Source organism: Ranitomeya imitator, chromosome 1 (genome assembly GCF_032444005.1).
Source record: "Ranitomeya imitator isolate aRanImi1 chromosome 1, aRanImi1.pri, whole genome shotgun sequence".
Classification (NCBI taxonomy): domain Eukaryota; kingdom Metazoa; phylum Chordata; class Amphibia; order Anura; family Dendrobatidae; genus Ranitomeya; species Ranitomeya imitator.
Window position 1 is genome coordinate 246,756,641 of NC_091282.1, and position 144,179 is coordinate 246,900,819.

The window sequence follows — 144,179 nt, forward strand, 5'->3', positions numbered from 1 at the left end:
GGATAGCACCTTGGAGATGGGAATACCCGTTTAAGGATGCTCCATCTATGACGATCAATGACATATTCTGTAAAATGAAATTGGTTGCCTTCTCTCCTACAACACTTTTCAATCTGTCGCTCAATGCGGACAACACACACTTCGCTTCCCACATGGAAGGCTCCTTGGTCCCTAAGAATATTTCTTCCTCTTTATCGGCTTTATGAACTATTTTTTCGTAAAGATTTTATCAATCTGACATTTATTAATGGAACCATCTCACCGTAATGTTATTGCAAATTGTTTTCTCGAGTGTTCCCCTAAAGCTTTCAACAATGCATTGCAACAGTTATCTGTGACCATTTGGGCTCACATGCTGATAATTTACGTCACAGCACTCAAGGCTTAAATGCATCATTGAAAGAAATAGCATGAGCAATATTGTTTGTAACAATGCGTGCAGGAAATGTGTTTGCACTCATAGTGAGTTTCTTTGCATCACAATATACATGAATCATCAATAATCCTGTTTTATTTGCAAGCTGCTCGGAAGCTTTGCAGATAGCCGTGCAGATTGAACTGGACTGTAGTCTTTCAACTTGGGGATGGGAAGACAGCCTATTAGCTTTCAGTGCTTCTACATGTGCTAACTAGAACTACAACCAGTGGCGTATCTAGGGGGGGCAGCCGTGGCATGTTCCCCAGGCGCAGCCGGGCCGCCTAATTCGGCGGTCCGCAATGTCTCCCCCGGCGGCTGCATTCTGCCACCCCCCGGATTGAGAGTCGTCTGTTCTCTGTTCCGACTGTCAAGCTGACAGCTGGCACAGAGAAGCTGCAGCACGCCGGCTCCCAACTTGTGTGGACATACCGCATGTGCAGCCTGTGCGGCTGCACCGGGGTTCGGCGGAGATGGAGGGGGGCCCCTGCAGGGTGGTTGCGACGTGCAGGGAGAAATCACTGCAGCTCCGCTGCCTACAAGAGAAAATAGCAGCAGAGCTGAAGCGAACTGTCTTCTTGCCCGCGCTTCCTCTCACACAGGCAGCGCCACTGGATGACGTCGGCTGTGTCAGAGGAAGGCAATGAGATGCTGTGGCAGAGCGTGTGGAGAGGTGAGAGGTATTGTGTGTGTGTATATAGAGGTGCTGTGTGTGTGTTGTATGTGTGTGTGTGTCTGTCTGTATAGAGGTGAGAGGTGCTGTGTGTGTATATATAGAGGTGAGCGGTGCTGTGTGTGTATATATAGAGGTCAGAGGTGCTGTGTGTGCACATGTGTGTATATAGGTGAGAGGTGCTGTGTGTGTGTTGTGTGTGCATGCGCAGCGCTGCAGGTGAATTTGCAGAGAGGTAAATGGTTTTGTGTGTGTGTGTACGGGGAGGAGAGGTGAGGGCAATGATGGGGCTGACGGGGAGAGGGCAATAATTGGGATGGAGGGGGATGAGGAAATGATGGATGTTGTGGAATGGGCAATGATAGAGGTGGCAATGATGGAGGTGGAATGGGCAATGATGGGGGTGGGGGGAGGAAATGATGGAGGTGGTGGAATGGGAAATGATGGGGGTGGGGGGAGGCAATGATGGAGGTGGAAATTGGAATGGGCAATGATGGTGGTGGGGAGAATGCAATGATGGTGGGGGAGGGGGAAATCATGGAGGTGGTGGAAAGGGCAATAATGAGGGGGGGAAGAAATGATGGAGGTGGTAGAATGGACAAGGATGGTGGTGGTGGAAAACTCACTGTTGATATTCGAGGGGGAGAAAATGATGGAGGTGGCGGAATGGGCAAGTATGGTGATGGCAGCGGAAAGGACAATGATGATGGTGGTGGAAAGGGCAATGATGGGGATGGTGGGGGAAAAGAAAATGATGGATGTGGTGGAAAAGGCAAAGGAGGAAATGATGGAGGTGGTGGAATGGGCAATGATGGGAGTGCTGGGGAAGGAGGGAATGGGAAATTATGGGGTGTTGGGGGAGAAAGCAATGATAGTGGTGGTGAAGGCAAAGATGAAGGTGGTGAAGAGAGTAATGATGGGGTGGGGTAGAGGAAAATAATGGGCATATATGAGGAAACAGTACAGGAGAATGGGGGGCATGTATGAGGAAACAGTACTGGGGAATAGGGGGCATATCTGAGGAAACAGTATGGGGGATGGGTGCAGACAGTATGAGGAGTGAATGGGGGATTGTATGTGGAGTTAGTATGAGTAGCGATGTGAAAAATGTATGTGGACAGAGTATGGGGAGTGAGGGTGATGGGATGTGTGCAGACACAGTATGGGGAGTCAGGTGAGCAGGCAGTGTAGAAAGTGAGGGGTACAGAGGCGTAGCTAGAGCTTTTGCCGCCCGGGGCTGATCCCGAGTTTGGCGCCCCCCCCCATCTCCCCCCCCCCAGCTCAATACACACAAAGGTTACCAAAAATGGTTTTCCTGTTTTGTAGAACTTAAACTGGGCCTAATGGTGTCACCCCCACATGCCACACCTGTGACTTAATACCACCACACCATGACCAGGCCACATAGTGACCGAATAATACTACATACAAGGGACAAATACCACCGCACCATTTCCAGACCACATATTACCACCACATAGTGACTGAATACTACAATACTGATCAGTAATAAAAAAAAAACCACAATACTATCACCATAAGTGCCAGTATTCACAGGAGATCTGTACTTAGTATGCAGTGTCTGTGTAGAGGTAATACAGAGATCACTGGTGACATTATACACAGGACCTCTATATAGTATACAGTGTATAGTGTCAGTGTATAGGTAACACTGACTCACCAGTGACGTCTCTAGGTGAAGTCCTTCATCTTTCATCCAGCACAGACCGCCATCATTCCTTCCAGCCAGGACTCGTTTCTGCAGGAAATAACACAGTTATCTCGAGCTCCGCTTGCAGAACACATTACTTAATTTTTCACAACTTCTACATTACACCACATGAAGAAAAAAAGGTGATATAGTGTCACTCTGCACAGTAACAGGACCGCCCCCCCCCATTTAAAACAGTATACTCAAAAAATAAAATAAATACATCACTGCAGTAATAATATCCCTTAATTATCCCCTATGGTAATAATATTCCCCACCCTGGCCCCGTTTATCTCATTCCTGGCTCCAGCCATATGTTGTCGTTTCCTGCCCTCATGAGTATCCATTCTACCCCATATGATCTCCCCATCCTGCCCCACCAGCCTCCATCGTATCCGTCCTGCCCCATGATCCAATCCTGCCCCGTGTCTCCAATCATGCCCCGTATCTACATTCTGCCCATGCCTCAAGTCCTGCCCCCAGTGTGTCCAGCATATTACCCCCATGTTGTCCAGCAATCTGCCCCAGTGTGTCCAGCATATTACCCCCATGTTGTCCAGCAATCTGCCCCAGTGTGTCCAGCATATTACCCCCAGTGTGTCCAGCAATCTGCCCTGTGTGTCCAGCAATCTGCCCCAGTGTCCAGCCTTTCCCCAGTGTGTCCAGCAGTCTGCCCCAGTGTGTCCAGCATATTACCCCCAGTGTCCAGCATTGCCCCAGTGTGTCCAGTATATTACCCCCAGTGTGTCCAGCAATCTGCCCCAGTGTCCAGCATTGCCCCAGTGTGTCCAGAAGTCTGCCCCAGGGTCTCCAGCATTGACTCAATGTGTCCAGAAATCTGCCCCAGGGTCTCCAGTATTGCCCCAGTGTGTCCAGCAATCTGCCCCAGGGTCTCCAGTATTGCCCCAGTGTGTCCAGCAATCTGCCCCATGGTCTCCTGTATTGCCCCAGTGTGTCCAGCATTCTGCCCCATGGTCTCCAGCATTGCCCCAGTGTGTCCAGAAGTCTGCCCCAGGGTCTCCAGCATTGCCTCAATGTGTCCAGAAATCTGCCCCAGGGTCTCCAGTATTGCCCCAATGTGTCCAGCAATCTGCCCCAGGGTCTCCAGTATTGCCCCAGTGTGTCCAGCAATCTGCCCCATGGTCTCCAGTATTGCCCCAGTGTGTCCAGCATTGCCCCAGCCCCAGACAGTCAGACATAAAGAAAAAAAAAAAAAAAAGTAAAATCCTCACCTCTCCTGTTCCCAGCGCAGGTCCGGTGCAGTCAGCGTCTCTCCGGCTCTGCGACGCTCAGGACAGAGAGGCAGAGCGGCGCGCACAGTAGTGACGTCATCGCGCCCTCTGCTCTGAGACGTCGCAGAGTCAGAGGACGCTGCAGCTGCCGGCGCCGCAGGAACCAGGAGAGGTGAGTATAGAGCGGGGGGCGGGGGCGGGACCCGGGGGTGGGGGGAGCTCGCCCTGGTCGTGGCGGCGGACGGCGCCGCCCGAAGATTTAAAGGGGCGTCTTTTTTTTTTTTTTCATCTTCTTCTCCTGCAGCGCCGGCCGCCCCCAGCATTGTGCCGCCCGGGGCGGACCGCCCCCCCCCCGCACCCCCCTTCCTACGCCACTGCAGGGGTATATATATGAGGAGACAGTATGGTGAACAGGGGGATGTGAGAGGAGACAGTATGAGGAGGGAGGGGAATAGTGTGAGGAGACAGTATGGGGGAGAAAAGTGATTGGGCACAGAATAGAAACTGAGTAGTGGGGGCATAGCATGGAGGGACAGTGTAAGGGCACAGCCAGGACGGGACAGTATACCAAGGAGGGTAGTGTGATGAGAGTACAGTATAAATACTGAACCCTATAGGGGAGACACAGTATGAGAGGACAGTGTGAAGAGGGAGCCGGTATGGAAAGGAGAGATCAGTGTGAAGAGCATGTACCATAAGAGGGACAGTGTGGGGGTCATATTTTGTGCAGACAATATAGTGAGGGGCAATTTTTTATTCAGGTGCATTATAATGATACTTCTATCTTTAAGGGTATCGTGTGGAGATTTTCTGCAAAAGAGCGGAGAAGATGGAAGTCTGCAGCGACGAGCTGTGGATGAGAAAACTCATCATGGGATCTGGACAAGATGAAGAAAAGAAGGAGAACAACTCCAGAGTCAACGTCATCTATAAGGTACCTGGATGTAAATGTTATTTGTGATACTAACTTAACTCATGTTTTTATTTATGTTAGGAGCATTAAATAGGATGTCCAGGTTTGTGATGAGTCTGCAGTCATTCTTTGTGACTGCAGACTTCTGACTTCTCAGAGTGCGCACTGCATGCTGTCAGCAATCTGTCGTGCTGGCGATTTACATACATGCGGTCATGTGCTGACTAGACATGTGTGGCCTCACTCAATGAAAATAAACTGAGCGAGGCTTGGCACGTCTAGTCGGAATGGGGTCAGAAGTATACAAATCACATGCTTGTGCTGACATGACTGTCCACCGGCAAGGGAGAATCCTAAAAGTGTGCAGTGCATTCGTTGTGATAATTCAGAAACCAGCGATGTCAGGATTCAGTTCTGCAGGTTCTAGTAGTCGTCACATGGACACTTCACTCATATGTGATCTTCATGCTTATGGTCCTGTGACAACGAGCTTCTCTTCTGCTTCTCTCAGTTTTTCACTGAATACTGAGAGCATTAGGGAGAAAGGCTTGTCGGTACATGACTATTTGTGCAAATCGCATATGTCCTGGGGGCGCCACAATGAATTCTTGCCCCGGGTGCCAGAAACCCTGGATACGCCTCTGACTCCAACTGTCTCCCAGTATTCCCCAGATTAAGAGAGCACTAACCAGGGATTCAAGCTTGAGGAGGCTAATTTGCATATTCCAGGTGCCTTCTGGGAAGGGCGAAGAGTCTCCCTAAGCTAGAAGATCGTTGGGTACAGCCGGGACCAGCTTCTTGGAAAGCATCACCAAACCAGGAATTCAAGCTTGAGGAGGCTAATTTGCATATTCCAGGTGCCTTCTAGGAAGGGCGAAGAGTCTCCCTAAGCTAGAAGATCGTTGGGTACAGCCGGGACCAGCTGCTTGGAAAGCATCACCAAACAGGGATTCAAGCTTGAGGAGGCTAATTTGCATATTCCAGGTGCCTTCTGGGAAAAGCGAAGAGTCTCCCTAAGCTAGAAGATCGTTGGGTACAGCCGGGACCAGCTGCTTGGAAAGCATCACCAAACCAGGGATTCAAGCTTGAGGAGGCTAATTTGCATATTCCAGGTGCCTTCTGGGAAAAGCAAAGAGTCTCCCTAAGCTAGAAGATCGTTGGGTACAGCCGGGACCAGCTGCTTGGAAAGCATCACCAAACCAGGGATTCAAGCTTGAGGAGGCTAATTTGCATATTCCAGGTGCCTTCTGGGAAAAGCGAAGAGTCTCCCTAAGCTAGAAGATCGTTGGGTACAGCCGGGACCAGCTGCTTGGAAAGCATCACCAAACCAGGGATTCAAGCTTGAGGAGGCTAATTTGCATATTCCAGGTGCCTTCTGGGAAGAGCGAAGAGTCTCCCTAAGCTAGAAGATCGTTGGGTACAGCCGGGACCAGCTGCTTGGAAAGCATCACCAAACCAGGGATTCAAGCTTGAGCAGGCTAATTTGCATATTCCAGGTGCCTTCTGGGAAAAGTGAAGAGTCTCCCTAAGCTAGAAGATCGTTGGGTACAGCCGGGAACAGCTGCTTGGAAAGCATCACCAAACCAGGGATTCAAGCTTGAGGAGGCTAATTTGCATATTCCAGGTGCCTTCTGGGAAGGGCGAAGAGTCTCCCTAAGCTAGAAGATCGTTGGGTACAGCCGGGACCAGCTGCTTGGAAAGCATCACCAAACAGGGATTCAAGCTTGACGAGGCTAATTTGCATATTCCAGGTGCCTTCTGGGAAAAGCGAAGAGTCTCCCTAAGCTAGAAGATCGTTGGGTACAGCCGGGACCAGCTGCTTGGAAAGCATCACCAAACCAGGGATTCAAGCTTGAGGAGGCTAATTTGCATATTCCAGGTGCCTTCTGGGAAAAGCAAAGAGTCTCCCTAAGCTAGAAGATCGTTGGGTACAGCCGGGACCAGCTGCTTGGAAAGCATCACCAAACCAGGGATTCAAGCTTCAGGAGGCTAATTTGCATATTCCAGGTGCCTTCTGGGAAAAGCGAAGAGTCTCCCTAAGCTAGAAGATCGTTGGGTACAGCCGGGACCAGCTGCTTGGAAAGCATCACCAAACCAGGGATTCAAGCTTGAGGAGGCTAATTTGCATATTCCAGGTGCCTTCTGGGAAGAGCGAAGAGTCTCCCTAAGCTAGAAGATCGTTGGGTACAGCCGGGACCAGCTGCTTGGAAAGCATCACCAAACCAGGGATTCAAGCTTGAGCAGGCTAATTTGCATATTCCAGGTGCCTTCTGGGAAAAGCGAAGAGTCTCCCTAAGCTAGAAGATCGTTGGGTACAGCCGGGACCAGCTGCTTGGAAAGCATCACCAAACCAGGGATTCAAGCTTGAGGAGGCTAATTTGCATATTCCAGGTGCCTTCTGGGAAGGGCGAAGAGTCTCCCTAAGCTAGAAGATCGTTGGGTACAGCCAGGACCAGCTGCTTGGAAAGCATCACCAAACCAGGGATTCAAGCTTGAGGAGGCTAATTTGCATATTCCAGGTGCCTTCTGGGAAAAGCGAAGAGTCTCCCTAAGCTAGAAGATCGTTGGGTACAGCCGGGACCAGCTGCTTGGAAAGCATCACCAAACCAGGGATTCAAGCTTGAGGAGGCTAATTTGCATATTCCAGGTGCCTTCTGGGAAAAGCGAAGAGTCTCCCTAAGCTAGAAGATCGTTGGGTACAGCCGGGACCAGCTTCTTGGAAAGCATCATCAAACCAGGGATTCAAGCTTGAGGAGGCTAATTTGCATATTCCAGGTGCCTTCTGGGAAGAGCGAAGAGTCTCCCTAAGCTAGAAGATCGTTGGGTACAGCCGGGACCAGCTGCTTGGAAAGCATCACCAAACCAGGGATTCAAGCTTGAGGAGGCTAATTTGCATATTCCAGGTGCCTTCTGGGAAAAGCGAAGAGTCTCCCTAAGCTAGAAGATCGTTGGGTACAGCCGGGACCAGCTGCTTGGAAAGCATCACCAAACCAGGGATTCAAGCTTGAGGAGGCTAATTTGCATATTCCAGGTGCCTTCTGGGAAGAGCGAAGAGTCTCCCTAAGCTAGAAGATCGTTGGGTACAGCCGGGACCAGCTGCTTGGAAAGCATCACCAAACCAGGGATTCAAGCTTGAGGAGGCTAATTTGCATATTCCAGGTGCCTTCTGGGAAGAGCGAAGAGTCTCCCTAAGCTAGAAGACCGTTGGGTACAGCCGGGACCAGCTGCTTGGAAAGCATCACCAAACCAGGGATTCAAGCTTGAGGAGGCTAATTTGCATATTCCAGGTGCCTTCTGGGAAAAGCGAAGAGTCTCCCTAAGCTAGAAGATCGTTGGGTACAGCCGGGACCAGCTGCTTGGAAAGCATCACCAAACCAGGGATTCAAGCATGAGGAGGCTAATTTGCATATTCCAGGTGCCTTCTGGGAAGGGCGAAGAGTCTCCCTAAGCTAGAAGATCGTTGGGTACAGCCGGGACCAGCTGCTTGGAAAGCATCACCAAACCAGGGATTCAAGCTTGAGGAGGCTAATTTGCATATTCCAGGTGCCTTCTGGGAAAAGCGAAGAGTCTCCCTAAGCTAGAAGATCGTTGGGTACAGCCGGGACCAGCTGCTTGGAAAGCATCACCAAACCAGGGATTCAAGCTTGAGGAGGCTAATTTGCATATTCCAGGTGCCTTCTGGGAAGAGCGAAGAGTCTCCCTAAGCTAGAAGATCGTTGGGTACAGCCGGGACCAGCTGCTTTGAAAGCATCACCAAACCAGGGATTCAAGCTTGAGGAGGCTAATTTGCATATTCCAGGTGCCTTCTGGGAAAAGCGAAGAGTCTCCCTAAGCTAGAAGATCGTTGGGTACAGCCGGGACCAGCTGCTTGGAAAGCATCACCAAACCAGGGATTCAAGCTTGAGGAGGCTAATTTGCATATTCCAGGTGCCTTCTGGGAAGAGCGAAGAGTCTCCCTAAGCTAGAAGACCGTTGGGTACAGCCGGGACCAGCTGCTTGGAAAGCATCACCAAACCAGGGATTCAAGCTTGAGGAGGCTAATTTGCATATTCCAGGTGCCTTCTGGGAAAAGCGAAGAGTCTCCCTAAGCTAGAAGATCGTTGGGTACAGCCGGGACCAGCTGCTTGGAAAGCATCACCAAACCAGGGATTCAAGCTTGAGGAGGCTAATTTGCATATTCCAGGTGCCTTCTGGGAAGGGCGAAGAGTCTCCCTAAGCTAGAAGATCGTTGGGTACAGCCGGGACCAGCTGCTTGGAAAGCATCACCAAACCAGGGATTCAAGCTTGAGGAGGCTAATTTGCATATTCCAGGTGCCTTCTGGGAAAAGCGAAGACTCTCCCTAAGCTAGAAGATCGTTGGGTACAGCCGGGACCAGCTGCTTGGAAAGCATCACCAAACCAGGGATTCAAGCTTGAGGAGGCTAATTTGCATATTCCAGGTGCCTTCTGGGAAGAGCGAAGAGTCTCCCTAAGCTAGAAGATCGTTGGGTACAGCCGGGACCAGCTGCTTTGAAAGCATCACCAAACTGCGCGCCGTAAGGCGCGCAAATTTTTGCCTGTAGGACATTATTGCAAGAGACCTTGGCTGAGTAGATTACACAAGAAGGAAAACACACAGCAAGTCAGCAGGATCTAGGAGCAACATGGCAGATGTGACAACCTACATGGTGAGCTGCAGCATGTGCTACATGTTCACAGATCAACCAGAAGAAGAATCAAATTTCACCTGTCAGAAGTGTAGACTAGTGGCCCTTTTAGAAAAAAAGGTGCGGGGTCTGGAAGAAAGAATAGCAACTTTGAAACTCATCAAAGAGAATGAAGACTTTCTAGACAGAACAGAAGCATCTCTACTGGTCACAGAAGGTGAAAAAAGTGTCAGAGAACCTCCAAAAGCAGATGAGTGGAAGCATGTGACCAAAAGAAGCAAGAAGACCATGGAGAAATCACCAACCACACAACTGAAGAACCGATATCAAATCTTTGTAGAGGATGAAGATGGCACACCTAAGGATGAAGCAATACCAGCAAGCAAAAAAGAAAAGGGCACACAGCAACAAGTGACAGCAAAAAGTACAGCCAAGAAGCAACGAAGAGTGGTGGTGGTGGGAGACTCACTACTGAGAGGCACAGAAGCAGCCATCTGCAGACCGGACATAACTGCAAGAGAAGTATGCTGCCTTCCAGGTGCGATGATCAAGGATGTGACCGATAGGATACCAAAGCTCTTCAGCTCCAAGGACGTCCACCCATTTCTTCTGATACATGTTGGCACCAATGACACGGCAAGGAAGGACCTACCGACAATCTGCAAAGACTTTGAAGAGTTGGGGAAGAAAGTAAAGGAACTGGATGCACAGGTAGTTTTTTCTTCTATCCTTCCAGTAGACGGGCATGGCACCAGGAGATGGAACAGGATCCTTGATGCGAACAACTGGCTAAGACGATGGTGCAGACAACAAGGATTCGGATTCCTGGACCACGGTGTGAATTACTTGTACGATGGACTCCTCGCCAAAGACGGATTACACCTCAACAAACCTGGGAAACACACATTCGCCAGAAGACTCACTACACTCATCAGGAGGGCGTTAAACTAGAAGAAGAGGGGACGGGAAGAAAAACATTAGACTTGAACAAAGAAGATCCAGGAAAACATACTCAGAAGGGAGGTAAGAACATTTCTAAAACAATCCACAGCGAGGAGATTGGAACAAAACAAAATCCTCTAAACTGCATGCTCGCAAACGCCAGAAGCCTGACAAACAAGATGGAAGAACTAGAAGCAGAAATATCTACAGGTAACTTTGACATAGTGGGAATAACCGAGACATGGTTAGATGAAAGCTATGACTGGGCAGTTAACTTACAGGGTTACAGTCTGTTTAGAAAGGATCGTAAAAATCGGAGAGGAGGAGGGGTTTGTCTCTATGTAAAGTCTTGCCTAAAGTCCACTTTAAGGGAGGATATTAGTGAAGGAAATGAGGATGTCGAGTCCATATGGGTCGAAATTCATGGAGGGAAAAATGGTAACAAAATTCTCATTGGGGTCTGTTACAAACCCCCAAATATAACAGAAACCATGGAAAGTCTACTTCTAAAGCAGATAGATGAAGCTGCAACCCATAATGAGGTCCTGGTTATGGGGGACTTTAACTACCCGGATATTAACTGGGAAACAGAAACCTGTGAAACCCATAAAGGCAACAGGTTTCTGCTAATAACCAAGAAAAATTATCTTTCACAATTGGTGCAGAATCCAACCAGAGGAGCAGCACTTTTAGACCTAATACTATCTAATAGACCTGACAGAATAACAAATCTGCAGGTGGTTGGGCATCTAGGAAATAGCGACCACAATATTGTACAGTTTCACCTGTCTTTCACTAGGGAGACTTGTCAGGGAGTCACAAAAACACTGAACTTTAGGAAGGCAAAGTTTGACCAGCTTAGAGATGCCCTTAATCTGGTAGACTGGGACAATATCCTCAGAAATAAGAATACAGATAATAAATGGGAAATGTTTAAGAACATCCTAAATAGGCAGTGTAAGCGGTTTATACCTTGTGGGAATAAAAGGACAAGAAATAGGAAAAACCCAATGTGGCTAAACAAAGAAGTAAGACAGGCAATTAACAGTAAAAAGAAAGCATTTGCACTACTAAAGCAGGATGGCACCATTGAAGCTCTAAAAAACTATAGGGAGAAAAATACTTTATCTAAAATACTAATTAAAGCTGCCAAAAAGGAAACAGAGAAGCACATTGCTAAGGAGAGTAAAACTAATCCCAAACTGTTCTTCAACTATATCAATAGTAAAAGAATAAAAACTGAAAATGTAGGCCCCTTAAAAAATAGTGAGGAAAGAATGGTTGTAGATGACGAGGAAAAAGCTAACATATTAAACACCTTCTTCTCCACGGTATTCACGGTGGAAAATGAAATGCTAGGTGAAATCCCAAGAAACAATGAAAACCCTATATTAAGGGTCACCAATCTAACCCAAGAAGAGGTGCGAAACCGGCTAAATAAGATTAAAATAGATAAATCTCCGGGTCCTGATGGCATACACCCACGAGTACTAAGAGAACTAAGTAATGTAATAGATAAACCATTATTTCTTATTTTTAGGGACTCTATAGCGACAGGGTCTGTTCCGCAGGATTGGCGCATAGCAAATGTGGTGCCAATATTCAAAAAGGGCTCTAAAAGTGAACCTGGAAATTATAGGCCAGTAAGTCTAACCTCTATTGTTGGTAAAATATTTGAAGGGTTTCTGAGGGATGTTATTCTGGATTATCTCAATGAGAATAACTGTTTAACTCCATATCAGCATGGGTTTATGAGAAATCGCTCCTGTCAAACCAATCTAATCAGTTTTTATGAAGAGGTAAGCTATAGGCTGGACCACGGTGAGTCATTGGACGTGGTATATCTCGATTTTTCCAAAGCGTTTGATACCGTGCCGCACAAGAGGTTGGTACACAAAATGAGAATGCTTGGTCTGGGGGAAAATGTGTGTAAATGGGTTAGTAACTGGCTTAGTGATAGAAAGCAGAGGGTGGTTATAAATGGTATAGTCTCTAACTGGGTCGCTGTGACCAGTGGGGTACCGCAGGGGTCAGTATTGGGACCTGTTCTCTTCAACATATTCATTAATGATCTGGTAGAAGGTTTACACAGTAAAATATCGATATTTGCAGATGATACAAAACTATGTAAAGCAGTTAATACAAGAGAAGATAGTATTCTGCTACAGATGGATCTGGATAAGTTGGAAACTTGGGCTGAAAGGTGGCAGATGAGGTTTAACAATGATAAATGTAAGGTTATACACATGGGAAGAAGGAATCAATATCACCATTACACACTGAATGGGAAACCACTGGGTAAATCTGACAGGGAGAAGGACTTGGGGATCCTAGTTAATGATAAACTTACCTGGAGCAGCCAGTGCCAGGCAGCAGCTGCCAAGGCAAACAGGATCATGGGGTGCATTAAAAGAGGTCTGGATACACATGATGAGAGCATTATACTGCTTCTGTACAAATCCCTAGTTAGACCGCACATGGAGTACTGTGTCCAGTTTTGGGCACCGGTGCTCAGGAAGGATATAATGGAACTAGAGAGAGTACAAAGGAGGGCAACAAAATTAATAAAGGGGATGGGAGAACTACAATACCCAGATAGATTAGCGAAATTAGGATTATTTAGTCTAGAAAAAAGACGACTGAGGGGCGATCTAATAACCATGTATAAGTATATAAGGGGACAATACAAATATCTCGCTGAGGATCTGTTTATACCAAGGAAGGTGACGGGCACAAGGGGGCATTCTTTGCATCTGGAGGAGAGAAGGTTTTTCCACCAACATAGAAGAGGATTCTTTACTGTTAGGACAGTGAGAATCTGGAATTGCTTGCCTGAGGAGGTGGTGATGGCGAACTCAGTCGAGGGGTTCAAGAGAGGCCTGGATGTCTTCCTGGAGCAGAACAATATTGTATCATACAATTAGGTTCTGTAGAAGGACGTAGATCTGGGGATTTATTATGATGGAATATAGGCTGAACTGGATGGACAAATGTCTTTTTTCGGCCTTACTAACTATGTTACTATGTTACTATGATAACCACGTGACTAGATGGTCTGTTTCACTTTCTTGTTCTTTCTGTTTATACTTTTTTCTCCGCTTCAGTGACCAATGTGACCATCTGTGTACCAGGATAGAGATTACAAATTGCACAGGTGCTCGGCCATGCAGCTAGAAAGGCAGCTCTGATCTGGGAGTACTAGTAGCACACTAGAGGTGCACAGTACTTACTTCTTAGAGAAGATTCTAGCTAGAGTACAGTGCAGTATGCGTGGTATGGCAGACATACCGATATATGCAGTAATAAAAATTGCTTTAAAAACTTCTGGGCCAGTTGTTATTTCCACTGAAGAACTCTGCTCGGTCCTTCCCTGCATTAATCCATGTCTTGAAAATGGGATCAAGGTGACCAGGAACAAAATCTGCATGGCTTAGTATTGGAAATAACGCTAAATATTTGGGAATTGCAACCTTGCCAACCACTACATTACTACAACAATTTAGTGCAGGGCCTTTTGTTGGATGAAATTTTAAATAATTTTTGAATAGAGTGAGTTGACCACGGGGGGGCACGTAGTGGAAAGGGACAAAAACTTTACTCCATGTGAACACAAGCTATACTTTGACCATTTCTGAACCAATCAATTATTCGCTTTAAGTGGCAGGCCAAATAGTATAACTTACTATCAGTGAGGCTAATACCGCCTCGATAAGGCATAGATATAGAATTCTAGGTAGAATAGTCATCTTAAAAATCTAGCATCTACAGTACCAAACCACGTAAAGGTGGTTTTTGACCACCTGTCACAAACTTCTCGAATGGAGTTGATCAGATCCAGAATTTACACTGATATAACGATTGGTGGTTAGCAGAAAAGCGTATACCAAGGTAATTCAAATTTTGATGGGCCCATCTAAAACGATAGACGTTTTTAAGGTCTTTAACAAGAGTCTCAGGAAGGTTGATATTTAAAGCTTTTGATTTTGTGAAATTAATTTTAATTTTTTTTGCTTTTTTTACAAGGGTAACCGGAGAAAATGAACAATACAATTTGTTAGGCAATATCTCCTAAATATGCAATATGTTGTGGAAAACTACTGTTTGCGTACATGGCAGGGCACGGAAGGGAAGGAGCATCATTTGAATTTTGGAGCGTAAGATTGTCTGGAACAGGTAGCGGAAGCCATGTTGTGTTTGCAAAGCCCCTGATGTACCTAAACAGTGGAAAACATTTTGAAAACTAAATGCAGGATTCACTAAATCATCTCAGATAGATGTCTGTCAAGCCTCTGTTTGAAGACTTCCATTGAAGGAGAACTCACCACCTCTTATGGCATCCTGTTCCACTCGTTGATCACCCTCACAGTCAAAACATTTTTTTTTTAATATCTAATCTGTATCTAGAATTAATTTATGTTAGCTAAATGTTCCCTTTATAAACCTTTCTGTTTATAAATAGTGTGGAATCTTCTATTCCTTTAATAGGATAGTGAAGATCAGTTGATGTTACATCTACTTTCTGACAGAAAACAGATGCAAAATAGGAATTTAAAAGTTCGGTCTCCTCAACATTATTTTTTACCACTTCACCATTTTCATCCTGTAAAAATCCTTCGGGATCTTTGATTCATAATCAGCTTTAGCTAGTCTGATGCGTGCCCTGCAGGTTCTGCAGACAGCATTATATTCTTCTTTAGATATGCCTCCATCTTTCCAATTGATAAATATTTCTTTCTTCCTTTTCAGCATGTGTTTAAGCTCTGTGTCCATCCATCCTTGTTTCCTTAAATGCTTTGCTTCCTATTCTTCCCTCTTTTAGGGATCGTTAACAATTGTGCTTTAAGAATCTCATTTTTCAAAATTGTATATCATTCCTGGACATATCTGTCCTTAAGGATATCCAGCCATTGCATCCCTCCTATCCTCTTTTTGAGTCCCTTAACCCCTTAGTGACTGAGCAATTTTGACCTTATTGACAATATACATTTTACAATTCTGACCAGTGTGCCTTTATGAGGTAATAACTCTGGAACGCTTCAACAGATCCTACTGATCCTGAGACTGTTTTTTCATGATATATTGTACTTCATGATAGAGTTAAAATTGATTTGATATGACTTGTGTTTATTTATGAAAAAAAATGAATTTTTGTTTTCAAAAACTTTGAAAATTTTGCAATTTTCAAACTTTTAATTTTTATGCCCTTAAATCAGAGACTTATGTCACACAAATTAGTTCATAAGTAACATTTTCTACAGAGTGATATATTTCAAGGGTTTATTTCTGTTAAAATCCAAAATATTGGCCTACTGAAATGTATGTTCAGTAAATGCACTCAATACTTGGTCGGGGCTCCTTTTGCATCAATTACTGCATCAATGCAGCATGGCTTAGAGGCGATCAGCCTGTGGCACTGCTGAGGTGTTATGGAAGCCCAGGTTGCTTTGATGGCAGCCTTCAGCTCGTCTGCATTGTTGGGTCTGGTGTCTCTCATCTTCCTCTTGTCAATACCCCATAGATTGTCTATGGTGTTAATTTCAGTCGAGTTTGCTGGCAAATCAAGCACAGCGATACTGTTGTTTTTAAACCAGGTATTGGTACTTTTGGCAGTGTGGACAGGTGCCAAGCCCTGCTGGAGAATGAAATTCCCATATCCAAAAAGCTTGTTGGCAGAGGGAAGCATGAAGTGCTCTAAAAATTCCTGGTAGACGGCTGCGCTGACTTTGGTCTTGATAAAACATAGTGGACCTACACCAACAGATTACTTGGCTACCCAAACCATCACTGATAGTGGAAACTTCATAATAGACCTCAAGCAGCTTGGATTGTGTGCCTCTCCACCCTTCCTCCAGACTCTGGGACCTTGATTTCCAAATAAAATGCAAAATTTACTTTCATCTGAAAACAACACCTTGGACCGCTGAGCAACAGTCCAGTTATTTTTCTCCTTGGCCCAGGTAAGACCCTTCTGGCACTGGCTATTGGTCATGAGTGGCTTGACACAAGGAATGCGACACTTGTAGCCCATGTCCTGGATACGTCTGTGTGTGAAGGATCTTGAAGCAATGACTCCAGCAGCAGTCCACTCCTTGTGAATGTCCCTCAATTTTTTGAATGGCCTTTTCTTAACAATCCTTTCAAGGCTGTGGCTACCCAGCTTGCTCGTGCACCTTTTTCTACCACACGTTTTCCTTCCACTTAACTTTCCATTCATATGCTTGGATACAGCACTCTGTGAACAAACAGCATCTTTAGCAATGACCTTTTGTGGCTTCCCCTCCTTGTGGAGTGTGTCAATGACTGCCTTCTGGACATCTGTAAAGTCAGCAGTCTTCCAAATGATTGAGGAGCCTACTGAAACAGATTAAGAGACCTTTTTAAACTCTTAGGAAGCCTTTGCAGGTGTTTTTTTGATCATTCTAATTTACTGAGATAATGACTTTTTGGTTTTCATTGGCTGTAAGCCATAACCATCAACATTAACAGAAATAAACACTTGAAATAGATCACTGTTTGTAATAACTCTAAATAATATGAGCTTCACTTTTTGTAATGAAGAACTGAAATAAATTAACTTTTTGATATTCTAATTTTGTGAGAAGCACCTGTACATATACATATGTATATACATATACACATATTATACACAGACATACAGACTGATACATATATTATACACATGTACATATATTATACAAAGACTTACACACATATACATATATTATACACAGATATACACACATAAACATATATTATGCAGACATACATACGAATACATTTATTATACACAGACGCACGCATCTACATATATTATACACAGATACACATATACATACTGTATATTATACAGACTTACACACATACATTATACACAGATATATATATATATGTATATATATATATATACATATATATATATAGTACAGACCAAAAGTTTGTACACACCTTCTCATTTAAAGTTTTTCTGTATTTTCATCACTATGAAGATTGTACATTCACACTGGAGGCATCAAAACTATGAATTAACACATGTGGAATTATATATTTAACAAAAAAAGTGTGAAACAACTGAAGTTATGTCTTATATTCTAGGTTCTTCAAAGTAGCCACATTTTGCTTTGATGACTGCTTTGCACACTCTTGGCATTCTCTTGATGAGCTTCAAGAGGTAGTCACTGGAAATGGTCTTCCAACAATCTTGAAGGAGTTCCCAGAGATGCTTAGCACTTGTTGGCCCTTTTGCCTTCCCTCTGCGGTCCACTCACCCCAAACCATCTCGATTGGGTTCAGGTCTGGTGACTGTGGAGGCCAGGTCATCTGGCGTAGCACCCCATCACTCTCCTTCTTGGTCAAATAGCCCTTACACAGCCTGGAGGTGTCTTTGGGGTCATTGTCCTGTTGAAAAATAAATGATGGTCCAACTAAACGCAAACCGGATGGAATAGCATGCCGCTGCAAGATGCTGTGGTAGCCATGCTGGTTCAGTATGCCTTCAATTTTGAATAAATCCCCAACAGTGACACCAGCAAAGCACCCCCACACCATCACACCTCCTCCTCCATGCTTCACGGCGGGAACCAGGCATGTAGAGTCCATCCGTTCACCTTTTCTTTGTCGCACAAAGACACGGTGGTTGGAACCAAAGATCTCAAATTTGGACTCATCAGATCAAAGCACAGATTTCCACTGGTCTAATGTCCATTCCTTGTGTTCTTTAGTCCTAACAAGTCTCTTCTGCTTGTTGCCTGTCCTTAGCAGTGGTTTCCTAGCAGCTATTTTACCATGAAGGCCTGCTGCACAAAGTCTCCTCTTAACAGTTGTTGTAGAGATGTGTCTGCTGCTAGAACTCTGTGTGGCATTGACCTGGTCTCTAATCTGAGCTGCTGTTAACCTGCGATTTCAGAGGCTGGTGACTCGGATAAACTTATCCTCAGAAGCTGAGGTGACTCTTGGTCTTCCTTTCCTGGGGCGGTCCTCATGTGAGCCTGTTTCTTTGTAGCGCTTGATGGTTTTTGTTACTGCACTTGGGGACACTTTCAAAGTTTTCCCAATTTTTCGGACTGACTCACCTTAATTTCTTAAAGTAATGATGGCCACTCGTTTTTCTTTACTTAGCTGCTTTTTTCTTGCCATAATACAAATACTAACAGTCTATTCAGTAGGACTATCAGCTGTGTATCCACCAGACTTCTGCTCAATACAACTGATGGTCCCAACCCCATTTATAAGGCAAGAAATCCCACTTATTAAACCTGACAGGGCACACCTGTGAAGTGACAACCATTCCCGGTGACTACCTCTTGAAGCTCATCAAGAGAATGCCAAGAGTGTGCAAAGCAGTCATCAAAGCAAAAGGTGGCTACTTTGAAGAACCTAGAGTATAAGACATATTTTCAGTTGTTTCACACTTTTTTGTTAAGTATATAATTCCACATGTTAATTCATAGTTTTGATGCCTTCAGTGTGAATGTACAATTTTCATAGTCATGAAAATACAGAAAAATCTTTAAATGAGAAGGTATGTCCAAACACAGACATACAAACATGTGCATATATTATACACAGACTTACACACATATACATATATTATATACAGATATACATATATTGTACACATACATACACACATATACTGTACATATATTATACACACATGACCATATATTATACACAGACATACACACATATACATATACTAGATGGTGGCCCGATTCTAACACATCGGGTATTCTAGAATATGCATGTCCACGTAGTATATTGCCCAGCCACGCAGTATATTGCCCAGCCATGTAGTATATTGCCCAGCCACGTAGTATATTGCACAGCCCAAGTAGTGTATTGCACAGCCCAAGTAGTATATTACCCAGCCACATAGTATATTGCCCAACCACGTAGTATATTGCCCAGCCACGTAGTATATTGCCCAGCCACGTAGTATATTGCACAGTCACGTAGTATATTGCCCAACCATGTAGTATATTGCTCAGCCACGTAGTATATTGCCCAGTGACGTAGTATATTGCCCAGCCACATCGTATATTGCCCAGCCACGTAGTATATTGCACAGTCACATAGTATATTGCCCAGCCACGTAGTATATTGCCCAGCCACGTAGTATATTGCACAGTCACGTAGTATATTGCCCAGTCATGTAGTATATTGCCCAGTCATGTAGTATATTTCCCAACCACGTAGTATATTGCCCAGTCATGTAGTATATTGCACAGTCACGTAGCATATTGCCCAGTCATGTAGTATATTGCCCAGCCACGTAGTATATTGCCCAACCATGTAGTATATTGCCCAGTGACGTAGTATATTGCCCAGCCACGTAGTATATTGCCCAGTTACGCAGTGTATTGCCCAGTGACGTAGTATATTGTGCAGCCACGTAGTATATTGCCCAGTGACGTAGTATATTGCCCAGTGACATAGTATACAGCACAGAGCCACGTAATATATTGCCCAGTTACGTAGTATATTGCACAGCGACATAGTATACAGCACAGAGCCATGTAGTATATTGGCCAGTCACGTAGTATATTGCCCAGTGACATAGTATACAGCACAGGGCCACATAGTATATTGCACAGCGAAGTAGTATACAGCACAGAGCCATGTAGTATATTGGCCAGTCACGTAGTATATTGCCCAGCTACGTAGTATATTGCCCAGCCAGGTTTGTCACAGTTTAAAAAATAAAAAATAAACATATACTCACCTTTCCGAGGGCCCCTTGTAGTCCACGGCATCTTCCTGTCCCAGGGTTGGTATGAGCGCAGGACCTGTGATGACGTCGCGGTCACATGACCGTGACATTATGGCAGGTCTTTCTAGTGCAGGCGCGCAGGGCCTGTGATGACGTCGCGGTCACATGACCGTGACGTCATGGCAGGTCCTTCTCGCGCAGGGCCTGTGATGAAGTCGCGGTCACATGACCGTGACGTCATGGCAGGTCCTTCTCCCATACCATCTTTGCCACCGGAACCTGCAACGGAAGATGGCGGCCGGCGCGAGCGACTACGGAGGGTGAATATAGCAGGTTTTGTTTTTTTTAAATTATTTTTAACATTAAATTTTTTACTATTGATGCCGCATAAGCAGCATCAATAGTAAAAAGTTGGGGACACACAGGGTTAATAGCGGCGGTAGCGGAGTGCGTTACCCGCGGCATAACGCGGTCCGTTACCGCCGGCATTAACCCTGTGTTGGCGGTGACCGGAGGGGAGTATGCGGGCGACAGGCACTGACTGCGGGGAGTAAGGAGCGGCCATTTTCCTCCGGACTGTGCCCATCGCTGATTGGTCGCGGCAGCCATGACAGGCAGCTGGTCAGACCAATCAGCGAATGAATAACCGTGACAGACAGACAGAAGACAGACGGAAGTGACCCTTAGACAATTATATAGTAGATTATACAGACATACACACATGTACTGTATATATAATACACTGACTTACACACCTGTACATATATTATACACTAACTTACACACACACACATATATATATATATAAATATATATATATATTATACAGACATATACACATGTACATATAGTATACCCAGACATACACACATGTACATATATTATGCAGACATACACACAAATACATTTATTATACACAGACATTCACATTTATTATACACAGGCATACACACATATACATTCACATATACTATACAGACATACACACATACATATATTATACACAGACATACACACATGTACATATATTATACACAGACATACACACAGGCTCGGACTGGCCCACAGGGGAACAGGGGAATCCCCCGGTGGGCTCCTGTGCAGATCTAGGCCCCCAACCCCACTGTATGGGCAGTAATTATCATAATTCACTTGATTCATAGAAAAAAACAGCATCCCATCATTCATTAACCAAACTACCCAGTTTATTATTATATAGAGATATAGGTAAATTTGTGAACCAGGGTCATGTAATACTTGTATGCCGGTGAAAAGTGGTCCCCAAAGTCAATGTTACTGGTGGGCCCTTGGCACCCCAGTCCAACAGTGCATATACACACATACATATACTAGATGGTGGCCCGATTCTAACGCATCGGGTATTCTAGAATATGTATGTATGCATGTACGTCGCGCTTAGCACAGCCACGTAGTATATAGCACAGCCACGTAGTATATAACATAGCCACGTAGTATATAGCACAGCCAGCCACGTAGTATATAGCACAGCCACGTATTATATAGCACAGCCAAGTAGTATATAACACAGACAGCCACGTAATATGTTATGAACAGGTGATTCAGAACCACAATGGACCTAGTGGTTAAGAGCACACAAAGTGACCTGATAGTTACTAACATAGGACGAGCTCTGAGACGTGGGAACTCTGCTCACCGCAATCCCTAATCCTATCATACCACACTAAAGGTAGCCGTGGAGCGCTCCTGACCAGACCTAGGCGCCTCGGCACAGCCTGAGAAACTAGCTAGCCTTGAAGATAGAAAAATAAGCCTACCTTGCCTCAGAGAAATTCCCCCAAGGAAAAGGCAGCCCCCCACATATAATGACTGTGAGTTAAGATGAAAATACAAACACAGAGATTAAATAGATTTTAGCAAAGTGAGGCCCGACTTACTGAATAGACCGAGGATAGGAAAGATAGCTTTGCGGTCAGCACAAAAACCTACAAACAACCACGCAGAGGGGGCAAAAAGACCCTCCGCACCGACTAACGGTACGGAGGTGCTCCCTCTGCGTCTCAGAGCTTCCAGCAAGCAAGAAAAACCAATATAGCAAGCTGGACAGAAAATATAGCAAACAAAAGTAACACAAGCAAAACTTAGCTTATGCAGAGCAGACAGGCCACAAGAACGATCCAGGAGAAGGAAAGACCAATACTGGAACATTGACTGGAGGCCAGGAACAAAGAACTAGGTGGAGTTAAATAGAGCAGCACCTAACGACTTAACTTCGTCACCTGAGGAAGGAAACTCAGAAGCCGCAGCCCCACTCACATCCACCAGAGGAAGCTCATAGACAGAACCAGCCGAAGTACCACTCATGACCACAGGAGGGAGCTTGACCACAGAATTCACAACAGTACCCCCCCCTTGAGGAGGGGTCACCGAACCCTCACCAGAGCCCCCAGGCCGACCAGGATGAGCCAAATGAAAGGCACGAACCAGATCGGCAGCATGAACATCAGAGGCAAAGACCCAGGAATTATCTTCCTGACCATAACCCTTCCACTTAACCAGGTACTGGAGTTTCCGTCTCGAAATACGAGAATCCAAAATCTTCTCCACTATATACTCCAACTCCCCCTCAACCAAAACCGGGGCAGGAGGATCAACGGATGGAACCACAGGTGCCACGTATCTCCGCAACAATGACCTATGGAATACGTTATGGATGGAAAAAGAAGATGGAAGGGTCAAACGAAAAGACACAGGATTAAGAACCTCAGAAATCCTATACGGACCAATGAAACGAGGCTTAAACTTAGGAGAGGAAACTTTCATAGGAATATAACGAGATGACAACCAAACCAAATCCCCAACACGAAGTCGGGGACCCACACAGCGCCTGCGGTTAGCGAAACGTTGAGCCTTCTCCTGAGACAATGTCAAATTGTCCACCACATGAGTCCAAATCTGCTGCAACCTATCCACCACAGTATCCACACCAGGACAGTCAGAAGACTCAACCTGCCCTGAAGAGAAACGAGGATGGAAACCAGAATTGCAGAAAAACGGCGAAACCAAAGTAGCCGAGCTGGCCCGATTATTAAGGGCGAACTCAGCCAAAGGCAAAAAGGACACCCAATCATCCTGATCGTCAGAAACAAAACATCTCAGATATGTTTCCAAGGTCTGATTGGTTCGTTCAGTCTGGCCATTTGTCTGAGGATGGAAAGCCGAGGAAAAAGACAACTCAATGCCCATCCTAGCACAAAAGGCTTGCCAAAACCTCGAAACAAACTGGGAACCTCTGTCAGAAACGATGTTTTTCGGAATGCCATGTAAACGAACCACATGCTGGAAGAACAATGGCACCAAATCAGAGGAGGAAGGCAATTTAGACAAGGGTACCAAATGGACCATCTTAGAGAAGCGATCACAAACAACCCAAATGACCGACATTTTTTGAGAGACGGGGAGATCCGAAATAAAATCCATAGAGATATGTGTCCATGGCCTCTTCGGGACTGGCAAGGGCAAAAGCAACCCACTGGCACGAGAACAGCAGGGCTTAGCCCGAGCACAAATCCCACAGGACTGCACAAACGAACGCACATCCCGTGACAGAGACGGCCACCAAAAGGATCTAGCCACCAAATCTCTGGTACCAAAGATTCCAGGATGACCAGCCAACACCGAACAATGAACCTCAGAGATAACTCTACTCGTCCATTTATCAGGGACAAACAGTTTCTCCGCTGGGCAACGGTCAGGTCTATTAGCCTGAAATTTTTGCAGCACCCGCCGCAAATCAGGGGAGATGGCAGACAAAATTACCCCCTCTTTAAGAATACCTGCCGGCTCAGACAAACCCGGAGAGTCGGGCACAAAACTCCTAGACAGGGCATCCGCCTTCACATTTTTAGAGCCGGGAAGGTACGAAACCACAAAGTCAAAACGGGAGAAAAACAGCGACCAACGAGCCTGTCTAGGATTCAACCGTTTGGCAGACTCGAGATAAGTCAAGTTCTTGTGATCAGTCAAGACCACCACGCGATGCTTAGCTCCTTCAAGCCAATGACGCCACTCCTCGAATGTCCACTTCATGGCCAGCAACTCTCGATTGCCAACATCATAATTATGCTCAGCAGGCGAAAACTTCCTGGAAAAGAAGGCGCATGGTTTCACCACCGAGCCATCAGAACTTCTCTGCGACAAAACAGCCCCTGCTCCAATCTCAGAAGCATCAACCTCGACCTGGAACGGGAGTGAAACATCCGGCTGGCACAACACAGGGGCAGAAGAAAAACGACGCTTCAACTCTTGAAAAGCTTCCACAGCAGCAGAAGACCAATTGACCACATCAGCACCCTTCTTGGTTAAATCAGTCAACGGTTTAGCAATACTAGAAAAATTATTGATGAAGCGACGATAAAAATTAGCAAAGCCCAGGAACTTTTGCAGACTCTTCAGAGATGTCGGCTGAGTCCAATCATAAATGGCCTGAACTTTAACAGGGTCCATCTCGATAGTAGAAGGGGAAAAAATGAAACCCAAAAATGAAACCTTCTGAACACCAAAGAGACACTTTGACCCTTTCACAAACAAAGAATTCGCACGCAGGACCTGGAACACCATTCTGACCTGCTTCACGTGAGACTCCCAATCATCCGAGAAGACCAAAATATCATCCAAGTATACAATCAGGAATTTATCCAGGTACTCTCGGAAGATGTCATGCATAAAGGACTGAAACACTGATGGAGCATTAGAAAGCCCGAATGGCATAACCAGGTACTCAAAATGGCCCTTGGGCGTATTAAATGCTGTTTTCCATTCATCGCCCTGTTTAATACGCACAAGATTATACGCACCACGAAGATCTATCTTGGTGAACCAACTAGCCCCCTTAATCCGAGCAAACAAATCAGACAGCAGCGGCAAGGGGTACTGAAATTTGACCGTGATTTTATTTAGAAGGCGGTAATCAATACAAGGTCTCAATGAACCATCCTTCTTGGCCACAAAAAAGAACCCTGCCCCCAATGGCGACGACGAGGGGCGAATATGACCCTTCTCCACGGATTCCTTTACGTAACTCCGCATAGCGGCGTGCTCAGGTACAGACAAATGAAACAGTCGACCTTTAGGAAGCTTACTACCAGGAATCAAATCGATAGCACAATCGCAATCCCTATGCGGAGGTAGGGCACTGGACTTGGGCTCATCAAATACATCACGGTAATCCGACAAGAACTCTGGGACCTCAGAAGGGGTGGATGATGAAATAGACAGAAATGGAACATCACCATGTACCCCCTGACAACCCCAGCTGGACACAGACATTGATTTCCAATCCAATACTGGGTTATGGACTTGTAGCCATGGCAACCCCAACACGACCACATCATGCAGATTATGCAACACCAAAAAGCGAATATCCTCCTGATGCGCAGGAGCCATGCACATGGTCAGCTGGGTCCAGTACTGAGGCTTATTCTTGGCCAAAGGCATAGCATCAATTCCTCTCAATGGAATAGGATACTGCAAGGGCTCCAAGAAAAACACACAGCGCCTAGCATACTCCAAGTCCATCAAATTCAGGGCAGCGCCTGAATCCACAAATGCCATGACAGAATAGGATGACAAAGAACAGATCAAAGTAACGGACAAAAGAAATTTCGACTGTACCGTACCAATGGTGGCAGACCTAGCGAACCGCTTAGTGCGCTTAGGACAATCGGAGATAGCATGAGTGGAATCACCACAGTAAAAACACAGCCCATTCTGACATCTGTGTTCTTGCCATTCAGCTCTGGTCAAAGTCCTATCGCACTGCATAGGCTCAGGTCCATGCTCAGATAATACCGCCAAATGGTGCACAGTTTTACGCTCACGCAAGCGTCGACCGATCTGAATGGCCAAAGACATAGACTCATTCAGACCAGCAGGCATAGGAAATCCCACCATGACATCCTTAAGGGCTTCAGAGAGACCTTTTCTGAAAATTGCTGCCAGCGCACATTCATTCCATTGAGTGAGCACAGACCACTTCCTAAACTTCTGACAATATATCTCTACCTCATCCTGACCCTGACACAGAGCCAGCAAATTTTTCTCTGCCTGATCCACTGAATTAGGTTCATCATACAGCAATCCGAGCGCCAGAAAAAACGCATCAATATTACATAATGCAGGATCTCCTGGCGCAAGGGAAAATGCCCAGTCTTGAGGGTCGCCACGTAATAAAGAAATAATGATCTTAACTTGTTGAACTGGGTCACCAGAGGAGCGGGATTTCAAAGCCAGAAACAGTTTACAATTATTCTTAAAGCTCAGAAACTTAGCTCTATCTCCAGAAAACAAATCAGGAACAGGAATTCTTGGTTCTAACATAGAATTCTGAACCACAAAGTCTTGAATATTTTGTACTCTTGCAGTGAGATGATCCACACAAGAAGACAGATCTTTAATGTCCATCACTACACCTGTGTCCTGAACCACCCAAATGTCTAGGGGAAAAGAAAGACAAAACACAGTAGAGAGAAAAAAAAATGGTCTCAGAACTTCTCTTTTCCCTCTATTGAGAAGCATTAGTACTTTGGGCCTCCAGTACTGTTATGAACAGGTGATTCAGAACCACAATGGACCTAGTGGTTAAGAGCACACAAAGTGACCTGATAGTTACTAACATAGGACGAGCTCTGAGACGTGGGAACTCTGCTGACCGCAATCCCTAATCCTATCATACCACACTAAAGGTAGCCGTGGAGTGCTCCTGACCAGACCTAGGCGCCTCGGCACAGCCTGAGAAACTAGCTAGCCCTGAAGATAGAAAAATAAGCCTACCTTGCCTCAGAGAAATTCCCCAAAGGAAAAGGCAGCCCCCCACATATAATTACTGTGAGTTAAGATGAAAATACAAACACAGAGATGAAATAGATTTTAGCAAAGTGAGGCCCGACTTACTGAATAGACCGAGGATAGGAAAGATAGCTTTGCGGTCAGCACAAAAACCTACAAACAACCACGCAGAGGGGGCAAAAAGACCCTCCGCACCGACTAACGGTACGGAGGTGCTCCCTCTGCGTCTCAGAGCTTCCAGCAAGCAAGAAAAACCAATATAGCAAGCTGGACAGAAAATATAGCAAACAAAAGTAACACAAGCAAAACTTAGCTTATGCAGAGCAGACAGGCCACAAGAACGATCCAGGAGAAAGAAAGACCAATACTGGAACATTGACTGGAGGCCAGGAACAAAGAACTAGGTGGAGTTACATAGAGCAGCACCTAACGACTTAACCTCATCACCTGAGGAAGGAAACTCAGAAGCCGCAGCCCCACCACCAGAGGAAGCTCATAGACAGAACCAGCCGAAGTACCACTCATGACCACAGGAGGGAGCTTGACCACAGAATTCACAACAGTAATATATAGCACAGCCACGTTGTATATAGCACAGCCACACAGTATATAGGACAGCCAAGTAGTATATAGCAGCCACCTAGTATATAGCACAGCTCACGTAACACAGACAGCCACGTAGTATATAGCACAGTCATGTAGTATATAGCAGCCACGTAGTATATAACACAGCCCATGCAGTATATAACACAGGCCACGTAGAATATATAACACAGCCCACGCAGTATATAACACTGCCCACGTAGTATATAGCAACCAGGCAGTATATATAACAGACCACGTAATATATAGCACAGCCCACGTAGTATATAGCACTGCCCACGTAGTATATAATACAGGCCACGCAGTATATAACACAGCCCACGCAGTATATAACACTGCCCACGTAGTATATAGCAGCCAGGCAGTATATAATACAGCCCACGTAATATATAGCACAGCCCACGTAGTATATAACACAGCCCACTCAGTATATAACACAGCTCATGCAGTATATAACACAGGCCACACAGTATATAACACTGCCCACGCAGTATATAACACAGGCCACGCAGTATATAGCACAGCCCATGCAGTATATAACACTGCCCATGGAGTATATAGCAGCCAGGAAGTATAATAAGTAGTATATAGCACAGCCCACGTAATATAGAGCACAGCCCACGTAGTATATAACACAGGCCACGCAGTATATAACACAGGCCACGCAGTATATAACACAGCCTACGCAGTATATAGCAGTGTGGGCACCATATCCCTGTTAAAAAAAAAAGTTATATACTCACCCTCTGGCATCCAACGAAGCTGTACAGATGCTGCATAGCAGCATCAATAGTAAAAGGTTGGTCCGGGATGGGGCGACACACTGGCGCTGACTGGAGGGGAGTAGGGGGGGGGGGGCACTGATTGGAGGAGAGTAGGGAGGGGCCAATTCGCAGCCGGACTAAGCCTGTCGCTGATTGGTCACCACGCGGGATTTCTGTTACAAACAGACGGAAGTACCCTTTAGACGATTATATAGACACTAGATGGCAGCCCGATTCTAAAGAATCGGGAGTCTAGAATCCATATATACTTTATTTATTCAAATGTAAAAATAATACAATTAATAAATAATAGTAAGAAAGAACAAAAAATGGCTGCACTCACCAGCTCTTGACAATTCTTGTTATTTAAGGTACAGTTACACAGGATCCATGAACATGCTTATGAGGGGAGGGATGAAAGACATCAGACGACAACTTTGCGTGTTGTGGCAAATGCCACAACAACGGTTCTTTGCTTAAGAACAATGTCAGGTAGTAGGAAAATAGCCAGTTAATAATAGGCAATAGTTCTTTGCAAGAATGCAGATATTAATAAATAGGCAGTTTATATTGCAGAGAAATTGCTGGGCAATAATGGACAATGTCCTTATGTGGCAAATAATAGAGCAATATACCCAATGTGGCAAAGAAGAGGCTAATAAACGGCAGTCTCTCAGTATAACAGTCAGTGAATAATAGGCAGTATATGGAGAAAACACCAAACAAAAGTTCAAAATTGGTGTGAAAATGTCACTGAACCACTTCACAACTAAATATATATATAGTTTTGGTAAATGGTATTATCATTTTTTTGACGAAATTCGGCAGGAGCTTGAAGAGCAACGTCACTGGGCCCGCCTCCACGCAGTAGAAACTTGCTGTGAGGTAAAAATTCAAAAATCACACCAAAATGGCGGGCGGAGTGTGTCACAGTACGGCACGTTTCTGATTGGTCGCTCGCAGCAGGCGGCAACCAATCAGACACTGGACACTGATGACGTCACTTATCTCCGGACATTATCTCCGGACATTAGCTCCGGACAGGAAGTTTGCACAAATTGCAGGAAGTAGTATTCTAGGCAATTATATATTAGATACACATACACACGAATACATTTATTAAACACAGACGCACGCATCTACATATACACACATATACATACACAGACATACACACATATACGTTACATACACATATACTATACACAGATACACATATACATATATTATACACTCACAGTGTCGGACTGGGGTGACAAGGGCCCACCAGTAACAATGACTTTGGGGGACCACTTTTCACCTGCATACAAATATTACATTACCCTTGTTCGCAAAATTACCTATATCTCTTTATATTAAACTAGGCAGTTTGGTTAATGAATGAGGAGATGCTGCTTTTTTCTGTACAGAGTAAATCATGTGAATTATGCCATGCACTCCCATATATTGGGGTTGGGGGGCCGTGTCTGCAGTGGGGCCCATCGGAGGATTCCCCTGTTCCCCTATGGGCCAGTCCGAGCCGGTACACAGACACACATAGCTACACGCATGCACGAACCTCTCATACAATGGAATAATACAACACACAAAGTAGTTCTCACAATTCGGCTGAAGTTGCTAAACGTTACGTGGAGTAACACGCAACGTGAGCTGTGATTTGATTTACGTGCTCTCGCCTCAGCATTAACCAGTTTCTCTCACTTTAGAGGGATCCCTCCGCGCCGGCAGAGGAGGAGGAGGCGGCGCCATTTTGTGCTGTTCTCGGAGCTTGTAACGGAAGCGGGGAAGAAGCTCCGTACGAGGCACCGAGTCTTCGGCTTCTTCCTCTGTATCTAGTCTGCCATATCTTTTGCTGGTGTTCCCGGCGGAACTGCGCACTCATCTTTGGTTTCTGGTTCGTTTTCCCGAGGTCATGGCAGATGTTGACAAACTGAATATCGACAGCATTATCCAGCGGCTGTTAGAAGGTAAGGCGTCCCGGGAAGGCCTGTGCCATCGGTCCGCCGCCCTGTTACAGAGGGTCGGGCTCTTCTCAGGAGTCGCCGCCATGTAATCCGCTCCTTTATTGTGAGGGTGAACGAGGAGTCCCAGCTCCGGTCTGTGATCGGGGACACGCTGGGACCTGTAGTCCCCTCACCGCTGTAATCTGCAGCTGTTGGTTTTCCGATGTGAGGTGGGAACGTCCCCTGCTCGGCTCATCCTGTCAGTATCCGGGCTGTCAAAGTTTCTCCAAGGGAGGTCATTACCTCTGCCCCTGGCCCAGGGGCTGTGAGGGTCCCCTGCCGCCGGCCCCTGGGCTGTGAGGGTCCCCTGCCGCCGCCCCCTGGGCTGTGAGGGTCCCCTGCCGCCGCCCCCTGGGCTGTGAGGGTCCCCTGCCGCCGGCCCAGGGGCTGTGAGGGTCCCCTGCCGCCGGCCCAGGGGCTGTGAGGGTCCCCTGCCGCCGGCCCAGGGGCTGTGAGGGTCCCCTGCCGCCGGCCCAGGGGCTGTGAGGGTCCCCTGCCGCCGGCCCAGGGGCTGTGAGGGTCCCCTGCCGCCGGCCCAGGGGCTGTGAGGGTCCCCTGCCGCCGGCCCAGGGGCTGTGAGGGTCCCCTGCCGCCGGCCCAGGGGCTGTGAGGGTCCCCTGCCGCCGCCCCCTGGGCTGTGAGGGTCCCCTGCCGCCGCCCCCTGGGCTGTGAGGGTCCCCTGCCGCCGGCCCAGGGGCTGTGAGGGTCCCCTGCCGCCGGCCCAGGGGCTGTGAGGGTCCCCTGCCGCCGGCCCAGGGGCTGTGAGGGTCCCCTGCCGCCGGCCCAGGGGCTGTGAGGGTCCCCTGCCGCCGGCCCAGGGGCTGTGAGGGTCCCCTGCCGCCGGCCCAGGGGCTGTGAGGGTCCCCTGCCGCCGGCCCAGGGGCTGTGAGGGTCCCCTGCCGCCGGCCCAGGGGCTGTGAGGGTCCCCTGCCGCCGGCCCAGGGGCTGTGAGGGCACAGTATTGGGCTGACAGTGTAGAAGGTGGGGGGCTTACAGGCTTTATTTTACGGTAGATGAGACCACTGATCCAGATTTAGCTTGTCATAATTAAAGCGCTGTCCTGTAATTATACCCGTTACCACCACGGTCATAGAAGGGAAGGGTTTTATTGTCCCAATGTCCTGTAGAAAATTGGTACCAGACCTAAAATTAACACTCGCATGCGACCTGATGTGTGTAATAAAAAACATTCCAATCAGGACAAAGCCGGTGTAATTGGAGAGTTTCTGCTCAGAAAACTCAGCATCAGGGTATGTGCACACGTATTCTGGGTCCACTGTGGATTTTTCTGCAGCGGATTTCAGCAGATTTGATAAATCCGCAGTGGAAAACCGGTTTTACTGCGGTTTTACAACTGCGGATTTCTATTGGAGCAGTTGTAAAACCGCTGCAGGAATCCGCAGAAAGAAGTGACATGCTGCGGAATGTAAACCGCTGCGTTTCTGCGTGTGTTTTTCCGCAGCATGTTTTTTGTTTCCCATAGGTTTACATTGAACTGTAAAACGCATGGGAAACTGCTGCGGACCCACAGCTGCGGAAACGCTGCGGAAACGCTGTGGATCTGCAGCAAAATCCGCATCGTGTGCACATAGCCTCAAACCTCAGTGAAGATCACCCTCAGGGTATGTGCCAAAGATTATTGTTTTCAGGTGGAATCTTCCTGACAAGGCACCCAAAAAAACGGGCATAATGCATAGCAATACAAAAGTGACATTGCTGTGCACGCTGTCTTTTGTTGCTGCATGTAACCGCTTCAAGGCTTGGAAACCGTTGAAAGGTTAAAACATGTAATGTTCATTTTCCGTAGAACCCGTCCTCTTATAGTTGAAAGTGTGTGGAAAAGATGCAGCGAAGCCACATGCGGAAAAAGACTGCCTTTTTTTTTTTTTTTTTTGTAGCATCTTTGCCTTTAAAAAAAAAAAAATCAACCCTTTGTGCATCTGCCAGTTTATTAAAGACATCGTGTGCACATATTCTTAGGCTATGTGCACACGTAGGAAAGAGAGGTGCAGAATTTTCTGCACAAAATCCACATCTCCTGGGAGAAACTGCGGATTTGCCATGGTTTTTATGTGGATTTTGCCACTGCGGATTTTTAACATATGGAGGGGTGCAGAAACGCTGTAGATCCGCGCAAAAGAAGTGACATGCACTTCTTGGAAATCCGCAGCAATTCCGCACTGATTTTTCCGCACCGTCTGCACATTTCCCCCCCCCCCCCAATAACTAACATTGACTAACATCGTACTGTACATCACAGTGCGGACCTGTAGCGTTTCTGCGCGGTAAAATCCGCTGCGGATCCGCAGCAAATCCGCATCAAGTGCACATACCCTTAGGGTACGTGCCCATGATCCCTTTTTTTTTTCAGGCAGCTTGGCACCGAAACCTTGCTTTAAAAAAACAAACAAAAAAAAAAACGCTAATTTATATGCTGAAGAGTGAACATTGCGTCTCTAGGTTTAAAAAAAAAAAAAAAAGTCACCATGAAAATGTAGTTATATAGGTTGAAAAAAGAAATAATTCCATCAAGTTCAACCTTTGTCCAACAGTGACAGTTCAAGTTACCGGCAGTGTGGGTAAATAAACAGCTCTGGCAAAATTTAAGACACCACTGCAAAATGTTCAGTTTGTCTGATTTTTCTCTTTCTAGGTATATTTTTGAGTAAAATGTAAATTGTTCATTTATTCTATAAACTTCTGACAACATGTCTCCAAATTTCAAAGCAATACATTTTGTATTTTTTTTTTTTACAATGAAAAATGGTCAAAATAATAAAAAAACAAAATCCCAGTGCTTTCAGACCTCAAATAATGCAAAGAAAACAAGATCATAATCATTTTGAAACAACAATACTAATGTTTTAACTCAGGAAGAGTTCAGAAATCAATATTTTGTGGAATAACCATGATATTTAATCACAGCTTTCATGCGTCTTGTCATGCTTTCCACCAGTCTATCACACTGCTCCTGGCACAAAAATGTAAGCAGTTCTTCTTTGTTTGATGGCTTGTGGCTGTCCATCATCCTCTTGATTACATTCCAGAGGTTTTCAATGGGGTTCAGGTCTGGAAATTGGGCTGCCCATGACAGGATTTTGATGTGGTGGTCTCTTAATTTTTGCCAAAGCTGTATGTGTATGTACGGTGTATATATATTAATATTATACAGTATATCTCGAGCAGACTGACATAAAGTTTTGTGAGAGAAACCTTCCAGTATAACTTGTTTTATGTAAAGAAGCACTCGTCTACCACTGCTGTCTACAGTGTCTAGCGCCATACTTCTCCACTTCTCATTGATGTCAACGCTCTGGAGTCTGTCCTGGTCACTTTGCTCTATGCCTGAGTGGAAAGTCTTTTACAATGATAGCTTATGGAGCCTCATTCTGACCCATCTATAAACTTGCATCGTAAAGGTAACTTCCGGGTCATGCACAGTGACCGGGTTCCTCTGCATATTTGTGGTGTCACCGAGAAGTGTAGACGAACGGCCCTGGACACCAGAGAAAGTGGCGGTAGGTGAATATATTAATTCACTCAGACTGCGTGACATGCATATACACACATTTAATAAATTACAAACTTGCAAGGGATTGCTTCTTTAATCTTCTGTTTTTTTTTGTTTTTCTGAGCTTTTTGGCTCAGCGGGTGGTCCCATCAGTGACTGACAGCTTGCTTGCATAAGTTTGAAGATCACCAACTGGACCAAAAGTTACAGGAAGCAGAGGTTTAAACACAAGCTCTACTTAATTTTTTTCCTCACAAAACTATATATCAATCTGCTCGAGTTCCCTTGCTCTATAACATGGTGCCTGCAGATTGGCCTACATTTCTATGATGACAGGTTCCCTTTAAGGCTACGTTCCCATGACGAGCTTTTGGCAAGTTTTCGATGATACAGATTTCCTGCACCTATTACCGTATATACTCGAGTATAAGCTGAGATTTTCAGCCCATTTTTTTGGGCTGAAAGTCCCCCTCTCGGCTTATACTCGAGTCATAACCTGAGGTCGGCAGGTGAGTGGGGGCGGGGGCTGTCTAGTTATACTTATCTGCTCCGGCGCAGTCCCTGCTTCTTCCAGCACTGCAGATTCTTCCTGTACTGTGCGGTCACATGGTACCGCTCATTACAGTGATGAATATGCGGCAACACCTCCCATAGGGGTGGAGCCGCATATTCATGACTGAAAATGAGCGGTAACTGTGACCGCTCAATACAGGAAGAAAATGCAGCGCAGGGAGAAGCAGGGACCGCGCCGGGAGCAGGTAAGTATACAGGGAGGGGAGCGCTGCGCGATATTTACCTGCTCCTCGTTCCGGTGCGGCTCCGTCTCCAGCGTCCTCTAGCTGTGACGCTCAGGTTAGAGGGCGAGGTGACGTAGTCAGTGCGCGCCCTCTGCTGAGCGTCAGTGCTGGAGACGGAGCCGCACAAGGAGCAGGTAAATATTGAAAGCGCCGGCGTCCTGAGCAAGAGAGGTGAGTGTGATTTTTTTTTTTTTTTTTTTTTTTTTTTATTGCAGCATCCGCATTATATATTGGACAGCTTTATATGGAGCATCTATGGCACAATAATCAACGGTGCAGAGCATTATATATGGGGCACAGCTTTATATGGAGCATCTATGGGGCCATAATGAACGGTGCAGAGCATTCTATATGGGGCCATAATGAACGGTGCAGAGCATTCTATATGGGGCACAGTTTTATATGGAGCATGTATGGGGCCATTCTGAACGGTGCAGAGCATTATATATGGCACAGCTTTATATGGAGCATCTATGGGGCCATAATGAACGGTGCAGAGCATTCTATATGGCACAGCTTTATGTGGCGCATCTATGGGTCCATAATGAACGGTGCAGAGCATTATATATGGCACAGCTTTATGTGGAGCATCTATGGGGCAATAATGAACGGTATGGAGCATCTATTTTTAATTTTTGAAATTCACCGGTAGCTGCTGCATTTCCTACCCTAGGTTTATACTCGAGTCAATATGTTTTCCCAGTTTTTTGTGGCAAAATTAGGGGGGTCGGCTTATACTCGGGTCGGCTTATACTCGAGTATATACGGTATATATATAAAAAAAAGAGAAAAAAAGCCAACCAGCACTCCCAATGTGAACACATGCAAGCTGTATCATCTATAATATAACGCTGGGAGCGTCACTCTGTCCGAAGCCTTTATAGACTGCGCAAGCGCCGGCGCAGTCTGGGCCTCACAGAGTGACGCTCCCGGGAGATCGCGGTATGCGTTCACACTGAACGCACACCGCGATCTCCAACAGAGAAGCAGTGACCGCCAGGAGGGTGAGTATCCGCCATATTCACCTGTCCCGTTCCACCGCTGAGCGCCGCCATCTTCCCGGTCTTCGGCCTGTGACCTTCAGTTCAGAGGGCGCGATGACGCGCTTAATGCGCGCCGGCGCCGCCCTCTGACTGACCAGTCACAGCCAGAGGACCGGGAAGATGGCGGCGCCCAGCGGTGGAACGGAGGACAGGTGAATATAGTAAGTGCTGGGGGGCCTGAGCTGGCGGCGATACCGGCACCTGACCCCCACAGCGCGCCAGTGTCCCCGCCTGCTCAGGCCCGCGGATGGGTGCAGCATATGACAGGATGGGGACGCAGGATGGGTGCAGCACATGACAGGATGGGGACGCAGGATGGGTGCAGCACATGACAGGATGGGGACGCAGGATGGGTGCAGCACATGACAGGATGGGGACACAGGATGGGTGAAGCACATGACAGGATGGGGACGCAGGATGGGTGCAGCACATACCAGGATGGGGACGCAGGATGGGTGCAGCACATGACAGGATGGGGACGCAGGATGGGTGCAGCACATACCAGGATGGGGACGCAGGATGGGTGCAGCACATGACAGGATGGGGACAGCACGTACCAGGATGGGGACGCAGGATGAATGCAGCACATGACAGGATGGGGACGCAGGATGGGTGCAGCACATGACAGGATGGGGACAGCACATGACAAGATGGGGACGCAGGATGGGTGCAGCACATGACAGGATGGGGACGCAGGATGAGTGCAGCACATGACAGGATGGGGACGCAGGATGGGTGCAGCACATGACAGGATGGGGACGCAGGATGGGTGCAGCACATGACAGGATGGGGACGCAGGATGGGTGCAGCACATGACAGGGAGGGGGACGCAGGATGGGTGCAGCACATGACAGGGAGGGGGACGCAGGATGGGTGCAGCACATGACGGAGGGGGACGCAGGATGGGTGCAGCACATGACAGGGAGGGGGTCGCAGGATGGGTGCAGCACATGACAGGGAGGGGGTCGCAGGATGGGTGCAGCACATGACAGGATGGGGGCGCAGGATGGGTGCAGCACATGTCAGGATGGGGACGCAGGATGGGTGCAGCACATGTCAGGATGGGGACGCAGGATGGGTGCAGCACATGACAGGATGGGGACGCAGGATGGGTGCAGCACATGACAGGATGGGGACGCAGGATGGGTGCAGCACATGACAGGGAGGGGGACGCAGGATGGGTGCAGCACATGACGGAGGGGGTCGCAGGATGGGTGCAGCACATGACAGGGAGGGGGTCGCAGGATGGGTGCAGCACATGACAGGATGGGGGCGCAGGATGGGTGCAGCACATGTCAGGATGGGGACGCAGGATGGGTGCAGCACATGTCAGGATGGGGACGCAGGATGGGTGCAGCACATGACAGGATGGGGACGCAGGATGGGTGCAGCACATGACAGGATGGGGACGCAGGATGGGTGCAGCACATGACAGGATGGGGATGCAGGATGGGTGCAGCACATACCAGGATGGAGACCATATACCAATATAAATGCTCGCCACCCGGGCGTAGAACGGGTTCATTAGCTAGTATAGATATAAAAGAACACAGTAGCACATGTACACTTTTTCACTTTTCTGAGGTAACTTGTTCCTTTTTTGTCTTTCTTTAAAAACTGCACCTTATTCTGTATACATTTTGCACCACGTTTTAAGATGTCTAAAAGACTTAATAAAGTCATGGTGGATTGTTTATTGGTAAATTCACCTTAGTCTCCTCACGTTTCTGCCATTTTCTACCTGCTTATTCCACCAAAACCGCTGTGGCCTAATGTCAGACTATGTAAAATGCACTTCAGTTTTTTTTTCTTTTATTACGAGTTAAAAATTGAAAACCAGTTTGCCAGGTGGTGACCTTCTTTTCCCAGGCGTGGTCAGAATTCTTGATTGATGCTTTTATCCAACAATACTTATAAGGCCACGTGCACACGTAGCGGAAAGTGGTGCAGATTTTTCCGGACTGATTTTGGTAAATCCACAGGTAATCCACACTGCGGATTATCTGTGGATTTACCGCGTTTTTTTGGCGGATTTTGTGCATATTCCACCTGCGGTTTTACACCTGCGGATTCCTATTATGGAGCAGATGTAAACCGCTGCGGAATCCACACAAAGAATTGCATGTGCACTGCGGATTTTGTTTTCCATAGGTTTACATGGTACTGTTAAATCATGGAAGACTGCTGCGAATCCGCAGCGGCCAATCCGATGCGGATCCGCAGCAAAATCTGCAACGTGTGCACATACCCTAAGGGTTGTCCAATATAGAGCACTAAATTAAATTTTGGCTTGAATTTAGGCGTTTTATTTACAGAGCGTCCATGCCTGAATAAAAATATTTTTTTCTGTATCTGGCAGCCCCTTTAAAGGGGGTTTCCAGTCTTCATTGAAGTCGGCAGCTATTCGTACATTTTCAAGAATTCTGTATATTTCCTGTATCATTGGTCGATCATGTCATCTCATGTATGCTATTTGCATACTTGTGGTCACTTGCCACCTAGACTCATGTGGCTTGTCCCAACTATCTTCTGTTGAAAGAAGCCGTGTGAGTTAAAGGGAATCTCACCACATTTGACCTGTCTAAACGATTAATATGGGTATACAAGTATAGACTGCTGAGGAGAGTGATACCTGTATGCCTCATATCGGATGCCTTACTGTTGATAAAAGGTGAACTATCACTTTATGTAAATGACTTCTTCCAGGCTATGGGGTGGATGCTGCCTAAATGATAACTCTGCCTCCAGAGCTTATTTTACATAGGAGGAGATACCAGTGTGATGGCCGCTCTCTCCTCTCCTGATCTCCCTACAGAGCTGTGTGTGATTATACCTGGCAGATCTGCAGGTTCCTTTCAGCTTCCAGCTCACAGGCAGACAGGGCTGCAATGTTGTTGCAATACAGCAGAGCTCATAGAAAAGCAAAAAATGTTTGCAAGAAAACCAATTTAATTTCTCTTGTTCTGTGTTATATATTCTGTATGACCATGTTAATAGTTCAAATGTGGTGACAGATTCCCTTTAAATCGGCACTAGACCGCAAGTATGTAAAATTGCGATCTCGTCCACCCACATGAGGAATCAGTCACAATTTGGCAGCGTGCTATTACATGTTGCAGTCGCACTGACTGCAAACTCTTCATTTCAGCCTTGACAACCCCTTTACATTCCCTTTACATTCTTTTTTTTTTTTTTTTTTTTTTTTAAGCACCCCACCCTCCTCCCCCCCAAAAAATGCTGAAAGTAACTGTGCTGAAGAAAAGTAGGGCTTACATGCCCAATAGCTGCTTATTTGGTTTCTATAATTTCTAGCAGCAAATCTACAGTACAGTAAAACCAATGTGGTTAGGGTCCCACACATGTCGTCTACGCGTTGCGGGCATTTTCCACACAGAAATTAATCTGCAATGGAGGTTTTTAAGTATATCTGTTCTTGTTGTAGAATTCATTGTGGTCTTTGCAGCCATGCACAGGGTGTTCTCAGCAGTACTGCAACAAAATTCATTGCAAAAAGCGCTTGAGACAAATGTATATTTTGTCATAAACAAATCCTTTGCATGTGCACATAATCTGAAAGTGCAGAGTATCATTCTGCTTTGTAGTGTGGATTTCTAAGGGTGCTTTCACATTGCGTTCTGTGTCTCCATCGGGGCATACGGCCGAAATCCCCACAAAATGTGTTCTGACTCATGCGCCAATGATAGACTGTAATGATGACGGAAGAGTGAACGTGCGTTCTGTCGTGCACTTTTTTCCCCGGCAGTATACGTTCGCTCTGCCGTCACCATTAATCCATTGGTCCCGAAGGCTCATGCGTCCAGACCCCGTTTTGCGGAGATTTCGGACATATGCCCCGACGGGGACACAGAATGCAATATGAAAGCACCCTAATACAAAAACCATATGGGACTGGTTCGTAAAGGTGTTTACTGCAGAATTCTGGCATAACACATGATGCACAATGTTTACGCAATTTGAGGTTACACAAATAATTTGCTATTCAACGTTTTTTTTCCCCACTCCTAGCCAGAGCCAGCTTTGCTCAAGTGGACAGAGATGGCATTTGGTATGCCAAATCCCACCTGACAAATGCACTAAAATATACACCACTTTAATGGGGTAAATTGTCAGAGATGTACTCCAGTACCTGATATTTGTGATGGTGCATCGTTGTTTTAAGAGGTGTCTGAGGGTGCTTTCATGCTGCGTTTTGCCACCCGTTCATTAATCCTGTCGGGCTTAAGTCCGAGTCCCCCCCTTCCCCCTCCCCCAATGCGTGTACGTTGTCTGGATGTCTGCCACTAATAGGCTTACCATATATACTAGTTTACTAGTGTATAAGCCGAGACCCCTAATTTTGCCACAAAAAACTGGGAAAACTTAATGACTCGAGTATAAGCCTAGGGTGGAAAATGCAGCAGCTACTGGTAAATTTCAAAAATAAAAATAGGTACCAATAAAATAAAATTAATTGAGACATCAGTAGGTTGTTTTATATCCATATTGAATCAGGAGCCCCATATAATGCTCCATACAGTTCATGATGGCCCCATAAGATGCTCCATACAAAATACGCCCCATATAATGCTCCATACAGTCCATGAGGGGCTCCATAAGATGCTCCATATTAAAATATGCCCCATTTAATGCTGCACAAAGGTTAATAATGACCCCATAAGATGCTCCATAGAAATATTTGCCCCATACAATGCTGTATAAAGGTTGATTATGGCCCCATAAGATGCTGCATAGATTATGCCCCATACAATGCTGTATAAAGGTTGATGGCCCATAGATTATGCCCCATATGCTGCGATTAAAATAAAAAAATCACATACTCACCTTTCGTCGCTCAGGCCCCCGGCACTTGCGATGTTCACCTTCCCCGTTCCACAGCTGCGCGCCGCTTTGTCTTCCGGCTCTGACTATTCAGTCAGAAGGCGCTCACTAAACACGTCATCGCGCTCTCTGACCTGAACAGTCACAGGCAGAGGACGCTGGTGAAGGAGCAGCGCCTTGTGGTGGAACGGGGACAGGTGAATATCACGCAACGCTCACCCTCCCAGTTATACTCATCTGCTCCTGGCGAGGTCCCTGGCAGCTTCTCACTGTCCGATGGTCTCAGGGAGCCGGCAGCTTCTTCCTATGTTCAACGGTCATGTACCGCTCATTAAAGTAATGAATATGTGTCCATAATCATTACTTTAATGAGCAGTACCACGTGACCACTGAACACAGGGACAAGCTGCTGGAGACCATCTGACAAGCTGCTGGAGACCATCGGACATGCAGGGACCTCGCCAGGAGCAAGTATGTGACAGCTGCTGCTCCCCCGCCGAAACCCCCCCTTTCACCCCCCCCCCCCCCCAGCCGACAATGACCCGAGTATAAGCAGAGGGGCACTTTAAGTCTAAAAAAAAAAATGGGCTGAAAATCTCGGCTTATACTCGAGTATATACGGTATACGCCCAAAAAATGATGCTCGTCAGAACACATGCAGCACGGTGGCTCAGTGGTTAGCACTACAGCCTTGCAGCGCTGGGGTCCTGGGTTCTAATCCCACCCAGGACAACATCTGCAAAGAGTTTTTGTATGTTCTCTCCGTGTTTGCGTGGGTTTCCTCCGGGCACTCCGGTTTCCTCCCACATTCCAAAGACATACTGATAGGAATTCTAGATTCACTGCCCAATCGGGGACAGTGATGATAATGTGTGCAAAACTGTAAAGCGCTGCGGAATATGTTAGCGCTATATAAAAATAAAGATTATTATTATTATTATGCTATAGAAGCTGTCAGTTCTGCAATCCCTGCACACTGATTGAAGGGACTTTCTGATTATGCACTGCGCATGACCAGGAAGTTTCTCGGCTGTGGTAACTCGGATGTTGTCATGACTACATCGGGTTGCCATAACAGTGATCGGGACCCCGCAGCGTGCCGCGGGGTCTCCGATCCAAAGGCAGAGGGGCTGTCAGCTCTCTGCCTGCTCCCAGAATGCTGCAATTGAGTTTGATCGCAGTATTCCGGGGATTAAAGTGCCGGGAGCAGTCTGTGACCGCTCCTGGCACTTGCCTGTTGTCAGCTGTGAGAATCAACTGACACTCGGTCGCACACCACCCGTGTGCGGCCGATTGCTATGACGTACTATTCCATCCATGGGACGTAAGTCCCAGGTCACATGGACGGAATCATACGTCTGATGGCAGAAAGGGCTTAAAAGTGTCTTTCTCTCAAATGACAAATACTGTATATGTGACTGTGATGCTTTGATGATGCACTGTTATCTGTGGATGCTGTTCTGTAATGGGGGTTCTATAGACGACCCTGATGTGTGCATATCTGTGGCTGACAAGCTAAGCGTGTATATTCATATTAAGGAGGGGGTTTAGTATGTGTACTTACATATAAGCCACCTTTTTACTTCTAGTATGTATTTTGCCTGTGTAATAATGATTTTTTTTCAAATTGGTATTTAGAAAAGCAGCTTGACCTATTAGAGGAAGTGGTGAGGCAGAACAGTGCAAGATGTTTTATTGACAGAAAGCAGAGCCTCTTTCTAACGACTCTACATTAAGTTTCTGTAACAGCAGTCTGATGATGTGAACAGATTTCAGTTTCTGAGAGCAGGACACAAGCAAATGCTGCGTCCTAGAGTATCCCTCCGGACCCTCTATCCACAGTCTCACTGCTGACAGCCCCATAAGATAAATAGAACTCTCATTGCAGGCGCTCCTCTCAGGCCAAGGCATGGCAGGGATTGTTTCTGTCTCTCCTTCCCCTGCCTGCTTGCTGATGGGAGAAAGGAGCCTCAGCTGACTATGACCTGATAGACAGATAACTCTCTCAGATGCTGCAAATCACCTGCATTAGGCTAGTTTCACACTAGGCTTGACACAAAACTCAAAAAACTTACAGTAGCTTTGTGGCCGGGAGTAAACACGTATACCTCCCCCAGTATCTATGTCCAAATCTATGGGACAAAACAGGGAAGTCCAAAACACATATTGCACCAGAGAACGGAGTATAAAAATCCCAAAAATCATGTTCATAAAAAGATATACGGTAAATTTTATTAACCAATACTAACAAGTTACATAATACAATCAAGGCACATAGCCCAAATGAGGTGTAGAGGAAACCTATGGTATGCTTAAGGAGTGAAAGGGAAAAGATATGTTACATCCCAGGTACTGCCTATGGTGTGACAATAATGCTAAAGAATCAATTCCATAGTCCTATATAACTCAATACCAATATAAAGTGCCACAGTGCAAATGGACATGATCACTAACAGTCATCAAGCAGCTTACCCATGCGTATGGATGATTCCCCCAGTTCCACAAGCGGCCCCCTGACGCACGTTTCGCGGTCGGCTTTCTCAAAAGGGGTTTAAATTATGGAATTGATTCCACAAGTCTTTAGCATTATTGTCACACCATAGGCAGTACCTGGGATGTAACATTTCCTTTCCCTTTCACTCCTTAAGCATACCGTAGGTTTCCTCTACACCTCATTTGGGCTATGTGCCTTGATTGTATTGTTATGTAACTTGTTAGTATTGGTTAATAAAATTTATATCTTTTTATGAACATGATTTTTGGGATTTTTATACTCTGTGACTCTGGTGCAATATAGTTTCACACTAGGGTTTATCCTGGCTGTGGATTTCCTCCGTGAAGCCCCGCCCACTGCCGCACCTCTTCGTAAGCTCCGCCTACGGCTGCATGCGGCGTGCGCACCCTATCTTTAACATTGGGTACGCAGGCCATGCCGCTGTATGCGGATGCCACCGCATGCATCGTTTTGACGGTGCGACGACATGTTGCGTTTTCGTGCTGATGTCGCACCATCAAAATGACGCATGCGGAGGCATCCGCATACAGCGGCATGGCCTGCGTACCCAATGCTAAAGATAGGGTCCGCATGCAGCCGTAGGCGGAGCTGAACGAAGAGGCATGGCAGTGGGCGGCGCTTGACGGAGAAAGTCCGCAGCCCGGAGAAACGCTAGTGTGAAACTAGCCTTACATACAACTTATCCAGTACTCGCCTGTAGATGTACAAAGCAGAAATGGTATGTTTGTGAAAGTACCTTCAGACTAAAGGCACACTGAAATTTCTGGAACTAAAAACCGCGTTTTTATAGTCAGAAAAATATGGTAATTACTTTTTTAAAAAAATAAATAAATATGTATTTGCTGACCATGGATTGCAGTACCTGTTCTGATGGGATGGCTTCTAGTGTTTTTTTTTTTTTTTTCCCCTCATTTAACAAAAATTAACCATACATCTAATTTGTATGGGGACTCGCTGATTCCTCCAACCTACAAAGGATAGGACACAATGAATTTTAGGATATTCCCATTTTACTTAATGATTGCCGTCAATAAATGATCGCTAGTGGTCTAAAAACCCCTATTATTCCTGTACCCTGGCTGTTCTGGGAACTGCTGCTGACAGAATGTATGGTTTGCAGTTATGTCGCTTGAACAAGTGTTATCTAAAATACATGGGCACTTTACGGTACATACACAAAAAAGTGTGTGTGTATATAATATCATATAAATGTTTTGTTTTTTTTTTCTTTTGACAGCATGTCAATTTTTTTTCTGATTTGTTGCAGATCCTTTTCCTGTTTGTTGCAATTGGGGAGTTAAAGGGGATTTGCCATCATTGTAAACACATTATATTTAAAATATCTTCGAAAAACAATTAACTTTTCAAATACAATTCATTTTTCTATTACAACCTGATAACGATATGGCTTGTCCAATAGCAGGCTACTCCTGCCCAGTCAAGCGATTGCAGATTTTTTTTTTAAATGTAATAAATGAGTTACCGTATATACTCGAGTATAAGCCGACCCGAGTATAAGCCGACCCCCCTAATTTTGCCACAAAAAACTGGGAAAACTTATTGACTCGAGTATAAGCCTAGTGTAGAAAATGCAGCATTTACCGGTGAATTTCAAAAATAAAAATAGATGCTCCATACCGTTCATTATTGCTCCATAGATGCTCCATATACAACTGTGCTATATAGAATGCTCTGCACCGTTGATTATGGCCCCATAGATGCCCCTTATAATGCTGTGCCATATATGCTCTGCACCTTTGATTATGGCCCCATAGATGCTCCTTATAATGCTGTGCCATATATGCTCTGCACCTTTATGGCCCCATAGATGCTCCTTATAATGCTGTGCCATATATGCTCTGCACCTTTGATTATGGCCCCATAGGTGCTCCTTATAATGCTGTGCCCCATATATGCTCTGCACCTTTATGGCCCCATAGGTGCTCCTTATAATGCTGTGCCCCATTTATGCTCTGCACCTTTATGGCCCCATAGGTGCTCCTTATAATGCTGTGCCCCATTTATGCTCTGCACCTTTATGGCCCCATAGGTGCTCCTTATAATGCTGTGCCCCTTATATGCTCTGCACCTTTATGGCCCCATAGGTGCTCCTTATAATGCTGTGCCCCATATATGCTCTGCACCTTTATGGCCCCATAGGTGCTCCTTATAATGCTGTGCCCCTTATATGCTCTGCACCTTTATGGCCCCATAGGTGCTCCTTATAATGCTGTGCCCCATATATGCTCTGCACCTTTATGGCCCCATAGGTGCTCCTTATAATGCTGTGCCCCTTATATGCTCTGCACCTTTATGGCCCCATAGGTGCTCCTTATAATGCTGTGCCCCTTATATGCTCTGCACCTTTATGGCCCCATAGGTGCTCCTTAGAATGCTGCTGGTGCTGCCATAAAAAAAAAAAAAAAATCACATACTCGCCTCTCTTCTCAGGACGCCAGCGCTTTCAATAATTACCTGCTCCTCTGCGGCTCCGTCTCCAGCACTGACGCTCAGCAGAGGGCGCGCACTGACTACGTCACAGCGCCCTCTAACCTGAGCGTCAATTGCTAGAGGACGCTGCAGACGGAGCGAGGAGCAGGTAATTATAGCGCTGCGCACCCCTTACCTGCTGCGGTGCGGTCCCTGCAGTCCCTGGCTTCGCCGCCGCTGCAGCTTCTTCCTGTAATTGAGCGGTCACATGGCACCGATCATTTACAGCAATGAATATGCGGCTCCTCCCCTATGGGGGTGGAGCTGCCTATTCATTTCTGTAATGAGCGGTGCCATGTGACCGCTCAGTGCAGGAAGAATCTGCAGCGCCGGAGAAGCCAGGGACTGCAGGGACCGCGCTGGGAGCAGGTAAGTATGATTACACAGCCCCCGCTCCCCCTCCCCTGCTGACACCCGGGTATATGACTCGAGTATAAGCCGAGAGGGGGACTTTCAGCCCAAAAAAATGGGCTGAAAATCTCGGCTTATACTCGAGTATATACGGTATATGTGCGGAGACCGAGAAACTCGCAAAAATCAAATCGGTATCTCTATATAAGGAAAGATAGCGCTTTCTGTCTGTACTATCATCGAGAACCGATAATTAGCACTTCTTCCATGACATTTGCTGCTGACTTGTACTGAGTATGCCCCATTCCCAGCATTGCGCTATAATGTGTGCAAACTGTGACTAGGGATGCCCTGACTCATTATAAGAACTGGCTCCTGTAATTCAGGTTAGTCTAGATGAGTGTACAAATCTGAATGTGTATACTGTGATTGGGGATCCCCTGATTCAGTATGGACAGTGGATTCTGTCATCAGGCTAGTCATATGTTATATCTGTGGTAAGTAAGACGTCAGCAATATACGTGTGGAATTTATCTATGAAGGTCAGTAAAGGGCATATTGGTGCTCACCGATGGTGAACTGGGCACCATTTTAAGTTTCTTACATCTGCAAGGAGTATGTATGTTCTCCCCATGTTTGCATGCGTTTCCTCCAGCTTATTCGGTTTCTTCCCACATTCCAAAGACTTACTGATATGGAATTTAGATTGTGAGCCCCAGTGGGGACAGTGATGATGTCTGCAAAGCGCTGTTGAATATGATGGTGCTGTATAAGTAAGCATAGTAAATAAATCTTAGTGTGCCAACTATTGCAGCAAGGCAAGGACCTAGATTAAGTTATATTGCATTTTTGAGAACTTGTACAGCTTTGACATAGTGGCAAGGCCTACGGTATGTAAAGGCTTATCCCATACTTCAGTATTAGGTCAGCATTTTATGTTTTTATGTCAGAATTAAAACTTACAGAGAAAAAGTCTTCGGGTATGTTCCCACGGTCAGTAAACACTGCAGGTTGGATGCTGCGTGCATCCGCAGCGTCCAACCCGCAGCGGCCAGATGTTACATTTCAGTGGATGGGATTTCTTGAAATCCCATTTCCGCTATGCGTACACGGATGCCTCCGGCTTTCCTGTGGAGACGGACATGTGGCGCATCTTTCCAGACTGTGGTTCAACGAACACATGCAGAATCACCTGGGTTCAAAAGCCGGCAGCGCTTTGGACGGAGCCGACATGTGCTGTATCCAAAGTGCTGCCGTTTACTGACTGGGAACATACCCTTAGGGTAGGTGCACATGGTCAGTAAACACTGTGGGTTGGATGCTGTGTCCTTGAGCAGCGTTCAACTCGGTGTCCAGATGTTACAGCAAAGTGGATGGGATATCAAGAAATCCCATGTCCACTATGCGTCCAGAGATGCCCATGGCTTAACCTGCGGAGACTGACATGCGGCACTTCTTTCCGGACTGCTGCAAGTCTATTTATCTTGCGGAGGTTCTCTTCTCCGCAACATAAATTTCACCCGTACAGTTCAATGAACACATGTGGATTCACCAGCGTTCAATAGACAGCAGTGCTTTGGATGCAGCGGACGTGTGCTGCGTCCAGATCACTGCCAATTAATGAACGTCTGTACATACCCTAAATGACTCTTCTGTGTTTTGGCAACAATCCTTGTTTTAGCATACAAATACTGATAAAGCCTAATAATAATTCTACAGAAGACTGACTCATATGTATCTGTGTCTCTACTTAAAGTAATATAGATCAAGGCCTTACCTGTGTATGACTGACATGCCATGGTATAACTTGTGTACAACCAACATAAATACAAATTGCTCTTGTCTCCTTGAAGCCCCATGTGACATTTACTTGCACATTCTGATTGCTGGATGCTGATTATTGCATAGTCACAAGGCCCCTCCCTATTTTGCTGACCTTCTGATCCCACATTATATGGAACTTATTAATAACTGATACTTAGTTATAATTATCCTTGTCTATTTTTTCTCCTTTGTGTGTTTGGGACCTTAAAGGGAATCTCTCAGCACATTTGTCCTATCTGAACTATTTATTAATATGGGCATGTTAGTCAGCTGAGGAGAGTGATACCTGTATGCCTTATATCAGATGCCTTACTGTTGAGAAATCATCTTTGTGCACTTAATTTAAGTTACCTCTTCCAGGCTTAGGAGCTGACACTGCCTGGAAGATAACTCTGCCTCCAGAGATTACTGTATTTTTTGGATTACAAGACGCCCTTTTTTCCCCTCAAATTTGGGAGGAAAATGGGGGTGCGTCTTATAATCAGAGTTGTAGTTGTGATGGAGCAGAGTCCCAGGGTCGCTGCTGCCTTAAGCTTCTGGCAGGAGTTGGGCAATGGCTGCGGGCCCCAGGCTAGTACGGTGAGGTGTTCGGCAGTGCCGAGCCTTGTACTTTCTATACTCTTCTGTGCGGTGTATTTTGGGTAAATGGCCGCCGTGAGGCGCGCATGCGCAAATTGAGATCTCTGCACCAAGATCTCAATTGCACATGCACTCAACCTCCGGCTGCCATCTTTCCGAAGTCCACCGAATTTGAAACGATGAAACATCTCGTCGTATCCGTCTGCGGCCTGCAGCCATGGCCTGACTGCTGCTGCTGCCGAACACACCGTCCTACCAGCCTGGAGCTTGCAGCATCTTCTGCCTCCATCTAGGACTCCTCTCCACCACTGCTGCCCCCAAGTAAGCTACCGCATATGCAGATAACACGCACCATTTTATATAAAACAAAACATTTTTTCGTATTTTCCTCTCTGAAATTTGGGTTGCGTCTTATACGCTGCAAAATACCAGTATTTTACATGAAGGGTGAGTTACCAGTGTGAGACAAGTAACTAACGCAGAACAGGTGAGATGAAATTCATCTTGCAAACACATTTTTGCTTCTCTCTGACCTGCTATATTGCAACAATATTGAAGCCAGGTCCGCCTGTGAGCTGAAGCTGAGGGGAGTCTGCAGATGTGTGGGGTATAATCACACATAGCTCTGCAGAGCATGCCATCACACTGGTAACTCCCCTTCATGTAAAATAATCTCTGGAGGCAGAGTTATCTTCTGTCAGCTTTAGTGGACAGCTGCTGGATTGTCTCCTATATGGGGATGCTATACTATAGATTAAATCGTAACCACAAGACAGATTTCATCAACCAAGGTATCATTTTAATCAGTATAACGACGCCGACCTTACACACTGTAGGTTACTGTGCACAATCCTGTTGATAGGTTTCTTTTAAAGTCAGACAACAAACTGATTTTTATGTAAAGATTAGGCAATGCTAGATAACTTCCCAAGAAACTGTATGTATGCCAAAAATACCATTGAAAACTACAAGCAATCCTGAAAGGTATTGCATGCATAATCACCGATAGATTTGAGTTACCTTCTTTAGCATACCAAGTGCTGTTTCAATGAATTTTGTATTTATTTTTAGTAAGAGGATCAAAGCCTGGAAAAAATGTCCAGCTCCAAGAAAATGAAATTAGAGGGTTGTGCTTGAAGTCTCGTGAAATCTTCCTCAGTCAACCAATTTTGCTTGAACTTGAAGCACCTCTTAAAATTTGTGGTAAGTACATGTTTCATTTTACCGAATGTTTCTCTGTGAGGCTATGTGCACACGTTCAGGATTTCTCGCAGAAAATTCCTGAGAAAAACCGGACATTTTCTGCAAGAAATCCGCAAGAAAACCGCATGCTTTTTTGCCGCGGTTTTGCCGCCTTTTTTTTGCGCGTTTTTGCCGCGGTTTTTTTTCCGGACACTTCCCAATGCATTTCGTAGTGGGAAATCCGCAAAAATACCGCAAAATTAATGAACATGCTGCGTTTTTTACCGCAATGTGTTTTTTTTGCGGAAAAAAACGCATCATGTGCACAAAATATGCGAAATTCATTCTAAATGATGGGATGCTTATTGTATGCGTTTTTTTTTTTTTGCGGTTTTATAGCGTTTTTATCGGAAAAAAAACGCAACGTGTGCACACAGCCTTAGTTAGAGAACCTGCTCAGCCGCTGTAACCGCACTCACGGCCCAGACTCACAGCCCGTGCTGAGTCGAGTCCGCTCCTGTGACTGTGTTGGTAATAACAAATGCATTTCCATACAATAAATACTGTTAGAGAATAATTTAGCTCTTGTGTCTCCATCTTCTCAGCCCCATAAGTTCTACATTCTTCAGGCAGCACAGCTGTGTGAGGGTGTTGTTTTTTTTTTTTGCATTACAAGCAGGGCTGTGGAGTCGGTAAGCCACAGTTGCGACTCCGACTCCTGGATTTTATCAGGTTCCGACTCCTTCATAAATGGCCAATTCGTAACAATAAATTTACTGTTGTCAAATGTTAACATCGTGCTTATTCAGTTTCTCACCATCATATAAGTAATCAGACCACTTAGAGCAAAAACTATATTTATTAGAATACAATTAGAACATAGCAAATAACTTTTATAAACTTTTCTAAACTCTTGTAAGTAAATATGCAATAAACACTGTTATGCAGTTAATAAGTAGAAATCTATTAATTTGTCCTCAGAAAAAGTATTGCCTCTGTCAGATCCTCCTTCATGGATGCCCTCAAACCTGATCTAGTTATTTGAGAGCAGAGAACAACCTCTCTACACTAACTTGGGTTGGTGGCAAAGCAGTAACCACTCGGGCAACATCTCTGACAATGTCAGGATACAGAGGAATCGCTTGTTGCACTGTTATTTTTGATGAACGGTCAAATTTCTCAATTTCTTTTAGTGCACATGAAAAATTCTGCTGAAATGTACTGGCTATGTTCTTATCTGCTTATCACTGTTGTTCATAGTTTGATAGAACATATATATTTGAGTAACATTTATAACATTCATATGAAAGTTCAATTATGAAATATTAATACATTTTTTTAAGCTGGAGTCGGTACATTTCTACCGACTCCGACTCCAACCAAAACTAACTCCGACTCCACGACTCCGACTCCACAGCCCTGATTACAAGATGTAGTTTTCATTGGTCTATTATACGGTACATGCGAGTTTCAGGTCTCACTATGCTCTTTGGGAGACACAAACTCCTGCTTAGCTGTGTATTACTGCCGCCTCCCACTGCGGATGGCACAAACACCTTGTGACATAACTGTGCCTGAGTGCGCTGAGCTACTTCTAGATGTACAGCTACGTCCTTTGGTGGGATGGGTCTCAAAGTAGATGTGCACCATTTACACTACAGTTGACTAACGTGTCTACAGTGATAAAAAACTATAAAATGCAAAAAAAAAAAAAAACGTAAATGCCTACACATCCTGGCTTTCCGGTCTCTGCCCCCCCCCCACACACACACAGAGTGACAGGCTTGTGTTTATTTATTCAAATTTGTTTTACAGGTGATATACACGGGCAGTACTATGATTTGCTTCGACTATTTGAATATGGTGGATTTCCTCCTGAAAGCAATTATCTATTTCTTGGTGACTATGTGGATCGAGGAAAACAGTCCTTGGAAACGATTTGTCTCCTTTTGGCATATAAAATAAAATATCCAGAAAACTTCTTCCTCCTTCGAGGCAATCATGAGTGTGCCAGCATTAACAGAATCTATGGATTTTATGATGAATGTAAGCATATTTTTGTTGTTTGTGGTACTTTAAGCTGCTTTGCAGTAGACTTGATTGTAATAATGTGAGATTTGATGCCATTAGCTTGGCTGAAGTCTGGTTCTCTTCCTTGCCTGAAGAACAGATGACTGAATTAGTGCGTTTGGCTTGAGCTGCACCAGTATAACATTGTGTGATAGTGAATCATGTTTATACAAATGTGATTACATATAAATTATGTCCCTTTTCTTTTTAGGTAAACGAAGGTATAATATTAAGTTATGGAAAACCTTTACAGACTGCTTCAATTGCTTGCCAATAGCAGCAATAGTTGATGAGAAGATTTTTTGCTGTCATGGAGGCAAGTAAAACAAAAATCACCTTAGTGTACACATTGATTTGCAATGTACCTGTTTCTAAGCCTGTGTAGCAGCACATGGTCTGATGTGCTCATTATACTTGCCTTATGGTTTGTGTAGTGCATCCCTTAGGCTATGTGCACACATCAAGAAAATTCAGCAGAAAATCCTGAACAAAACCAGACTTTTTCTGCAGGAAATCCACATGCGTTTTTTGTCACGTTTTTGGCGCGTTTTTTCCCGGAGCTTCTTAATGTATTAAATAGCGGGAAATACATGAAAAATCCACAAAATTAATGAATATGCTGAGTTTTTTTACTGCGGCTCAAAAGCTGGCCAGGGAATGCCCAGTCCAAGGCTAGACTAAATTCAGTCCCATGTGAAGGGAAATATCTTTTCGGCCAGGCTCTGGATGATATCCTAATACAGCAGCTGATTAGAACAAGGGCTTTCCCGATGTGTCTCTCCCTCAATTCAAGAGTTCCTTTCGTAGTAGGAAGTATCACAGGAACAAACCCCCTTAGGGAGCAAGGCAATTGGTAGCAGAAAAAATCAAGAAACAGAGAGACGAAAACCCTGTAAGTGACGGGCTTCCCCAGCAGGTTGGAAGCGGGACAACCTTCCTCCTACCTGGGAGGAAATCTCAGCCAATACCTGGATCCTGAATATAATAAAATCAGGACTAAAACTGGAGTTCAGGTCCACTTGCCGGCACAGCTTCAAAATTTTGCCCCTCAGTGCTCTGAAGGAGCAACAGGCTCTAGAGGCAGACATGTTAGTCTTAAGGCCCCGTCACACTAAGCGACGCTAAAGCGATCCCGACAACGATACGACCTGGCAAGGATCGTTGCTGCGTCGCTATGTGGTCGCTGGTGAGATGTCAAACAGTGAGATCTTCCCAACGACGCAGCAGCGATGCGGAGACCTGTAGCGACCTGTACAACGATGTCGTTGGTCGTTGTGACCCTGTCACATGGCAGCTATTTTGACGATTCAGACCTCGATGAGGGACGTCCTGTGTGACGTTGTAGTCACACAGGCGTGCATTTGCGTTGCCTTTTCCGCGCCCATTCAGTTCCGATTGGTGGTCGCTACTGCGTTCTGATTGGCTGCCTGCGACTCCTCTTCAATTTATCTATTCTTCAACGGTTCTTCAGACACCTATACTTTGTGCACGGTAGGTAGGTATCGTTTGGGGTCTCAAATGCGTTTTCATTTTTCCTTAATTTATAGGGCACCTACTAATTATCTGCTATCATTGCTCTGGAGGGAGGGAGGGCCTTCTGTTGAAGGCATGACCGCCAATCAGAACGCAGTAGCGACCACCGAGCGGAGGGGTACGGAAAAGGCAACGCAAATGCACGCCTATGTGTCGGTGTCTGAGTCGTCAACAAGGTCGTTGGTAAGGTGTCAAACACAGCGATGTGTGCTACCCAGCAGGACCTCAACAATCAAAAAAAGGTCCAGGCCATTCCGACACGACCAGCGATCTCACAGCAGGGGCCTGGTCGCTGCTACGTGTCAAACATAGCGAGATCGCTACTGAGGTCGCTGTTGCGTCACAAAACTTGTGACTCAGCAGCGATCTCGCTAGCGACCTCGCTTAGTGTGACGGGGGCTTAACTGCAGAACCGTGTTCTGGTAGAGGTGCCGATTCAGTAGCAGGGGAAGGAATTTTATTCTCCCCTGTTGCTGATAAGGAAACCCGATCAGTCCTTCAGGACTATTATCAACCTGCGAAGTCTCAACAAGTTTCTATTCTACAGACAGTTCAAGATGGAGTCAATAAAACTGGCAGTAAAGATCTTCCCAGGCTGCTATAGGAGTGTCTTAGATTTAAAGGACGCATACTATCATGTCCCCATCCATCAGAGAGACCAGCAGTACCTGAGGGTAGCTAATCAGCAGATCAAACGACGACTGCAGACAGCTGAGACACATCCAGGCCACTCTGACTCGGCTAGGATGGATGATAAATATGTAGAACTCGAGACTGCAGCCCCTATAGGTTGTCTTTCTTAGAACTTATTTTGGATTCGGAGGAACAAGCCTGTCTTCCGCCGGAGGAAAAGAGCAGGATTTGTAGGCCTTGTATCAGCAGCAGTTACTGAGGAAGGCTATGTCTCTACTAGGAACAATGACTTCCTGTATTCCAGCAGTCCAGTGGGCCCAGATTCACTCCAGGACTTTACAACAGGATGTCCTAGATAGAGAAAGAAGGCACGGAGGTCATTTAGAGGGGAAAGTTATACTTTCCCAAAGAGCAATCGACTTCATGGCTTGGTGGCTGGACTCAGGGAATCTGTCGCAGGGAATTCTGTGGTCCTACTAGGTATCAAATGTGATCGTGACGGATGCGAGCACAGAAGGATGGGGGAGCTCATCTTAGGGATTGTTTAGTCCAGGGGGTCTGGTTAGAAGCAGAAGTTGGCCATTCCTCAAACATGAAAGAGCTACTGGCAGTAAAGAGAGCAGTAGTAGAATTCTTTCCCCATCTAGAAGGGCACCACATTTGGGTAATGTCAGATAACCTGACGACAGTTGTCTACATCAACCATCTGGGGGGGGGGGTTTGGGGTTGCTATCAGTCAATTCTCCAGATCGTGGAAGCACATCAATTGAAACTAACCGCACTGCATATAAAAGGGAAGGAGAATGAAGAAGCAGATTTTCTCAGCCGGAATACCCTGAAACAGGGGGAATGGGAACTGGAACCACTAGTTTTTCAGCAAATTGTGGATCAATGGGGACAGCCAGAAATAGACCTGTTTGTAAATAGGAAAACAAAGATCTTCTGCTCTTTGAACCCAAGAGAAGGACCGTATGCGGTGGATGCACTACAGATCCCTTGGTATTTCAGGCTGGCTTACGCATTTCCTCCATTGATGTTGATTCCTGTAGTCCTGAAAATGTTCTTATCAGACCCCTGATTTCTCCCAGATATTCCAGGTCTCCTCATGCAGGGCCCAGTGTCGCATCCTCAGAGGTCAGGTCTGCATTTAATGGCCTGGATTTTGAGAGGGCAATATTAATACAAAGGAGCTTCTCCCCGGCTTTAGTCGCTACCTTGCTGCAGAGTAGGAAGCTGGTAACAACTAGAATATATGGCAGGATATGGGCTAAATTCTTAGCTTGTTCAGGACAGTCCGTGGGGGCAAGGTTCCAATTAAAGCTATATTGGAATGTCTTCAAAGGGGTATGGAGATGGGCCTAGCCACTAGCATCCTTAAGGTGCAGATTTCTGCCCTGGCAGCTCTGTATAATTATAACCTGGCAGCAGATAGATGGATAGTTAGGTTCATTAAAGCTTGCTATAGGTCGAGACCAATGCCAGCCCCAAAGATGCCTCCTTGGGACTTAAGTCTAGTTTTTGAGGGTTTGACAAGACCTCTCTTTGAGCCCTTGAATGAATTGCCAACTAAAATACTAACGCTAAAGACTGTGATATTATTGGCCCTAACATCAGCTCGCAGGGTCAGTGATTTACAGGCTTTATCTATTAATCACCCGTTCATGCAGGTATCTGATGATATGCTGGATCTGGCCTCAGAATAACCCTATCCAGGGAGTCTGGAAAGGTCTTAAGGTTACGAAGGGTACTACAGCTAGATAGATTAGAGACGCCGTTAGCCTAGCATACACCTCTAGTAATATGCCATAGAGCCATGGCGACCTCTTGGGCTGAAAAGACTGAGGTGTCGATTGACAGAATGTTAGGTGGCAACATTGTCTTCCCCTTCAACCTTCTATAAACACTATCGCTAAGGGTATGTGCACACGTTGCAGATTTACCTGTGGAATTTTCTGTACAGATTCTGCACCTCTTGGCAGAAAACGCAGGTAAAAATCCATGCGGGTTTTGTGTTTTTTTTTGGGTTTTTTTTTTTTTCGTTTTTGATGCTGATTTTCATGCGTTTTTGTAGGCTAAATAAAGATCTATTATTTAAAAAAAAAAATGTAATTTCTTGTCCAACCTCTTTTTTGTCATACTCCATTGAAGAATGTTTACACACGCAGATCGATAGATGTCTATAGATAGATGGATAAATAATACCAAGCCCGATGTTTAGCAATAAACATAATAAGAGTTAAATAAAGACACACACACAAACACACACCTCTCTTCGTTAGGCCCTGGTCACACTTGGGAGAAACTCGCACAAGTCTCTCGCACTGCCTTCGTCACTCGGGACCGGAACGTTCATCTGCATAGAAGTACATGCAGCCGCACACTTCGGTCCCGAGTACCGGTGGCAGTGCCAGGTATTGAGGTGCGATACTCGTGCGAGTGTCTCGCAAGTTTGACCCCAGCCTTAAGCGCAATATCTGTTTAATTTAAAAAAAATGGCATGGGCTCCCACACAATTTTCTGCGCCAGAGAGGGAAAGCTAGCGACTTGGGTCAGATGTTTATAGCCTCCGAAGTGGTTAACACCCATGGATCTTCCCAGGCTTTGAATCTCAGCCCACAGCTGTATATTTAGCCTTTATTGGCTATTAAAATAGGGGCACCCCAAAAAAACAGCGTGGCCCCCCCCCTATAATAGCCAGAAAAGGCTAAGCTGACAGCTGTGGGTGGATATTCATAGCACCCCCGGATACAAACACCAGCACACAGCCGCCACAGAAATGGGGCCAATTCCTGCACTTAGCCTCTCTTCCCACTGCCCTGTAGCGGGGGCATATGGGGTAATATTTGTGGGGTTGATGTCACCTTACAATACAAAGGTGACATCAAGCTGGCTTAGTAATGGAGAGGCGTCAATAAGACACCTATCCATAACTAATCCTATAGTTCGAAAAAGGGTTAAATAAAGACACAGCCATAATAAAGTATTTTAATGAAATAAAACACACATTTTTCCCATATTTACTGTACAGATAATCCATGCGATGCCCTCGATCTCCTGTAAAATAAAATAAAACACCACAAATACTCCCTGGTCCGATGTAGTCCATTTAATAACGACTGTCCTATGACGATCTCCCATATAGAACAGTTACATCAGGAGATGTGTCTGCTCTACAAGGCTTCCAGTGACACACTGACGGGACAATGGCTCCTGCAGTGTTATCACTAAGGGTGAATGGGTTAACTGTAATTTCACCCGGCCTGCAGGGACAGGGGGAGTGGTACTTTAGCCCGGGGGGGTGGCTTCGCCCCCCGTGGCTACGATCGCTCTGATTGGCTGTTGAAAGTGACGTTTCACTTTCAATCAGAGCGATAGTAATATTTCACTAATGAAAATTGGTGAAATATTACATTCCAGCCATGGCCGATGCTGCAATAGCATCAGCCTTGGCTGGAGATCGTGATCTGACCTCCCCACCCCCACCGATCTCCTCCCCTCCGGTCCTCCGTCCTGTCATTTTCTGTCCTCCGCTCCCCTCCTGTCCGCTCCCCCACCCCCGCAGTGCGCCCGCCGAATCGGCTGGCAGTTTCCTTACAGGTACATTTTGATTGCTGTGATAAGTTCTATCACAGCGATCAAAATAAAGGGGGGGGAAGGGGGGGTTTATTTATTTTTCTTTTAGCACCCCCATAGGTAGGGACAATAATAAAATAAAAAAAAAATTTTCTTTGCCCCACTAGGGTTAGGGTTGGGGTTGGTTCACACTGCGTCTAAGCAGTCCGTTAGACGGACTACGTTACACCGCGGCATAAACGTGGTGTAACGTAGTCCGTTACGGCCGCCATTGACAGCATTGTCTGATGCATCACTAGCACACGCCCACAATGGGCGTATGCTAGGGATGTGCCGTCATTGAGTGACGGACCCGGAGACGCGAGCTGCAGCGTTTCCGGGTCCGTCACTGCTAGCGCAGATAGAGCTAGCAGATGCTCTATCTGCGCTAGCGCGATGCAAACGACGGCACTTGCGCTAGCAGCAGCCCGTTAGCATATGTGCTGAACAGGCTGCTGCTAGTGCAGTGTGAACCTGGCCTTGGGGTTAGGGTCACGGCTAGAATTAGGGTTAGAATTAGGCTATGTGCGGATTGGCTGCGGATCTGCAGCGGATTTAGCTGCGGATCCGCAGCGAATTGGCCGCTGCGGATTCGTAGCAGTGTTCCATCAGGTTTACAGTACCATGGAAAACCAAATCCGCTGTGCCCATGGTGCGGAAAATACCGCGCGGAAACGCTGTGTTGTATTTTCCGCAGCATGTCAATTCTTTGTGCGGATTCCACAGCGTTTTACACCTGTTCCTCATTAGGAATTCACAGGTGAAATCCGCACAAAAAACACGGTAAATCCGCAGGTAAAATGCAGTGCCTTTTACCTGCGGATTTTTGAAAAATGGTGTGGAAAAATCTCACACGAATCCGCAACGTGGGAACATAGCCTTAGGGTTAGGGTTGGAATTAGGGCTAGGGTTGGAAATGGGGTTAAGATTAGGCTGTGGTTAGGGTTAGGGGTTGTCACGATTCACACCGTCACCCCTACATCACGGGTCGGGGTGACTTTAGGCCAACAGACGGCTATCACCTGTGCAGGGGGGCTTATCTTAGTTATCTCTCCACTCCACAATGTGATGAAAAAAAAACACACACAAGGCTATTGACCTCTTAGTTTACAGCAGGGGCTTATTTTAGGTATCCCACTGCTCTTCAATATAACACGAACTGCAGGGATTTATGTATATCCCGCTTACAGTTCCACTTAAAACTTGCAGCTCTCTGGCGCCCCCCTTACTCGCAGGTCAGATTAGGCACTGCACCTGGGGTAATTAGTAGCCAGAAAGGCTGCCTGCTATGTACTGGCTATTGGGCACGCTGCAGTGACGCGATAACTACTCCCACGCAGGCAGGAACCATAATTATCAACGCCGCAGTCGCTACAACAACACCCAACTACCCAGTACAAAACGTATGCTGCCACCAGCTTCGATTAAACTGGTCCAAAGCTAACCCAAAACAGTAGCGTAATTCCCTTCAGAAGACAGGGTACGTTTTAGAACAGGAGAACGACTCTAGTATATTAAATATTATTCTCCGTAAATGATTTTCAGGCAGTGTTTATAAACTGTCATATAAAGATGTTACAATAAGAGACAATTGAAAATATGTACCAGGTAATTATAAAATAAAGGGATTAAATAAAAGGTACAACTCACATGTTCTCAGTTCATATCAGGCAAAAAACCATGCTGCATGCACAGCCCAGATGTCCCAATGCATGGGGACTGGCAGTCAGGGCTTCCCAGGTAGAACTCAGACTCACATAGGCTCCAGCAGAAGACTGACTGCTGGGATCTGGCTAAAAACTTATAGCTGCCGCCTGTGACATCACAGAAAGAGGTTGGTTTAGGCTACTTTCACACTAGCGTCGGATTCGGCCCATCACATTGCGTCGGGCCGAGATTCCGACGCTAGCGTTTGTTGCGCCGCACAACGGGTGCAGCGGATGCATTTCTCCAGTGCATCCACTGCCCCATTGTGGGGGCGGAGTTCCAGCCGCGCATGCGCCGTCGGAAAAAGCGGTCCGTCGGCAGCAAAAAACGTTACATTTAACGTTTTTTGCTCCTGGCGGTCCGCCACAACACGGCGCAACCGTCGCACGACGGTTGCGACGTGTGTCAATACATCGCAATGCGTCGGTAATGTTACTCTATGGGGCAAAAACGCATCCTGCAAACAACTTTGCAGGATGCGTTTTTTTCCCCTAAACGACGCATTGCGACGTATTGAAAACGACGCTAGTGTGAAAGTAGCCTTACTCCGTCCCTCGTACCTCCTCAGTTTAAACTAACTTTCCTAATTTTCTCTAATGCTTGTAACTCCGCTACAGAACATGTCATGGTCATAACAAACCCAGCATTCATCTCGTATTAACATTGGCATTCTAATGAGATCAAATATGTCATATGTGTGATGTGTCATTACAGAGAAATCCCTACTTTTTTACCTGATAGAGTTAGAAGCTCATGTTTACAGCGGTTAACAGATCCGTCGCTGGACATAAAGAATATGTATTTTCCTTTTTTCTAGCCTAACTCATTTGCCCAATATCTGATCATATTGGAACAAAGGACTCTCATGGATTTCTGGAAACTTCTAGACAGTTCTGCTAGAGGGAGATTTGAGCCTAGTCGTAAATACCTTCCTTCAATAAAACTCCCCCACATGCATTGACAAGACAGGCTCTTGCCTGAGTGAAAGGGAAGGGGGGGTTTTAGCCCACCGCCTGGCTAACAAGAGAAACTAAACTTACCGTATATACTCGAGTATAAGCCGAGATTTTCAGCCCAAATTTTAGGGCTGAAAGTGCCCCCCTCGGCTTATACTCGAGTCACGGTAGCGGTGGGGTCGGCGGGTGAGGGGGTGAGGGCGCTGAGGCATACTTACCTAGTCCCAGCGATCCTCGCGCTGTCCCTGCCGTCCCACGGGCTTCGGCGCTGCAGCTTCTTCCTCTCTTCAGCGGTCACGTGGGACCGCTCATTACAGAAATGAATAAGCGGCTCCACCTCCCATAGGGGCGGAGCCGCTTATTCATTTCTCTAATCAGCGGTGCCGGTGACCGCTGATAGAGAAAGAAGCTGCAGCGCCGAAGACAGGAGGGGACAGCGCGAGGATCGCCAGGACTAGGTGAGTATGTTATATTCACCTGTCCTCGTTCCAGCCGCCGGGCGCCGATCCATCTTCCCGGCCGGCGCCTCCATCTTCCCGGCGTCTGCGCTCTCTGACTGATCAGGCAGAGGGCGCGATGACGCATATAGTGTGCGCGGCGCCCTCTGCCTGATCAGTCAGAGCAGAGGCGCCGGGAAGATGGAGGCGCCGGAACGAGACGCTGGGAGCTGCAATCAAGGGAGGTGAGTATGTGTTTTTTTTTTTTTATTGCAGCAGTAGCAGCGGCAGCACAGATTAATGTGGAGCATCTATGGGGCACAGTGAACGGTGCAGAGCACCGTATAAGGCACAGCTAGGGGGCACAATGAACGGTGCAGAGCACCGTATAAGGCACAGCTAGGGGGCACAGTGAACGGTGCGGAGCACCGTATATGGCACAGCTAGGGGGCACAATGAACGGTGCAGAGCACCGTATAAGGCACAGCTAGGGGGCACAATGAACGGTGCAGAGCACCGTATAAGGCACAGCTAGGGGGCACAATGAACGGTGCAGAGCACCGTATAAGGCACAGCTAGGGGGCACAGTGAACGGTGCAGAGCACCGTATATGGCACAGCTAGGGGGCACAATGAACGGTGCAGAGCACCGTATATGGCACAGCTATGGGGCACAGTGAACGGTGCAGAGCACTGTATATGGCACAGCTAGGGGGCACAGTGAACGGTGCAGAGCACTATATGGGGCACAGCTATGGGGAAATATGAATGGTGTAGAGCACTATATGGCACAGCTATGGGGAAATAATGATCTATTTTTATTTTTGAAATTCACCGGTAAATGCTGCATTTCCACCCTAGGCTTATACTCGAGTCAATAAGTTTTCCCAGTTTTTTGTGGCAAAATTAGGGGGGTCGGCTTATACTCGAGTATATACGGTATATGATATTTCACACAATATCGTGACAGGGATGGGGATTAGGGTTAGGGTTGGAATTTAGGGTTAGGGGTGTGTTGGGGTTAGGGTTGTGGTTAGGGGTGTGTTGGGGTTAGTGTTGGAGTTAGAATTGAGGGGTTTCCACTGTTACGGCACATCAGGGGTCTCCAAACGCAACATGGCGCCACCATTGATTCCAGTCAATCTTGCATTCAAAAAGTCAAATGGTGCTCCCTCCCTTCCGAGCCCCGACGTGCGCCCAAACAGTGGTTTACCCCCACATATGGGGTACCAGCATACTCCGAACAAACTGGGCAACAATTATTGGGGTCCAATTTCTCCTGTTACCCTTGTTAAAAAAAAAATAATTGCTTGCTAAAACATAATTTTTGAGGAAAGAAAAATTTATTTTTTATTTTCACGGCTCTGCGTTGTAAACTTCTGTGAAGCACTTGGGTGTTCAAAGTGCTCACCACATATCTAGATAAGTTCTTTGGGGGTATAGTTTCCAAAATGTGGTCACTTGCAGGGGGTTTCTACTGTTTAGGCACATCAGGGGCTCTGCAAACGCAACGTGACGCCCGCAGACCATTACATCAAGTCTGCATTTCAAAAGTCACTACTTCACTTCCGAGCCCTGACGTGTGCCCAAACAGTGGTTCCCCCCCACATATGGGGTATCAGCGTACTCAGGACAAACTGGACAACAACTTTTCGGGTCCAATTTCTCCTGTTACTCTTGTTTAAATAAAAAATTGTGGGCTAAAAAATATTTTTTGTGGAAAGAAAAATGATTTTTTATTTTCACGGCTCTGCGGTATAAACTTCTGTGAAGCACTTGAGGGTTTAAAGTGGTCACCGCACATCTAGATTAGTTCCGTGGGAGGTCTAGTTTCCAAAATAGGGTCACGTGGGGAAGCTCCAATGTTTAGGCACACAGGGGCTCTCAAAACGCGACATGGTGTCCGCTCTAACGATTGGAGCAAATTTTTCATTCAAAAAGTCAAATGGCGCTCCTTCCCTTCCGAGCCCTCCAGTGTGCCCAAACAGTGGTTTACCCCCACATGTGAGGTATCATTGTACTCAGGAGAAATTGCACAATAAATTTTAGGATCCATTTTATCCTGTTGCCCATGTGGAAATGAACAAATTGAGGCTAAAAGAAATTTTTTGTGAAAAAAAAGTACTTTCATTTTTACGGATCAATTTGTGAAGCACCTGGGGGTTCAAAGTGCTCACTATGCATCTAGATAAGTTCCTTGGGGGAGTCTAGTTTCCAAAATGGGGTCACATATGGGGGAGCTCCAATGTTTAGGCACACAGGGGCTCTCCAAACGCAACATGGTGTTCGCTAAAGATTGGAGCCAATTTTTCATTGAAAAAGTCAAATGGCGCTCCTTCCCTTCCGAGCCCTGTCGCGCGCCCAAACAGTGGTTCCCCCCCACATGTGGGGTATCTGCGTACTCAGGACAAATTGTACAATAACTTTTGGTGTCCAGTTTCTTTTTACCCTTGGGAAAATAAAAAAATTGTTGCTAAAATATCATTTTTGTGACTAAAAAGTTAAATGTTCATTTTTTCCTTCCATGTTGCTTCTGCTGCTGTGAAGCACCTGAAGGGTTAATAAACTTCTTGAAAGTGGTTTTGAGTACCTTGACGGGTGCAGTTTTTAGAATGGTGTCACTTTTGGGTATTTTCAGCCATATAGACCCCTCAAACTGACTTCAAATGTGAGGTGGTCCCTAAAAAACATGGTTTTGTAAATTTTGCTGTAAAAATGAGAAATCGCTGGTCAAATTTTAACCCTTATAACTTCCTAGCAAAAAAGAAATTTGTTTCCAAAATTGTGCTGATGTAAAGTAGACATGTGGGTAATGGTAATATTATTTATTAACTATTTTGTGTCACTTAACTCCCTCGTTTAACAGAATAAAAATTCAAAATTTGAAAATTGCAAAATTTTTAAAATTGTAGCCAAATTTCCATTTTTTTCACAAATAAACGCAAAAATGATCGACCTAAATTTACCACTAACATGAAGCCCAATATGTCACGAAAAAACAATCTCAGAACCGCCAGGATTCGTTGTAGCGTTCCTGAGTTATTACCTCATAAAGGGACACTGGTCAGAATTACAAAAAACGGCCAGGTCTTTAAAGGGCCACTGTCACCCCCCTCCAGCCGTTATAAACTAAAAGAGCCACCTTGTGCAGCAGTAATGCTGCATTCTAACAAGGTGGCTCTTTTAGTTTTGTGTTCATGTATTACTAAAATAAAGCGTTTTGAAACTTTTCAAAAATACCTGTCTTTGTCCATGGAGGCGGGTCTGAAGCCTCCTCTGTGAAGCGCCCAACTGCAGTCACTCATCTCTTCTGGGGCGATCCGGCGCCTGCGCTGTGCGTGCCTACCTCGGGCAGGCGCAGTGTTCATTGGCCGTCATAGCTCAGATGCCGGGTTCCTGACTGCGTCTGTGCGGGCAGTGCGGCCACCCTGTTACTGAATCTCCGCCCCGCACTGTTATGCATTATGCACAGTGCGGGGCTGGGATTCCTGGGCATGCGCACTGCGCTTGTCAGACGCTCCCCCAGGTTCCCCGCCTTCCAGCGTTGGTCTGTGCAGGAATCTGCACAGGCTCAGGCAGGAACCCGGCATCTGAGAGCTATGACGGCCAATTCTCGCTGCGCCTGCCCCGGGCATGCACAGCGCAGGCGCCGGATTTCAGAAGAAAACAGCGCGCAGGGGGCGGCGACCATCGCCCCAGAAGAGATGAGTGACTGCAGTTGGGCGCTTCACAGAGGAGGCTTCAGACCCGCCTCCATGGACAAAGACAGGTATTTTTGAAAAGTTTCAAAACGCTTTATTTTAGTAATACATGAACACAAAACTATAAGAGCCACCTTGTTAGAATGCAGCATTACTGCTGCACAAGGTGGCTCTTTTAGTTTATAACGGCTGGAGGGGGGTGACCGTGGCCCTTTAAGGTCAAACTAGGCTGAGTCATGAAGGGGTTAAAAAAAGAAAATGTTTGGTGATTGTTGTTACTAACTGGAGGTCTCTCATGATCCAAAGCCCAAACTGAAGCAGAGGAGAGGTACTGCCTTTTTATTCAGTAGGTTTCCTGTCCTTGATGGGCGGATACCCTCCTCTCTCAGGTGGTGCTGTCATGGGCTTTGTAAAATCCTGTCACGTAACTAAGATTTTTCTTCAGTTTATGAAGGAACTCTGCTGTGAGGTTGTTTAAATCACATAGAAGAACTAACCACGGATCTTCTGTGGATGTAGGCGTGCACAAATCTTTCTCCATGTAATCTCATATAGACTTGATGTTGAGATCTGGGAGCTGTGGGGGCCTTATCAGTTCCAGGACTCCTTGTTAATTGCTCTGAAGATACCTCTCAATGACATTGGCTGCATGTTTGGGGTCATTGTCCTGTTGCAGAATACATTTAAAGCGAATTAGGCCTTATGCTATTGCATGATGGATCCGTATCTGCCTGTATTTCTCAGCATTGAGGACACCAAAAAATTGGCAACGTTGAGCACTGTGAACGCAGTGGTTGGCCAAGCAAACCTAGTGCAGCAGATGAGACACATCACGGTTACTTCTGTTCAAAATCTGGAGATATTCAGCAATGCCATCAACTTGGGACTAGTTACAAACAGTAGGATCTAGCTAATGCCTGTCTACTGTTTGGAGAAGTCTGGCCAGAAGTGGCCTTAATGGATAAATTGTGGCCAAAAAACCATACATTGACATGCAAAACAGTTCCAGTGATTCAACTACACACAAAAATACAGGGACTGAGATGCAGAAAAGTGCATCAGGTGCTCTGGGCGTACGAATCAAATTCTGAATTTTTTGCTGTAACAAAAGGCAGTTTGTCTTTCGAAGGACTGCAGAGCGGTGCAGTACTGAGTGTCTGCTGGAAACAGTGAAGCATGGCGGAAGATCATTGCAAGTTTTGGTCTGCATTTCAGCAAATAGAGTTGGGAATATGGCCAAGATTAATGGTGTCTTCAGTGCTGAGAATTACAGGCAGATAATTAGCTATCATGCAATACTGTCTGGTAGGTGTTTTGGTTCAAAATGTATTCTGAATTTGCCAAGCCTACATCCACAGATACCTGGTTAGTTTTTCAAGATGTTATGTTTGGAACAACTAACCTGCTGAAATCTGAGAAACTGTGTGCGTATGTAACTTGAAAAAATTGATACTGTTTTGAACCCAAATGATGTTCACACCAAGTACTGATTTCAATTTGGATTTCTTTTGTTCATTCACTTTGCATTTTGGTAATTGATAAAAAATAAACTAACACTTCCATTTTATTTATTTTTTTTAAAGCATTCTTACTCTGCAACATTTTTCCACATCTGAAAAAACACAAAAATTGAGCTTGGTATACATACACCATATAAACGCATTGTTCACATTGGCCATAAAGCATAGAATACCTACAGGAGACAAAATCAGCAAAAACCCTGCCGTAATTAAATAAGTAAAAAGCAAAAGTGCATTTAAATAAGAGTTTTTAGTAATACTGCTTTTGATTAAAAATAGCATGAAAGCCATCCCACCATCCACATCTGCCTGAACTGTTTGCACAGAAATGTATATGGAAAATTTGATTGCCATCTGAGACTATTAAATAACCAACATAGGAATACCTCTTTAAACTTGTTTCACAAATGTATAATGTACCTATCCACCACTTTGTATGGAATTAAGTGTAAACTGCTACACCATAATACAAGGCCTAATCGTTAGTGATGAGCAAATATACTCATTACTCGAGATTTTCCGAGCACGTTCGGGTGTCCTCCGAGTATTTTTTAGTACTCGGAGATTTAGTTTTCATCGCCGCAGCTGAATGATTTACATCTGTTAGCCAGCATAAGTACATGTGGGGGTTGCCTGGTTGCTAGGGAATCCCCACATGTAATCAAGCTGGCTAAGAGATGTAAATCATTCAGCTGAGGTGAGGAAAACTAAATCTCCGAGCACTAAAAAATACTCGGTCACCCGAGCGTGCACGAGAAATCTCGAGTAACGAGTATATTCGCTCATCACTACTAATAGTTTTATTCAAAGCATCCTGAATGTTTCCTTTTTCATATTCAGTTGTAAAATATGTACCCTCACAAACAAGTGTTGTTCTAAGAGTAATTTCACACTGCGTTCTGGCACCGGTAAAATTGTATTTGAGCATATGTGCCAAACGGGGCCATAAACTGTTATAATGGTGCCGGCAGAGCTGATGTGTGGTCTGACGTGCATCCTTTTCGGGTGTGTATGCCTACTGGAGATGGACAGTCAGACATAGTAGATCCCTGACGGAGCCACTGAAAGGGCGCCTGAATGCAGTGTGAAAGCACCCTAAGGCTTGGTTCACAGGTATAGGAGTGTGCTCAACGGTTCGTTACTCCATGGCAAAAATACATGTGTATTGATCTAAAATAACCCCAAAGCATCTTCAATTCGCTGAAAAATGTGTGTGACTTTGAAACACTGCTTCTTGTATATACTCTGCCTTAGGCCTCATTCAGATGCCTGATTTTCATGTTTTTGTACCATCTGTAATGTCAAAGAATTTATAATCTATGGAGATGTTCACATGTCTGTGTTTTGTTTTTTGGTCAAATAATGTCTGCAAAGGTGTTTTTTTTTTTTTTTTGTTTGTTTTGAGTCATGGATCAAAATTACCCTTACAAGTCTGTGGGTCCATGAAAATCTTAGAGCGCACTGACGTTTATGCTTGTATAGCCAGGGCTGTGGAGTCGGTATAAAATGGGCCAACTCCTGACAATTTACAATAAATTGGGTTCAGTAGTACAATGCATGATGTGCTGTACATGTTTTCATATGAATTTGCGAAAGTTATGAAATGTCCTATAAATGTCTGTTCTGTTCCTGATTTAAGGATCTCGGCTTTTAGTTGAGATGAATCTGTGTTGTACTTTATCTGCATGCTCAGTAGGGGGCAGTGATGTGGAGTCAGAAGTTTGGCTTACTGACTCCACAGCATTTTACAGTTATTGTTGTTGCTGTCCCCATTGGGGCTCACAATCTTAAGTTCCCTACCTGTATGTCTTTGGAGTGTCTTAGTGAGATCTTTTGCTGGGTTCACACAAGTGAGAATTCTTGACAGTTAAATCCATAAAGTGCAAATATGACTGCATTTGTGTGCAGAAAGGCACGCGTGTTGTTTGACATTTGGTACAGTTGAAGAAAAAGCACTCTTGTCTGTATGGGACTAGTGCATGCTTCCATCTGTGTGCTGTCCAAATTTAGTCTCCTGTGCCGACAGAATGAAATTATGCTTTTGGGAAGTGTCCCTAACAAATTCCTCTTTCAACAGGTTTATCTCCGGACCTTCAATCAATGGAGCAAATTAGGAGAATTATGCGCCCCACCGATGTTCCTGATCAGGGTCTATTGTGCGACTTGCTTTGGTCTGATCCTGATAAAGATGTTTTGGGTTGGGGTGAAAATGACAGAGGGGTATCCTTTACGTTTGGAGCAGAAGTTGTGGCAAAATTTCTTCACAAACATGATTTGGATCTCATTTGTCGAGCCCATCAAGTATGTGATGATTGTTTAATCCTAACAAATTTTACAGAAGACTTTTCTTGTTCCTATATATATCTAATAGCATGTTGTTTTTGTGATGAAGATGATGAGGTACAATGTACTGCTGGGCTGTTGTCTAGAGCAGCGGTCTCCAACCTTTTTTGCACCACAAACCGGGTTCAAGCAAGACCATTCTTCCATGGCAATGTGGGCTAGGGGCGGGATTTTGGTCATATGGGGGCCGGGTTATGGATGGAGTTGGAGTTTAGTGCATAGTTATAATTTAATTATGACATTTATATAGTACTAGATGGTGGCCCGATTCTAACGCATCGGGTATTTTAGAGTATGTATGTATGTATGTACATCGCGCTGTGAGTGGGGGTTAAATTCCGCATAGCCACGCAATATATAGCACAGCCCACGCATTATATAGCACAGCCCACGCAGTATATAGCACAGCCCACGCAGTATATAGCACAGCCCACGCAGTATATAGCACAGCCCACGCAGTATATAGCACAGCCCACGCAGTATATAGCACAGCCCACGCAGTATATAGCACAGCCCACGCAGTATATAGCACAGCCGGCACCATATCTCTGTAAAAAAAAAAAGTTAAAATAAAAAATAGTTATATACTCACCCTCCGGCGTCCACCGATGCGCGCGAGCGGCGAGGCTGCCGCCAGCTTCCATTCCCAGAGATGCATTGCAAAATTATCCAGATGACTCGCGCGCATCGGTGGAGGGTGAGAATAGCACCTTTTTTAAAAAAAAATTTTATTTTTAACATTATATCTTTTTACTATTGTAAAAAGTTTGTCACACAGTGTTAATAGTAGCGTTAACTGACTGCGTTACACCGCGTTATGCCGTGGTGTAACGCAGTCGGTTTACCGGACTGCTAAAGCGCTATGTGGGCATTGGGCGCTGACTGTGGAGGGGGCACTGACTGCAGGGGAGTAGGGAGCGGCCATTTCGCGGCCGGACTGTGCCGGTCACTGATTGGCCACGACCAGTCAGCGACTTGGGATTTCTGTGACAGACAGACAAACAGACGGAAGTGCCCCTTAGACGAATATATATGTATGTATGTGTGTGTGTGTGTATATATATATATATATATATATATATATATATATATATATATATATATATATATATAATGGCCCCACACATATAATCCCCCATATATAGCATGATGGCCCCACAAAGTACTGATTGAGATATATATGCATTATATATCTATCTGTCTCAAACAACAAAAAAATTACTTGCTTCTCTTCATTCCCTGCTGCTCCAGTCGGGCTGCAGTTTTACTATAGTCACGGGCGGGAGAGCAGGGTTTGTGCTCATTGCCCACCGACAGCGCTGACACGTGTCAGTGCGTTCCCAGCTGTAGCCACGCGTGCGTCGCAGCGTTTAGTTGGTGAACGCTGCGTGCGTTCGTGCTCCCCGGTGTTAATGAACATCCAGGGCAGGCACTTGCAGTGTGCTCTGAGCCGCCTTAGAGCACACAGTCAGTGTTTAATTCCACGGATCGGCAAAAGAAAACCCAACGACCCCAATTTTCTACATACTACTTATGAGTGTAGGTCTTTGCTGTTGATTGAATAATTAACTTGATTTTGGAAGCTTGTGAAATCTTCGTTAGACTGATTGTCAGTGAATTGATCTGTTTAAAGGGAACCTGTCACCCCAAAATGGAAGTTGAGCTAAGCCCACCAGCATCAGGGGCTTATCTACAGCATTCTGGAATGCTGTAGATAAGCCCCCGATGTATCCTGAAAGATGAGAAAAAGAGGTTAGATTATACTCACCCCGGGGCGGTCCTGCTGCGGTGGGTGTCACGGTCTGGGGCCTCCCATCTTCTCATGATGGCGTCCTCTTCTTGTAGTCACGCTCCGGTGCAGGCGTACTTTGTCTGACCTTTCTGACCTTTCCCGGCGCTTGCGCACTGCAGCAGTTTGCTCTCAACTGGGCAGACAAAGTAAGCCTGCGCCGGAGCCGCAGCGTGACTACAAGAAGAGGACGTCATCGTAAGAAGATGGGAGGCCCCGGACCGGACCTGGGCGAGTATAATATAACCTTTTTTTCTCATCTTTTAGGATACATCGGGGGCTTATCTACAGCATTCCAGAAAGCTGTAGATAAGCCCTTGATGCTGGTGGGCTTAGCTCACCCTCGATTTTGGGGGTGACAGGTTCCTTTTTAAATGCCAAAATTGGAAGAGTTGTGTGAAGGCCTTAGTGCACAGAAAGCCAAAGTTCATGTTAGTTACCACCTAATCATTACTGTGCAATCTGTTAAAAGAAAATGGCGAAGATCTTTTTCTGCATGTTCTTAAAGCAGAACTTCAGGTTTATTTATGTCTATTTAAGTGTTCTCTAAAATTATTTTCTTAAAACTTGCTGTATTTTTTAATGATTTTCACTTTTAAATGTATGTATTTTTATCTGCAGGTTGTTGAAGATGGATATGAGTTTTTTGCGAAAAGACAATTGGTAACACTTTTCTCTGCCCCAAACTATTGTGGGGAGTTTGACAATGCTGGAGCAATGATGAGTGTAGATGAAACTTTAATGTGCTCCTTCCAGGTATGTGAACCGATACCTTGAGTCTCCCTATTCTGGGCTAGATTCTATACCCTTACAATCCATTACATGGATAAGACTTGTTACTGATGTTATGCTGAATCGTAGAATTCACGCTGAACAATCTGTATGCACCTTCTTGTGATTGCTTTTAATAGTGGCTTTAAAAAAAACAAAACAGTCCTAACAACTGAACAATAGCCCCTGCAATGTACGTACGTGCTAGGAAATGTGCAGCCTCAGAGCTTCTGCCTGGCCAAACTATCGGAGAAGACTCTTCTTAAACTGTGTAACTTTAACACCACAATCACAATTGGTGTTTTGGATAGGACTTCTCAGAAATGCAAAGGCATGTCATATGCTTTTTCATTGTTATCAAGAATACGTTTTGCAAGCAGCAGTGAATGAAGAAAGTGTTATGGTCGTGGTTCTCCTGTCCCATCCTGTTTGCAGCAATGAGCTGTTACCGCTGTTCTTCCAAAAAAGCCCACTATTTAAGCGAGACCTCAAAAGAAGTGATCTAAGGGGCAGAATTTCTCCTTGTGGAGAGTGACAAGATGGGTCTGAGTGAGAAGACTTATAATAAGCCATGCATGTTCCTTTAGGGAAATTAAATATGCAAATTGCCTCTTCAGAGAGGAAGAGGACTAGAACTTTAGGTGTCGCTAGACTAGCCGTTGTGCATATCAGAGCAGTAAAATTTAAGAAAACATGCAGATGTTTATCATAAGGTTGAAAAAGTTAAAGCCTTGCTACAGTATGTGTAGCACAGGAGACCGTATGATCGCAACTTCTAGTCTCCCATGGAGACCATTGAAGCAGATGAAAACTAAAAAAAAGTCTCAAAATATGAAAATTTAAATCATTCCACCCCCCATTCAAAATAATACAATAATAAAAAAAAATTACACCATATTTGGAAACGTCACACTCAGAAACGCTGATCTATCAAAATATAAAAAAGAATACTTTCGGTAAAAGGCATAACGAGAGAAATTAACGCCAGAATATTTTTTTTTTTTTTGTCGTTGCAATAACGGGCTATCAAAACACTATCTACTCCAAAATGGTATCAATAAAAATGTCAGCACAGCGCTCTCCCAGCAACAGAACCCAAAAAATGTATTTCTGTAAACTTGTAATGACCTGAAGAATCATAATGGTAGGTCAGTTTTAGCATTTCGTAAACATGGTAAAACAAATTGTGGAATTGCACTTTTTTTTGCAATTTCACCACACTTTGAATTTGTTTCACGTTTTCCAGTACATTATATGGTAACATCAATGCTGGTGTTTAAAAGCACAACTTGTTGCGCAGAAAAAAGCAAGCCCTCTATTGACTGACAAAAAAGTTATGGCTCTGGGAAGAAGGGGAGCAAAAAGCAGAGACGCAAACGGAAAACCCCCAAGGTCATTAAGGGATTAAAGAGTACATTCAAAAATAGGTATTGTAAATTAAATCAACCACTGAACAATTTTTTTGACGGAATCACGATATCGTCTCAGAATATGGACCTATACTATATTCTGGGATTGGCTGGTGACAACTGTAATATTTTATTGTGGTTTTTTTTTTTTCATAAACCAAAATATTGTGTTTTTGCTAATGACTGTATTTAGGTGTGCATGCATGTATGTGTGTGTATATATGTATCTGTGTGTGTGTATATGTGTGTGTATATGTGTATATGTATATATATATATATATATATATATATATATATATATATATATATATATATATATATATATATATATATATATATATATATATATATATATATAATTTTATTTTCTCATCACGCCTCTCATTTTCCCAATCACATCTTTAATTTTCCCCCTCACATCTCTCATTTTCTCCCTCACACCTCTCATTTTCTCCCTCACTCCTCTCATTCCCGCCTAACACTTGTCATTTCGACCTCACATCTGTCATTTTCCGATCACTACACTATTTTCCCTCACTCCTCTCATTTTGCACTCACACCTTTTCATTTTCACCTCACACCTCTCATTTTCACCTCAGTATATACATGTTTGTCATCTCCCTTATATATAGTATACACTTGTATGTCATCTCCTGTATATAGTATATACCTGTATGTCATCTCCTATATATAGTATATACCTGTATGTCATCTCCTCCTATATATAGTATATACCTGTATGTCATCTCCTCCTGTATATAGTATATACCTGTGTCATCTCCCCTGTATATAGTATATATGTGTCATCTCCTCTTGTATATAGTATATACCTGTATGTCATCTTCTATATATAGCATATACCTGTATGTCATCTCCTCCTGTATATAGTATATACCTGTAGGTAATCTGCTTCTGTATATAGTATATACCTGTGTCATCTCCTCATGTATATAGTATGTACCTGTATGTCATCTCCTCCTTTATATAGTATATACCTGTGTGTCATCTCTCCTGTATATAGTATATATCTGTGTCATCTCCCCTGTATATAGTATATACCTGTGTGATCTCCTGTATTAGACCTCGTTAACACGTTATTTGCTCAGTATTTTTACCTCAGTATTTGTAAGATAAATTGGCAGCCTGATAAATCCCCAGCCAACAGGAAGCCCTCCCCCTGGCAGTATATATTAGCTCACACATACACATAATAGACAGGTCATGTGACTGACAGCTGCCGTATTTCCTATATGGTACATTTGTTGCTCTTGTAGTTTGTCTGCTTATTAATCAGATTTTTATTTTTGAAGGCTAATACCAGACTTGTGTGTGTTTTAGGGCGAGTTTCGTTTGTCAAGTTGTGTGTGTTGAGTTGTGTGTGGCGACATGCATGTAGCGACTTTTGTGAGGAGTTTTGTGTGGCAACTTGCGTATAGCAACTTTTTGTGTGTCGAGTTGCATGTGACAGGTTAGTGTAGCAAGTTGTGTGCAGCAAGTTTTGCGCATGGCGAGTTTTGCGCGTGGTGAGTTTTATGTCTGGTGCCTTTTGAGTATGTGCAAGTTTTGTGTGAGGCAACTTTTGCATGTGTTGCAAATTTTGTGCATGTGGCAATTTTTCCGCATGTGCAAGTTTTGCGTGTGGCGAGTTTTCCATGAGGTGAGTTTTGCACTTGTGGCGAGTTTTGCGTGAGCCTATTTTTTGCATGTGGCGAGTTTTGCGCGTGGTGAGTTTTGAGCGGCGACTTTTGTGTTTCGACTTTTATGTGGCGAGGTTGGTGTATGTGTGGTGAAATGTGTGCTGAGGGTGGTATATGTGTTCAAGCACGTGGTAGTGTTTGGCGCATTTTGTGTGTGTGTGTTCATATCCCCATGTGTGGTGAGTATCCCATGTCGGGGTCCCACCTTAGCAACTGTACGGTATATACTCTTTGGCGCCATCACTCTCACTCTTTAAGTCCCCCTTGTTCACATCAGGCAGCTGTCAATTTGCCTCCAACACTTTTCCTTTCACTTTTCCCCATTATGTAGATAGGGGAAAAATAGTTTGGTGAATTGGAAAGCGCGGAGTTAGTTTCACCTCACAACATAGCCTATGACGCTCTTGCGGTCCAGACGTGTGACTGTGCAAAATTTTGTTGCTGTAGCTGCGACGCTTCCAACACTTTTCCTTTCACTTTTTTCCCCATTATGTAGATAGGGGCAAAATTGTTTGGTGAATTGGAACGCGCGGGATTAAAATTTCGCCTCACAAAATCTGTTCTCTTCAACATATTCATTAATGATCTGGTAGAAGGTTTACACAGTAAAATATCGATATTTGCAGATGATACAAAACTATGTAAAGCAGTTAATACAAGAGAAGATAGTATTCTGCTACAGATGGATCTGGATAAGTTGGAAACTTGGGCTGAAAGGTGGCAGATGAGGTTTAACAATGATAAATGTAAGGTTATACACATGGGAAGAAGGAATCAATATCACCATTACACACTGAATGGGAAACCACTGGGTAAATCTGACAGGGAGAAGGACTTGGGGATCCTAGTTAATGATAAACTTACCTGGAGCAGCCAGTGCCAGGCAGCAGCTGCCAAGGCAAACAGGATCATGGGGTGCATTAAAAGAGGTCTGGATAGACATGATGAGAGCATTATACTGCCTCTGTACAAATCCCTAGTTAGACCGCACATGGAGTACTGTGTCCAGTTTTGGGCACCGGTGCTCATGAAGGATATAATGGAACTAGAGAGAGTACAAAGGAGGGCAACAAAATTAATAAAGGGGATGGGAGAACTACAATACCCAGATAGATTAGCGAAATTAGGATTATTTAGTCTAGAAAAAAGACGACTGAGGGGCGATCTAATAACCATGTATAAGTATATAAGGGGACAATACAAATATCTCGCTGAGGATCTGTTTATCCCAAGGAAGGTGACGGGCACAAGGGGGCATTCTTTGCGTCTGGAGGAGAGAAGGTTTTTCCACCAACATAGAAGAGGATTCTTTACTGTTAGGGCAGTGAGAATCTGGAATTGCTTGCCTGAGGAGGTGGTGATGGCGAACTCAGTCGAGGGGTTCAAGAGAGGCCTGGATGTCTTCCTGGAGCAGAACAATATTGTATCATACAATTATTAGGTTCTGTAGAAGGACGTAGATCTGGGGATTTATTATGATGGAATATAGGCTGAACTGGATGGACAAATGTATTTTTTCGGCCTTACTAACCATGTTACTATGTTACTAATATAGCCTATGACGCTCTCGGGGTCCAGACGTGTGACTGTGCAAAATTTTGTGGCTGTAGCTGCGACGGTGCAGATGCCAATCCCGGACATACACACACATATACACACACACACACACATATACACACACACACACACATTCAGCTTTATATAGTAGATATATTATATATACACATATATACACACACATATAATATGTATATATATATGTATGTGTGTGTATATGTATGTGTGTGTGTGTGTATATATATATATATATATATGTGTGTGTGTATACAGTTAGGGCCAGAAATATTTGGACAGTGACACAAGTTTTGTTATTTTAGCTGTTTACAAAAACATGTTCAGAAATACAATTATATATATAATATGGGCTGAAGGTGCACACTCCCAGCTGCAATATGATAGTTTCCACATCCAAATCGGAGAAAGGGTTTAGGAATCATAGCTCTGTAATGCATAGCGTCCTCTTTTTCAAGGGACCAAAAGTAATTGGACAATGGACTCTAAGGGCTGCAATTAACTCTGAAGGCGTCTCACTCGTTAACCTGTAATCAATGAAGTAGTTAAAAGGTCAGGGGTGGATTCCAGGTGTGTGGTTTTGCATTTGGAAGCTGTTGCTGTGAGCAGACAACATGCGGTCAAAGGAACTCTCAATTGAGGTGAAGCAGAACATCCTGAGGCTGAAAAAAAAGAAAAAATCCATCAGAGAGATAGCAGACATGCTTGGAGTAGCAAAATCAACAGTTGGGTACATTCTGAGAAAAAAGGAATTGACTGGTGAGCTTGGGAACTCAAAAAGGCCTGGGCGTCCACGGATGAAAACAGTGGTGGATGATCGCCGCATACTTAATTTGGTGAAGAAGAACCCGTTCACAACATCAACTGAAGTCCAGAACACTCTCAGTGAAGTAGGTGTATCTGTCTCTAAGTCAACAGTAAAGAGAAGACTCCATGACAGTAAATACAAAGGGTTCACATCTAGATGCAAACCATTCATCAATACCAAAAATAGACAGGCCAGAGTTAAATTTGCAGAAAAACACCTCAAGAAGCCAGCTCAGTTCTGGAAAAGTATTCTATGGACAGATGAGACAAAGATCAACCTGTACCAGAATGATGGGAAGAAAAAAGTTTGGAGAAGAAAGGGAACGGCACATGATCCAAGGCACACCACATCCTCTGTAAAACATGGTGGAGGCAACGTGATGGCATGGGCATGCATGGCTTTCAATGGCACTGGGTCACTTGTGTTTATTGATGACATAAGAGCAGACAAGAGTAGCCGGATGAATTCTGAAGTGTACCGGGATATACTTTCAGCCCAGATTCAGCCAAATGCTGCAAAGTTGATTGGACGGCGCTTCATAGTACAGATAGACAATGACCCCAAGCATACAGCCAAAGCTACCCAGGAGTTCATGAGTGCCAAAAAGTGGAACATTCTGCAATGGCCAAGTCAATCTCCAGATCTAAACCCAATTGAGCATGCATTTCACTTGCTCAAATCCAGACTTAAGACGGAAAGACCCACAAACAAGAAAGACCTGAAGGCTGCGCTGTAAAGGCCTGGCAAAGCATTAAGAAGGAGGAAACCCAGCGTTTGGTGATATCCATGGGTTCCAGACTTAAGGCAGTGATTGCCTCCAAAGGATTTGCAACAAAATATTGAAAATAAAAATATTTTGTTTGGGTTATGTTTATTTGTCCAATTACTTTTGACCTCCTAAAATGTGGAGTGTTTGTAAAGAAATGTGTACAATTCCTACATTTTCTATCAGATATTTTTGTTCAACCCTTCAAATTAAACGTTACAATCTGCACTTGAATTCTGTTGTAGAGGTTTCATTTCAAATCCAATGTGGTGGCATGCAGAGCCCAACTCGCGAAAATTGTGTCACTGTCCAAATATTTCTGGCCCTAACTGTATATATATATATACATGTGTGTGTATATATACGTGTGTGTGTGTGTGTGTGTGTGTGTGTGTGTGTGTGTGTGTGTGTATATATATATATATATATATATGTATATGTGCATGTATGTATATACGTATGTGTATATATACGTGTGTGTATGTATGTATATATATGTGTGTATATAGTGCATACGTGTACTATATATATATATATATATATATATATATATATATATATATATATTTATTACAGACCAAGAGTTTGGACTCGCCTTATATTCTAGGTTCTTTAAAGTAGCCACCTTTGCTTTGATGACTGGGCATTCTCTTGATGAGTTTCAAGAGGTAGTCACCGGAAATGGTCTTCCAACAATCTTGAAGGAGTTCCCAGAGATGCTTAGCACTTGTTGGCCCTTTTGCCTTAACTCTTAGGTCCAGCTCACCCCAAACCATCTTGATTGGGTTCAAGTCTGGTGACTGTGGAGGCCAGGTCATCTGGCGAAGTACTCCATCACTTTCCTTCTTGGTCAAATAGCCCTTACACAGCCTGGAGGTGTGTTTGGGGTCGTTGTCCTGTTGAAAAATAAATGATGGTCCAACTAACCGCAAATCTGATGGAATAGCATGTCGCTGCAAGATGCTATGGTACCCATGCTGGTTCAGTATGCCCAAGTTCAATTTTGAATAAATTCCCAACAGTGTCACCAGCAAAGCACCCCCACACCATCACACCTCCTCCTCCATGCTTCACGGTGGGAACCAGGCATGTAGAGTAAATCCGTTCACCTTCTCTGCGTCACACAAAGACATGGTGGTTGGAACCAAAGATCTCAAATTTGGACTCATCAGACCAAAGCACAGATTTCCACTGGTCTAATGCCATTCCTTGTTCTTTAGCCCAAACAAGTCTCTTCTGCTTGTTGCCTGTCCTTAGCAGTGGTTTCCTAGCAGCTATTTTACCATGAAGACCTGCTGCACAAAGTCTCCTCTTAACAGTTGTTGTAGAGATGTCTGTGTGGCATTGACCTGGTCTCTAATCTGAGCTGCTGTTAACCTGCGATTTCTGAGGCTGGTGACTCGGATAAACTTATCCTCAGAAGCAGAGGTGACTCTTGGTCTTCCTTTCCTGTGGCGGTCCTCATGTTAGCCAGTTTCTTTGTAGCGCTTGATGGTTTTTGCGAGACCGCTAAGTCATCTGGGTAATTTCGCAATGCATCTCTGGGAACGGAAGCTGGCGGCAGCCTTGCCGCCCGCACGCATCGGTGGACGTCGGAAGATGAGAATCGCACCATTTTTTATTTTTTAATTATTTTTAACATATCTTTTTACTATTGATGCTGCATAGACAGCATCAATAGTAAAAAGTTGGTCACACAGTGTTAATAGCAGCGTTAACAGACTGCGTTACACCGCGTTATGCCGTGGTGTAACGCAGTCGGTTTAATGGACTGCTAAAACGCTATGTGGGCTGGGGGGGTTGAGTATGGAGGGTGCACTGACTGTAGGGAGTGGCCATTTCGCGTCCGGACTGTGCCCGTCGCTGATTGGTCGCGACCACTGGCTGCGACCAATGAGCAACTTGGGATTTCCGTGACAGACAGACGGAAGTGCCCCTTAGACGAATATATGTGTGTGTGTGTGTGTGTGTGTGTTTTGGGTTTTATCCTTGACACACACATCTGACTGCTCTCATAGAAAATGGTATCTGACATTTCTAGATTGTGGGATATTCTAGTATGTAGGGAATATGAAATAGTTCCCTTCTCCTTTTGTGCTAGGATTTAGGCTGTGTGCACATGATGCAGATTTGGTGCAGAATTTTCTGCATAAAATCTGCACTAAATCTGCATCTCCTGGCAGAATCCGCAGGTGCGTTTTTTATGCGTTTTTTTTACCAATGGATTTCTATTATAGAGGGGTGCAGAAACGCTGCAGAACTGCACGAAAGAAGTGACATGCACTTCTTTGAAATCTGCAGCGTTTCTGCGCAGATTTTTCTGCACCATGTGCACAGCTTTTTTTTTTCACATTGATTTACATTGTACTGTAAATCACAGTGCAGATCTGCAGCGTTTCTGCTGCAGAAAAATCTGCTGCAGTTCTGCACTAAATCTGCATCGTGTGCACATACCCTTAATCCCGCTTTAAATTAAATTTGGGGGCTGACCTTCTGCATGTAGTGTGAAAGCAGCATAAGTGCATGAGTATTGCGGAGTTGCTTGCTTTACAAGTAACTGACCAATGAAGAGGCTAGATATTAATGACCGCCAATACGTCTTTTTACTGACATGAGCTAAGATAATAGCATCCCCATACAGGTGACAATACAGCAGCTGTCAGCTGTACACTATAGCTGACAACTTGCTGTTTCAGCCAGGATAAGTGTTGGCACCATCCAAATGTGTTTAACCCCTAACATGCTGCTGTCAGTGAATATATCATAGAAATGGTTAACAGTGTGGGGGCTTCCTCTTTATCCCCATCAGCACCCTGAGATCTTGATCATGTTGTCCTGATGTTTGCCATGGCAATTCATGGCCAAATAGCATCCTTATAGTCTGCTGGCTATAGCGGCTTGCTCAGAAGTTAGCGACATTTACCGTGGGTACGGAATGTATTCAGACCTCTTTACATTTTTCACTCTGTTTCATTGCAGCCAGTTGGTAAATTCAAAAAAGTTTTTTTTTTTTTTTTTCACATTAATGTACAACTCTGCACCTTATCTTGATTGAAAAAAATAACAGAAATGTAGACATTTTTGCAAATTTATTAAAAAAGAAAAACTGTGGCTTCAGAACAACTCTGTGACCATTTTTGACTGGCCCAGCCAGAACCCTGACCTAAACCCAATTGAGCATCTCTGCAGAGACCTGAAAATGGCTGTCCACCAACATTCACCATCCAACCTGATGGAACTGGAGAGGATCTGCAAGGAAGAATGGCAGAGAATTCCCAAATCCAGGTGTGAAAAACTTGTTGCATCATTCCCAAGAAGACTCATGGCTATACTAGCTCAAAAGGATGCTTCTACTCAATACTGAGCAAAGGGGCTGAATACTTGTGACCATGTGATATTTCAGTTTTTCTTTTTTAATAAATTTGCAAAAATTTCTACATTTCTGTTTTTTCCAGTCAAGATGGTGTGCAGAGTGTACATTAATGAGAAAATAAATGAACTTTATTGAATTTACCAAATGGCTGCAATGAAACAGTGAAAAATTTAAAGGGGTCTGAATAATTTCCGTACCCACTGTAGGTGTCAAAAATAAACTTTTTCATTCCTGTCATGTCACTTTGCATTATTTCCTGAAAAGCACGTGAAGGGTTAATAAACTACCTGACAGCAGTTTTCAATATGTCGGGGGGTGCTGTTTTTAGAATGGTATCACTTTTGGAGGTTTTCAAATATACTGCTCAAAAAAATAAAGGTAACACTTAAACAACATTATATAACTCCAAGTTCATCAAACTTCTGTGAAATCAAACTGTCCACTTAGGAAGCGACACTGTTTGACAATCAATTTCACATGCTGTTGTGCAAATGGAATAGACTACAGATGGAAATTATTGGCAATTATCTAGACACACTCAATAAAGGAGTGGTTCTGCAGATGGGGACCACAGACCACATCTCAGTACCAATGCTTTCTGGCTGATGTTTTGGTCACTTTTGAATGTTGGTTGTGCTTTCACATTCGTGGTAGCATGTGTCCGCACCAACGGTTAGAAATCAACTCCATGATGAGGATGGTCTGAGTCTGGCACCATCCACCAACGTCACGTTGCACCACAGACTGTCCAGGAGTTGGCAGATGCTTTAGTCCAGGTCTGGGAGGAGATACCACCTCATGAGGAGCATGCCCAGGCATTGTAGGGAGATCATACAGGCACTTGGAGGCCACACACACTACTGATAATCATTTCTATGTCTTCAGGCATTTCCACTGAAGTTGGATCAGCCTGTAACTTAATTTTCCACTTTGATTTTGAGCATCATTCCAACTCCAGACCTCCGTGGGATATTAGTTGTGATTTACGGTGATAATTTTTTTTTTTTATTGTTCTCAACACATTCCACTATGTAATGAATAAAGATTTACAACTGGAATATTTCATTCAGTGATATCTATGTGGGATTTTAGTGTTCCCTTTATTTTTTTGAGCAGTGTGTATAGGACCCCCAAAGTCACTTCAAACCTGGATTGTCGCTCAAAAAAATTAATTTTGTACATTTCCATGAAAAAAATGAATGCTCCATTTTTAAACCTTCTAAAATGCTAACAGAATAAAAAAATATTTTACAAATTGTGCTGATGTAAAGCAGACGTGGGAAATGTTTAGTTTTTCTATGGTATAACTATCTGAATTAAAGGCTTAATCATTCAAAGACTGAAAATTGCTAATTTTTTTCATTTTGTCAAATTTGAGATATTTTGTTTATAAAAAAAAAAAAATCGACCTAAATGTCCCATTATCCTAAATTATAATGTGCCAGGAAAAAACAATCTCAAAATCACTGATCCGTTGGAGTTCCATAGTTATTACCACATAAAGTGACACTGGTCAGATTTAAAACATTTGGCCCGGTCACTAGGGGGGGTTAAAGGTTTGTTATTGTTTTTTTATATTGATGGCCTATCCTTAGGTGTGGGCTGGAAGTTTTTGGATGCTGCCAGGACACAGCAGCTCCTTCACTTGTATAATGGTCAGGTACTGCAGATTCACCCCTTTTAAATATTATTTATTATTATAGAGCCATTTATTCCATGGCGCTCTATATTCTCAAGATGTGGCATGTGAAATTAGTTTAGGTTCTTGGTGCATATTTATTCCTTTTTTTTTTTTGCCAGATTCTTAAACCTGCAGAGAAAAAGAAGAACAATGCAAGCAGACCAGTTACACCACCTCGAGGCGTGATAACGAAGCAGGCAAAGAAATGAGTGTCCTTCTCTCCTTGGACTTGTATTATAGTATATAATCACTTTTTTTTTTTTTTTAAATTGTGTAATGTGTACTGGTCCGCTCCATCCATCTAGATGTTGGTGGCTCCTTTTCTCTACCTTTTTTTTTTTTGTTCTGCTTCCTTTTTAATGAATTGTATTTGCTACTACGTTCACTATTTTTCTTTCCCTTTTTTCTGTCTAAAAGCACATACTGTTTTGCTCCTAATATGGTTTCCTTTATGCCAGAGTTACTGTACACTCCAGGTCTTTATCTTTAATTCATGTAGCTTTGTACAATTCATATTAACTGTAAATGCTCGTTTACTACTTTAGTACTTAAAGAGGGCACTCAATGGCTGGTGAGACGAGGAATGTCACTGCTATAAGTTTCATTGTTTATACAAACCACTGTGAAGATTTTTTTTTTTTTACTTGTTTTAAAGGGATATTCTTTTAAAGTTATGTCCACAATTGTATAGCCATTTTCAATATTGAAAAAAAAAAATCTCCCTTGACTTTGCCAGCATCACTGGTTTGATGTATATTTAATTAAAGCACATTTTCCCGTACTGTATTCTTTAACTGAAATTAAAGCCATTATTTTAACTGTTGTGTTCCATTTCCTAAAATTAGCATCTGTATCGCTCATGTCTTCCACGGCAGTGAAGTTTGACTTGCGTCTGTAGTGTTTGCATGGTTACTGAAAAATAAAGAAAGAATGGTTACGAAGACATACAATGCACTTCCTAATGGCATTACAAAATGAGGACTGGTTTTGATATGGCCCTAAAAAGTAAAGTTACCACTCGCTGAGATATTGGAATTAGTATATGCCAAAGTTGTCACTTTAATGTTTACCAGCCTTTTTTATTTCTTAATAAAAAAAAACTTTGCTTGAGCCAGATGTATAGTATATTTATTTGGTAGGTTTTCATGCTTTAGTTAATTTCTCATTCAGCAGTTACAAATAAAAATGCCAAAATAAAACCAACCTTTACGTAGTAACCTCTAGGGTAAGAATGAGTAGGTTACACATTTATAAGCACTGCCATCTAGTGGCTGGCTAAGATTCCACCTAATAGCCACATGTCTCTCCTGGGCTTTGTCTGTTTCATAGACTTGTACACAGCTTCCTCCATTCATGTGTGGTTAGCATGCCTTTGTCTGTCTTCTTGAAGCTTCCACCATCTTTGTAGACTTTGGCACTGGGCCCCTGTTCTGATAAGTAGAGGCTCAAGAGATGTGAAACTGACCTATTAGGACTTTATGGTAACAATTGTGGAGATCTACTAGCTGTCACTTCTTGAGTTGGTCTCTGCAGTTCATGGTAATGTGGACATTGTTCTTGATTAAAAATGCTAAGAAAATTGAGTGTGGTTTCTGAAGAGAAATTGTCAAGCAGTAAGGTTGCATTAACAAATTCTTGTGTCATGGTCTCCTGACCCAAACATACACACTTGAGAGCCATACAGGAGGCTGTCAAGTTCAGGTTCGGAGGAAACCCATGACCAGAACGTGCATAATGGTCCATGCAGAGGCTGGATTCACACTCGCAGGAGAACGCAGAACAGTTGTCGTCTTTCTCTGCCTGAACAATGCAGTTTAGATGGAGTGAATGCCTGTCTGCTGTGCTTGAGCCATAGCAAGCAGCCAACTGATCCCATGCCATTAGCACCTCTCCTCTCCCAATTCAGAAGCAAGAGGCACTGAATAACCCCTTTAAAGTGTAGCTGTACATTCAAGTGACTTTTCAAAATACTTGTTTCCTTGTGTGTATGTGGAATAACACTTTCTGGCCATTATTTAATTTGTATCCTATATTTTTAACAGTTCTCCACACTAGAAGCATCAGTAGTTTCTCCTGGTGCTTTTGTGACTTTCCAGCTTTTCTCCTTTCCCATCTATAGGCTTGTATAGACACTAGACAGAGTATTGAGAATAATCGGTGCAAGGAGACAGTGTCTGGAGAAGGAAATAAACACGATGGTGTCATGTGTTACATTCTTTGCATGAGGAGGCTCCACACTACTGGGATTAACAAGACCCTGAGTTATGTATAATTGTAGGTGCCCCACACACAGGAAATCTCTTCACTGGCTCCCATTCCCTCAGTGTATCCAGTTCAAATTACTTGGGCTGTGTGCATACGTTGCGGATTGGTGTGCGGATTTTTCCGCACTGTTTTTGCAAAATCCGCAGGTAAACCGCACTGTGGATTACCCGCGGATTTACTGCGGTTTTTGTGCGGATTCCACCTGCGGTTTTACACCTGTGGATTGCTATTGAGGAGCAGGTGTAAACCGCTGCGGAATCCACACAAAGAATTGACATGCTGCGGAAAAAACACCGTTGCATTTCCGCCCGTTTCTTTCTGCAGCATGTGCACTGCGGATTTTGTTTTCCATAGGTTTACATCACATGGAAAACAGTTGCAGATCCGCAGCATCAAATCTGCTGCGAATACGCAGCAAAATCTGCAACGTGTGCACATAGCCTAATACTGACCTACAAAGCCATCCATAACTTGTCTCCTCCATATATCTCTTACCTAATCTCCTGATATCTTCCCTCATGTAATCTCCGATCCTCCCAAGACCTCCTTCTCTCTTCCACACTTAATCGCTCCTCACCCAACCGCCTCCAAGACTTCTCCCGAATATCCCCCATCCTCTGAAACTCTGTGCCCCAACATGTCCGACTATCAACCACATTTGGATCCTTCAGACGGAACCTGAAAACCCATCTCTTCAGGAAAGCCTACAGCCTGCACTGACACCGCTGCCGTCTCACCACCATCGGAGCTACCGCCTCACCAACACCGGAGCTCCTGCAACCCCCAACCTGCTGTCTCCTTCCCAACAATCCTGTAGAATTTAAGCCCGCAAGGGCAGGGTCCTCGCCCCTCTGTATCAGTCTGTAATTGTTAGTTTGTTTACTGTAATTTGTATGTAACGCCTTCTCATGTACAGCACCATGGAATCAGTGGTGCTATATAATACTTTAGAGCAGTGATTTTGCTGTAGATAAAACAGCCAAGTAGGTAAATTTTGCACATCTTGCACTGAAGTCAGTCAAGTGTTGTGTGCAACTTACAGCCAGCAACAAAAACATCCAGTACCCTTGGAAACCATTGTGACTCAGTTGCAGGTTGCAATGCTACCCCATAGGAAATTATTACATCCAAAGTGGCAATGTATCACTGCAATTTTAGTTCTGGTCCTGCGATGCCATCTTGTGACAACTTCTGACTGACCAGATGTCAGAGGTAATAGTTGTTGTAAGGTCTCATTGTACATCTATGAAAGCCTCATTCTGGCTTTCATAGAATTGAACTGAGTTTTGACTTCCGGATCGCCAAGCAAACACTGGAAGTTCAGAATATAGCTTCCAGGCATGCACAGTGCGCTTTAGAAGCCCCATTGACAAGTCAAAGCCCTAATTAGCATAGATTATGGGGACAATTTTTTTGTAACCTAATTTATACCTATAACTGTTATACAGGGATGGTTAGGCATGGAACTTACTGATACATAAGTGAATGATGCTCTGTTGGGGGACCTGACAACGGTTCCCTTTAAGAAACCTCGTTATCTTCACTTGCTGATTTAACATGTACAGTTCGAGCCGTAGATGATAACACAAGAAAAAAAATCTGCTTATCCAAATGCATGGAACGTATTGATGGAAATGTCAGTCGCATCTTTTTCTGTGGAATTTCAAATGACATAGTGGTAAATGGTCACTGTTGTTTCAAGAAAGTTTGCGATAGACGAGTGTCGAACTTCCCAAAATTGGCAGCTGTGTGTGCTTGTCTGCATAGCGGCTGTGTTCAGATGCTGCCTAAGCTGATGGACTAGACTTGTGCACGTTTTGGTGTTTTATTTATTTTTTTTCAACCCTTATCCTTTTCTTAGGCTACGTTCCCACAATCAGCTTTTGGTGAGTTTTCGATGTTGCATATTTTCTGTAGCATTTTTTTTTTTTAAATACGCAGTGTAAAAACCTTGTCATGGGAACCTAGCCTAGCGCACATGAACTTATTTATTTATACAATTGATTTTAAGAAACTAATATCTTGGCAGAGAAATCTGCTTCTGTTTCCACCCATCATCCACACTGAAAGCTTATTGTCCTGGTAGACAAGATACATTTTGAGCTGTTTTCAGATTACAAAGCCTATTCAACACTATGGAGAGGTGACACAGCAGGAGAAACAGATCTGTGCTGCATCTTCTCTAGCAAAACATGTCACCCCAGTGTTAGATTCACAGCTACATTGATCAGTACCGCTGAATAAATGTCCACCATGCTGCTTTTGTCTGTGCTCCATCCAGAGTAAGAACTGCAGACATACATTTCTTTATGTACTGTACTGTGTGGGGCAGACATAGGCTACTTTCACACATGAGGTTTTTTGCATCAGGCACAAACCGGGGAATGTTGGAAAAACTGGATCCGGCGCAGATTGTGACAAACTGATGCGACGGATCTGTTTTTTCGACGGATCCGGCTCGCATATCTAGATTATTGGATTAAAAAAAATTTGGAGCATGCTCAGTTTAAAAAGCCGGAATCTCATTTTCCGGATCCGGCACCTTCCAGCTCCCATAGACTTCCATTCTAGCAAACAGCCGGAAGCGTCGGATCCGGCGCTTCCGGCTTTTTCGCCGGAGACAAAAAAAACGTTGCTATGGACGTTTTTTCAAGAAACCTTAAACGGCAGATTTGCCGGATCAGGCAAAAACCAGACGGAACGCAATGTCATCAGGAGCAATCCGGCACTAATACAAGTCTATGGGGAAAAAAACCGGATCCAGCGGCAACATTCACCGGTTCCGGTTTTTTGAAAATTAGCCGGAGTGAGCCGGACGCTGAAAACCTGATGTGTGAAAGTAGCTATAGTGGGTAGTGTGTGCTCAGTAGATCAAAGCTCAGAACTGGAAACTGCATACAGGGGGAACAGTCAGATATCCGCTTAAATTGGATCGCAGTGCATGGGCTTGGTCAGTGGTCTCCCGACATAAATGTGACCGCTCCATATATTTTTACGCAGCCGTCACGCTCTGGTCGGTAGAGTCGCAGGCCAGTATGCACTGTGTTCCGATCTCTGTCCGATTTATACAGCCGTCTGACTGTGCCCCTTAAGTGTATCAGTGACCAGTAGTTAGCACATGTATAACAATCAGCAATTAAATCATCATGTCATTTAACAAAAAAAAGGAAGGAGTGTCGAACACCGATCAATCTTTTTGTGTGTCATATCCCTGCAATAAATATTGTGCAAAACAATTCACGTCATATATGAAAAGGATATAATAATCAAACCCACTAGTGACTCTATCTATAAAAAACATAACCGTAATGTCATTCTATAAAAAAGGCTCCACACTGAACACTTCTGGTATCCACAACGTGCACAGAATGGCGCATGTCCTTGAGTGCTAACGATCATGCATAGTGAAGAAAAGGAGGAGTTTAAAAAAAAAAATCCCATCCACCATATCATTAGTGTAAGCGAAACAAAACAATTCTTCAGCGGCCACTTTAGAGGAGGATGTAAAGGGAGTTATAGCCCATGATTAATGATTAAGCAATAAGTAACACATAATGAGAATGTGGCATGAAGGGCTGTCACACAACGTGTCAAATGGAGCTTACAGTAAGATATATTAACTAGATGGGTATTTCCTGAAGGAACTACAGATAGTGCTTTGGAATGGTGCCTGGGCTGCCCTGCAAGACTTTCACACTAGGGTGCCCTTCAGGGTCTGATTTGGTAAGTGGGGCCCCTCAGGGTCCGATTTGGTGGGCGGGGTCACTCGGGGTCCGATTTGGTGGGCGGGGTCACTCGGGGTCCGATTCGGTGGGCGGGGTCACTCGGGGTCCGATTCGGTGGGCGGGGTCACTCGGGGTCCGATTCGGTGGGCGGGGTCACTCTGGGTCCGATTCGGTGGGCGGGGTCACTCGGGGTCCGATTCGGTGGGCGGGGTCACTCTGGGTCCGATTCAATGGGCGGGGTCACTCTGGGTCCGATTCGGTGGGCGGGGCCACTCTGGGTCAGATTTGGTGGGCGGGGCCACTCTGGGTCAGATTTGGTGGGCGGGGCCACTCTGGGTCAGATTTGGTGGGCGGGGCCACTCTGGGTCACATTTGGTGGGCGGGGTCACTCTGGGTCACATTTGGTGGGCGGGGTCACTCTGGGTCACATTTGGTGGGCGGGGTCACTCTGGGTCACATTTGGTGGGCGGGGTCACTCTGGGTCACATTTGGTGGGCGGGGTCACTCTGGGTCACATTTGGTGGGCGGGGTCACTCTGGGTCACATTTGGTGGGCGGGGTAACTGGGTCACTTTTGGTGGGCGGGGTCACTCTGGGTCACATTTGGTGGGCGGGGTCACTCTGGGTCACATTTGGTGGGCGGGGTCACTCTGGGTCACATTTGGTGGGCGGGGTCACTCTGGGTCCGATTTGGTGGGCGGGGTCACTCTGGGTCCGATTTGGTGGGCGGGGCACCTCTGGGTCCGATTTGGTGGGCGGGGCCTCTCGCGGTCCGATTTAGTGGGCGGGGCCACTCGGGGTCACATTTGGTGGGCGGGGTCACATTTGGTGGGCGGGGTCACATTTGGTGGGCGGGGTCATTTTGGGTCACATTTGGTGGGTGGGGTCACTCTGGGTCACCTTTGGTGGGCGGGGTCACTCTGGGTCACATTTGGTGGGCGGGGTCACTCTGGGTCACATTTGGTGGGCGGGGTCACTCTGGGTCACATTTGGTGGGCGGGGTCACTCTGGGTCACATTTGGTGGGCGGGGTCACTCTGGGTCACATTTGGTGAGCGGGGTCACTCTGGGTCACATTTGGTGGGCGGGGTCACTCTGGGTCACATTTGGTGGGCGGGGTCACTCTGGGTCACATTTGGTGGGCGGGGTCACTCTGGGTCACACTTGGTGGGCGGAGTCACTCTGGGGCCGATTTGGTGGGCGGGGTCACTCTGGGTCACATTTGGTGGGCGGGGTCACTCTGGGTCACATTTGGTGGGTGGGGTCACTCTGGGTCACATTTGGTGGGCGGGGTCACTCTGGGTCACATTTGGTGGGCGGGGTCACTCTGGGTCACATTTGGTGGGCGGGGCACCTCTGGGTCTGATTTGGTGGGCGGGGCCACTCGCGGTCTGATTTAGTGGGCGGGGCCACTCGGGGTCACATTTGGTGGGCGGGGTCACATTTGGTGGGCGGGGTCACTCTGGGTCACATTTGGTGGGCGGGGTCACTCTGGGTCACATTTGGTGGGCGGGGTCATTTTGGGTCACATTTGGTGGGCGGGGTCACTCTGGGTCACCTTTGGTGGGCGGGGTCACTCTGGGTCACATTTGGTGGGCGGGGTCACTCTGGGTCACATTTGGTGGGCGGGGTCACTCTGGGTCACATTTGGTGGGCGGGGTCACTCTGGGTCACATTTGGTGAGCGGGGTCACTCTGGGTCACATTTGGTGGGCGGGGTCACTCTGGGTCACATTTGGTGGGCGGGGTCACTCTGGGTCACATTTGGTGGGCGGGGTCACTCTGGGTCACATTTGGTGGGCGGGGTCACTCTGGGTCACATTTTGTTGGCGGAGTCACTCTGGGTCACATTTGGTGGGCGGGGTCACTCTGGGTCACATTTGGTGGGCGGGGTCACTCTGGGTCACATTTGGTGGGCGGGGTCACTCTGGGTCCGATTTGGCGGGCGGGGCCACTCGGGGTCCGATTTGGTGGGCGGGGCCACTCGGGTCCGATTTGGTGGGCTGCGCACCTCAGGTGCCAATTTGGTGCGCGGGTCACTTTAAGAGCTGATATTATCTGGCAAAACTGTGTCCTGGTGGGGTCATGTAGAGTTCGTACGCGTTGGCATAGTAACTGGGTCTGACTGCACATATCAATGAGCTAATCAGCCAGGTGGCAGTTGGCAGTTATTTTGAAATTGCCTCAGAAATCAGCCATTATCCCTTATTGTTGGAACAATTTCCCATTGAAATGCATTGAGACGAAATTTTCAAACGCCAATTGCGCCAAAACTACAAATCCGATCGACACGAAAAATACTTAGCACACCTGCCAGGAACGCTGGCTTCGAAATGACACCTCACTGTAGTCTGTGCGTGCAGCGGTTCGGGCCGCATTAATTGCGGACTGAATAATAATAAGAAGAATAAGTTGACTACGGTGGAATAACAATATAGTGCTTTGTCCCAAAGCACTATAATAACAGTCTACATATTGTAGGAATCATACTCCATAAATATGGCTCTATAGTACAATGTGGCCATTCGGGGTCTATACAGATAAATAAGAGAGCAGGGCTCCAAACTGTTAAACAATATAACCACTAGGTGTCAGTGTAAGGTAAGTATGAGAGTAACAGACTCCCTTAAAGGGAATGTGTAGTCTTAAAGGAATTGATAGAAATAAAATATTAGGCAAAAAATACTGACGAAAATTAGACTTTTTGTCTATGCATGAAACACACTAAAAGCAGAAATGATTGGCAGCGTGATGTCCAGTTTCCAGACGCTTTGTGGTCACAGTCAGAGCCGGATAGGGTCAGCCAAAGGGCCAGATGTGACCAGCTGGCTAAAGATTGTCTAATAAGGCTACTTTCACACTAGCGTTTTCTGCAATCCGTCACAATGCGTCGTTTTGCAGAAAAAACACATCCTGCAAAAGTGCTTGCAGGATGCGTTTTTTCCCCATAGACTTGCATTGACGACGCGTTTGCCACGGATTGCCACACGTCGCATCCGTCGAGCGACGGATGCGTCGTGCTTTTGCGGACCGTCGGGAGCAAAAAACGCTACATGTAACTTTTTTTGCTCCTGACGGACCGCTTTTTCCGACCGCGCATGCGCGGCCGGAACTCCGCCCCCACCTCCCCGCACCTTACAATGGGGCAGCGGATGCGCTGGAGAAATGCATCCGCTGCCTCCATTGTGCAGTACGTTAAACGCTAGCGTCGGAATCTCTCCCCGACGCATTGCGACGGGGAGATTCCGACGCTAGTGTGAAAGTAGCCTTCGGCTATGTGCACACGTTGCGGATTTTCTGTGGATCCGCAGCATTTTTTGCGGTGCAGAAACGCTGCAGATCCGCAAGTGATTTACAGTACAATGTAAGTCAATGTGAAAAAAAAAATGCTGCGATTTTTTTTTTTCTCAGTCCGATTTCAGCTGAGAAAAAAAATCACAGATGAGATGTAACCCATTGCATAACATTGGTCCGAGTGCAATCCGATTTTTTATCGGATTGCACTTGTCCGTTTTTCTCGCAAATGAGTATGAGCCCTTAAGCTATGTGCACACGTTCAGGAATGTATGCAGAATTTTCCTGAGCAAAACCGAACTCCCTGAGCAGAAAATCTGCTCGCTTTTTTGCGCTTTTTCTTTTGTGGATTTTTTGAGTTTTTTTTCTGGAGCTTCCCAATGCAATAATATAGCGGCAAAATCGTGAAAAATCCTCAAAATTAATGAACATGATGCATTTTTTCCGCAATGCGTTTTCTTCGCTGAAAAAAATGCAGCATGGGCACAAAAATTGCGGAATGCATTAAAAATTGATGAGGTGCTTAATGTAAGCGGTTTGTTTTAAGCATTTTGGGAGCGGAAAACCACCGAAAAAAACACAAAAAAAATCCTGAACGTGTGCACATAGCCTAAAGGCCCCGTCACACATAGCGAGATCGCTAGCGAGATCGCTGCTGAGTCACAAGTTTTGTGACGCAACAGCGATCTCAGTAGCGATCTCGCTATGTGTGACACGTACCAGCGATCAGGCCCCTGCTGTGAGATCGCTGGTCGTGTCGGAATGGCCTGGGCCATTTTTTGATCGTTGAGGTCCCGCTGACATCGCTGAATCGGCGTGTGTGACGCCGATTCAGCGATGTCTTCGCTGGTAACCAGGGTAAACATCGGGTAACTAAGCGCAGGGCGGCGCTTAGTAACCCGATGTTTACCCTGGTTACCATCCTAAAAGTAAAAAAACAAACGCTACATACTTACCTATCGCTGTCTGTCCTCGGCGCTCTGCTTCTCTGGTCTGGCTGTGAGCGCCGGAAAGCAGAGCGGTGACGTCACCGCTCTGCTTTCCGGCCGCTGTGCTCACAGCCAGACCAGAGAAGCAGAGCGCCGAGGACAGACAGCGATAGGTAAGTATGTAGCGTTTTTTTTTTTTTTACTTTAACGATGGTAACCAGGGTAAACATCGGGTTACTAAGCGCGGCCCTGCGCTTAGTTACCCGATGTTTACCCTGGTTACCGGGGACCTCGGGATCGTTGGTCGCTGGAGAGCGGTCTGTGTGACAGCTCTCCAGCGACCAAACAGCGACGCTGCAGCGATCCGGATCGTTGTCGGTATCGCTGCAGCGTCGCTATGTGTGACGGGGCCTTTAGTCTGATCTAACGATGTACACGATTTATCAAAGTTTGATGCATTTTAAGGGTATATCCACAAAATTACTTTTTCATCCAGGTCCGTCCTCACTCTTGCTGTTCAAATGTTCAGGCTTCTGATCACCATTTAACGGCTTTAGGTTTCTAAAAATACAGAGTAGTTAAATGAATTGATTTGACCATTTTCCAGGTGATTCCCACTCTGACACTCTATACGTTACAATCAGAGGCGTAGCTAGGGGTTCAGCCTAGGGGGGGCGAGACATCTGAGTGGGCCCCTAACCTCTGATTACAACTATGGTGATGCACCCTTAGGCCGGCGTCACACTTGCGAGTTTTACGGACGTAAGAGCGCAGAAACTACGTCCGTAAAACTCGCAAAAAATACGGCACAATTATTCTCTATGCCCCTGCTCCTATCTGCCGTATTAAACTGATCCGTATTATACGGCTTTCTACGGCCGTAGAAAATCGCAGCATGCTGCGTTTGTCACCGTATTGCGCAAATAAAACGTCAATGAAAGTCTATGGAAGCCCCAAAAATACGGATTCCAGACGGACCAGCAGTGTGACTTGAAAGGAATACGCAGCGCTGTTAGAGAGAAAAGCCGGTAATTCAATTACCGGCTTTAGCTTTCTCCTTCCTAAACCCGACATGATATGAGACCTGGTTTACATACAGTAAACCATCTCATATCACCATTTTTTTGCATATTCCACACTACTAATGTTAGTAGTGTGTATGTGCAAAATTTGGCCGTTCTAGCTAGTAAAATAAGGGGTTAAATGGCGGAAAAAATTGGCGTGGGCTCCCGCACAATTTTCTCCGCCAGAGTAGTAAAGCCAGTGACTGAGGGCAGATATTAATAGCCTGGAGAGGGTCCATGGTTATTGCCCCCCCCCCCCTGGCTAAAAACATCTGCCCCCAGCCACCCCAGAAAAGGCGCATCTGGAAGATGCGCCTATTCTGGCACTTGGCCACTCCCTTCCCATTCCCGTGTAGCCGTGGGATATGGGGTAATGAAGGGTTAATGCCACCTTGCTATTGTAAGGTGACATTAAGCCAAATTATGACACCTATCCATTATTAATCCAATACTAGTAAAGGGTTAAATAAAAAAAAACACACACATTATTAAAAATTAATTTATTGAAAAAATCACAAAAGCTGTTGTATTAATTTATTCTACTCTCAATCCACTCACTGAAGACCCTCGCTCTGTAAATAAAAAAAAATAATAAACCAACAATATACATACCTTCCGAGGATCTGTAAGGTGCAACGATGTAGATCCATCTGAAGGGGTTAAAATATTTTGCAGACACGAGCTCCGCTAATGCAGGATGCTCATTTCTGCAAAACCCCGGCGAATGAAGCTAAATATAGATCAATGAGCTATATTTAGCTTCATTTGCGGTGAGGCGCCCTCTGTTGGCTGTTCCTAGATCGTGGGAACTTTCTTAGAAAGCTCCCTGGCTCGAGTTCATATGAGGACAGCCAGCAGAGGGCGCCTCACCGCAAATGAAGCTAAATATAGCTCATTGATCTATATTTAGCTTCATTCGCCGGGGTTTTGCAGAAATGAGCATCCTGCATTAGCGGAGCTCGTGTCTGCAAAATATTTTAACCCCTTCAGATGGATCTACATCGTTGCACCTTACAGATCCTCGGAAGGTATGTATATTGTTGGTTTATTATTTTTTTTTATTTACAAAGCGAGGGTCTTCAGTGAGTGGATTGAGAGTAGAATAAATTAATACAACAGCCTTTGTGATTTTTTCAATAAATTAATTTTTAATAATGTGTGTGTGTTTTTTTATTTAACCCTTTACTAGTATTGGATTAATAATGGATAGGTGTCATAATTGACGCCTCTCCATTATTAATTTGGCTTAATGTCACCTTACAATAGCAAGGTGGCATTAACCCTTCATTACCCCATATCCCACCGCTACACGGGAATGGGAAGAGAGTGGCCAAGTGCCTGAATAGGCGCATCTTCCAGATGTGCCTGTTCTGGGGTGGCTGGGGGCAGATGTTTTTAGCCAGGGGGAATCCTATAACCATGGACCCTCTCCAGGCTATTAATATCTGCCCTCAGTCACTGGCTTTACTACTCTGGCGGAGAAAATTGTGCGGGAGCCCACGCCAATTTTTTCCGCCATTTAACCCCTTAATTTACTAGCTAGAACGGCCAAATTTTGCATAGACACACTACTGACAGTAGTGTGGAATATGCAAAAAAAATGGTGATATGAGATGGTTTACTGTATGTAACCATGTCTCATATCATGTCGGGTTTAGGAAGGAGATAGGAAAAGCCGGTAATTGAATTACCGGCTTTCTGCTATCTCGCGCTGTATGAAGCAATAATATATATATATATATATATATGTGTCTACTGACATATATATATAGAGAGAGAGAGAGAGACAGTATATATGTTTGGTTTTTTTTAACACATGGATCCCTTGTATAGCAGTATGTCGGTTTTGCAAGCCTGCGCTAAAAACACGCATTACGGCTGCCATACGGATTACATACGGAGGATGCCATGCGCAAAAAACGGTGACACACCCTGCCTACGGAGGAGCTACGGACCACTACTTTCGGGACTTTTCAGCGTATTACGGCCGTAATATACGGACCGTATTTTCATACGCTGTGTGTGACGCCGACCTAATAGCGGACATAGGAGAACGTCAGCAGATGATCCTGCTGCAACTAAAAAAAAAAAATCATCTCCACAAGACCAATACTGATATTACCGCCATATTGTGACCATATGGGGTAGATACCAGTCCTACAAAGCATACAAGTGATAACAGCACAGTTACAGATGATGACTTACCACTGACGTTCTTTCTGATGGAATCGTTCACTTTTCCCGCCTTTTCCATCTGGTCCAGACCGACATGGCGACTTCTCCACCCAGGACTCGTCTGCAGAAATTACAACAAAGACACATTTCACTTCTCATATTCCAGCCATCACCATCTATTCCCAACCTGCACAAACCCCTCATCCTGCTGATACCCCAATACTGAGCCGCTGTTGCCGTATGTGTCCCTATTACTGCCCCTGATACCCCAATACTGAGCCTCTGCTGCCGTATGTGACCCTATTACTGCCCCTGATACCCCAATACTGAGCCGCTGCTGCCGTATGTGTCCCTATTACTGCCCCTGATACCCCAATACTGAGCCGCTGCTGCCGTATGTGTCCCTATTACTGCCGCTGATACCCCAATAATGAGCTGCTGCTGCCGTATGTGTCCCTATTACTGCCCCTGATACCCCAATACTGAGCCGCTGCTGCCGTATGTGTCCCTATTACTGCATCTGATACCCCAATACTGAGCCGCTGCTGCTGTATGTGTCCCTATTACTGCCCCTGATACCCCAATACTGAGCCGCTGCTGCCGTATGTGTCCCTATTACTGCACCTGATACCCCAATACTGAGCCCCGGCTGCCGTATGTGTCCCTATTACTGCTCCTGCTGTGTGGTACAAATGCAATGCTCCTCATACTGCATCACATAGGAATGCCACCACTGTGCCCTTACATAGTACAATGTCTCCTTTGTGCTCTCACAGTAGCCCCAAACTCTTTACAGGCCCCCCACAGTAGTCCCCACACTGTATATAGGCCCCTACAATGTATGATGGCCCGACAGCAACCTTCAAACTGTATAGTGACCCGTGCGTTAGCTCCCACACTGTATGACTCCTGCCTTAGGTCCCACGCTGTGTAACGGCTCCCACATTATCTACCACACTATATAATGACCCCTCCATTAGCTTCCACACTGTATAATGACCCCTGCATTAGTGTCCATGCTGTATAATGACCCCTCCATTAGTGTCGACGCTGTATAATGACCCCTGCATTAGCTTCCACGCTGTATAATGGAACCCGCTGTAGCTTCCACTCCTTGGATTCTGGTCACTGTCTGTCCTTCTCTGGGGGCTGATACTTGTACAGCACTGAAATATATGACAAAGACATAAATAGAAGAAACAGCCAGTGGGTGTGTATAGAGGCCATCATATGGGTATAGCTCCCTGAATGTGTCCAGGTAACCCTAAAGGAATACTCTTGTCTGGACAAGACCCCAAAGAGGGAAATGGAAATGAGGGAATCAGAAAAAAAGAGGGGGAGGTAGAATATTACCCATCTAAAGAAAAAAGTACACCCCCTGGCTCTTCTGTTCCTTTTTCCTCTTCTCCCCCTTGGGGATCTTGTGGTCTAGACTGAGTATATGTAAATGGACCCGCACCTGTTGTGAATTCTGTGGCTGAGTTCACTTCTGTGGTCACAATTGGTATTGCAGTCTCTGGGCTTCCTCCCTCAGGTGTTTTGGTGAGCTCGTTGGCTGCCTTGCTATTTAGCTCCACCTGAGTCTGTCTTCCTTGCTCCTTGTCAATGTTCCAGTGTTGGATCTGAGCTACTGCATCTTTCTTTGGGCCTGCTGCTCTGCTAGATAAGTGCTTCTAGTTTGTTTTCTGTTTTTTCTGTCCAGCTTGCTATTATCTTTTGCTGGAAGCTCTGAGAAGCAAAGGGGTGCACCGCCGTGCTGTTAGTTCGGCACGGTGGGTCTTTTGCCCCTTTGCGTGGTTTTCGTTTTAGGGTTTTTTGTAGACTGCATAGTTCTCTTTGCTATCCTCGCTCTGTCTAGAATATCGGGCCTCACTTTGCTGAATCTATTTCATTCCTACGTTTGTCTTTTCATCTTGCTAACAGTCATTATATGTGGGGGGCTGCCTATTCCTTTGGGGTATTTCTCTGAGGTAAGTCAGGCTTGTATTTCTATCTTCAGGCTAGTCAGCTCCTCAGGCAGTGCCGAGTTGCATAGGTAGTGATAGGCGCAATCCACTGCTGCTTATAGTTGTGTGAGGATAGATCAGGTACTGCAGTCTACAGAGATTCCACGTCTCAGAGCTCGTCCTATTGTTTTTGGTTATTGCCAGATCTCTGTATGTGCGCTGATTACTGCACGCTGTGTTGCCTGATTGCCAGCCATAACAGTACAAGGAGCCACACCAATGATTCCCAATAGAGGGAAAAAAGAAATCCTGACATCATTTTTTTTTCTTAGCTCTGTCTTCAGTCTTTTTTTTCCCCTAGACATTAGAGTGCTTCAGGACACAGCTGTGGACATGGATATTCAGGCTCTGTGCTCCTCAATGGATAATCTCGTTGTAAATGTACAAAAGATTCAAGATACTATTGATCAGAAATCGATGCTAGAACCAAGAATTCCGATTCCTGATTTGTTTTTTGGTGACAGAACTAAGTTCCTGAGCTTCAGAAATAATTGTAAGCTATTTTTGGCCTTAAAACCTCATTCTTCTGGTAATCCTATTCAACAGGTTTTGATTATTATTTCTTTTTTGCGCGGCGACCCACAGGACTGGGCGTTTTCTCTTGCACCAGGAGATTCTGCATTGAGTAATGTTGATGCATTTTTCCAGGCGCTGGGATTGCTTTACGATGAGCCTAATTCAGTGGATCAGGCTGAGAAAAATCTGCTGGCTTTATGCCAGGGTCAGGATGATGTAGAAGTATATTGTCAGAAATTTAGGAAGTGGTCAGTACTCACTCTGTGGAATGAATCTGCACTAGCGGCTTTGTTCAGAAAGGGTCTCTCTGAAGCTCTTAAGGATGTAATGGTGGGATTTCCTATGCCTGCTGGTTTGAATGAGTCTATGTCCTTGGCCATTCAGATCAGTCGTCGCTTGCGCGAGCGTAAATCTGTGCACCATTTGGCGGTATTGTCTGAGAGTAAACCTAAGCCTATGCAGTGCGACAGGACTATGACTAAAGTAGAACGGCAAGAACACAGACGTCTGAACAGACTGTGTTTCTATTGTGGTGATTCTACTCATGCTATTTCTAATTGTCCTAAACGCACTAGGCGGTTCGATAGCTCTGCCGTTATTGGTACTGTACAGTCCAAATTCCTTTTGTCCATTACCTTAATGTGCTCTTTGTCATCGTATTCTGTCATGGCGTTTGTGGATTCAGGCGCTGCCCTGAATCTGATGGATTTGGATTATGCTAAACGTTGTGGATTTTTCTTGGAGCCTTTGCGGTGTCCTATTCCGTTGAGAGGAATTGATGCTACACCTTTGGCCAAGAATAAGCCTCAGTACTGGGCCCAGCTGACCATGTGCATGGCTCCTGCACATCAGGAAGTTATTCGCTTTCTGGTACTGCATAATTTGCATGATGTGGTCGTGTTGGGGTTGCCATGGCTACAAACCCATAATCCAGTATTGGATTGGAACTCTATGTCGGTAACCAGCTGGGGTTGTCAGGGAGTACATGGTGATGTTCCATTTTTGTCTATTTCGTCATCCATTCCTTCTGACATCCCAGAGTTCTTGTCGGACTTTCAGGATGTATTTGAAGAGTCCAAGTCTGATGCCCTACCTCCGCATAGGAATTGTGATTGTGCTATCGATTTGATTCCTGGTAGTAAATTCCCTAAGGGTCGTTTATTTAATTTGTCCGTACCTGAACACACCGCTGTGCGCAGTTATGTGAAGGAGTCCCTGGAGAAGGGACATATTCGCCCATCGTCGTCACCATTGGGAGCAGGGTTCTTTTTTGTAGCCAAGAAGGATGGTTCGCTAAGACCGTGTATTGATTACCGCCTTCTTAATAAGATCACTGTTAAGTTTCAGTATCCCTTGCCATTGATTTCTGACTTGTTTGCTCGGATTAAGGGGGCTAGTTGGTTTACTAAGATTGATCTTCGTGGTGCGTATAATCTGGTGAGAATCAGGCAGGGAGATGAATGGAAAACGGCATTTAATACGCCCGAGGGTCATTTTGAGTATCTGGTGATGCCGTTCGGACTTGCCAATGCTCCATCTGTTTTTCAGTCTTTTATGCATGACATTTTCCGTGAGTATCTGGATAAATTCTTGATTGTTTACTTGGATGACATTTTGATCTTCTCAGATGATTGGGAGTCTCATGTGAAGCAAGTCAGAATGGTTTTCCAGGTACTGCGTGCTAATTCCTTGTTCGTGAAGGGATCAAAGTGTCTCTTCGGTGTGCAGAAAGTTTCATTTTTGGGGTTCATCTTTTCCCCTTCTACTATCGAGATGGATCCGGTTAAGGTTCAGGCCATCCAGGATTGGACTCAGCCGACATCTCTAAAAAGTCTGCAGAAATTCCTGGGCTTTGCTAATTTTTATCGTCGCTTCATCTGTAATTTTTCTGGCATTGCCAGACCATTGACCGATTTGACCAAGAAGGGTGCTGATTTGGTTAATTGGTCTTCTGCTGCCATGGAGGCTTTTCAGGAGTTGAAGCGTCGTTTTTGCTGTGCCCCTGTGTTGTGTCAACCTGATGTTTCTCTTCCGTTCCAGGTCGAGGTTGATGCTTCTGAGATTGGTGCAGGGGCGGTTTTGTCACAGAGAGGTTCTGGTTGCTCAGTGTTCAAACCATGTGCTTTCTTTTCCAGGAAATTTTCTGCTGCTGAGCGTAATTATGATGTGGGCAACCGAGAGTTGCTGGCCATGAAGTGGGCATTCGAGGAGTGGCGTCATTGGCTTGAGGGTGCTAAGCATCGCGTGGTGGTTTTGACTGATCATAAGAACCTTACTTATCTTGAGTCTGCCAAGCGCTTGAATCCTAGACAGGCCCGTTGGTCGTTATTTTTTGCTCGTTTTGATTTTGTGATTTCATACCTTCCGGGCTCTAAAAATGTGAAGGCGGATGCTCTGTCTAGGAGTTTTGTGCCCGACTCTCCGGGGTTATCTGAGCCGGCGAGTATCCTCAAGGAAGGAGTCATTGTGTCTGCCATCTCCCCTGATTTGCGGAGAGTGTTGCAGAAATTTCAGGCTAATAAACCTGATCGTTGTCCGGCCGAGAAACTGTTCGTCCCTGATAGGTGGACTAGTAAAGTTATCTCTGAACTTCATTGTTCGGTGCTGGCCGGTCATCCAGGAATCTTTGGTACCAGGGAGTTGGTTGCTAGATCCTTCTGGTGGCCGTCTCTGTCACGGGATGTGCGTGCTTTTGTGCAGTCCTGTGGAATTTGTGCTAGGGCTAAGCCCTGCTGTTCACGTGCCAGTGGGTTGCTTTTGCCCTTGCCGGTCCCGAAGAGGCCTTGGACACATATTTCGATGGATTTCATTTCTGACCTTCCCGTTTCTCAAAAAATGTCGGTCATTTGGGTGGTCTGTGATCGCTTTTCTAAAATGGTCCATCTGGTGCCCTTGGTTAAATTGCCTTCCTCCTCTGATTTGGTGCCTTTGTTCTTCCAGCATGTGGTTCGTTTACATGGCATTCCTGAGAATATTGTTTCTGACAGAGGTTCCCAGTTTGTCTCGAGGTTCTGGCGAGCCTTTTGTGGTAGGATGGGCATTGACCTATCTTTCTCCTCGGCCTTCCATCCTCAGACTAATGGCCAGACCGAACGAACCAATCAGACCTTGGAAACATATCTGAGATGTTTTGTTTCCGCTGACCAGGATGATTGGGTGTCATTTTTGCCGTTGGCTGAGTTCGCCCTTAATAATCGGGCCAGCTCGGCTACCTTGGTCTCTCCATTTTTCTGCAATTCTGGGTTCCATCCTCGTTTCTCTTCAGGACAGGTTGAGTCTTCGGACTGTCCTGGTGTGGATTCTGTGGTGGACAGGTTGCAGCAGATCTGGACTCAGGTAGTGGACAATTTGACCTTGTCCCAGGAGAAGGCTCAGCTTTTCGCTAATCGCAGACGCCGTGTGGGACCCCGACTTCGTGTTGGGGATCTGGTTTGGTTATCTTCTCGTCATATTCCTATGAAGGTTTCCTCTCCTAAATTTAAACCTCGTTTTATTGGTCCGTATAGGATTTCTGAGATTCTCAATCCGGTGTCTTTTCGTCTGACCCTCCCAGACTCCTTTTCCATACATAATGTATTCCATAGGTCGTTGTTGAGGAGATACGTGGCACCTATGGTTCCATCTGTGGAGCCTCCTGCCCCTGTTTTGGTAGAGGGGGAATTGGAGTATATTGTGGAGAAGATTTTGGATTCTCGTGTCTCTAGACGGAAACTCCAGTATCTGGTCAAATGGAAGGGTTATGCTCAGGAAGATAATTCCTGGGTTTTTGCCTCTGATGTCCATGCCCCAGATCTTGTTCGTGCCTTTCATGTGGTCGGCCTGGGGGTTCTGGTGAGGGTTCGGTGACCCCTCCTCAAGGGGGGGGTACTGTTGTGAATTCTGTGGCTGAGTTCACTTCTGTGGTCACAAGTGGTATTGCAGTCTCTGGGCTTCCTCCCTCAGGTGTTTTGGTGAGCTCGTTGGCTGCCTTGCTATTTAGCTCCACCTGAGTCTGTCTTCCTTGCTCCTTGTCAATGTTCCAGTGTTGGATCTGAGCTACTGCATCTTTCTTTGGGCCTGCTGCTCTGCTAGATAAGTGCTTCTAGTTTGTTTTCTGTTTTTTCTGTCCAGCTTGCTATTATCTTTTGCTGGAAGCTCTGAGAAGCAAAGGGGTGCACCGCCGTGCTGTTAGTTCGGCACGGTGGGTCTTTTGCCCCTTTGCGTGGTTTTCGTTTTAGGGTTTTTTGTAGACTGCATAGTTCTCTTTGCTATCCTCGCTCTGTCTAGAATATCGGGCCTCACTTTGCTGAATCTATTTCATTCCTACGTTTGTCTTTTCATCTTGCTAACAGTCATTATATGTGGGGGGCTGCCTATTCCTTTGGGGTATTTCTCTGAGGTAAGTCAGGCTTGTATTTCTATCTTCAGGCTAGTCAGCTCCTCAGGCAGTGCCGAGTTGCATAGGTAGTGATAGGCGCAATCCACTGCTGCTTATAGTTGTGTGAGGATAGATCAGGTACTGCAGTCTACAGAGATTCCACGTCTCAGAGCTCGTCCTATTGTTTTTGGTTATTGCCAGATCTCTGTATGTGCGCTGATTACTGCACGCTGTGTTGCCTGATTGCCAGCCATAACACGCACCCATATGTGATTTTCTATATGCACCTACTTGCTGTTTCTATTTTCTTCTGTCTGGCTATTTTTCATCTTAATATAGGGATTTTTGTGTGTACTCACCGTAAAATCCTTTTCTCCGAGCCACTCATTGGGGGACACAGGACCATGGGTTATGCTGCTGTCACTAGGAGGCTGACACTAAGCTGAGACAAAAAAAGGTTAGCTCCTCCCCTGCAGTATACACCCTCGTACTGGCTTCCAGACACCCAGTTTAGTGCAAAAGCAGTAGGATAGTAACAATATAACACGTAACATTAGAATATAACATGTCAAACAAACAGTCAAGATCAAAAAAACAAGATCACGAGCCGAAAGGCTACCAGGGTGGGTGCTGTGTCCCCCAATGAGTGGCTCGGAGAAAAGGATTTTACGGTGAGTACACACAAAAATCCCTATTTCTCCTTCGCCTCATTGGGGGACACAGGACCATGGGACGTCCCAAAGCAGTCCCTGGGAGGGAAACAATACAACCAAAATAACTCCGTGTACCATCTGACTACAAATGCGCAATGGCCGCCTGCAGGATGCGCCTGCCAAGGGCCGCGTCCGCAGAGGAGTGAATGTGAACATTGTAATGCTTTGTGAAAGTATGCAGGCTGGACCACGTTGCGGCCTTGCAAACCTGCTCCGCTGTTGCCTGGTGCCAGATGGCCCAGGAAGCACCCATCCACCGAGTGGAGTGAGCTCTAATCCCCGCCGGGATAGGACTGCCCCTGACCCGATAGGATTCCTGGATAGCAGATCGGATCCATCTGGCTATCGTGGATTTAGACGCAGCCAAACCCTTTCTGTGACCTTCCGGGAGCACGAAAAGGGCGTCCGATTTCCTGAAGTGAGCCGTTCTGGAAATGTACCTCCTGAGGGCCCTTACCACGTCCAGGGTATGGAGAGCTTTCTCGACCCTATGTTTGGGCTGCGGGCAAAAGGAGGGAAGAATGATGTCCTCATTGAGATGGAAAGATGAGACCACCTTCGGAAGAAATGCCGGAGAAGGACATAGGACTACCTTGTCCTGATGAAAGGCAAGGAAAGGAACCCGGCAGGATAAAGCGGCGAGCTCTGAAACCCTTCTGATGGACGTCACCGCTACCAGGAAGGCAACCTTCCAAGAGAGGACAGAGAGCGGAACGTCTTGAAGGGGTTCGAACGGAGGTTCCTGAAGAACCCCCAGAACCAAGTTGAGATCCCAGGTCTCTAGCGGCATCCTGTAGGGAGGAACCACATGGGAGACTCCCTGGATGAAAGTCTTGACCTGAAGGTTGGTGGCGATCCTACGCTGGAAAAGCACGGATAACGCTGAGATCTGACCTTTGAGGGAACTCAGGGCCAAACCGGAGTCCAGACCAGACTGAAGGAAATTCAAGATGCAAGGGATAGAGAAAACGAGCAGAGGGTGACCCCGGAGCCTGCACCATGAGAAGAAGGTTTTCCAGACGCGGTGGTAGATGGAGGCGGAAGACGCCTTGCGAGCACTTAACATGGTGGGGATGACCTGCTGAGAGAAACCGGCACGAGTTAGAATCCAGGTTTCAACAGCCACGCCGTTAAACGTAGGGCCCCTGAGCTCTGATGGTAGATCGGTCCTTGGCGAAGCAGGTCTGGGCGGTCTGGCAACCGCAAGGGAACGTCGGCTACGAGCTGAACGAGCTCCGCGTACCAAGCGCGACGAGGCCAGTCTGGGGCGACCAGGATGACTGGAACTCCCTCCGTCTTGATCTTTCGGATCACCTTCGGCAGTAAGGGAAGGGGAGGGAACACGTATGGGAGCTGAAATTGATGCCACGGAGAGATCAGCGCGTCCACTCCTATGGCCTGGGGATCCCGAGATCGAGCAATGAAGTTGTGGACTTTGGCGTTCAATCTGGACGCCATCAGATCCATGTCCGGGGTCCCCCAGCGAAGACAGATCTGGTGAAAAACCTCTGGGTGGAGTTCCCACTCCCCCGAGGCAAGGCCCTGGCGGCTCAGGAAGTCCGCCGCCCAGTTCTCGACTCCTGGAATGTGCACCGCAGAGATGATGGAATGGTTGGTTTCGGCCCAACGAAGGATGAGGGAGACTTCCTGCATCGCCGCCCTGCTGCGGGTACCCCCCTGGTGGTTGATGTAAGCCACCGCCGTGACGTTGTCCGATTGGACTCGTACTGGGTGACCCGCGAGCAGGGCGTGAAAGTGACTCAGTGCAAGTCTGATAGCACGAATCTCCAGGATGTTGATGGGGAGTTTGGATTCCCGAACTGTCCAGCGGCCCTGGGCAGAGTGGTGGAGGAACACCGCCCCCCAGCCAAGGAGACTGACGTCGGTAGTTACCACTAACCAGTGGATCGGGAGGAAGGACTTCCCCTGGAGAAGAGATGGGCCCAGGGTCCACCATACGAGAGATTGTCTGACCCGCGGGGACAGGGGACAAGGGCGGTCGAGAGATGAGATACTCCTGTCCCAGATGTCCAGCAAAGCCTGTTGCAAGGGACGGAGATGGAGTTGAGCAAAACAAACTGCTTCGATTGTGGCAACCATCTTCCCCAAAATCTTCATGGCGAACCGAATGGTTCGCGGGCGGGGGTGACAGAGCGTTCGGGCTCCCTTCTGAAGTGCTTGGGCCTTGGACCGAGGAAGCAAGACCAGACCCCTCGAAGTGTCCAGGATCATTCCCAGAAAGGAGATCCGACGGGCCGGAACGGGAGCGGATTTGTCCCAGTTGATCAACCAACCTAGGCGCGAAAGAGAATCCAGGGTAATGTGGACGCTTGACTCGCAGGCTTGAAAAGACGGGCCCTTTATGAGGAGATCGTCTAAGTAAGGTAACACGACGACTCCTCGAGAATGAAGGATGGCCATGACAGCCGCCATGACCTTGGTAAATACCCTGGGCGCCGTGGCGAGACCGAAGGGTAAGGCCGTGAACTGGAAGTGGTCCTCCCGAATGGCAAAGCGGAGGAACCTCTGATGAGACGGAAAAATCGGAATGTGAAGATAGGCATCCTTGATGTCTATCGAGGCCAGAAATTCCCCTCTTTCCATCGAAGAGATGACCGATCTGAGCGATTCCATCCTGAAGTGCCGGACTCTTACGCACTTGTTCAGGAGCTTCAGATCCAAAATGGGCCGCACTTTTCCGTCCTTCTTTGGCACGACGAAGAGGTTTGAGTAGAAACCTTTGAACCTCTCGTGTTCCCGGACCGGGACAATGACCCCGCTCTGGCGGAGGGAGTGGATGGCGCAAAGAAGGGCGCGAGCCTGAGCTGCCGAGCTGGGAAGACGAGAGGGGAAAAACCGAGTTGGAGGAGGAGAGGAGAACTCTATCTTGTAGCCTGACGATACCAGATCCCTGACCCATTCGTCGTGCACGACGGAGAGCCAGGCTTGCTGAAAAAGGAGCAGGCGTCCGCCTACTCTGATGGTATCGACTGGCGCCGTTCCCGAGTCATTGAGACGGGAATCTGGGAGGTCTGGACCCTCGGGATCTGGGTTGTCTCGGTTTCCCGCGCCAGGAAGGAATAGGCCTGAAGGAGGGACGAGCGTCTCTGTCAGTGCGAGCGGAACGGTCCGATCTGGGAAGACCAGTAGGATTGGACCAGGCTGGGCTGGTACGAAAGGGCCGAAAGCGAAAGTAAGGCTGGCGCTGGAAGGCCGCCTTGGGCCTCTGTTGGGGAAGGAACTTGCTCTTTCCCCCTGTGGCGTCGGAAATAAGCTGGTCAAGCTTTTCGCCGAAAAGACGCCCGCTTTGAAAAGGGAGGGAGATCAGAGATTTCTTAGAGGAGGAATCTGTGCGCCACTCCCTGAGCCAAAGAGCCCTTCTGATAGCGACGGCGTTGGAAGCCGCGGATGCTACGCAATTCGCCGCGTCGAGGGATGCGAACATCACATAATCGCTAGCCATGGCTAACTGCTTGGCTAGGTCTGCCATATCAGACGGGAGGTCCTGTTCGTTAATGGATTTCGCTAGAGCATCCGCCCAGGAGACCATAGCCTTGGACACCCAAGCCGCTGCGAAGGAGGGGGACAGGGAAGAGCCAGAGGCTTCATACACCGAACGAGCTAGCGAGTCTATCTGGCGTTCGGTGGGGCTCTTAATTGACGCGCCCTCCGGAACTGAAAGAAGCGTTTTAGAAGCTAGGCGTGAGACCGGCGGATCTACTAAAGGAGTATCCGTCCAGTCTTTCACGAGATCCGCTGAGAAGGGGTACTTAGATAGCAGATCCTTCTTACCCGTGAACCGCTTATCTGGATGCTCCCTGTGACGCCTGACTATATCCAGAAAGGCTGGATGAGAGGCAAAGGATTTGTGGGAACGTTTGGATCTGGTAAAAGAGACCGCGTGTTCCGGAGCGGAATTAGCGTCATCCTCCACCTTAAGAGCGTGATTGACTGCTACAATGAGGGAGTCGACCGTAGCTCTGAACTCCGGAGCCTCCGGGTCCAATGATACCTCGGACTCATGTTCAGAGTCGGGAACGCTGTGAGCCCCCAAAGAGGGTGAGCGAGAGGGGGAGCTGCCAGATTCTGAGCGGCGAGGAGAGCGTTCAGGAGAGGAAGGGCGGATCCGCTTTCGGGATGACCGAGCCTCTTTATGGAGAGAGCGGCCCCTGCTAACCGACGATTCCCCTGCTATGGAGGGATCTCTTAACGCCTGTAACGGGTTACCTCGTTCCCCGGGAGGATTTTGAATGGATTTGATGGCGTTGGCTAAAAAATCCACGGATTGAGAGAGAGAAGCGACCCACGGGGGGGGACTAGGTACGCCAGAGTCGGTGGCGGTGGAGGGCTCCTGGGCACATGGAGCATCGCAGGCAGAACAGAGGGGGGAACTTTGAGGCCTAGGAAGAGGGGCCTGACAGGTGGTACACGCAGAAAAAAAGGTCGTATGCACCTTAGAGGATTTTTTAGATCTAGTCTGCGACATGACTCTAATGCACAAGAAGCCACAGGGGCTATAATCTGGCTGACGATGTCTCCTTACCCCAGTCCTGTGTCCCGCTGTCCTGGGGAGCCGAGCTGTGAATCCAGAGATAGGGAACTAGCTGCACGTGGGCGCTGTGCCTCCGGGATGCGGCAGAGCTGGAGCTGCGGCGTGTATGTGAGGACCAAGATGGCCGCCGAGATCAGGGGAGAGATCTCGGCGGCTGCGAGAAGCGCCAGGGACCGGGGGGCGGCGCCGCCGATGACGCGCAGGAGTGGGCGGAGCCTATCGGCAGCGACCAGCGGCCAGGCCGAAGCCGGGGACTAAATTTGCGGCCCCGGCCCGGCGCGCGGCCGCAAAGGGCCGACGTCTCGGCCCACCATCTGCGCTGCAGCCCGCCAATGTGCCAAGTTGAGGAGGAGCCCTCCGGACCGCTGTGACCCCCCCATCCCCCACGGAACACTTACCCCTATGGAGGTGAGAGGAACCTTAGGTTGGCTGGGACGGTGCAGGGATTGGGAAGCCTCAATCCACCAGCCCCTGAGAGAGAGGGGTGGAGAGGAACCGTCCACCACCTGAGTCACACAGAACATTGGTGATGCAGTGTGGTCTGCACGGACGCCACGGGGATAGGGCCACTGTACAGCCGAGGGTAGAACCTGGTGGACAGGGCATATGTCCGGCAATAAAAAGGCCTGGCTGCAGAGGAGGATACTGGAGGAAAACACCAGTGCTCGTCTGTATAAAAAAAAAAAAGGGGAGATCGGGGCCCTTTTAGGGGAGAAACCGTCGCCCAAAAAATGTCAGCTCAGGCAGTGGCTCCCACGTCGCAGGAGAGGATACGGAGAGGTAAAACTCCCGTGCTCGCCTGTTGTTGGTTCGGGGGAGATCGGACCTTGAAAGGACCCGTCGCCCCCTTCGTCCGGAATAGATTAAAAAGAAAAAATTCGAGAAATTAAAAATCAGTGTGCCTCCTACGGACACTAAGCTTAAACTGGGTGTCTGGAAGCCAGTACGAGGGTGTATACTGCAGGGGAGGAGCTAACCTTTTTTTGTCTCAGCTTAGTGTCAGCCTCCTAGTGACAGCAGCATAACCCATGGTCCTGTGTCCCCCAATGAGGCGAAGGAGAAATATACTTACCCTGTAATGTCTTCACATCCTGTTCCGTCCAGATGTGTCCAGATCCCAGAATTCTAAGAGGCGGAAGTTCACCGACCACCATATTGGGACACCCAAGTGATGGGTGTCTCAATTTGGAAACTGTTTACGATACCAGCCTCTTGCGCGATACCACCAGCTGAACACCGTCCACCACACACACTGTATATGCCGTACGCACCACACACCCACTGTAAACGCCGTAGGCAGTACACACACACACTTTATACTCATCCTCTTGAGCGGTACCACCAGCGGAACACCGTTGCAAACATGCCACTGCCGGGATCAGCCGAATGACTCACTGACCGCCGCCATCTTTGTACAAGAGGAGCGCAGAGCACATGCGGTAGACAGGTCAGAGAAGAGAGCACAGACGGGGGAAAGAGAGAGTGGATAGGTGGGCGAGCACATGGGGGGGAGAGATTCTCAACGCTACAAAGCCTGACCCCATCGTGACATTACCGCCCTCCCAATGCGATAGCATCGGGTCTCCATATAGTAAATATATATTCATCCTCAACTTTTTTAATAAAAGGTTTTACCTTTTATTTTTCATATTTCGTGTTTTTTTATTTTTCGTGTTTACCACCTTAGATTTACTGATATGAAATCATGCAGACACTGGTCTGATAGGATCCTGACCCAGGCTACAGGATAGAACATATATATGGGTTGGGGTCTTATCAGACAAGTGAGATTATATACAGTGGGGCAAAAAAGTATTTAGTCAGTCAGCAATAGTGCAAGTTCCACCACTTAAAAAGATGAGAGGCGTCTGTAATTTACATCATAGGTAGACCTCAACTATGGGAGACAAACTGAGAAAAAAAAATCCAGAAAATCACATTGTCTGTTTTTTTAACATTTTATTTGCATATTATGGTGGAAAATAAGTATTTGGTCAGAAACAAAATTTCATCTCAATACTTTGTAATATATCCTTTGTTGGCAATGACAGAGGTCAAACGTTTTCTGTAAGTCTTCACAAGGTTGCCACACACTGTTGTTGCTATGTTGGCCCATTCCTCCATGCAGATCTCCTCTAGAGCAGTGATGTTTTTGGCTTTTCGCTTGGCGACACGGACTTTCAACTCCCTCCAAAGGTTTTCTATAGGGTTGAGATCTGGAGACTGGCTAGGCCACTCCAGGACCTTGAAATGCTTCTTACGAAGCCACTCCTTCGTTGCCCTGGCGGTGTGCTTTGGATCATTGTCATGTTGAAAGACCCAGCCACGTTTCATCTTCAATGCCCTTGCTGATGGAAGGAGGTTTGCACTCAAAATCTCACGATACATGGCCCCATTCATTCTTTCATGTACCCGGATCAGTCGTCCTGGCCCCTTTGCAGAGAAACAGCCCCAAAGCATGATGTTTCCACCACCATGCTTTACAGTAGGTATGGTGTTTGATGGATGCAACTCAGTATTCTTTTTCCTCCAAACACGACAAGTTGTGTTTCTACCAAACAGTTACAGTTTGGTTTCATCAGACCATAGGACATTCTCCCAAAACTCCTCTGGATCATCCAAATGCTCTCTAGCAAACTTCAGACGGGCCCGGACATGTACTGGCTTAAGCAGTGGGACACGTCTGGCACTGCAGGATCTGAGTCCATGGTGGCGTAGTGTGTTACTTATGGCAGGCCTTGTTACATTGGTCCCAGCTCTCTGCAGTTCATTCACTAGGTCCCCCCACGTGGTTCTGGGATTTTTGCTCACCGGTCATGTGATCATTCTGACCCCACGGGGTGGGATTTTGCGTGGAGCCCCAGATCGAAGGAGATTATCAGTGGTCTTGTATGTCTTCCATTTTCTAATTATTGCTCCCACTGTTGATTTCTTCACTCCAAGCTGGTTGGCTATTGCAGATTCAGTCTTCCCAGCCTGGTGCAGGGCTACAATTTTGTTTCTGGTGTCCTTTGACAGCTCTTTGGTCTTCACCATAGTGGAGTTTGGAGTCAGACTGTTTGAGGGTGTACACAGGTGTCTTTTTATACTGATAACAAGTTTAAACAGGTGCCATTACTACAGGTAATGAGTGGAGGAAAGAGGAGACTCTTAAATAAGAAGTTACAGGTCTGTGAGAGCCAGAAATCTTGATTGTTTGTTTCTGACCAAATACTTATTTTCCACCATAATATGCAAATAAAATGTTAAAAAAACAGACAATGTGATTTTCTGGATTTTTTTTTCTCAGTTTGTCTCCCATAGTTGAGGTCTACCTATGATGTAAATTACAGACGCCTCTCATCTTTTTAAGTGGTGGAACTTGCACTATTGCTGACTGACTAAATACTTTTTTGCCCCACTGTATATATATATATATATATATATATATATATATATATATACTAGATGGTGGCCCGATTCTAACGCATCGGGTATTCTAGAATATGCATGTCCACGTAGTATATTGCACAGCCCACGTAGTATGTTGCCCAGCCACGTAGTATATTGCCCAGCCACGTAGTATATAGCAGAGCCACATAGTATATTCTCCAGCCACATAGTATATTGCCCAGCACAGAGCCACGTAGTATAGAGACTTAAAAAACAAATAAACATATACTCACCTATAGCTCGTTGAAGTCCTGCTATACTCACCCTCCGCCGCCTTTCCCGCTTCTCTGGACGCTCCCGGGACCGCGCCATTGCAAGCGCACGCTTCCGCTCCCAGGGCTGGTGTGAGCAGGACCTATGATGACGTCGCGGTCACATGACCGTGACGTCACGGCAGGTCCTTGTCGTACACCAGCCCTGGGAGCGGAAGCGTGCGCTTGCAATGGAGCGGTCCCGGGAGCGTCCAGAGAAGCGGGAAAGGCGGCGGAGGGTGAGTATAGCAGGTTTTTTGTTTTTTTTAATTATTTTTAACATGACCTATTTTTACTATTGATGCTGCATAGGCAGCATCAATAGTAAATAGTTGGGGACACACAGGGTTAATAGCAGTGGTAGCGGAGCGCGTTACACCGCGGGCCGTTACCGCTGCCATTAACCCTGTGTGAGCGGTGAGCGGAGGGGATAATGGAGCGGGCGCCGGGCAGTGAGTGCAGGGGAGTAGGGGAGGGACTAATCGGACTGTGGCCGTCACTGATTGGTCGCGGCAGCCATGACAGGCAGCTGCCAAGACCAATCAGCGAATCAATAACCGTGGCAGAAGGACAGACAGACAGAAGTGACCCTTAGACAATTATGTATATAGATAGATATATATATATATATATATATATATATATATATATATGTATATATATATATATATATATATATATATATATATATACATATATACATTGACAAGACTGGTCAGTAATGTGCATTGAAAGACGTGACCCTGGCTGCAGGACCCCACACATGAGGATAGTTGACTCTTTCCCATATATGGTATATATAGGAAAGAGACATATTGTATATCCTCATCTGTGGGGTACTGCAGGCAGGGTCACTCACTCTATGAGTGCACATTACTGACCAGCTGCCATAAATCTTCAGTGCCTTAGTATCTGCAGATACAGCACAGGAATCCTGCTGGGTGTTGTCAGGAGAGCAGCAGAGTAGAGCAGAAGTGTGAGCTCTACTTACACCACTGTGTCCTGCTCCTCTCCAGTCTCACTGGAAAAAGATGCTCCTTCCTGTCTGCTCTGCAGCAGACATGGCATGCCCCCTCAGCCTGCAATGTGGGTGCGTCTGCAGAATACTGAGGCAGGCAGCTGTCAGGTACAGTGCTGGCCTGGAACTCAGCGTGCATCAGCATGGGGGGGGGGGGGGAGAATATGTTCTTCTCTCTTCAGCCACAGCCCACGGTAGTGCAGGGAGAGATCATGTCTCCCTCTTCTCTACCGCGGGCTGTGCACGCTGATATAATTAAGTGTAGCATAGCTCCAGGTGGGCCCCTGTGAGCGGTGGGCCCGGGGCGACCGCACCCTCTGCCCCCCTGCTAGCTACGCTACTGTTTACAATACAAGACAATGAGAAAGCTCAAAAGACGCCCGGAATCTTTTTAGTTTCAATAAATTTTATTTGAAATTTTTTAAGAAATCGGAGAAAGTCTCCAATACAAGGGAGATAAATTATTGAAAAACAAAGCATACAGTGCCTACAAGTAGTATTCAACCCCCTGCAGATTTAGCAGGTTTAATAAGATGCAAATAAGTTAGAGCCTTCAAACTTCAAACAAGAGCAGGATTTATTAACAGATGCATAAATCTTACAAACCAAAAAGTTTTGTTGCTCAGTTAAATTTTTATAAATTTTAAACATAAAAGTGTGGGTCAATTATTATTCAACCCCTAGGTTTAATATTTTGTGGAATACAATTACAGCTAATAATCGTCTTTTATAAGACCTGATCAGGCCGGCACAGGTCTCTGGAGTTATCTTGGCCCACTCCTCCATGCAGATCTTCTCCAAGTTATCTAGGTTCTTTGGGTGTCTCATGTGGACTTTAATCTTGAGCTCCTTCCACAAGTTTTCAATTGGGTTAAGGTCAGGAGACTGACTAGGCCACTACAACACCTTGATTTTTTGCCTCTTGAACCAGGCCTTGGTTTTCTTGGCTGTGTGCTTTGGGTCGTTGTCTTGTTGGAAGATGAAATGACGACCCATCTTAAGATCCTTGATGGAGGAGCGGAGGTTCTTGGCCAAAATCTCCAGGTAGGCCGTGCTTCCCATGGTTGCGGACCAGATGGCCAGGCCCCTTGGCTGAGAAACAGCCCCACAGCATGATGCTGCCACCACCATGCTTGACTGTAGGGATGGTATTCTTGGGGTCGTATGCAGTGCCATCCAGTCTCCAAACGTCACGTGTGTGGTTGGCACCAAAGATCTCGATCTTGATCTCATCAGACCAGAAAACCTTGAACCAGTCAGTCTCAGAGTCCTCCAAGTGATCATGAGCAAACTGTAGACGAGCCTTGACATGACCCTTTGAAAGTAAAGGTACCTTACGGGCTCGTCTGGAACGGAGACCATTGCGGTGGAGTACGTTACTTATGGTATTGACTGAAACCAATGTCCCCACTGCCATGAGATCTTCCCGGAGCTCCTTCCTTGTTGTCCTTGGGTTAGCCTTGACTCTTCGGACAAGCCTGGCCTCGGCACGGGAGGAAACTTTCAAAGGCTGTCCAGGCCGTGGCAGGCTAACAGTAGATCCATAAGCCTTTCACTTCCGGATGATGCTCCCAACAGTGGAGACAGGTAGGCCCAACTCCTTGGAAAGGGTTTTGTACCCCTTGCCAGCCTTGTGACCCTCCACGATCTTGTCTCTGATGGCCTTGGAATGCTCCTTTGTCTTTCCCATGTTGACCATGTATGAGTGCTGTTCACAAGTTTGGGGAGGGTCTTAAATAGTCAGAAAAGGCTGGAAAAAGAGATAATTAATCCAAACATGTGAAGCTCATTGTTCTTTGTGCCTGAACTACTTCTTAATACTTTAGGGGAACCAAACAGAATTCTGGTGGGTTGAGGGGTTGAATAATAAATGACCCTATGAAAAGACTTTTCACAATTTAAAAAAAAAATAAACAAAGAAATAACATTCTTTTTTGCTGCAGTGCATTTCACACTTCCAGGCAAATGTGTAAACCTGCTAAATCTGCAGGGGGTTGAATACTACTTGTAGGCACTGTATAGTATGAAAGACAAAGGGCAAGCTAGACTTACACAATTAGGCCGACGTATGAGAGGTGCAGAAAATACGGATTGCACACAGTACCATGATTATCTATTGCCCTATCTGCCGTATTTTACTGATCCGTATTATACGGTCTTCTACGGCCGTAAAAAATCGCAGCATGCTGCGTTTGTCGCGCAAAAAAATCGCCAATGAAAGTCTATGGGGGCGAGAAAAATACGGATTACACACGGACCAGCAGTGTGACTTGCAAGAAATATGCAGCGGTGTTAGAGAGAAAAGCCGGCAATTCAGTGTGGTGTACAGTAAAATCACACTGACCGGTTAGAATAGAATAGGTAGAATAAATGTCTACACATAGTATAGGGATATATATATGTCAGTGAGATAGATATATAGATATATATATATATATATATATATATATATATATATATATATTTTAATATTTCATACAGCGCTAGATAGCAGAAAAGCCGGTAATTCAATTGCCGGCTTTTCCTATCTCCTTCTCAAACCCGACATGATATGAGACATGGTTTACATACAGTAAACCATCTCATATCCCTTCTTTTATTACATATTCCTCTTTAGTAATGTAAGAAGTGTCTTGGTGTAAAATTTGGACCAAATTAAAAACGGACCGTATTTTCATACGCTGAGTGTGACGCCGGCCTTAGTTAGAGCACTGCGCATATTCTAACTAACTTGCTAGCTCTGGTGACCCAAATGTCGTCGTTACGACATGAGGTCACCAAAGCAATGAGCAACCACTCGCCGGGGCGCCAATTGAAGGGCAGAGGAAGCCCCCTCCCATTATGTGATCGATATCTATTGCAGCATTTAGAGGTTTAAACTGCCGTCCTGGCAGTGAGTGCCGAGTGTCAGCTGAACACCCGGTGGCAATTGCGCACTCACACCTCCTGTGTGCCCAATATTGCCTGGCCGTATCCTTACATCTGAGGTCAGGAAGTACTTCCCAACCTGGATGTATGGATACATCTAAGGTTGTGAAAGGGTTAAGTGGGTAGAGTGTAGTTGCTAAAATCTGGTCTAGTCTGAATGAAATTTCATTTTGAAACACTAGATGGAGATATTGCTACTACGATTGCGCAATATTTTCTTATTACTGAGAAGGATATTCTACCTAGAAATAATATACTGTATTCAACGATATGGAAAAGTATGCTATATAAAAATGTACGCCAGGTTGCGGGAGGCGGTGTGGAAAGACATATATTGAAACTGCATGTGCATTTGGAGAGTTTGTCCAGTCCCCGATGTAAGCCATCCTTCTTAAAGCAACTATGTCAGAAAATTGTTGTAAATGCATTGTCTTCCTAAATACAACACATGTTATATAAACATGTAGTTGGATTGATTGGTTCAGTAAGATTTCTTCTTAGGAACAATGCAGTATGTTAGTAATGCTAGCTCAATTTTAAGTGCAATGGTGCTGTAAAAAAATGCTATTACAGTCAAATAAATACAAATTTCCCAAATTAAGTATGTGGCATAATTAAAATCAGAGGACAGTGACATTCTTGAATAGGCTTTCCACAATAATAACTAGTGGCATAACACAGATATGCTGCTACTTCGAGATCGTTGAGAGCCTGACTGTTTGGACCCCCACAGATCCTCAGCACAAGTTGGTAGCCTACTTTATATATATGTGAATATACTTTAAATGGTTACTGTCTTTTCTACAAAACCAGCATAAATCAATAGTGCAGGTGAATATGAGAAACCTCATAATATATCTTACCAGAGAAATGTTCTCTCACCAATTATGGGCCACTTATCAGAATCCCCATCGGCCTCCTGAATGCATCATCCACATTGAAAAAAAAACTGCTCAACTATGCCTTGGTCAAAGCAAGAGAGACTGCCAGCATAGTAAGGTGTCAGATACAGGGCAAATTTATATCTACGGAGATAGAATGGGGCAAGTAACGAGCGCTCAGCGCAGTAGTAAACTAGGTAGATTGAGCTGCAGCTTCAAGCAAATCTGTTTTATTATAGTTTTGGATTCACAGCCAGTCGGATCTGTACTTCTGTATAATTGTTGGATTAATGCTTATTATTGTACTTCTTGCATCAACTACTATTTACTGCTGTTTTTCAGTGCATACATTTCTGTCTCCAGCAATAGTGTTATATTGCCAGTAAAGCACTGCTAAAAAAAAAAAAAAAGAACCAGGAAGTTCCTGCTTCCTGCACTCACTGTGTGTGTAGCTGGAGCACATTTTACTTTCACCAGAAATACCAGTTGGAAGCTGTTTTATCTTTGTTCCAGAATAAATATAAATTCACTGTTGAATAGCTGCACAGTATAGAGATTAATCCGCTGCCAACAGGTAAAGGGTATATAAACCCAAAGACACAGAGAACAGAGCAGAAGAGAGAGAGAACAACAGTGTACTAAGAAGAAGAAGCAACTCTGTGAAGTTCACAGTGCCAAATCTGACTAACCACAACTTCAAGTTTTAGATGTTTAGTTTAGACCTGACCAACTATTAGAAGAGTGGGAAGAGAAGGATCAAAAAGCACAAAGCACTATCTCCCTCAGTATAGATGATGGTCAGATGATTACACACAGGTGGATTATATTTATCATCATTAGGTATTTAGGACAACATTGGATCATTTAGAGATCTACAATGAACTTCTGGAGTGAGTTTGCTGCACTGAAAGTAAAGGGGCCGAATAATATTGCACGGCCCACTTTTCAGTTTTTGAATTTCCCCAAAAATTTAAAATAACCAATAAATTTCGTTCAACTTCACCATTGTGTTCCACTTGTTGTTGATTCTTCACCAGAAATTTACATTTGGTATCTTTATGTTTGAAGCATGATATGTGGGAAAAGGTTTAAAAGTTCCAGGGGGCCGAATACTTTCGCAAGGCACTGTGTGTAAATGTGCAGCTGCAAAAGTAATGTAGGAACAACTACAGAAAGTGCATGAAAGGATAAATCTCAGCAATAAGCTCTATTTAATGAGAAAGCTGTATCAGTCTAAGCAAGAAGTTTCAGGCTCTGTGCACACCAGAGGTGTCAAACTGCATTCCTCGAGGGCTGCAAACAGGTCATGTTTTCAGGATTTCCTTGTGTTGCACAGGTGATAATTTAATCACCTGCACAGAATGATTCCATCACCTGTGCAATACTAAGGAAATCCTGAATACATGACCTGTTTGCAGCCCTCGAGGAATGCAGTTTGACACCTCTGGTGCACACGATGCGGATTTTGCTGCGGATCCGCAGCGGATCAGCAGCTGCGGATCCGCAGCAGTTTCCCATGAGTTTACAGTACAATGTAAACCTATGGGAAACTTAAAACGCTGTGTTTACATTCCTTGGCATGTCAATTTTTTGTGCGGAATCCACAGCGGTTTTACACCTGCTCCATAATAGAAAACCGCAGGTGTAAAACCGCAGTGGAATCCGCACAAAAAACGCTGTAAATCCGCAGGAAAAATGCAGTGTTTTTGCCCTGTGGATTTATCAAATCCGCTGCGGAAAAATCCGCAGTGGATCATTCTACGTGTGCACATACCCTCAAACTCGGCTGGGTATATGGGCCACAAATAGAAAAAATTTGAATTTGGGGGTCCGCATTCTTTGACGGACAAAGTGACATTTTTAGTAATACCATTTTTTTCTAGACACGTTTTGAACATTTTTGCTGTGTTGTTTTTAATTTTTTTTAGAGCTTGGGTCTTTATGGATGTTGTGATAACAAATGTGCACTCATATTGTAGTTATGTCCCCATATCCAGGTCCCCGTATTGTAGTTATGTCCCCATCCAGGACCTCATATTGTAGTTATGTCCCCAGATTGTAGTTATGTCCCCATTTAGGTCCTCATATTGTAGTTATGTCCCCATATTGTAGTTATGTCTCCATCCAGGTCCCTATATTGTATATATGTCCCCATCCAGATTCTTATATTGTAGTCATGTCCCCATATCCAGGTCCCTATATTGTAGTTATGTCTCCATCCAGGCCCTCCTATTGTAGTTATGTCCGCATATTGTAGTTATGTCTCCATCCAGGCCCTCCTATTGTAGTTATGTCCGCATATTGTAGTTATGGCCTCATCCAGGTCTCCATATTGTAGTTATGTCCCAAGGTTTTAGAGGAGGTAAACCGAAATAAAAAGTAAAGCAAAAAATGTGGTCAATTCTGTAATATTATCCCCCATCCTGGTATATATGTCCCCATCCCAGGTATACATGGTCCCCTCATCCCTATCCTGGTATGCATGGCACCCATCCCTATCCCTATCCTGATATGCATGGCACCCATCCCCATCCCTATCCTGGGATGCATGGCACCTATCTCCATTCTGGTATGCATGGCCCCCTCATCCCTATTCTGGTATGCATGGTCCCCTCATCCCTATTCTGGTATGCATGGTCCCCTCATCCCTATTCTGGTATGCATGAACCCCTCATCCCCATTCTGGTATGCATAACCCCCTCATCCCCATATTGGTATGCATGACCCCCTCATCCCTATCCTGTTTTGCATGGCTCCCTCATTCCTATCCTAGTATGCATGGCCCCCTTATCCCTACCCTGGTATGCATGGCCCCCTCATCCCCATTCTGGTAATCATGGCCCCCTCATCCCTACCCTGGTATGCATGGGTCCCTCATTCCTATCCTGGTCAGCATGGCCACCTCATCCCTATCCTGGTATACATGACCCCCTCATTCCTAACCTGGTGTGCATGGCCCCCATCCTGGTATGCCTTACCTCCATCCCCATCCTGGTATGCATGATCTCCATCCACATCCTGGTATGCATGGCTTTCATCCTTATCCTGGAATGCATGGCCCTCTCACCCCCATCCTGGTATGCATGGCACCCATCCCCATCCTGGTACGCATGGTCCCCTCATTCCCATCCTGGTATGCATGGCCCCCTCTTCCCTATCCTAGAATGCATGGCCCCCTCATTCCCAACTTGGTATACATGGCCCCCTTATCCCCATCCTGGTATGCATGGCACCCTTATCCCCATCCTGGTACAAATGGTCCCCTCATTCCCATCCTGGTATGCATGGCCCCTCATCCCTATGCTAATATGCATGGACCCCTCATCCCCATCCTGGTAGGCATGACCCCCTCATCCCTATCCTGGTATGCATGGCCCCCTAATCCCCATTCTGATATGCATGGACGCCTCATCCCCATTCTGGTATGCATGGTTCCCTCATCCCTATCCTGGTATGCATGGCCCCCTCATCCCTATCCTGGTATGCATGCCCCCCTCAACGCTATCCTGGTATGCATTGCCCCATTAGAAAAGCATTAAAAAAACATAAACCATTCTACTTACAATCCCTGTGCTCCCTCGAGGTGTCTTGTTCCAATGCCAAAAGCTGATTTACGCTTATAAACAGCAAATGGCAATGATGTAGTGGCTGCTTACAAGCAGAGAATAGCTGTCAGAATACTCACTGTTCTCCACTCCGGGACTATAGGTGTGGAGAGCAGTGAATATTAATTGATCTTTAATAGCGGGCATAGTAACCGTCTTCCTGCGGCTGGACTATCATGTGTTCCCTCTACTTAAGGTAATGAATAGTCTCTGCTCTCCACTTCCACGGGCGTTGAGAGCAGTGAATATTCGTTCTCTTTAGCAGCAGGTACAGGAGTTAGCCACAGCAGCCGACTCCTGCCTCCTGTGACCCACAGCTCTGCCGCTGCCACTCCCCCACCTCCCCATCCACAGCCGGTGCATAATTTCAATTGAATGTGCGTATAAGGTCACTCATTCACAGCTGAAATAAAGCGCCCCCCTTGGCAGCCCCCTGAATTGAGCAGGGATTGCCAACCGGTCTATAGTGCCTGCGGACTGCATGAAGCAGCCTTAGGGGCCGTGTGCAGCCCGCATGCCACTTGTTTGACACCCCTGGTCTAAGCAAAATAACAGCCAAGATATGCAGGATTACATAAGGAACACTCTAGATATTTTGGAGCATTGGCAAGGCACTGAGGAAGATCTAAAGGATTTCCATGTTGCTGCACTACTAATAAGCCGTCTACCAGAAAGCTATCACACGCTTGTAACTGCACTAGATGTGGGCCCAGATTATGAGCTTACAATGGATGTCAGAGCAAAGCTTGTAGATGAGTATTAGGCCAGTCTCACACGTCCAGATAATTCCGGTACCGGAAAAATCGGTACCGGAATTATCCGTGTCCGTGAGCTCACGTAGGCCATCCGTGTGGCACACGAGCGGCACACGTGTGCCGCCCGTGTGCCGACTGGGTACCACACGGAGCGTGCAGGAGACAGCGCTAGAGATAAGCACTGTCCCCCTCACGTGGTGCTGAAGCCGCCATTCATATCTTCTCTCCAGCAGCGTTTGCTGGATAGAAGATATGAAAAATCCTTTTTTTTTTTTTCGTGTTTAAAATAAAGATCCCTGTCCCCAACCCCCTCCCACCTCATTACAGTCATGAATATGCGGCTCCACCCCTATGGGAGGTGGAGCTGCATATTCATGACTGTAATCGGCGGCACCACGTGACCGCTCATACAGGAGAAGCTGCGGCGAGGACAGGACGCTGCGAGGGAGCCAGGTGAGTATTTTATTAACAGCGGGGGGGAAGGGGGACAGGGATCTTTATTTTAAACATTGAAAAAAAAAAAAAAGGATTTTTCATATCTTCTATCCAGCGAACGCTGCTGGAGAGAAGATATGAATGGCAGCTTCAGCACCACGTGGGGGGACAGCGCTTACTGTAGCGCTGTCTCCTGCACGGCACACGGACAGCGTCCGTGTACGGTACGTGTTTTACATGGACCCATTGACTTTAATGGGTCCGTGTAATCCGTGCGCTCCCACGAACACTGACATGTCTCCGTGTTCTGCACACGGACGCACGGTCCGTGAAAACACGCTGACATGTGCAGAGACACAATGATTTCAATTTCAAACTGTCACCTCACGTACCGGAGCCACTGACGTGTGAAACCGGCCTAAGGGAAAGACAGAAAGTGTAAGCAGCAGTGAAGTATCCAAACCAGAATCTGCTTTAACCCCTTCCTGACCTTGGACGTACTCAGTACGTCTTGGCTGGCTGGAACTTACTGACTTTGGACGTACCGAGTACGTCCGGGTGATTTCTGCAAGGTTCATGTTATCTCTTGGCAGGAAAAATGCGGTGTCAAAAACTATTTGCTGCATTTTTGTCGCATTTTTGTATGCGTTTTTGCATGTGTTTTTGTACAGCAATGAAGGCTTTTTTGAGCTAAAGATATTTAAAAAAAAAAGTTTTGTGATGTAATTCTTGGCTCAACACCACCTTTTAAATGCTGATGCAGTGTGGCATCAGGGTAATGGGATTAGGGCAGCAGCTGTCATTGACATGTAGTTCTAGGCTTAAGGTACCGTCACACTCAGCAACTTTACAACGAGAACGACAATGATCTGTGACGTTGCAGCGTCCTGGATAGCGATCTCGTTGTGTTTGACACGCAGCAACGATCTGGATCCCACTGTGATATCGCTGGTCGGAGCTAGAAGTCCAGTACTTTATTTGGTCGTCAGGTCGGCGTGTATCGTCGTGTTTGACATCAAAAGCAACGATGCCAGCAATGTTTTTACATGGAGCGAACAACCAGCTACCAGGGTGTATCAGCGTATTTTGCGCATGGCATCCTCCGTATGTAATCCGTATGGCATCCGTACTGCGTGTTTTTCTCGCAGGTTTGCAAAACCGACATACGGCTATACAAGGGATCCATGTGTAAAAAAAAAATACTGTCTATATATATATATATATATATATATATATATATATATATATACATATATATATATATATATATATATATATATATTCAGTTAGGGCCAGAAATATTTGGACAGTGACACAATTTTCGCGAGTTGGACTCTGCATGCCACCACATTGGATTTGAAATGAAACCTCTACAACAGAATTCAAGTGCAGATTGTAATGTTTAATTTGAAGGGTTGAACAAAAATATCTGATAGAAAATGTAGGAATTGTACACATTTCTTTACAAACACTCCACATTTTAGGAGGTCAAAAGTAATTGGACAAATAAACATAACCCAAAAAAAATATTTTTATTTTCAATATTTTGTTGCAAATCCTTTGGAGGCAATCACTGCCTTAAGTCTGGAACCCATGGACATCACCAAACGCTGGGTTTCCTCCTTCTTAATGCTTTGCCAGGCCTTTACAGCCGCAGCCTTCAGGTCTTGCTTGTTTGTGGGTCTTTCCGTTTAAGTCTGGATTTGAGCAAGTGAAATGCATGCTCAATTGGGTTTAGATCTGGAGATTGACTTGGCCATTGCAGAATGTTCCACTTTTTGGCACTCATGAACTCCTGGGTAGCTTTGGCTGTATGCTTGGGGTCATTGTCCATCTGTACTATGAAGCGCCGTCCAATCAACTTTGCAGCATTTGGCTGAATCTGGGCTGAAAGTATATCCCGGTACACTTCAGAATTCATCCGGCTACTCTTGTCTGCTCTTATGCCATCAATAAACACAAGTGACCCAGTGCCATTGAAAGCCATGCATGCCCATGCCATCACGTTGCCTCCACCATGTTTTACAGAGGATGTGGTGTGCCTTGGATCATGTGCCGTTCCCTTTCTTCTCCAAACTTTTTTCTTCCCATCATTCTGGTACAGGTTGATCTTTGTCTCATCTGTCCATAGAATACTTTTCCAGAACTGAGCTGGCTTCTTGAGGTGTTTTTCTGCAAATTTAACTCTGGCCTGTCTATTTTTGTTATTGATGAATGGTTTGCATCTAGATGTGAACCCTTTGTATTTACTGTCATGGAGTCTTCTCTTTACTGTTGACTTAGAGACAGATACACCTACTTCACTGAGAGTGTTCTGGACTTCAGTTGATGTTGTGAACGGGTTCTTCTTCACCAAATTAAGTATGCGGCGATCATCCACCACTGTTGTCATCTGTGGACGCCCAGGCCTTTTTGAGTTCCCAAGCTCACCAGTCAATTCCTTTTTTCTCAGAATGTACCCAACTGTTGATTTTGCTACTCCAAGCATGTCTGCTATCTCTCTGATGGATTTTTTCTTTTTTTTCAGCCTCAGGATGTTCTGCTTCACCTCAATTGAGAGTTCCTTTGACCGCATGTTGTCTGCTCACAGCAACAGCTTCCAAATGCAAAACCACACACCTGGAATCCACCCCTGACCTTTTAACTACTTCATTGATTACAGGTTAACGAGGGAGACGCCTTCAGAGTTAATTGCAGCCCTTAGAGTCCATTGTCCAATTACTTTTGGTCCCTTGAAAAAGAGGACGCTATGCATTACAGAGCTATGATTCCTAAACCCTTTCTCCGATTTGGATGTGGAAACTATCATATTGCAGCTGGGAGTGTGCACTTTCAGCCCATATTATATATATAATTGTATTTCTGAACATGTTTTTGTAAACAGCTAAAATAACAAAACTTGTGTCACTGTCCAAATATTTCTGGCCCTAACTGTATATATATATGTGTGTGTCAGTAGATCGTGGGAACTTTCCTAGAAAGCTCCCAGGCTCGAGTTCATATGAGGACAACCAGCAGAGGGCGCCTCTTATGAACTCGAGCCTGGGAGCTTTCTAGGAAAGTTCCCACGATCTAGGGACAACCAGCAGAGGGCGCCTCACCGCAAATGAAGGTAAATATAGGTCATTGACCTACTTTACCTTCATTCCCCGGGGTTTTGCAGCCACGAACAACGCTGCATTAGCAGAGCTCGTGGCTGCAAAATATTTTAACCCCTTCAGATGGATTTACATCGTGGGACCTTACAGATCTTCGGAAGGTATGGATATTGTTGGTTTATTTTTATTTTTTTGTTACAGATCGAGGGTCTTCAGTGAGTGGATTGAGCATAGAATAAAATATTACAACAGCCTTTGTGATTTTTTCATTAAAATATTTTTTAATAATGTGTTTGTGTTTTTTTAACCCTTTACTACTATTGGTTTAATAATGGATAGGTGTCATAATTGACGCCTCTCCATTATTAATTTGGCTTAATGTCACCTTACAATAGCAAGGTGGCATTAACCCTTCATTACCCCATATCCCACCGTTACACGGGAATGGGAAGAGAGTGGCCAAGTGCCAGAATAGGTGCATCTTCCAGATGTGCCTTTTCTGGGGTGGCTGGGGGCAGGTGTTTTTAGCCAGGGGGGGACCAATAACCATGGACCCTCTCCAGGCTATTAATATCTGCCCTCAGTCACTGGCTTTACTACTCTGGTGGAGAAAATTGCGCGGGAGCCCACGCCAATTTTTTCCGCCATTTAACCCTTTAATTTAATAGCTAGAACGGCCAAATTTTGCATATACACACTACTAACATTAGTAGTGTGGAATATGGAAAAAAAAAGGTGATATGAGATGGTTTACTGTATGTAAACCATGTCTCATATCATGTCAGGTTTAGGAAGGAGATAGCAAAAGCCGGCAATTGAATTACCGGCTTTAAAGCTATCTAGCGCTGTATGAAGTAATAATATATATACATATATGTGTCTCACTGACATATATATATATATATATATATATACCTATTCTATGTGTACACATTTATTCTACCTATTCTACTGTAAGCTGTCAGTGTGATTTTACTGTACACCGCACTCAATTACCGGCTTTTCTCTCTAACACCGCTGCGTATTTCTCGCAAGTCACACTGCTGGTCCGTGTGTAATCCGTATTTTTCTGGCTTCCATAGACTTTCATTGGCTTTTTTTGCGCAATACGGTGACAAACGCAGCATGCTGCGATTTTCTACGGCCGTAGAAAGCAGTATAATACTGATCAGTAAAATACGGCAGATAGGAGCAGGGGCATAGAGAATAATTGGGACGTTTGTTAGGCGTGTTTTACGGACGTATTTTATGCGCTCATACGTCCGTAAAACTCGCTAGTGTGACGCTGGCCTTACAGTGCCTGCCTACGCTCGGGTCCTCGGGGGACCCTGGATCCAGTCCTGTCTCCTCGGTTTCTGGTCCTCGGGTCCCATTCCTTCACCCCTGCCTCCCGTCTCTGGATCCTGCTTTCCTGTTTGCCTCCAGCCCTTAGCCTTGGTTCTTTGGTGTCCTCTGTCTCCTACGAGCCGTCCTCTTGGTACCAGCCATCATGGTATTTACCCCCCCTGAGCCTGCCCCTGATGCTCCCTGTACAGGGGGCGGTTTCACTAGGTCAGCTCACTCAGGGAGGGGAGGGTTGGTATCACAACCCAATGATTCCACTCTAGGAAGCGTGACACCTGATCACATTGAGAGCAGTCACATCAGCGATGTGACTGCTCTCAAAGACAGCCGGCGATATCACTGAGCTCCTGTGATAAAAGTCACCGGACTTCATCAGCTGATCAGCTCCGGTGATCTCCCCTACAGCACCATTGCTGTGTGAGAAGGTTCTCACGCAGCGGTGCCGTAAGTGAGAGTACCGGAGCTGATGAACTCCGGTGAACTCTCATGGCAGCTCAGTGATACACTGAGGGAGCGATCACCTACTGTCAGTGTATCGCCGGCGGCGCGGTAAAGCGGTCACATCTCCCAATGTGACTGTTCTACACTTGAGATCGCCGTGGGACAATCTGGATTACGTGGACTATGGCAGACAGGAGAGTATATGCTGGTTTATTATTTTACATTATTTCTAGGAGACGAGGGTATATATATGTAATTTTACTTTTTTTTTTTTTAACTGTGAGCAATACTAGTTCTCCCATCAGCGGCACCTGCTGTCACTGTTATCAGTGACAGCAGACATAGCCCGATGGGAGCAGCAGTCTAATCGGTCCACGCCAGTTTTTAAGTCGGGTCACAGTCAGCTGCGGAATCACGCTGACATCTGGCAGCATGATCCTGCAGCGCTCTCACCGACAGTATCGGCAGTAGCGTTACCGCGGGTGACAGTCACAGCTGTGGTGTCACGCTGTCATCTGCCAGCATGTTCCAGCAGCACTCTGACCGAAGATCTTACTGGCGGTAGCGTTACCGCTGATAAGAACCACCGCGCCGGTGTTTCCCATGCTGTCACACAGATGACAGCATGAGAAATACCATACAAAGATGGTAAAATGCAAAACAAAAACTCAGCAAATCTGCAAACATTTTTAATCCTGCATTTTTGCTGTGGATTTGACTGACTCAATTGAAGTCAATGGGTGCAGAAACACTGCAGAAACGCAAAGAAAATTGACATGCTGCAGAAAAAAACACTGCAAATACGCACAGAAATTTAGTGATCATGTGCACAACATTTCAGGATTGTCATTGAATTACCATTTCCACGCGAAAAAAAAACGCCGTGAAAACGCATCAAAAACGCATTGTGTGCACATAGCCTAAGTGCTCAGAGTACAGCTCCGGAAAAATGTGATCCCAAACATTATATAAACTGCTCCCAATAAAAGCCCTAACTCAATCCACAAAAAATGCAAGTCCCCTCTCAGTTCCGTCATCTGTCAATGGAAATATAAGGGGCTTCCACGTTACTGGTAGCACAAAGTCGTTGGAAAAGTGACATGACTCCTCACACCCAAAAGGAAATCCAGCAAATTCTGCACTCCCAAATCCAAATGCCCCCCCTCCCTTCTGAGCCCCAGTGTGCCTGAACCACATTTAGCTTTTACATGTTCAGCATTTCTGTAGTGATGAGAACCTGCCTAATTTCCGAGTGCATGTCTCCAGAAGCATGTACTGGGCAGTACAACATACTGGTCACTACGCCGGATTGATCGAAAACTGCGCCTGTGCAAATGCGTCATACAGAGAAAGAAGAACTCAGGAGTCAGGGAGCCTAATAATGGGCTAAAAACTTAGCCAGGCCGTCACACTGTATGGGCGCTCACTATTGGGCTATCTGATAATTAAAATTATTTTTTTACACATTTCTTTTGATATTTGCCCTTAATGTGTGCGCCCTTGTATTTAATTGCATATATTTTCTTTCAGCTAGTTCGTCGCACTGCGCAGGTGCCCATTATTAGGCTCCCTGACTCCTGAGTTCTTCTTTCTCTGTATGACGCATTTGCGCAGGCACAGTTTTCGATCAATCCGGCATTATGATAGCTATGGCAACCCTCATGCCGGGTCTGTGCTCGTGATTTTGCAGCCTCGGCAACAGAGTAGGAGTAACCTACTGCGCACGCGCGGTGGGGTGAACCTGTTGAACCGGAAGTAGTTGCCGGTCTGCATACCACAAGGAATCACACGCCGTCTTGTCCTCACAGGTGATGTTTATTATACCTTATTACTCGGCTATATTAGAACAAGCTTAGGCTGGTTATCCTACATTCCCCCTGATGAAGACGCTCCCGTAGCGTCGATACGCGTGGGGCTCCAGTCCCGCCCCCCAGCACTAGCACTTTATATTTAGCTACCGCTTCTCTATTTGTCTCCTCTGCATCTTAGGCTTTTTGGATTATATTATCCACTTCGCTCCAGGATCATTAGGTGATATATCTCTCTATAACCTCGCGGCTCTTATTCCTGTATGGTATTATTTGGCAAAATATGCACTTGATTCGCTCCCAGGTTTTTGGGTAGCATCTCTTGTAATGTTATTTTTGCACAGGATATATAGGTCTGGGACGTGGAAATTAAGCTTAATTCGTACATATATATATTTGCTTGTTAGATATTGCCTGATGCCCATAGAGTATAGCTGGTAGCAGTTGGGTATTTATTGATGTATATGTTCACATATTTATATAAAAATGTTTCTAACTGACGTACTCTTACTTGCTTAGTGCTCTATGGTACTTGTTTCCAACTGTCTGGGGGGGCTGCATATAGCTTATCAGCCATGTGCTGTTTTTTTGGTTTTTAAATGCTTTTAAATGTATGTCTTGCTCTGCTGTGCCTTTTTGTACAAATAAAGTTATATATTTTTTGAAGGTTGATCCCACTGATATGCATATCTTTCTTCTTGCTTGATTTTCAACTCAATCGATTTATGAAGACAACTAAGGTTGAATTAAACATACATGCAGTGAGAAAATCAATGTGCGACAATACAGCCCCCACTTGAGACACATCAACTTTTACAATAAAAGGTAGAGTGACGTCAGGTTTTATGAGAATCGGTGCAGCTGCAAAATACTCCTTCAAGGTATCGAATGCCTCCCTGGCCAGATTGGACCACTTGGAAACGTCTGTACCTTTCCTGGTCACATCCTCAAAGATTTGGCCTCTACCGAAAAGCTTTTAATGAACTTACGGTAGTAGTTGGCGAAACCCAAAAACCTTTGTAACACCTTCGAATCCTCAGGACGATCCCAATCCAGTACCTCCCGGACTTTCACCGGATCGATGCAAAAACCGGTAGACGATAAAACATAGCCTAGAAAAGGGATCTCCTCAATCAAGAACATTAATTTCTCTGGTTTGACAAATACCGTAATTTATTGTCTCTGAGTATCTGTAAGACCTAGAAAAATACCACTGGCGCTTGCCACTGTCGTCAGGGAGAAAGCTAAAGTTCAGAAGCAGCTGGAGATTAAACAGGTTCTGTGTATATACCTGTAGAAAAATGAGTATGCTAGAAATGAGTAAGTTGTAATCTCCGCGCTAACTGAGCTAAGGTGAAGAATGCAGCGGAACTGGGTAATGCCAAAAAATGTTAAATATTAAATATGCAAAAAAGGATAAGGTGTGCTAGTACTCACTTGTTTGCATGGATGGTAGGCATATGTGTGGATGATTGCTGACTTGTGCAGCTCTAGGAAGGACTTTAATACTTGGAAAAAATGAATGTATACACAGTGAGCTGGAAAATAATATAATTGTATTAATTACGTAGCTGTAGGCTCCTGTAGTGTGCTAGGGGTGATATAGGAACTGGAGAGAACTTACTGGTGCTAGCAGGCGTGCACTATAAAGTCTGTACTCGGTAAGCAGTGTACTGTAGCTGGGTGCTGCCTGGTGGAAGATGCACTTGAGCGGTGTGATGAAGAGCTTCTGCCGTGCATAAATTAGGATATATTAATAATACATTGCAGGGTAGCCAAATGAAGTGCCCGAAGATAATGTAGTGGGAAAGCACACTTACTTGCAGATGTGCTCGGCAGGACCCAAGGGTAGCGGTTATGCTGCACCGGAGTACGGATCTGTGGCTTTTAGCCGGGGATAGGAAAGGGTACTGCCTCAGAGAGTGGCTGGATGGGGAGCCTCTGTGGGGAAGCACACTTGCTCGCAGAAGTGCTCAGCAGGACCCAGGGTAGTGGTGATGCTGAGCCGGAGTACGGAGCTGTGGCTAGCCGCCGATCGGAAGAGGTGCTGCCGCGGAGAGCGGCTAGGTGGGGAGCCTCTGAGGGCAGAGTGGCGTCACTAATCTGCGCGCTCCGGCCGTGAGCAACGCTGGGATGTGGCGCGATAGGTGGGCGGAGCTAGAATGTGACGTCACAAGGTAGCGAGGACGGAGGCTCAGTAAGGGATTGACCAACGCGTTTCGAGAGGTGTCTCCTCTCTTCTTCAGGGCTATCCCTATTGCCGGCTGCCCACCTTTATATAAACCTCTATCCTTAATTCATATGGGCGGCATAGCAATTAGTTAATGGGTGTCTTAATTAGGTCTAAATTTAGTGTGCCTGATGGTTAGAGGCTGGATGTGTAGCGGATTATAGATGTTTAATAAAGACAGATGATTTGTATGGAGTGTTTAAAACAGTAATAATAGTTAGTCACCTTTGTGAGAGACTGGGTGATAAGGTGCATATGGATATGGGTCTGTGGGACTATACTAAGAATCAGTATGAACATACCAATATTTAGGAATACAATATAAAATACAACTTTATTAGTAAATAAATAAACATGTATATAAGAAAGGATAAAAACTAGGAGTAAAAAATGAAAATAAAAATAAAAAATAATAATAATAAAAAAAAAAATATATATATATATATATATATATAATTGTATATATATTTAATATAGAAAAATGTATAATTTTGCACATATGTGTATAATAAAAATGTGCTGATATAATTATAATTGGAATTGAAAATTCACACGATGTCTGTGGTAAAATGTACTAGTGGTTAGAAAGTCGGACAATTTCCTAGGAGTACACTAGTACAAGACTAAAAACCATAAAGCTCAATCTCTTTATTCAGGCCATTGGGGGCCATACTATCGAGAGTGAATATCCATTTAGATTCTATTCTGGACATAGCTTTTAGAAAGTTGCCCCCCCTAGGATTTGGTGGGACCACTTGTATGCCAGAAAAGGTGATTCCCTGACAGGATCGGTTATGGTACTGAGAAAAATGTCGTGATAGTGGATGTTTATCATACCCTTTGTTGATATTGTCCAGGTGTTCTTTAATCCTGTCTTGCAGCCGTCTTTTAGTTCTACCTACATATTTTTTATCGCATGGGCATATTAGAATATAAATAACTCCCTTAGTTTGACATGTAATGTTGGTTTTAATCCTGTACTGGTTAGATTTGTGAGTGTTAGTAAAGGCGGTACATAGTTTTATTTCCAATTTTGTACGCCTACAGCAAGGACATAAGCCACATGGAAGGAAACCTCCTTTCTGTGTTGGAGGTTGTTTGCTAGTAGTTGTGGAAACTGTTTTAGTTGTGGTTGCCAATAAAAGGCCCAAGTTTTGGGCCTTTTTGTATATGAATTTAGGGTGTGGTGGTAGTAGGTCTCCGATGCATTTGTCACCTTGCAGTATCGGCCAGTATTTACGGATAATATTCTTAAATTTTCTATGACCTGCATGAAATTGGGTGATGATAGGAAGCTGGCTTATTTGTTCTAAATGGATACTCACTCTCAATAGTATGGCCCCCAATGGCCTGAATCAAGAGATTGAACTTTATGCTTTTTAGTCTTGTACTAGTTTACTCCTAGGAAATTGTCCGACTTTCTAACCACTAGTACATTTTACCACACACATCGTGTGAATTTTCAATTCCAATTATAATTATATCAGCACATTTTTATTATACGCATATGTGCAAAATTATACTTTTTTCAATATTAAATATATATACAATTATATATATATATTTTTTTTATATTTTTATGTATTATTATTTTTTATTTTTATTTTCATTTTTTACTCCTAGTTTTTATCCTTTCTTATATACATGTTTATTTATTTACTAATAAAGTTGTATTTTATATTGTATTCCTAAATATTGGTATGTTCATACTGATTCTTGGTATAGTCCCACAGACCCATATCCATATGCACCTTATCACCCAGTCTCTCACAAAGGTGACTAACTATTATTACTGTTTTAAACACTCCATACCAATCATCTGTCTTTATTAAACATCTATAATCCGCTATACATCCAGCCTCTAACCATCAGGCACTCTGAATTTAGACCTAATTAAGGCACCCATTAACTAATTGCTATGCCGCCCATATGAATTAAGGATAGAGGTCTATATAAAGGTGGGCAGCCGGCAATAGGGATAGCCCTGACGAAGAGAGGAGACACCTCTCAAAACGCGTTGGTCAATCCCTTACTGAGCCTCCGTCCTCGCTACCTTGTGACGTCACATTCTAGCTCCACCCACCTATTGCGCCACATCCCAGCGTTGCTCACGGCCGGAGCGAGCGGGTTACTGGCGCCACTCTGCCCTCAGAGGCTCCCCACCTAGCCGCTCTCCGCGGCAGCACCTCTTCCGATCCGCGGCTAGCCACAGCCCCGTACTCCGGCTCAGCATCACCACTACCCTGGGTCCTGCTGAGCACTTCTGCGAGCAAGTGTGCTTCCCCACAGAGGCTCCCCATCCAGCCACTCTCTGAGGCAGTACCCTTTCCTATCCCCGGCTAAAAGCCACAGATCCGTACTCCGGCGCAGCATAACCGCTACCCTTGGGTCCTGCCGAGCACATCTGCAAGTAAGTGTGCTTTCCCACTACATTATCTTTGGGCACTTCATTTGGCTACCCTGCAATGTATTATTAATATATCCTAATTTATGCACGGCAGAAGCTCTTCATCACACCGCTCAAGTGCATCTTCCCCCAGGCAGCACCCAGCTACAGTACACTGCTTACCGAGTACAGACTTTATAGTGCACGCAGCATCGCCTGCTAGCACCAGTAAGTTCTCTCCAGTTCCTATATCACCCCTAGCACACTACAGGAGACTACAGCTACGTAATTAATACAATTATATTATTTTCCAGCTCACTGTGTATACATTCATTTTTTCCAAGTATTAAAGTCCTTCCTAGAGCTGCACAAGTCAGCAATCATCCACACATATGCCTACCATCCATGCAAACAAGTGAGTACTAGCACACCTTATCCTTTTTTGCATATTTAATATTTAACATTTTTTGGCATTACCCAGTTCCGCTGCATTCTTCACCTTAGCTCAGTTAGCGCGGAGATTACAACTTACTCATTTCTATCTGTAAGACCTACCTGATTTGTACCTGATGTGACTCAAGGTTAAGTGAATAAATTAATATGTCCTCAAGATAGATTACAACAAATTTACCTATCAGTTGACTAAAGATGTAACTTACAGAGTGCTGTAAGACGGCGGGAATATTAGTCAACCCAAATGGCATGACAAGGTTCACATAGTGCCCCTCAAACGTACTGAAAGCTGTTTTCGACTCATCCCACTCTTTAATACGAATGATATTATATGCCCCCCCCCCAGTTATCCAGTTTAGAAAACCATTTTGCAATCTACAATCTTTCTTTAAAGAGGTCCAGGATAAGAGGGAGCGGTTACGAATCCCGAACCATGATCTGGGTGCTTTGACGGAAATCTAGGCAGGGACGCAACCCCCGTCTTTCTTCTTTACAAATGCGGATGGTCTGATATGATCCTTTGCCAAACTTTCTGCAGTATAATCTTTCATGGCCTGTGTTATGAACTGACCTGAGTTGGAGTAGTTATATTGCAACTACTAGGGGCAGCACCAACAGGAAGCGTAGTCAGGAGATATCCAGAGGTCGGTACACGGAGTAATAGTGTAGTTGGGAGGATAAGCAGGAATCATAGTCAGGAGATAGCCAGAGGTCATTACACAGCGCAACAGTTTAGTTGGGAGGATAAGTTGGAATCGTAGTCAGGAGATAGCCAGAGGTTGGTACACGGAGCAGCAGTGTAGTTGGGAGGATAAGCAGGAATCATAGTCAGAAGATAGCCAGAGGTCAGCATGGGGAGCAGCAGTGCAGTTGGGATGATAATCAGGTATCATAGTCAGGAAATAGCCAGAGGTCGGTACATGGAGCAGCAGTAGAGTCTTGAGGATGAGCAGCAGGTGGAAAGATGCTAGACTAAAGGCTGGGAGCTCAATAATCTTGCAAGGAAGGTAATTCAGTGACATATTTAAGTAGGGTGTTCAATCAGGAGATTACAGGGTTGAGACAATCAGGAACTTGGAGTGGAGCCAATCAGGAACTCAGCATGGAGACCAACAGGAACAACACAGTTACTAGTATCTGATTTAGCAAGGAACTGTCCAGTGAGCTGAATAGCTTAGAGGGAATAACTGCCGTCTGGTGCACGAGAGCTGCTGGGTTCGAATCCTGACAGCCTCCCTCTCTGGATCAGGGATATTATATAGTCTGCTCTTCGGCAGCTTGGCCTCAGGGACTAAATTAACGGCGCAGTAATAAGGACGATGGGGAAGAAGTTCTTGGCACCCCTGCTCTGAAAACACATCCCAAAGTCAGACAGGTATTTAGGCACAGACTGGGTATCCACCCTTGCAAGCCAGGTACCCAACAAGTGTCCTTGACAATACTCACTCCACTTTACCACCTCCCAAGTCTGCCAATCTACCGTAAGCCGTAGAGTAAGCCAAGGAAGTCTACGAACCACAGGAAGGGACAGACCCTCTAGCACATAACAGTCAGTACCTTTTGAGTGCATGGCCTCTACCCTCAGAGTAAAATACTCCTGTCTTAAGGGTGCAGAGTCGATGGAGATAATGGGTACAGGTCTGGACAGTATATGTGGTTTGAGGCCCTGGACAAACCTAGCATTGATCAAGTTACACCCAACTCCACTGTCCAGAAAGGCAGGAATAACCACCTTATTTTTGTCCAGGTGGATTTCAGAATACAGAAATAATTGTGTCATACCCACGGAGGGTTGCTAACCTCCCCACATCTCGGGCTCCTTAGTTTTCTGGCGGCTGTTTAGAGTGAGATAGTCAAGCACATGCACCCACAAAATGACCCTTTCTTTTACAGTAAAAACATATTCCCCCTTGGCGCCGAACAACAGACTGCTTTTCAGAATGAGCTGCTTCACCAAACTGCATAGGTTCCTCAGATGACTCAGACCCGGTTTCCCTTGGCCTGATCCTCCCGCACATTGGGTGTCTCTTTATGTCTCTGGCGAAGACGACGATCCACCCGGATAGCCAGAGACATGGCCGCCTCAAGGGAAACTGGAGTCTCATACAGGGTTAAGGCATCTTTCACCCTTACTAATAGCGCTTCACAGAACTGGCTTTGGAGCGTGGGGTAATTTCTCTTAGTGTCAGTGGACAACCTCCAAAAATCAGAGCAATACTCCTCCACCCGTTGGTCTCCCTCCCACGGCTGATGTGTGCATTCAGCCAGGGAGACGGGGTCGGGTCATCGTATATATGACCCAGTGTCAGAAAAAATTCCTCCACTGTCTAAAGCGACTAGGAGTCAGACAGGGGAGAGAATGCCCATACTTGTGGGTCAGCCTGAAGGAGAGAGATTATAATCCCCACCTGTTGCTACTCGGTTGGTGAGGAACAAGGACATAACTTTTAAGTATAGTTTACAGGCCTCTCTGCAAACAACAAATTTGTCACACTTGTCACAGAGCACCGTTCACTAAGGGTTGCCTGGGAGTCAAGGTCCCCAAACCTGATGTGTTACGGTGCTGTAAAACAACAGTGTATAGATCTGCCACCTCCAGGCTGAACTGCTTCAGTTGCCCTGTCAGTGTAGTGATAGGATCCATAATGGATCAAATAACGGTTTCGGTCAGAGCTAATGTCACGGCTCTCCTGGGACCAGGGGCTCCTTCCCTGTCCCTAACCCTAGGAGCGCCCTAGCTCGCCCTGTTCCCTGGATTACTTCAGATGGTGAAGACGCCGGGTCCACGTACCTTGCCTTAGCTCCTGAATCCACCCCAGTCTGTAGCCTTCCCCCACCCAAGGAAGAGGGAAGTAGTAGTGTAACGTAATCCTGAGACAATGAACTTGTATTACCCGAGGAGCCGCCTGCTTGAAGTCAAATTGCAGAGTGAGCTGTCAATCAAACTGCGGGGAAATGATTACAGCCGCTGCTCACAGTATAGTGAGCGATGACTGAAAACGCTCTGTTAATGACAATGTGAAGAGGCTACCTGGAGGATATAAGTTAATCATCTCCCGGTAGCCGGGACTGCTTTCAGTAAGGAAGCCAGGAAGCATTTTAATGCTATTTACCTTCAGACTAACTATATCTACAGGTAAATATTTTTGAACATGACTGGTTTCCTTTAAGAGAATTTTAAAATAATTTCACCTGACAAATTAGCATTTTGCTCATTAGTCGTTTGATTATTGGCCAAAATGTTCCAAGGAATGCTTATTACTGATTACACAAATCTAAAAATGCTTAAAAGTTGTCTGGTTCAGAAATAAAAAGTGCCATTTCTCAATGATGTGCTAATGTGCTGATGCTGAATTCAAATATCACAATGAAGACTACAAATTAACTCTTGCTTCTATAGCTAAGAGATTTTGCTTTACTACTACATAAATTATGTAAATAATGAATGGAAATTTAAACATTACTTTTAAGCAATAATATTTCTGCCAACATAAAGATGCACATAGAGGAAACTTAGCTGTAATTAAATTTATTATAACATAGTTAACCACTATTGAGAATTCAAATTGAATGCATCATGCAGAAATAGCAATCGTCAGTGTGATCGGTACACTTTCTCTCGACCATTGGGACTGCAAAAGGTATAAACTGCCCTTTTCAATTCAACCATTTTATAAGATGTAGTCAGTATCGGACTGAGGTGCCAAGGGGCCACCAGTTACATTGACTTTGGGGGGGCCCACTTTTCAGCTGCATACAAATATTACACGACCCTGGTTCACAAATTTACTTATACCTCTATATCATAATAAACTGGGTAGTTTGGCTAATGAATGAAATGCAGCTTTTTTCTGTAGAGAGTAAATCAAGTTAATTATGAGAAGTGCTGCCCATACAGTAAGGTTGGGAGCCCAGATCTGCACAGAGGCCCACCAGGAAATTCCCTTATTCTGCTATGGGCCAGTCCGAGTCTGGATGTAGTGCTCATCTATTACAGCATATTTGCAATGCCCAGCTATTTTCCTGAGATCCTTTTCTGCAACCAAAATACAGGTTGAAAACTTTTCTTATCATGGTAGTCAAGTTTCGCTTTTGTGAAACACCATATATACAGTGGGGCAAAAATAGTGCATAGTGCAAGTTCCACCACTTAAAAAGATGAGAGGCGTCTGTAATTTACATCATAGGTAGACCTCAACTATGGGAGGCAAACTGAGAAAAAAAAATCCAGAAAATCATATTGTCTGTTTTTTTAACATTTTTTTTGCATATTATGGTGGAAAATAAGTATTTGGTCAGAAACAAACAATCAAGATTTCTGGCTCTCACAGACCTGTAACTTCTTCTTTAAGAGTCTCCTCTTTCCTCCACTCATTACCTGTAGTAATGGCACCTGTTTAAACTTGTTATCAATATAAAAAGACACCTGTGCACACCCTCAAACAGTCTGACTCCAAACTCCACTATGGTGAAGACCAAAGAGCTGTCAAAGGACACCAGAAACAAAATTGTAGCCCTGCACCAGGCTGGGAAGACTGAATCTGCAATAGCCAACCAGCTTGGAGTGAAGAAATCAACAGTGGGAGCAATAATTAGAAAATGGAAGACATACAAGACCACTGATAATCTCCCTCGATCTGGGGCTCCACGCAAAATCCCACCCCGTGGGGTCAGAATGATCACAAGAACGGTGAGCAAAAATCCCAGAACCACGCGGGGGGACCTAGTGAATGAACTGCAGAGAGCTGGGACCAATGTAACAAGGCCTACCATAAGTAACACACTACGCCACCATGGACTCAGATCCTGCAGTGCCAGACGTGTCCCACTGCTTAAGCCAGTACATGTCCGGGCCCATCTGAAGTTTGCTAGAGAGCATTTGGATGATCCAGAGGAGTTTTGGGAGAATGTCCTATGGTCTGATGAAACCAAACTGGAATTGTTTGGTAGAAACACAACTTGTCGTGTTTGGAGGAAAAAGAATACTGAGTTGCATCCATCAAACACCATACCTACTGTAAAGCATGGTGGTGGAAACATCATGCTTTGGGGCTGTTTCTCTGCAAAGGGGCCAGGACGACTGATCCGGGTACATGAAAGAATGAATGGGGCCATGTATCGTGAGATTTTGAGTGCAAACCTCCTTCCTTCAGCAAGGGCATTGAAGATGAAACGTGGCTGGGTCTTTCAACATGACAATGATCCAAAGCACACAGCCAGGGCAACGAAGGAGTGGCTTCGTAAGAAGCATTTCAAGGTCCTGGAGTGGCCTAGCCAGTCTCCAGATCTAAACCCTATAGAAAACCTTTGGAGGGAGTTGAAAGTCCGTGTTGCCAAGCGAAAAGCCAAAAACATCACTGCTCTAGAGGAGATTTGCATAGAGGAATGGGCCAACATACCAACAACAGTGTGTGGCAACCTTGTGAAGACTTACAGAAAACGTTTGACCTCTGTCATTGCCAACAAAGGATATATTACAAAGTATTGAGATGAAATTTTGTTTCTGACCAAATACTTATTTTCCACCATAATATGCAAATAAAATGTTAAAAAAACAGACAATGTGATTTTCTGGATTTTTTTTTCTCAGTTTCTCTCCCATAGTTGAGGTCTACCTATGATGTAAATTACAGACGCCTCTCATCTTTTTAAGTGGTGGAACTTGCACTATTGCTGACTGACTAAATACTTTTTTGCCCCACTGTATTAGAAATGATATGCTTTGATAATGCCATTGGACGTGGTATATCTCGATTTTTCCAAAGCGTTTGATACCGTACCGCACAAGAGGTTGCTACACAAAATGAGAATGCTTGGTCTGGGGGAAAATGTGTGTAAATGGGTTAGTAACTGGCTTAGTGATAGAAAGCAGAGGGTGGTTATAAATGGTATAGTCTCTAACTGGGTCGCTGTGACCAGTGGGGTACCGCAGGGGTCAGTATTGGGACCTGTTCTCTTCAACATATTCATTAATGATCTGGTAGAAGGTTTACACAGTAAAATATCGATATTTGCAGATGATACAAAACTATGTAAAGCAGTTAATACAAGAGAAGATAGTATTCTGCTACAGATGGATCTGGATAAGTTGGAAACTTGGGCTGAAAGGTGGCAGATGAGGTTTAACAATGATAAATGTAAGGTTATACACATGGGAAGAGGGAATCAATATCACCATTACACACTGAACGGGAAACCACTGGGTAAATCTGACAGGGAGAAGGACTTGGGGATCCTAGTTAATGATAAACTTACCTGGAGCAGCCAGTGCCAGGCAGCAGCTGCCAAGGCAAACAGGATCATGGGGTGCATTAAAAGAGGTCTGGATACACATGATGAGAGCATTATACTGCCTCTGTACAAATCCCTAGTTAGACCGCACATGGAGTACTGTGTCCAGTTTTGGGCACCGGTGCTCAGGAAGGATATAATGGAACTAGAGAGAGTACAAAGGAGGGCAACAAAATTAATAAAGGGGATGGGAGAACTACAATACCCAGATAGATTAGCGAAATTAGGATTATTTAGTCTAGAAAAAAGACGACTGAGGGGCGATCTAATAACCATGTATAAGTATATAAGGGGACAATACAAATATCTCGCTGAGGATCTGTTTATACCAAGGAAGGTGACGGGCACAAGGGGGCATTCTTTGCGTCTGGAGGAGAGAAGGTTTTTCCACCAACATAGAAGAGGATTCTTTACTGTTAGGGCAGTGAGAATCTGGAATTGCTTGCCTGAGGAGGTGGTGATGGCGAACTCAGTCGAGGGGTTCAAGAGAGGCCTGGATGTCTTCCTGGAGCAGAACAATATTGTATCATACAATTATTAGGTTCTGTAGAAGGACGTAGATCTGGGTATTTATTATGATGGAATATAGGCTGAACTGGATGGACAAATGTCTTTTTTCGGCCTTACTAACTATGTTACTATGTTACTATGTAATGCAAGTCCGAAGCCTCTCTAAATTTCTTCTGAAAAAAAGGCTAACGTACAATGATGTGTGACTGACGGAGGGTGCATTTATGAAGCCAACTGAAATAATTTTAATTAGGATTAATTAAAGTTGCACCACCGGGGCCCATAGGTCACTCTGAGAGAGATGATGCAGTACTGATGATGCAATAATGAAGCTGCAAGACCACCCTTGTATCTTGAAAATTTGAGTTAATTTGCAAATTTCAGCATCATTTTCTTTAGGATTTAGTCGGGATAGGATGTTGTCATATGAAATAACAGCAAGAAGAAATCTTGACAAATCTTTAAAAAAGTGAGAGGCATAAGGCTGGACAACACCTCAAGCTTTACGAGAAAGAGATTATTTCCTAGATGAAGTTCACGGGCAGGCAATGATTAAACATTGAGTCTGCCATTCAAATTCCACAATCCTGTAAAAGAGTATTGTGGGTTTGATAACAGTGCTTATATGTAAATAAACTAAAGTCGGTCAGGAGATATGCCATCACAAGGCAAACAAGTTGAGGACTTGGGTTTACTGTGTATTGAAATGGATTAGAAGCTTCTCTGCTGATTCATGCTTGAACTTTAATATCAACAGGCAATAATAAAAAAAAATCCATTCCTGCTTATACACAGCTCAAAAAAAATACAAGGAACACAAAAATCCCACATCCTAGATATCACTGAAATATTCCAGTTGTAAATCTTTATTCATTACATAGTGGAATGTGTTGCGAACAATAAAACCTAAAAATTATCAACGTAAATCACAAATAATATCCCACGGAGGTCTGGAGTTGGAATGATGCTTAAAATCAAAGTGGAAAATGAAGTTACAGCCTGATCCAACTTCAGTGTAAATGCCTCAAGACAAGGAAATGATGCTCAGTAGTGTGTGTGGCCTCCACGTGCCTGTATGACCTCCCTACAACGGCTGGGCTTGCTCCTGACGAGGCGGCGGATGGTCTCCTGAGAGATCTCCTCCCAGACCTGGACTAAAGCATCCGCCAACTCATGGACAGTCTGTGGTGCAACGTGACGTTGGTGGATGACGTGAGACATGATGTCCCAGATGTGTTCAATCGGATTCAGGTCTGGGGAATGGGCGAGCCAGTCCATAGCTTCAATGTCTTCATCATGCAGGAACTGCTGACACACTCCAGCCACATGAGGTCTGGCAATGTCCTGCGTTAGGAGGAACCCAGGGCCAAACGCACCAGCATATGGTCTCACAAGGGGTCTGAGGATCTCATCTTGGTACCTAATGGCAGTCAAGCTACCTCTGGCAAGCATATGGAGGGCTGTGTGGCCCTCCAAAGAAATGCCACCCCACATCATTACTGACCCACTGTCAAACCAGTCATGCTGAAGGATGTTGCAGGCAGCAGATTGCTCTCCATGGTGTCTCTAGACTCTGTCACGTCTGTCACATGTGCTCAGTGTGAATCTGTTTTCATCTGTGAAGAGCACAGTGGCGAATTTACCAATCCTGGTGTTCTGTGGCAAATGCCAAGCATCCTGCACAGTGTTGGGCTGTGAGCACAACCCCCATCTATGGACGTCTGGCACTCAGACCATCCTCATGGAGTCGGTTTCTAACCATTTGTGCAGACACATGCACATTTATGGCCTGCTGGAGGTCATTTTGCAGGGCTCTGGCAGTGCTCCTCATGTTCCTCCTTGCACAAAGGCTGAGGTAGCGGTCCTGATGCGGGGTTGTTGCCCTCCTATGGCCCCCTCCTCATCTCCTGGTGTACTGGCCTGTCTCCTGGTAGCATCTCCAGCCACTGGACACTATGCTGACAGACACAACAAACCTTTTTGCCACAGCTCGCATTGATGTGCCATCCTGGATGAGCTGCACTACTTAAACCACTTGTGTGGGTTGTAGAGTCTGTCTCATGCTACCACGAGTGTGAAAGCACAACCAACATTCAAAAGTGACCAAAACATCAGCCAGAAAGCATCGGTACTGAGATGTGGTCTGTGGTCCCCACCTGCAGAACCACTCCTTCATTGAGTGTGTCTTGATAATTCCCAATAATTTCCATCTGTTATCTATTCCATTTGCACAAAAGCATGTGAAATTGATTGTCAAACAGTGTTGCTTCCTAAATGGATAGTTTGATTTCACAGAAGCTTGATTTACTTGGAGTTATATTCTGTTGTTTAAGTGTTCCCTTTATTTTTTGAGCAGTGTATATATTAATATATAGTATATATACAGACACACGAAATCTGCGTGAAACGCAATATCTGTTTAATTTTCAAAAAATGTATTTAAAAAATTTGCGTGATCTCCTGCATAATTTTCTTAACCAACAGAGAGAGCTTGATTTACTTGGAGTTATATTCTGTTGTTTAAGTGTTCCCTTTATTTTGAGCAGTATATGGAGCGCCCCCAGACACAGGGCCACGAGTTCTCGGTACCGGGCCTCTCTGGTTCGGTTCTGAGGCTGTCACGGTGGCTAGACACGGTCCGCGACCCTGCTAAGGGGCGTCCAATAAAGGTGGTACAGTCTGTCAGGGATTCATGACGCCACCTGTGGTGTTTGGTCAGGGTGACCGACGCTGCTGTGGGGTCCGCTGGGGTGATGGAATGGCAGCTGGATGGTATACGTTCCCACAGGTGAAGTATGTCCCCAGGGCTTCCCAGTAAGGTAGATGGTGATGGTGTGAGGTGCAGTCAATAACGAGGACACAAGGTTGCAGTCTCTTTACCTCTTTACTGAATACTTCAGGATCTTCAATCTAGAGCACGCTTAACAGGGCTTTCTGAGACTGGCCGGTCCGATGGGCACATCCAGAGTTCCCTTTGCAGGTGGAAATCAGTGCCTACCACTAGCGCCTGTGTGTTGTAGTGCTACCCTGCTGAGCATTCGGAATAGTCCTCACAACTTCTGTTCTCGTTCGTTCGTTCTTTCTAATTCTCTTTCTCTTGTTCCAGACGTTACCTAGTTTCTCGTCCCCCAGGTATGTTATGGCTAGGACGCACCAGTATGACGGGAAGGCTCTTCCGGGACCCTAGAGACGCCCCTCTCCACGCGTTGCCCCCTATGTCTTCATAGGAAATTTAAGGTAGACAGCCAACCTATAATTAACTGTCCTGCGGAGTTCGAAGTAAGGCCTAGAGTCAGTTTCTCCTGCGGTGTTCCGGCCACCGGCTACGCGCCTCAGTAGGATGTTGCCTCGGTCTCACGGCACGACTCCTACTGGCTCTCCTTTGTGCTTGATCTCGTTTCTCACTGTTCCACAATATCCTTCCCTTCGTGTCACTTTCTTAGGATACCGCCGCGGGGTGTGCAGGCGCGGTTCCGTAACGTTCTGCTCTGTTCGCTAGGCACCTGCCAGGTTCCCAAAATTTTTGAAATGCTTAAAACAAGTAAATAGAACAATGCTTCCCTTTATGGGAGGTGAGGACACTTGAACGTTACAAACAAAACAAGGTTAAATATTTTTTTAAATAACATCCTATTCTACGTACTATAAATAACTCTCATTACCCAGCCGGGTATTCTACTAAGTACAAATTCTGAACAATAATTTAACTTTTCCTTTCAGGGCGTATAAGCTGAACCCACTAAAGGCCTACTATAGAATACTATAAAAATAACTCAACTTTTCTTTCCTTTCTAGCTTCACCAATGCAGGACCGCCTAGCTCCCGGGCTGGGCCTACTGTCATTGTCTCTCTTTCAGCAACCAACTGTCGTTCTACGGTTCCCAGGAGGACTCTCTCTCTAACCCCTACGGGTTCACTTTCAATTTTTCCTGTCCTTAATCTCTATTAACATTAAACTTTTCTAAATCACAACATTATCAACATTTCAACTTTTCTTAAGGTAACATGTGAACATTCCCTTTAAGAGGGAACCAAGTCTCTATGAGGTAGTGCAGATTCTCTCTGTCTGCAAGTCCAATGAAAGCAAGACCTTCTGCGTCATGTCCAAAACCAATCTCTTCGCAAAGTCTTCTTCCTTTTGTAAAACCAGTAAGGAGCACCTTTAAGAAGGTGCAAACTATGTACAAAACAGTTTTGGAATCATTCACTGCTCATGATCCAGTAGTCTTTTAGAACACTGATGAACAAACAAACAAGAAGAGGGATCCCGGGTAAACAAAGGGATCCCTAGGAGTTAACCCTGGACGGGTTTAAGTAGAAAGGGGTAAGGAAAGCAAAGAGTTAACTATGTACAATTGCGGGCTTCCGAGGTTTATTCTCGCGACGGTAGATTGCAAGGCATCCGTTGGTAGCGAACACTTCCCGACCTGGAAAGATCTGTGTTCGACCTCTCATCCGATGCGGTGTCAATGTCACTAATCAGTTTTTCAGGTATCATCTGGGTTCGAATGTCAATTTTGGTAGTAGGTTCAGTAGGGGCAATAATGCCCACTGTGGTAGTAGTATTAGGATTTGTCAGTTCAGAGTTAGTCTTAGTCATGGCAGCAGGTGGCGCTGCTACGGAGCTTATCAGTAGGTCTTCAGTCACTGGGGCAGGGTCGTTCTTCATACCTGCTTCAGATGCGGTCCCTCCGGTGCCGGCCTGTTCCGTCTCCGCTGTGATCTGGAACGCTGACTGCGGGGCCTTGCGCTGTGGCGTCGTCATCTCTGTTTGTA

At 45.4% G+C, this 144,179-nt stretch overlaps 1 protein-coding gene and 1 long non-coding RNA gene across 2 annotated transcripts; one reads left to right on the forward strand and one right to left on the reverse strand.

Moving 5' to 3' along the window:
* Positions 1 to 30,142: 30,142 nt before the first annotated feature.
* Positions 30,143 to 82,762, forward strand: PPP1CC (protein phosphatase 1 catalytic subunit gamma). The gene is made up of 7 exons (XM_069755112.1): positions 30,143 to 30,400; positions 49,457 to 49,588; positions 51,383 to 51,613; positions 51,849 to 51,953; positions 67,813 to 68,036; positions 70,489 to 70,623; positions 82,064 to 82,762. The coding sequence occupies exons 1-7, from the start codon at positions 30,346 to 30,348 to the stop codon at positions 82,151 to 82,153; spliced, it is 972 nt and encodes a 323-aa protein (XP_069611213.1). The 5' UTR covers positions 30,143 to 30,345; the 3' UTR covers positions 82,154 to 82,762.
* Positions 82,763 to 92,630: 9,868 nt separating this feature from the next.
* Positions 92,631 to 112,314, reverse strand: LOC138657708 (uncharacterized). The gene is made up of 3 exons (XR_011317148.1): positions 112,212 to 112,314; positions 95,424 to 95,514; positions 92,631 to 92,715 (listed from the first exon to the last, which is right to left on the reverse strand). It is a non-coding gene; the product is annotated as an uncharacterized lncRNA (long non-coding RNA).
* Positions 112,315 to 144,179: the final 31,865 nt, after the last annotated feature.

Bases quoted from the DNA above. Each gene is read 5' to 3' on its own strand.
- PPP1CC (XM_069755112.1), top strand. From the start codon at position 30,346: ATGGCAGATGTTGACAAACTGAATATCGACAGCATTATCCAGCGGCTG. The intron at 51,954-67,812 runs GCAAGTAAAACA...CTCTTTCAACAG, and splicing joins GATTTTTTGCTGTCATGGAG to GTTTATCTCCGGACCTTCAA. The intron at 70,624-82,063 runs GTATGTGAACCG...TTTTTTTGCCAG, and splicing joins CTTTAATGTGCTCCTTCCAG to ATTCTTAAACCTGCAGAGAA.